This window comes from Eschscholzia californica, unplaced genomic scaffold (assembly GCF_041429995.1).
Source record: "Eschscholzia californica isolate CP2 unplaced genomic scaffold, dmEscCali1.0.p SCAF_2, whole genome shotgun sequence".
Lineage (NCBI taxonomy): Eukaryota > Viridiplantae > Streptophyta > Magnoliopsida > Ranunculales > Papaveraceae > Eschscholzia > Eschscholzia californica.
The window spans coordinates 48,075,060-48,200,019 of record NW_028238309.1 but is presented as its reverse complement, the minus strand read 5'-3'; the positions used below and the strand labels follow the sequence as shown (position 1 = coordinate 48,200,019).

The window sequence follows — 124,960 nt, the reverse complement described above, 5'->3', positions numbered from 1 at the left end:
TTTTTTGTATTTGGGCCCAAAATTTGGGCCTTTCATCAAAATTTTCTTATGTAATGCCAACAAATAAACCTGAAATATAAGAAAGTTGGAACACAATCAGAAACATTAAGGGTGAAACATTCAGGTAAACTGTGAGGAATTGGAATGAAGGAAATGGTTTAGGATAGCATTAATGTTTACTTAAGAAAGTCAGAAACATTCAGGTGAAATATTTAGAATAGCATTGAAGACAAAGGAAGATAATGGTCTAATGGTTTCGGGTAAGCATTGAAGACAAAGGAATAAAAAATCAGAAAGTTTCACCTGAAAGAACAAAACAAAGTCAGAGGAAGATAATGACCAATGTACTTAACTTCCTTGTAATGTATAAATAAGCTTCTCAGATGAAATGTTTCATATTTATGGGCGGGATGCCAAATTTTAGCTGAAAATTTGGCTCAAATTTTGAAATTTGAAAGAAATAGATAGAGATGAAACTGTTTTGAGCAGGATTTAGAGAGAGAAAGAAGCAGAAAAGAAGGAGATTTAGAGATATTTAGGTTTGATTATCCGGGATTTAGAGAGATTTTGGGAGCAATTAACGTCAAATCTTCATCCCTCATTAAATGGTCTTAAATGCTCCCTTTCCATCACGCTGACAAGGGGTCAGGAAGTAAGAGCGTTTCCAAAGGAGGGGTAAACGAGGGGTAAATAAAAATCAAAACAGAAAAGTGTGAGCTGTCATGAGTATTTGGAGTGGAAATGCATATTCCGCTGAGACGGGACAAAACACAAATTTCCCCCAAACTTTGGACCAAACGCTCATTTTTCTATTTATTTACCCAGTCTCAATTTTTACGCATTTTCAGTTATTATCTAACAGAATTAGAAGTTTTATCAGTCTCTCACTTTCTCTCTCTAAAATTCTTTAACCTTCAAGAACAAAATGAGTTCAACAATGGATGATCATAACAAACATGTTACTGGTTACCCAACAACCACCTACCCACCACCACCTCCCCAAACCAATCAACATCAACCCACAGCCTACCCACCACCACAAAACAGCTATCCAGCCACCGGAGTTGGATACCCTTACAGACCACCACCACCACCTCCCGCCGCTAATTACAACCCTAATCCTGATCCTCCTCAATCAAACGACCCTGAACCCCTCACCTGCCCAGTCCGTGTACTGATGGTCGCGCTCATATTATTAGTCATGGTTGGCGCTATCTATTTCATCATGCGCCTTATTGTTGGACCTCAAGATCCAGAAATCGGTGTTTATTCTGCTTCAGTTTCCAATTTGAGTCTTTCTTCTTCTTCACAATTGACATCTAATTGGGAAATTGGTCTTCTAATTAGAAACCCTAACAAGAAAGCATCAATATACTATGATCAAATCAAAGGTGCGGTTTTTTACAAAGACAATTCTCTTATTCAGAAATCACTTGAGCCATTTTTTCAGAATAAGAAGACTGAAAGAAATTTGACTAGTTCGTTTACTGCCTTATCGACTTACGTTGGTGATCAAACGATGATGGAGATAATTAGAGATCGGAATAATGGTGGGGTGAATTTCAATTTCGAAATGTTGGCTGTCATTAGGTTGAAGTCTGGAGTTTGGCGAGAAACTAGTCGGATGAGGGCTCTCTGTAAAAATATCAAGATTGAATTTTTATCAAGTACTAGTGCTACTGGAAAATTGGCTACCGGAATCAAGAATTGCACAATTGCTTATAAACACCCCCGAGAACCTTAGAGGGCGTTCGATTTTTTAACACTTACAAGTGCTACCACTTACTAAGTGATAATTACTTAGTAAGTGATATCAATTGTAAATGCTATGGCGTTTGTTTTCCGTCACTTCAAATTGCTTGATTTTTTATTTTTATATTGCTTGATTTCTTTCACTTGGGAGCCTACTTTCTTGCACTTACTTTGCGACCAGTTATAAGTGATTTTCACTTATTAAGTATAGATAATTGGGTGAACCTGATAAATATTTAGGGTTTGTCTTTAAAGATTGTCAGGTACTCTAACTCTCTTTTTGACATTCTCATAATGAGAGCTTTGTTGATATACATGATGGTAATAGGGTTATATGGATTGTAATTGATCATAATTTTGTCACCATTATTTTTCTCTTTATCCATAATTTTAGTGTGGCTTATGGTTGATGCTTAAACTACTCTTAACCTTTAACTTCTATTCTAATGGTTTGATAGGTTGAGGTATTTAGTTAGTTTATGCAATTTTGATATCGTGTTAGTTGTAATAGAGTTTGATTTGGTGATTTTCCGTTTTAAGTTCCGATTGATACGATAATTTGAGAATTGAGTTGATTATTGAAGAGTAATGAAGCAACGAACCCATCTACAACTTCCCTTTCGTCAGATGATAAACAACCTTGTCGACATGTTTTAGTTGCACTGAGAATCTTAATCACAATAAGAAGATTAGTTGTGTTAGAATTGAATCTTGAGGTAGTAAATTTTGTGCCTAACGAGTGTGCCTCGTGGTTTAGATTTGATAAAACGAAAAAAGGTAAAATAGGAGTGAGTCGAAGAACAATAACATTAATGGTAATGAGTTTTTCTTGTGGAAACTGAAGATTTTGAAACTGCATAGGGTGATTGGAACTCCAATTATAAAGTCCATTAGTATGACGAGAAGGTGTCATGAAGCTAAAAACTTTGAAGACCTATTTTGAGGTACAACTTAGAGATTACTAGATTTGTTCCACTGGTTGTACAGTACACACATTTGTGGTCATAAATCGAACTTTAACTTTTGCTTGTGACTCCTCTTCTTCATTACTTACTACTCTCCAAATATTTTAGTAATATGCCAGCATCTTTCTGTACTTATCGAGTTACATGTTTAATAAACTTCAGTAGTATGATCATGGCTTACTAGAAGATGTAAAAGATAGTGGCTTTAGATGCTTGCTAGTATGGGCTAGAAATTGCTTCCGAGCTAGGAATTCTTTGTTCTCAAGGATGAATCACGCATTTGCACAGCCATGGGTCTATACAAGTAAGGAATTGAACCACATGTATAGATCTTATCTTCATAAGAGAGGTTTTGTCACCTCTCTAGCGTTCTTCCTTCGACCTTGGTGCACTGTGCATATTAGGCTTCTCTTAGGTTGTTCATGGCTTCGATGAATTCTATTATGTGTGTCGCGATTAAATGGTTGAAACGCAGAAAAGTGAGCCAACACTAAAATCCCGAGACTTGTTGCTCTCGTCTCTACTTCTAACGAGGTATATACTATTAGCTGCTAGATACAGATCAATTTCATGTTGTGTATTATCTCGTAAAGGTTTTCGGTTGTGTTTTCCTTTTTTTTTCTTTTCTTTTCACTCTGTTTTTGTGTTTTTCTCCCTCTCCACTTTTGTTATGCTGCCACTTTTCTTGATGGTTATATTTTTAGTTTGGTCAATCTCGAAATTCGCGGACTATTCAAAGTCTTCAAAAGTCTGAGGCATTCGATAAGGACATTTCAAATTTTGCAAATGCCTGGAAAGTTCCCAAGTATGTGATTTTGGATGTCATGGAAATTTTAGTGGATTCTAGTGTAAAAATAAAGATAAATTTATCCACCAACATAATATTATCGGGAGTGTTAGTGCTTTATCCAATCCACCTATACGAAATAACCAGCATGAAGATACAAGTGGAATTCACTGAAAACACATAAACGGGGAGAGATTATTGGGAATAAATCCCACTGATAATTTACCATCTTAAAAAGTACCATCATTTTACGCGGAAATATAGTTTTTATGCCAAACCTTAGAGGGAGTTTTTGGGTTATCAAACCGGGGCATATTCGTCCACCCACATCTTGGTGTAGATTTTGGGCATCCATTCTGACTGCACTTACGGTGGAACTCAATTACTAATTAGCCGTGAACGCATAGCCAAAAGCCTTAATACTTGTAATAAGAAGACAACCACTGCTTTGGGGAGCAATAAAATTCCAAAAGTCACATAATTTTGAGTGGAATTTTTTTTTCTTTTGATTCTGCCAATTCCCTTCGTTAATATTTCTTGTCCACGCCGGTAAGGGTCGGTCGCTCACTGTCACCCATAACAAGTTTTAATATTTTCTTCCATATCTCTCTCTTTCTTCCTTCAACAACCACCACCACCATTTCTCTCTCTCTCTCTCTCTCTCTCTCCTTTCCTCCCACTACCTCTATTTATCTCTCCACACTCACTTTCTCTCCTCCCCCTCTCTCTATCTGTTCTGACGAAACAGAGGGGTTCCCTTAGCAGAACACTGATTTGGTTGGAGAATTACCCCAAAACCAAATCATTACTGGTTTGAAGAAAATGTACCAAAATAGTTCCCCACACCAAATTCACGTTTCGACGAAGCAGAACAGATAGAGAGAGGATATAGAGGAAATGATGAAAGAAAGAGAGAGAGAGTTAAGGAGGATAGAGAGGCATGGATAAGGGAGAAGAAAGGATGGAGGTGTGATAAGGTGGTAGCCGAGAAGAAAAATTGATGTATAGGCACCATGAGCATCTTCCATTTGTGGGCCAAAGGAGCCCTATTGGAGCGAGGTCACTTGGGCCCATATAGGCATTCCAGGAGGCAACTAGATGGAATCTATGCTTATTGAATTTGGATTATTAGAGGTATAAGTAATAAGCTTGTTGGGCATGGAATCTATGGTTATTTTTTTTGTTGAGAAAGAATTTATGGTTATTGAATTTGGATTATTGAAGGTATAATAATAAGTTTGTTGGGCTTTAGGCTCTTTCATACGTTATTACGCTTTAGGCCCTTTTGATTTTGTTGGAATCGGAGCCGATTTTGGCTCGACCCGACTCGTCAAACTCAGAAAAGGAGCCATTACGTTAGTCTCGTCAAGCTCTTCAATTTAGAGCCAAGAATCACTCGAATCCGATTCCGGATGAATGAGAAATTCAAGTTTAAAGTTCGAACGATGGTCTGTTGAAATAGAGACTAAAGCGTCAAGTTGGACAAGTCACTTTGGGGCCCGTTTGAGCGAAGCATGCAGATCTAGATCTGGACGGCTGGCGTTCAGTCCAGGGGAATTCGCAAGATTTGACGGCAACGCGTTCTGATGAGCGAGACAACGTTGGGACAAAGTCAAACACGTTGGATCCGCAAGATCCAACGACCTTCATCTCCTCCGGGTCGGGACAACTTCGCGTTTTCGTTAAATCTCAATCGAACGACGATTTGTCTCCTCTGCGTCGGGACAGCAAGATCCATCGAATGGCTGGCGTTCCACCCGAGCTTTTTAGAGAAATCTGACGGTCTATATTACAACTGACTCAAGTAATCAGTTATTGTTTCACTTTAGTCCACCCTTTCGATGGGATACATCCATTAACCCCAAAACACACTATATACCCATTCAATTCCTATATAAACAACCCAAAACCATTCTAATTCATATTCAATTCATTCTCTTCTTCTCTTATCTTCTAACAAATAGTATTCTGGTGTGTCTGGAATATCTGATTGGGAAGTATCTAGAAAAAGAAAGAAAGAAGTTTTGAGTGAAGTGATAATCTTAAAGCGTCTAGAAGATCCAAGTCATTCTTCTCTTCTCTTCTAACAATCAGTATCTGATTGAAAAGTATTCTAGTATATCTAGAAACTCTTCTAACAAACAGTAACTGATTGGGAAGTATTCTAGTATATCTAGAAAAAGGAAGAGAGAAGTATCCGAGTGTCTAAAAGATCTATTCACCTCAATCAAGAGCTCCTAATATTTACGAAGGTGCGCCGGCTTTTAGAATATAGAAGTACCATCTTTAATTCTGAAAGGATAGTCGTTGTATCCCGAAGGCATACACCCTAACGACTGGTACTGTTACGGGAGTGTAAAATATCTTGAGGAAAGAGAATTATTCTCGCCTTGATTCCATTATCCTTTGTCTATCTCGATTAGTCCGAAAGAAGGAATTACTGATAAAGTCGGTATTCGCTTATCGTCTATCTCACTATACCTTAGAGAAATGAAGTTTCCTACTTCAACCCAGACTCTGTCTTAATCAAGACAAGACAGAGATAAATTAAACTTAAACCATAACCAGAGGAACAACAAATTTGTGGTTTAATTTAGGCAGTTATCGCACTTACAACATCTTGATGATGTATTAATGCCACGTAATGACTCACGTAGATCGTGGTCCATCTAAAAGAAAAAGCAGACAATGAGATGAGCTCCAACATCGAAAGGGTGCCTATATTCCAATTTGGATACTCAGGGACTTTCTCATTACGACACTACACCCTAGATAAGGGGACCCTGCAGAGAAATTTTAGACACACCTCGAGTTTGTGTTATGCAGACAGGGGGAATGTGGGGAGCGTGTTAGCTATATATTACGGCATTTAAAACGAAAAATTTTGTGTGTATAGAATTCCACTGTAAGTAGTACGACACTGCTGGGTAAGGCTAGCTTCGGCAAAAACACACTTAACATCTACCATAGAACTGCATAGTTTCCATTTTCACTTTGTAAAATATAAAAGTCATCATGAATATACTGCTATGGTTGAGAAGAGTGTGCTTAGGGAAATGATAGAGTGACTTAGAGGGTGACCAAAAGGGTGCCCAAATTTCCTCATTTAGAAACAAAAGCGGTCCTCACCGTAGTCAAACTTTGAAAAAACCTTGTCTTTTAGTGAATACCACGTCATTATGTCAACCTTTTGGTCACCCTCTAAGTCACTCTAGCATCTCCCGTATGCTTAAGCGTCCGCCTGTGTTATTTTTATAATAAACTCAAACCCTTATTCATAATGGAACTTTATGTTTTAAGCTTATAATGCATGTTTCTACAAGACCCTCATCCTAAAGTTGAGAACTGAAACCAATCTTTACTATAGTAACTAAAATATTCGACACTTCTTTAGTAAAGATTCAAGTTATTTGTACTTTCTTAGAGGGACTTGATGAGACACCAAGGGTCAGAAAATATATGTTGGGGAAGGAATAATCTTTTGGTTGCATTTGCCTTGTTATCCCTTTTTTTATTCTTTTATTTAGAATCACTTATTTATTCTCCCTTTCCCAAATCAAGGATAATGCTAAATGATAGTGAAAATTAAAGCTCAAACACTTACACTCATTACTCACTCACTCTTCACTCAAATAAACACTTAAAGCCATCACTTAGTTCTCAAAAAAATAAACTTATTGGCTCATTGCTTGTTTCATGAGATATCTCAAATATGGACCCCCTTCTTTCTCTCTTTCTTTCCATCTCTCTTTTGTTGTTCCTCTTCTTCTTTTTATTAGAATCTCCATTTCATCAAGAGTTCTTATTATCTCCTCCATTGCTTTATTCTATCCATCACTTTTTTATTTTGTCCATTTCACCAACTATTGAAACATTAAAACACTACTTATTGAAGAGTTAATACTCATAGAGAAACCATCCCAAACTGATTTTTAGGGTTCTTAGAGGATCAAAAAAGATCTTGTTAGGGTTTAAGTGTTCAAATGTTGGTTATTAATTTGGTGGGATAGAGAGCTTTTTAGAAAAGTAATACTACCTTTTTGCCTGGTTTAGGTAACCATATGACAATATATGCCCAGGGGATAAGAAGGGATATCCTTAGCTTTGGTGTGTTGGGTATGGCATAACAAACCTTTATACCAAGTTACCAACCAGCCTTTGAAAACTTCTACCATGTGAAAAGGTCTTGATTCCTATATAATACAAACTTTTGATGTCTGAAGGAAAAAACCCAAGCAAATTTTATCATTCTTCTTTCTTCATTATAAAAGCATTAAGTCATGGAGATGACTTTGGTGGACTCTTTGGAACTAAAACTCATTTGGCTATTTGATGCAGGGGCACCCGGCGTGGAGACTATTTCCATGACCGGACCCGGTCATGGACCAACCGGCCACAGAGAGTAGAATTAGGAAGTCCTTATTTTAGTATGATTATTAATTAATTTAGGTTTAGGAATTATGCTATTTTAATATTTCCAATAATTGGAAAGGTTCATATTTGAGTCCAAGTTATTTAGGCAGTTGCAGTATTTAATTATTTAGGAAGTCTAATTCAAGTCTATCTAGGAAAGTCCAGAATCCTATAAAAGGATATCTAGTTTGTCTATTATTCTCAGATTGAGAGAAAAACCCCATTGAAGTTTTAATCAAGTTTATTATTTAGAGTTATTTGATCTTTATTTTCATCGCTCTTACTTAATTATTCATCTCTTTTAATTCCGCTGCGTTTCTACATCAAGTGGTATCTAGAGCCATCAAAATTCTGGATTTTTTTTTTATCGTGAAGGTTAATTTTTATATCAATGGATTCTTCGTCCTATAGTGATGAAAGTTTTTTTGAAGATCGATCGAATTACGAGGAAGATGATTTATCTTACCAAGATATTTATTTCAATGATCAACAAGAAAATAACTTCTCCTACTATGGGGCAGAAAATTTCGATGAGTCAAGTATGGATGATTTTGGATACGAATTAGACTATTCAAAACACAACTCCGTAGACAAAATAAATACAGAAGAAAATCATCATAATCCAAAAAAGCATTCGGCATGTTCATATGTTTGGAAACCCGGAGGCAAACCTAGTACGTCTTATTTTTCGTATCATCCTTCTTCATCTTCTTATATCTCTAAGGAACAACCACCACCCACCGCCATTACTTCTATGTTTTCACAAAACACGGATATTTTTTTCACTCCATCCATGGCTATATCTTCACCATACTCTAACTTTAGTGAAGCTCCACCATATACACCACCACCACCACCACCACCGTATTACCATTCTTATTTGCCACCAAGCCATTCACCACCGCTGATGGAACAGCAACAACAATGGGCTATGTTGCAACCTTACCAAAATCAAGCTACACCTCCTGTTTGGAACCAACAACAACCACCACAACAAGCTCAACCTTACATGATGCCTCGACAACAACAACAACATTCGTATCAAACCTCTCCACCAACTAGTGTCGATGAGGTTCGAACTCTTTGGATCGGTAATCTGCAACCTTGGATGGAAGAGAGTTATATTCATGGTTATTTTGCTCATACTAGAGAGGTTGTTAATGTGAAAGTAATTCGTAATAAGAAAACGGGTCAATCTGATTGTTATGGTTTTGTTGAGTTTATAAGTCATGATGCAGCTGCAAGGATTTTACATACTTATAATGGGGCATTGATGCCTAATGTTGAACAAAATTTTAGAATGAATTGGGCTTCTTTTGGTTCAGGAGAGAAGCGTCAAGATAGCAGTGCTGATTTCACAAAATTTTTAGGGGATTTGGCTTCTGATGTTACTGATTATACTTCACAAGAGACTTTTAAGAGTCGTTATATTTCTGTCAAAGGTGCAAAAGTTATTACTGATAGGACACTTAGACGATCGATAGGATATGATATTGTCGTACAAGAGGAGGATTCCGACGAAGAAGAAGAAGAGAAAGCCGAAGATACGTTCACTGAAGCAAATTCAGATGATATTAAAGAAGAACGCGATGAAAATCGCAGCCCTAATTCTGATCATTCTTCTACTTCGACATCCAACCATACTACTTCAATCGAACCTATTGTTGATCAGAGGGAAGCTCAATCACAATGGGAAAAATCTGTTTTTGATGAGCATAGAGTCGAACCTCATGTAATGGGAGAGAATATTGAAAGTGAACCTGAAGAAGAAAAAGAAGATTACGAAGAAGTTGAAGAAGTCGATCACGAAGAAGTTGAATACGAAGAGGTTACTCACACCCGAGCAGCTCCTTCTCAAGCCGATTTGCTGTTGCAAAACTACACAGTTATTAAGGAGAAGTTTCAATCCAAAAAAAAGGCCAACAACATGGATCCTCACAACCCTCATCTTTTTGCAAGCCGTGCTCAAGCTAACATCATCATTAATTTCGCTGAAGTTGTCGCTGATTCAAATAGAGCAATTGCGTTGGATCCTTCAAGCTACCATAAGCCAGAGGACGTGGCAGTGACAATATTTGCTAAGGGAATACCAACCATCAATGTTGGTGTTGGATTTGGTGAACATATATTAGATGTTAGCAGTGAGATCCTTGCTCCTCTTCAATCTCATCCACCTAATCAGTCTTCTCTTGTCTTGGTTAATGATAACATGGACCATTCCTTCCAATACCAAGCCTTAACATATTGGAATTTGATGAATAACGGTGGTGGCAGCAAGAGAGAGGAGATTAAAGCTATCGGTTCGAACTTTTGCGATGGAAATTCAAGTGGTTTTCAAGGGTTTTATCCAAACCAACCCACACTGCTTCATGGACTAATGCGTGTGGGAAATTCTTCTTCTACAATGGGAAGGAAGTGGAGCTCTGGCAATGGTTACGACGAATCATACTTTGGTAGTAGAATCTCTATGGCTATGAATTCGCCGAGTAGTGATAATGTCGGATTTCATAAGTTGACAAAATATGATAGAATTGTGTTCTATAAACTTCATGAAGATGAACGTGGGAAGGAGGATTTTGGGCGTCATATCAACACTACACGTTTCCACCTCGGTAACTTAATTGAAGTTGGTTACGTTTATACTTTGGTTGTTGACGACGAATTTTATGAAGATGTCGAGATGAAGGTTCTTCATTCACTCAAGATAATTTTGATTCAATCATTGGCATATGAGATTGAATATGAGGTTGGCGTTTTCTTACATATTAGTATCCATCACTTCCAAGACAACCTTCGTTCGAAGTGGGAGTTGCGAATCGCCTTGGTGAAATTCAATCTTATGCGGATACATCCAGCTTTTCTTAATCAATCGGTTCGGGACGAACCTCTTGAGGGAAGGGGATGCTGATGCAGGGGCACCCGGCGTGGAGACTATTTCCATGACCGGACCCGGTCATGGACCAACCGGCCAGAGAGAGTAGAATTAGGAAGTCCTTATTTTAGTATGATTATTAATTAATTTAGGTTTAGGAATTATGCTATTTTAATATTTCCAATAATCGGAAAGGTTCATATTTGAGTCCAAGTTATTTAGGCAGTTGCAGTATTTAATTATTTAGGAAGTCTAATTCAAGTCTATCTAGGAAAGTCCAGAATCCTATAAAAGGATATCTAGTTTGTCTATTATTCTCAGATTGAGAGAAAAACCCCATTGAAGTTTTAATCAAGTTTATTATTTAGAGTTATTTGATCTTTATTTTCATCGTTCTTACTTAATTATTCATCTCTTTTAATTCCGCTGCGTTTCTACATCACTATTTCTTTTGGTGACAAAATTAGTAGGCTAAAACTAGGTTATAACTTTTGGAGAAAAGATTGTGTGTATAGTGAACCTTTTTTTTTTTTGTTGAAACTTGTATAGTGAACCTGAAATAAAAACAATATAATACCCTTCATCATGTACTATAATTTGCATATGCCACACATAAAAAATATTTTTTTGTGTTATTGTACTTTTTCCTGCATTATCCAAGGATTTAACATATAACTACTCTTCGAACTAACCTCTTAAGTACACTCACTTTTATTTTGTTATTTCTAGAAAGAAATTAAGGGAGCAAGAGAGAGAGGTTGATACAAAGGTGTAGAAAGAGGCAAATGAAGGTAGGAGCCATCAAATAATAGAGAGATTTGTTCAAAAGGGAAAACACTTTATGAAACGCACCCAAAATTTCTATGTACTTGGCCCACCCAAATATTAAATTAATAGTATTTCTTTTCCTTTTTCTCTCAAATCCAAGACTAATCAAATTGTCATACTTTCATTTGATAGCCATTCACCCACCCTAAACCCCCAAATAGAACGTCCCTAAGACTATTGAATGGTGAGTCAAGGTCGCCCACTTATCCCATCCATCCTTTTGAAGTTCTGTTTTTGTCATCTCATTTGAATATAATGACTTTATAATAACCTATATTCATATTTACTTTTTTTTTTTTTTTTTTGATGAAGCTATTCATATTTACTTGTTTAATATAAATGAGATTTTGTTAAGGTTTGTAAACTAGGCCTCACGAAATTTGGTATTGGACTGACTTTAATTGGAGAAATCACGATCTCTTAAATATATTATCTTGCTTGGGGGTCTGAGTATTGGAGCTCAAACATTGTTATGTTTGCCCCTAAATAAAGTAAAAGTACACTATGAGGAGGTGTCCAGATATGAAGAGCTAGAAAGGAACTAAGGTTGTTTTGTTCATGTGAAGATAAAAGTAAAAAAGAAGAAAATTAGGATGAGATTCAAAGCATGATCCGGCCAGCTCAACAGAGAAATTAGAGGAATTCTTGTGTATAGGTTGGTATATCATTGAACCCAAGAGGTCGGTTTTCTTTTAACTTTTTGGATTCTCTTGAGTAAATAAAGTGATTGTGATAGGTCCCATTACAAAAGGATGGGCGTGTATATTACGCTTCTTCTCTGTTCAAAATTGCTATCTTAAGTTTGTTAACATGTATCCTATTTATTTCAACAACAAAAAAAACTAGATATATTTATTTCAACAAAAAAAAATAGATATATGTAGATAATTACTTTTTTTTTCACTTTTTTTTTTTTGATGAAATTACTTTATTTTCACTTGAAAACCAAAAAAATGTAACTATTAGTAAGGTGAATTGGATCTTCACTTGGAAACAATCCTCCATTCAATTTCATCCCCTTCTATGATTTGACTAGCAAATTTTGACTAAAATGTACTCACAATTGACCTAAGAACCGAAGAAGTTACACCTTCCGCAGAGCCCACCCAAATTCTAAAATTTGGCCAACAATCCTTCGTTGGAGCGGTAAGATGTTAAGTCTTCCACTCTATTCGAGGGACGTTGACGATTTCAAAAAAAAAATTTAACATTTAAAGTGTCACTTAAGATTGTTAGGGTTTTTGTTAAAAAATCTTCTTCAATGATACACTCTATTTGACACTGCATGATGATATGACGATATTTATTATAGAAACTCTTAATAAAAAGACATTTTAAAATTAGCCTGTCTTCTCGAGTTTTGAAATTCTCAATGTTTTTTTGGTTGTGGCTTTGCAGATTCTAAAATAGTATCTATGACATCTAAATTCTGGGTGAAGTTATCTTGTAAGCTCAATGTTTTTTTGGTTGTGTCCATTGCTGACGATCCTTAATTACAGCAAAAAAAACTTCTACATCTTCGCCTACCACCACCATCACCTCCTCCCCCACCACCATATTTTTTTCTCTCTCTGTCTCTCTCCACTTTTTTCTATTTGTTAAATTTATTTCTTTCGAAGGGGAGATTCCTTGGCCAAAGCTCGTGTTTTGGTTTGGAAAAATCATCCAAACTAGATCAGTTGATATTTCGAAGCGGATATTCTTCTTCGCCCGAATAGAGAGAGCATAGAGAAAGAAAGAGAAATAAAGAGAGAGGGGGAAATGGTGGTAGTGCTCAGAGGTGGTGGTCAATGTGATGAGAAGAGAGGAAAAACAATTTAATGGTCAGCGACAATGACAGTCTGCCGATGACTCTTTACCAGCCACCGTCATAAAGAAAGTATATGGAGTTAAGGGCATGTAACATTTTCCCGCGTAAAATGTTGGATGACACAGAGATTATTTTTTTTTTTGAAAACCCCAAAATTGCGACTTTTTTTATCTTTTGCAGAACACTTCTTTTTTTTTTCTTTACCTCCATCTTCTTCACTTCAGGATTACCACCTCTGACCAACTGCCACCTTCTTCTGCTCCCTCTTCAACCCTCTCTCCTTCATTCTTTTTTGCCTTCTCCCCTATCTCTCCCCAAGGTTTCGCCTGAAATCCCAAAGAGACTGAGAACAAGAGATGGTGATGATGATAATGGCGGTTGTTTAGTCCAATGCAAAAAAACGAAAATTGATTTTGTCAAACTAGATTGAATTTTTTTTTTAGCAGAAATATTTTGTGGCCCCTCAACGATTTTTTGTACAAAAAATGCGATATATACTAGAAATTGATTACCTCAAAGTTTGACTCGACGATATATACTAGAAATTGATTACCTCAAAGTTTGACTCGACGATGAGGTAATTTTTCTTGAATACAAATACGACAAGTTGTCCTTATGCACACACTTCACGACATCAATAGAGTTGTTGTCGCAGGTCCATCCCTATGCACCCGAAGGGATGCGGAATGGGGGTCCTTTTCACTGATTGGGTGCAATATTACGTATTTTCCAATTTACATCCCTATTTTTAACTGATTATTATGTTAGTCACGCCTTAAGTCAGATTCCTATAATTTCACATCTTTATTTCGTTAATGATTTGTTCAAATATTTATTCGTTTTTTCAAGCCAACTGTAGACATAATATTGTTTATATATATGCGTTTGCATATTTGTTTTGTATTCATATGCCATTAATTTTTCGGTTGGTTTTTTTGTTGTATATGTTCGCTTAAGCTAGATAAAACTTGGCAGTACAAATACAGGATTTTTAGTATAGATTGTGTGTGCTTGTAGCTTAAGTTCTTGTAAGAGAATTTCCTATGAGTGACACATAAAAAACATAACATATGGATTAAATGATAGAGAAATTCTGTCAAAACTCCCAATAATTTTTTTTATGTGAAAAATCATCACTCAATTTTTTTCTAGTCTTCAGCTGCAGAGGTGGTTCTGTAATTTCTAACTGCTTGCAAGAGATTTGCGACAACTTGCAAAATAGTTGCAACTGCTTGCGAAAGGACTGAAACTGCTTACGTAAGGGTGACAACTGCTTCCAAAGGGTTGGGAAAAATATTTAGTTTTTAGCTAAACAAAATACAAATTTTTGAATTTTTAATCAAACAAAATAAAAATGTTGGGTTTTAACTAAACACAAAATAACTTGTCTTTTTAACTTAAAAAATCTTAAAATTAAGTTTTTAGCCCAAATTCCCTTTGTATAATTTGGCTTCTCCTTTTAAGTAAGAATTAGGATGTTTTTTTCATGCTTCCAATAGGTTCCTTAATATAAGGCACTCAATTCCAGTCTTTGGCACGTATAAAACTAGTTGTAACCTTGTATTAATACGTGTTCTTATTTATCTCAAGAGTAAATTAATATAATTAATTGCAAGCAAATCCTAATTATATTACAAGTTTTTAACCTATATCAAGATAAAGAACGAGCATGCCTGTAATTTGAATAGTGCTAGTTTTTTTAAGATATGAAACGTGTCTCGCAATATAATTTAACTTTAATCAGATGTATGAACATTTCTAACACGTGATATATGACTCGTTAGATTGTAGTTGATCTGTTTGAGATGATTCAAATTGAGACAAGTCTATCAAATCAGATTCAAATCGATACGTTGTGATAAGCACGATAACTATAGAATTACTACTGGTCTAAAGTCCACCGAAACTATTACCGTAAATTCCGACGAACTTAATAGGCTAAAGCATATTATTTTATTTAGGGTTATTTCTCTAGAGGCCCCCTACTTTGTGACCAGCTTCTCGCATAGCCTCCTACTTTAGCAATAATACCGAGAAGGGCCCCTTTTTTCCGTTGCCGGTAGGTGTCTGATACTCTCTCTCCTCCATCTCATCACTTCTCTCTGCCACGTCAACTCTCTCGCCACGTCATCATCTTCTCCGATAGGGTCGCCGAACGGTCAAAAATTTCGGCGACCTTCATACTTAAAATATTTTTTTTTCTCTCTCTCTCTAAACAATCCGGCGAAGGGAAACCCTTCGCCGGTGGTATGTTCAAATAGACCTTCATGGTCTGTTCGAACAACCCACCAGTGCAGGGTTTCCCTTCGCCATATTGTTTAGAGAGAGAAAAAAATTTAAGTATGAAGGTCGCCGGCTGGTCGCCGGAATTTTTGACCGCCCGACGACCCTATCGGAGAAGATGAGGATGTGGCTAGAGAGTTGACGTGGCAGAGAGAGGTGATGAGATGGAGGAGAGATAATAACGGACACTTAACGATAACGAAAAAAATGAGACATTCTCGGTATTATTGATAAAGTAGGGAGCTACGCGGGAAGCTGGTCATAAAGTAAGGGGGCTCTAGGAAAATAACCCTTTTATTTATAACCGAGTTCAAACTCAGAGAAGAGAAAAACACCTCCTTGGTCTTCAGCATTTTCTACCACGTACATAGGCACAAACCCAATAGCCAATCAGGCAATCATCCCTCTCTAAAAAGTAAAACCTTATGTTATACAATAGTTTACTACTCCATTATATAAGTTTCTCCACATATATCACTACAATCTCCTCCCACCCTCTCTGTCTCTCTCTCTCTCTCTCTCTCTCTCTCTCTCTCTCTCTCTCTCTCTCTCTCTCTCTCTCTCTCTCTCTCTCTCTCTCTCTCCCACCTCTCTTTCAGTCTCTCTCAGCTGAAACCTATATTCCAACCCCAAATTTGGAAGATGTCTGTAAAATCTTGTGACCACCATTCGAGCAAGAAAAAGAAACTCTTAAGGCGATTATTCGCCTTATTTCTCATGTTCATAATAACAGTTCTCTTCATTATCCTTCTTGTCTGGTTAATTCTCCGTCCAACAAAACCTAGATTCACCATACAAGATGCAACTGTCTATTCATTCAACGTTACTCAACCCAATTTCTTGACCTCAAATCTTCAAGTCACAATTTCATCAAGAAATCCAAATGACAAAATTGGTATTTACTATGACAAATTAGATGTATATGCTTCTTATAGAAATCAGCAATTCACACTTCCATCAAGATTACCACCAACTTATCAAGGTCATAAAGATGTCAATGTTTGGTCTCCGTTTGTTAACGGTAATTCAATTCCTATTGCTCCTTTTCATGCTGCTTCTTTGAATCAAGAACAATCATCTGGTGTGGTTTTAATTAATGTCAAGATTGATGGACGGTTGAGATGGAAAGTTGGTACTTGGACATCTGGTCATTATCATATTTATGTTAATTGTCCTGCTTATTTAGCATTTGGTACCAAATTTAATGGAGTTTCCGTCGGTCCTGCCGTTAAGTTTCAGTTAAATCGAGATTGCTACACCGATGTTTAGATGTACGAGTTATTGTAAGTCAACTCTTCGTAATACACGACTTTCTCTTTCTCTGGATTTCTTCTTCTCCTTTTCCTCCGCCCTAGATCCATCTTTTTTCTTATATTTTATTTGAAAAGTTATATAGTAAACTCTTACTTTGAACTCAACGTATAATTTCGATGTAATGAATATTCACGTGGTACAGTTATATGTTGAAGCAACATATATAAAAAGATTGAAAGTGTACTGTCATAGTTCGGAATTGAATAATAACGCTTGAAGCCGTATTTTCAGCATGAGATTGTTAGATTAGAATATATTTTGTTTTCATTTTACTTGGGTTACAAGTTTAAGTTGTATACGCAAAAGTAACTATTTTACCATTGAAATCGATGATATGAAGTTCAATTATTGCTTCTGTTTCGTTGTGTGTCATTGATAGAGTATCAATCAATAGTTATTTACGAAAGAAGCCCTTTGAGGTTTTTCCCTTTTTGTTACTAGAACGTTTTCCTAATGACGTCTATTCGAGAACTACCACAATGTAACATTGACTTATACAAATTTTATAATTTAGTTTGAGCACTTTTGAAAATGTGGAAGAGTGATTATTAAAAAATGATGTTTCTTTTCAAATAATTGAACAAGTGCTTTTTTTTGTTGATAAATTGAACAAGTGTTATTCATCTACTTAAGATACTAATAAAGAACCAGAAGTATGTATTGAATTATGTGTTCATCAATAGATCTTATTTAGCAAACGGAGGAGACATATAGTTGCTCATTATGTATTGTTTTTATTTTGTCTTTACATTTGTTATTTTTAATTTAAAAACGAAAAAGTTGCAAGGATTGCTGAATATACGAAAATGATAAAGTAGTTTCATGAAGAAACAAAGTATCAAAAGTAAACTTAAAGTAAGAAAAGAAATTATCGACGTTGTTTTATTATTTTATTTCTGAAAACAAAATGATTATTTAATTAGAAAAATAATAAAATAAGAAAGTTTCAATATTATAACGATTACATAGAGGAACACATTTAAGCGAAAAACAAAAATCTCCTGCCTCGTAACCTTTCATATATGACGGTCTTTTCCTATTTGATAGAAAGGATCGATAGTTTTAGCCATCTAGGAATACACATATTAGTCTTCCTTAATAGGCTAGTGTATAAAGGTCACGGTTTAAAAAAGAGGAGAGGTTTAAATATGTTTTCTTGGACTTGAAAGAAGATTTTTGTAAGTGTGGAAACTAAATGGAATTACCTTTCAAGCAAAAGATAAGCAATAGTTAGGTAGTTGTTGAATCTTAGGTGAATTATTGAGTTTGAATGGAGATGGGAGATTATCATTTCTTAGGGGTCACCTAGTTTGCTTATAAAAAAAAAGCATAAGCACTTGTGATAATGTTTGTCTTTGGGCAAACACCAAAACAACATAAAATTTAAAAATAATTATAATGGATCAATCAAAGATTGAACGGTAGATATAGTTTAAATCTATTTAACTTTTTCTTTAGATGCTGGTGATTTCGTTAGAAAAAATGACTTTTTCTTTAGATGCCGGTGATTTCGTTAGAAAATATGATGAAGATCACAATAGAAACTCTCCCAAAAATATTGTGTTATTGATTCCATGAAATCTCAAATGTGAAAATTTTACCCATTAGGGTCATGAGGAGGGACTTGTCTATGGGGTTCCTTTCATGCCAGTCTCCATCAAGCGAACTCCTATGCCCACTAAAGAATATCAATTATGTAAATTGATAGCCTTGTGACCTTTGTCAAATAAGCAAAGGACAAATCTCAATTATACAATATTTTATATAGTTAATCAATTGACAAAGGTGATCCAACTCACTTACACAAACTGAAAGACAAAAAATTCTATTAAGCACTTGAAGACCCATCAAATTCATAATAGTTAGTATTTTTATGGAGATCATAGTTTTTGAGAGAAAGAAATTGATATTTGTACTTAATTTGTTTACTTAAACTCTCACTTTTTTTTCCCAAGGAGTTCCATAATTAATTTTACGACTAATTTTGTTTTGGTTTCTAATTTGCGACTGACTCGTCGTTTTAGTCCTATAAGTATTTGACAATTTTATTGGACCCCGAAAGACAAATAAATCCCAATTTTTTCTGAAACTATCTTTGGGGGCCAAAATTGAATTAATTCCAAAATAATTTAACAACATTAACACCACCTCATCTCTCCCTCTCTCTTCCATTTCATCACATCTCTCCACCACTTCATCTCTCTCTCCACCTCATCATCTCCTCCGACGAAGGTTATCGCCTGGTCATTTTTCTGGCGACCTTCAAACTTAATTTTTAAACTTTTTTTTTCTTCTTCCACTCTCTTCTCTTGTCCTTTCTCTTATTTTTTTTACTTCTCCCTCTACTCTCTTGTACAGAAAAGGGAGGGAGGATCTCCTTCATCGGAAGTCTGGTCACCTAGAAAGTATCCCCTTCTTGAATCAGAGAGAATAATTATTTGCTTTCCGATAAACCTATCGAAATGGTGATTGACCCATTCATCTCTTCTCAACTATAGTATATAAAAGTTTCAACCTAATGACCAGAGGGGCAAATATAAAAGACCTTGAAAACAAAAGACGACCGTTTAATAATCATTATTACAAATATGAATAGTTTTTGAATTAACATTCAAAAGTAAAGTACTATCACAATAAAGATACAAAGGCACTGACTTCAAGAAAATATATTACTAGAAACGCCAGAAGCTTATGATATCACATGGAACAACTCCACCAAGTTAAACTTGGAAAATCATATAAACTCATGTTTCTAGCCACAGGCACTAAAAAATATTTACAACCACTAGAAGCCATTACAAATCTAAACTGCAAATAATTAGAAAAGATAAACCTCTTCAATAAGAATATAGAGGAATAGAAGAAGATAAGGACATGTAAAGAGGGGAAGATGAATCTCTCTCTCCACTTTGGGTCTTGATGATGTCGGAAAGTCACTTCCCTAAAATAGTCATGAAAATTGTTATTGTACCTTCGGGTTACTATTCCTCCGTGTCATCAGTGAGGAGATGGGAGGAGTACTTGCAAAGACAAACTGATGCTCAAGACATTTCAGTGTTGCAAGTTGAGAGTCAATAAAAATAGAAGGGTAAAAATCATATCATTTTCCAACGAAAACTTGAGTCATTTATACAGGCTTGCATGGCAGTGGTGAATCGCACTAAACAAGACCGTTGATAAAATCTATTTGATCAAAATAGATATGGTCGTATCTCGAGATAAGCCAAACAAATAATGGATATTATCTGGCCTCCCGTGTAACCGGCATTTCTTCCCGGTAAAGCAGAGCTCAAAGTGTCGAGGATACTTCGGCAGATCTCTAGTTCTAGGGCCCATGTTGCAGATATGACTCGAATATACTCTTTTGGAAGCCTTCAAGTCATTACAGAGCTCAAGCTGTGTAAGAGACTCGTACTGATTACCCATTTTAGGGTTCGCGTAGGGAGCTTTTTTAAGAATTCGACATGTCCTTAAGCTAGTCAGTTAAGGTCTTAATTGGTCAAAACAGACCATTATTTGGTTCAATAGGTATGCTGATCCATCCTAACAAACCCAAAACCTTAATTTAAAGAATAATGTAGGGGGAGACATTGAGGGAGACAAAACAAACACAAAATATACAAGAATATAGTACCTAATGATTGTTTCAATATTAGGTTAAGGGGATGGATTAAATGGCAGAAAAGTTTGTAGAAAAAACGAAAGGGCAAATGTACTATTTAATGCATCTAAAAATTAAAATCAAGATTTTGCTCAAATTCAAGGGCTGTTACGATAGATAAATCGTAACCTTTTGTCCCCACTAGCAAATAATAATTTGTTTCAAGTAAGGTGATGGGAGTCATGGGACAAATACTTCAACAAGAAAAAGGTGATGGGACACATCACTACAGGGAACTATGTATGCTACAATAGATTGAGAATGAAGTAAACCCTTGTTGCGAGCCTTTAATTTTTACTTCTTCATTTTTGTAATCATTTTATGTGATTTGTTATGTGTTCTCTTTGTTATATAAATGAACTCCAAAGTTACAAAGAAAAAGGATTCAATTGGTTTTCCTTTGTTTTGATTCTATAAAAGTAGATATATTTGAGTACCATGGAAACTTCCTTGGAAGTGTCCTTGACATCTCAAAGTCAAAGTGTTCAGAAGATACTACAATGAAGTGTTTGTTAATTTTTTTCTTCTCATTGATGTTTGTTTTGGGTTTAAGATCATCAATTAATGCTATTTGAATATTCATTTTACTACTATTAGGGACATTTAGGCCATGTTGTGGATGCCATAATTAAATGTAATTACTAGAAATCGCATTTAAAATGTTTGTAATTTTCATTCTTTTTCAAATACATGTATTAATTGACCCATATGAATAACTTGGAAATTATACAATTGTGCCTATGTAAGTGTGTACCCCTATAAAACTCTTGTAGAGTTGTCCCCAAAACTATTTTGTGTTGTAAACCAAGCCAAACTTGTAAATTTTAGCAATAGTATTCATATAGAAGTGTTAGGGGCAAAACGAATTTTACTATGGACAAACACCATCTTTTGTTGTCTTGGCCAGGGATTCACCGATTCGACTTGTTAAGGCCACATACAATAAAACGAACAATCCCCTGAGGAGGAGGTTTTTCCGAAACTTGCTCAGCACAGTCAAGTAGAGAGAGAGAGAGAGAGAGAGAGAGAGAGAGAGAGAGAGATTTACATACATTTGGGAAGGAGTGGTGGTTGACTGCCAGAATTTGGAGGAGAAAGTGGAGGTTGGTAGCGGTAGGTCCACAAAATTGTGAGAAAAGATGAATTGTGTGTACAAATAAGGGTTCGTCTTTGTAGAAAACTTGTCTTCAATGTGGTGCCTTTAACCATGTGTGCTTATGGTAAAACTGGTTGTGCCCCTAACACATTTATTTTTAGTAGGGGTACCATATATCTCTACCATAAGACCAACTTAACATCTTCATTTAAGATATGAGACATTCTAGAGGCGCCCCCATTTTTGTGTTAGACGCCCTCTTCACTACCACTCTTTAGTAGGGGTGGGAAAAAGATCCGGAAGACCGCTGCCCGACCCGTTCAATCGAGATAAAAAGTGTCCATGGACACCCGATGGTCATAACGGTCAGTGTCCGACCGGCCCGAAAGAATTGGTGGACGGTCACGGTCAAAATTCTATGTCGAAGGATCGACTTCTAACCGACCGGTACGAGTGACCGAATAGGTTGACCGACGAAACTGTCCTCATTTTTAAAAGTTGACCGTTGAATTTTATTCACATATGAATATATGATGGTCGTTGGCTATAGTCATATAGTCCTCTGGAAGACCAAACATTAGTACATGGCTTAAGTATATCTTGTCAAATGATGATCAACTGTGTTTTTTCTTTTTTATATTTACTTTTGATTCTTGGATAAACATCTTCATTTGTAAGTAATTTTGTTTGTGGTAATAAAAATAAAGTTCTGAATTAAGTAAATTTATTGGTAAGCCCGGACCGAGACCGTCCGGTCCGACTGACCCGGTAAAATAAACGGTCTTGAACGGTTAATGGACAAAGAATTCTTGAGAGTGACCGTCCGAGTCCGCCCGAGTAAATAAGTGGTCACCAACAGTTTATGTCCGAATCGGCCGGTTCGATGAAGTTAGAGTCCGGTACCGACCGGTCCGAACCGGTTCCGACCCGGATTTCATTTAGAATGCACGCCTCTTCAACAAAAAAAAATGTAGAATGCACGCCTTTAAATTTTTAGCAGATGGTTGGGTTTCTTTGGCCCAATAAGTAGGGGGGCGTCGGGCCTAAGTTAGTGTAGGCCATCACTTTTCTTTATCCAATCTGTAGACAAGACCAAAGGGGAAATTTTGTAGACTACCCAAGGAAGCTAGAGACTTGCTAAAGCTTGTGTGAATGTGAGGGTTGGGCTTAGCTATTTGAATAAAGAAGTTGTCCTAAACTACTAAAGTAATCAACCATTGGGATCTAGTCAACTCCTTGGAGGACCAAGATATCTAATTTTATAGAAGTGTTGTAGATTGTATCAATAGCTTTTGATTTTTTTTTGTTTACAATAGTTACCACATACATTGGTATTCAACACATTTTTTGAGAATTGATGCAACATGTTTGTTACTTTAGGTATTTCAGTTTATCTTCTCAAATTACATAGTCTTTAGTCGATTTTCCTGCAAAGTGGTGGGCTCGATGCTTCTACGCAATACTGAAATAGCTTATTCTTGGGTCGAGTGATTTCTCTTTCACAGTGTTGGGGAGTATAGTTGGTCCTTCAACCCGAGCTTTGTAGTTTGTAGTAAGATATAATCTTTTCTCCAAGGTTGTTATATGAACAAAATCATTTCAATAAAAAATGTGAACAAAGTTTTGTAAGAATGATATAGTAATTTCTAGGAAACAAGTAATATGTCCACTCTAAAATATGAGCAATAATTATGTACCTTAGTAATCAAGTTTCATCAAATACTAAGAGCATCTCCAATGCAACACTCAATCTTAGAAACTCGGAGTGCCACCTAAGATTTTTAGAATTTTTTTCTTAAAACTCATCTCCAATGCAACACTCTGTTTGGATCTCTAAGATGACGTGTCGAGAGTGGAATAGAGATATCTCAAGAGGACACTCTATTTCTAGAGTGTCCTCTTGAGATATCTCTAATTGTCCAACTCATCAATATTTGATTTTCAACCAATAGAAATCAAGTCTTCTATATTTTCTAAAATAACTAATTATTTATTGACAAAAATAACTATGCCACATAAGTAAATAAGATAAGTTTAGAGTTTTGCATTGGAGACAAAAAAAAATTGAGGATCTCTATTAAGGACACCTAGGAGTGAGAATCTTAATTGGAACTTGACACATAGACTGAATAGAGATTGTTATGAGTTTTGCATTGGAGATGCTCTAAACTAAGTTTTTGGTCATCTAACTCAAAACCATCTAGTAATGGATAAAGAGAACTTATATATTAGTTCTTGGTTGCTACCTCACATGATTGGACTAGTCTCACATATGTTCATGAACTTTGTTTATGGTAAAATAGGTTAATCAAAATCATGACAAGGCCCCTAAATCACCAGTGCACTAACTAAATCTTTTTTTGAAAGATAATATAGTAGTATATGTGATTATGTGTATCAAATCCGAGACGTAGAAGGTGAAAATCAATTTGGAAAATACTAATTAAACTTCAACCAATTGGATGAGAAGGCCATAATCTCTTTCTTCTCTTTCTCTACAAGATCACTTTTGCATCAATCCATATATTCCTTAAAATGCTGAAAGACAATGACCCAACAATCACACAAAGCATCATTCACTCAATAGTGGAGTTCTACAAGCCTTATAGCTATTTCCTTTTTTGACCATACCTTGGACTAAGTATTTCTTCAATGATCCACACCCCACCCATTACCCATAGAACTAGAACTACTACCACCACCTACAAGTTTCTCTCTCTCTCTCTCTCTCTCTATTAAAGAGAAGAGGTAAAGAATGCTTTCCTTGGATCCTTGAGTAGTCATCAGTCATCACTTTCAAATGATAATAAGTTCCCATTTTTATATAAAGATGAGAAAGAAAAAGAGACTAGAGTAATGACATTATGAATGGAATATATGAAGTAACTTTGATCAGATCCCCAAATTTCCCTTACTTTCATGCAGAATTTATACATAGAGAGAGAGAGAGAGAGAGAGAGAGATAAAAGAAGGATCAAGATAGTGACCTAATAAAAAGTCTGCAAAAGTTGAAGGAGTGGAAACTTTGTCTCCATGCCAATCTCTTTTTCTCTTTGTTGAGTTTGGAAAAGCCTTTCGATCGGGGGGTGTTAATGCTTGTCTTGTTTTAGACTGCTTTTTTGCTTTGCCTTTCAAAATGGGTACCCATTTATCCCTCAAGTCTATTCAAAATTATTTCAGTTTAGAACTTTATTACTTAGTCCAAGTAAACAAATATTTTAGGGTCATTACGAGCCTTCCTTTGAATTTTAATTAGATACGGCTAAGTTTATATATGATATAATATACATAGTCTGTCAAGAAAGTGTCTGGTACGTCTTATTCCTTAATATTTTCCATAAATTTTTCAAAAGAAACAGTAAGATTTGAACCTAATCTTAAGTTAAAGAGACATTTATAGAACTACACAATTAAAGTGAGGTTTACGCTTAAGCACATTCCTTATTCTTTAAGAGCTTATTTTACAAGTTTTTTGACAAAGCATTAAAGGATGTTTTTTTATTATCCTTCTTTCTATATAGTAGGGAACAATGCTCGAGGCTTTATCTTATAATTTGATCAAGCTAGGGCTCACAACCATCATTTGATGGTCCAATCAATTTCTTTTACACATCATTTATCCATTAAAAAAAAAAAAATAGTAATGGCCCATAAAAAGTTCCCTCTCTAATAGATATCTCTTTTTCTCTCATGGCTTTATATCTAAAGAGAGATAAGAAATGTGGAGTGTTGTTTGACTGGGGGCAGTCTATCTCAGTTGGTAGTTTTAGGTACACTTATTTATTCCCCACACTAGTACTATCGGTCCCCTCATTAACAGTTACCCGATAAGAAGAATTTAAGGTAGCTCTTTTCATGGAGGAATCGCATTTGTCTCGAGTAGACTCTCTTTTGGGTTTGGTTTGATTAGGGTGAAAAATAGCTGAATCGTTACAACTTATCAAAAACGCGTAAGAGAATATTGACCCTGAGATTATGAATCTTGATGTTTTAGGACCCAATATTTGTTTCGGCCCATTTATCTTACCGGACAGGCTTTGCTTTTGTGGGTTTGGGCCGTATGGCCTATAGGCCTGGTTTGAAATTCCTGTGAGATAATATAGCTCAGTCCTTTTAAGTAGTAGTATTTTATTCTTAAGCAAAACCCTTTTAAGCTTATAAGATATGTATATGGGTTTGGGGACTAAAATAAAACCTGAAATGGGCCTTAGGTCAAAATATAATTGAAAATGGACATGTAGGTCCACAATCATGATATTGCTATTTTATCCCAATTTTTTCGCTTATTTATCATGTTGTCGTCGGTCTAAAATGAGTTGTCTCATTTGTTATAAAATATCTGTAGAAAATCAGAAGATATTTGGCATAGCTCTTATATAATTAGACTGCATTTAGCGCATTCCAATCCCATATTCTAATTTTCTAAAAGTTGCAGTGGACAAAGATTTAGTGAATACATCAGCATAGTTTCTCACATGATTGTATCTTCAAGATATCAATCACACGACTCTTCTGAAAATAATGAGAGTAGAATAATATTGATGAGATGTGCTTAGTTTCGTCGCCTTTAATATATTTTTTTTAATTAACAATGCATGCCGAGTTATTTCCATTAGCGCTCCCTTCGTGTGCATAAAAGTGATAATGTTAGGCAGTAGGCACCTTTAGCTGGTCCTCTAAAAATTTCTCATAGTTGCGTCAAACATAAAAGAAATTTGTAATGAGGAAAACTTGTTTTTTGTCCCATGAGAAAAAAAAAGGGAAATGATTTTCACATCCAATATTTTCGCACATATCAAACGGATCATAGAAAACAAATTAACAAATCCTAAGAAGTTGAATCAAAACAAAAGGTTAACCCTACGCCCGAACAAAATGTTCATTTTGGTGGTCGATTCATCTGAGTTGAAGATGAGTTGGTGAGATTTTGGACGAGTTTGAGGAATTATATTTGTTTTTTTCTAACATGTCTTATGTGAGGTTCCCTTGAGGCCTCCCAGATATTTGAGCAGGCCCTATTGGCTCATCTGCACACCTATCCCTGACACGTGGGTGTGGGTTGAAGGGTTTGAGTAGGCTAAGTTCAACAAAACCTACTGACCCCTATCTTTATGTGTGGTGTGTACACCTAGCACTTCTCGAATACTAACATTAGCCCATCCTTCCATATTATCACATGTATTTCGAGGGAATAAATTCAAAGATGTTATTATGGCCTTAAAAGACTTTTCAAGCTCAATTATCCCGAGGGAAAATGACTGCTTGGGGTGAAAATATTATCATAATAACCAAAAAAGCCATCATCTTTTTTTATTAACTATAAATTATCAAAATATAAAACTAATAACAGGTTAAGTTCAAAATAATATGAATAATTGTTAATCAGGTCATTTTCTATTTTTTTTGTTCCCGAAATACCCTTACAACCCTAAGTCTAGTCTCTCTACTAAGTGATTTTTAGGGCTTTTCCTTCTTCATCATCTTCTTCATTGATGTTGTTTCTATGTTTCTTTCTTTTCTTCGAATCTTCTTCTTCTTCGGTTTGTTTCATCTTGAACATTATTGAACTCTAATTTAACTATCCCAAAGAAAACCCTAAAACCATTATAGAAAAACAGTGCATATTCTGGAACTACATTTAGCTTTGACAGTAGATGATAACTCACACGCGCAGATCATATAGTGTGTCATCTTCTTCTTCTTTAATGCTGCTTCGATGTTTCTTCTTTTCTTCAAATCTTCTTCTTCTTCTTCAGGTTGCTTCATCACCAACATTATTGAACTATAATTTACTGCATCAAGATTTAATGATGCCATGTTCCTTGATTCTAAGATATTTTTTCAATTTATTGTAAAATAGTGAAAGATGGTGTAAACTGGAATTGTGTATGTGGATCAATGTCACTTTTAATGAAGTACAGATGTTTGATAAAATGACTGAGAGAAAAACAATGTCACTTTTAATGCAGTACAGATGTTTGATAAAATGCAGCTACAGGGAATTGAGGTTCGTTCTGTGCTATCCTAACTAGCTAATTAGAATTGGAGCTTAAATCTAACTTTATCTTTCTGCATATAGGTGCTCATGTTGGCAATGTAAATGATTTAGCATTCTGTCATCCAGACAAACAACTATGCTTGGTTACATGTGGAGATGACAAACTGATAAAGGTGAGAACAAAAAAATAAGACCATTCTTCGTTAAAATGTGCGTACTTTTCTCATCTCTACATGCATTTAACAAGTTAGAAGTATGTATAAACGGGTTTGGAATTTGGCTGGACATAGGCTCTATAACTTCGAAGGTCATCAAGCACTTGTTTATTCCGTATTGCCCTATTGTAAAGAGAGCATACATGTAACAACACACTAACTCTACACTTCCACTTTGCAGTGATAATTCTTTTCATTTGGCCATAATTCAGTTTTATCATAACCCCCATACCATGAAGTAGAGTTGTATTAAGAAAAGAAGATAGAAATGGACAAGTGTATCAATTCTATCGTCGAACGTCCTTATTATGTTGTTCCAACAAACATGTCTAAGTGGTCGTCTACTTTTGTAGGTTCATAGTTCATTTTTTCAACTGCAGTCGACGGAAAAGTAAAGCCTGGCTGTATGATGACCTTGGTTCTAGAGTTGACTATGATGCTACTGGAATGTGGTGCACAAAGATGCTCTACAGTTTTGATGGCAGTAGGTTAGTGATATAAAAAAATTGACCATTTTCTATTCCCTAGACATGTTAAGTTTCCTTGTGGAATATATGCTTTTGCAAATATATATGTAGAATATAATATGTTATATGTTTCTTCTCTTATATTAGAAATACATGTGTAATTGTGCTCATACTGTATTTCTTGTTACTAGTGGTAGATACCTATTTCAGGAAAACATAAAACAAAAGAACAAGGATGAGACAAAAATTATATGCATAATCATTGTTGCCTTTCATGAATTTCAGGTTGTTCTCTCGTGGGACAAGTAAATATGGATATTCTTTCCTAGTTGAACGGAACGAGAGTGACAGAGCAATAAAGAGGGCTTTAGAAAGACAACAATGGGCATTGTTCAATTTATATGATGAATGACAAAATCAATTCCAAACTTAAGATTTCGTAGACACGTAAACTAATGGGTTATGGGCTGGTATAGCATCAATAGGGATAGTAAATTTTCTGCACTATTAAGCTTCTGACATTTTTTTTTCATGTTTTCTATTCAAAGATGTCAACAGATTGGTGAAATATCTGTCTGAGAAACGATTTTTTCATGTTTTCCATTCAAAGATGCCAAGAGAAAACTTGTAAAACTTTTTATTCAAGGACAGTGGGCAAAGTGTTTAAATTTCATATCTTTTTTCCTTTCATGTGTTGATAATGTCTTCGTGCAACTCTGGTTTCAATTTCTATGTATAAAAAGATTATACGTGATGACCTATTGTATTCATGACATGGTTGCTCAGATTGTATGTGTTTAAGTGTCATCTTATGCACAAGCTTCATAGTGCAGAGATTGCTTTTGGTGATTTTACAAACGTGATATGAAGAGGTTGCAAACTAATTTGCAGGAACTTGCGAACCCCGGTTGTAGGTTTAAATCGAATTTGCAAATTCAGTTATCAATATCTCAAATGCAAACACAGTTAACAATATCGCAGATGCAAACTCAGTTTGCAATCTATATTATGCAAACACATGTTTGCAGATCAGATTGTTGCAAACACGTTTGCATAACAGATTGTTGCAAACACGTTTGCATAACAGATTTTTTTAAACACGTTTGCATAACAGATTTTTGCAAACACGTTTTCAGAAAAACGTTAAGGAAAAAAACGCCGTTTTTTTCTGGGTTTTTTTTTTTGAAAAAAAAGTATTGAAAGTGGATCTTGTTAGAAAGCTCATGAAAAATCATTTCTAAATATATAATTTTTATAGAAATCCGACATCTCAAATAAAAGTTATATCGATTTAAAGTTTAAAGAAAAGTAAAAGAATTTAGTTACACAAAATGACAAAAAGGATATTTTAGTATTTGTTCATTTTTTGACCTGAATAATAATTTTCAAATGTTTTGTGCTTTTCTACTCATTTTCAATATTATTTTGACCTTTTTAGAAATTACCTCTTATCCCGATTCTTCTAATCAATATATGAAATTTACGTTAGGTAAAAAATGTGCATTAGTGTCACAAAAATTTCTTTATATACATATTTCATATTATTTTGGTGACAATTTATATGTTTATTTTTGTTTTCCCAATGTATAATAATTTATCATATAATGTAGAATAAACCCACATATATCATAATGTTAGCTATAATTAACTTCAAAAAAATAGTTAAGGGCAATAGAGGAGGAGAGATAAGAAAGGAGTGGGATGGTAAAAGGTAGAGAAAGACAGAAAAGGAGGCCGGCAAGAATGTTTTGGAGATGATCAGAGTAAGATTGAAGGAATAAATAAAAAAGGTAGAAGGTTTAAAAGGCTCAAACACTTTATGCTATTTAATAATTCTGTAAATTTTATTAAAAATTTATTTCCAACCCCATTAAAATCTAAAAAACCCACTTCTCTCATCTCCATCCATCTTTATCTCTTTCCATCTTTTGAGAGGAATCAAAAGTAAAAGTAAAATCAGAATCCACAAAATTCTTTACTTACCTCCACTTTTTTAACCTTGTGTTCTTTTTAAAAAGATTTGTCACTTAATTAATATTATTATAATGAAATTAAGTTCTTCATTCTTTAGAATTTCTTGAAATTTGTTTATGGTGGGTTAATTAATTACGTGAAGAACGTTAAATACCTAATCTTTCGGTCGTAGATTCTCGAAGGAGATATTCGAAAAGCAAATTAGTCCTAGACTTTGCTTTAAAGAATTTTGAAAATACAAAAATGATTGTTACATCCACAAATGTGAAGAGAAGAATGAAATTTATTTTCTTCAAAGTGCATAACGTCAGATGATCTCAACTTCTCATGGAATTCATCTGATACTTTGTCCACAATTACTGTTTGGCTATGGTCTCATGTGAAATCTACATTGTCTTATTTGAGAATATCTTAGGCTATCCAAATAGTGGTGGGAATCGGCCCTAGCCGGTCGATACCGGGTTCTAACTTCATCGGATTGGTCGATACGGACAAAAAAATGTTGGTGACCACCTATTTATTCGAGCAGTCTCGGTAAGTCACTTTTAAGAATTGTTTGTCAATTGACCGTCCAAGACCGTTTATTTGTCGGGTCAGTCGGACACCGGACGGTCTCGGTTAGGGCTTTCTAATAAAAATTAACAGAAACTTATAACTTCATTTCATACTGCACAAACAAAATTACAATTTACAAATGAAAAAGATTAACCAAAAACACAAATAATTATAAAAAAGATAAATTAATTTGATCATCATTTGACAAGATATAATTAAGACATGATCGTTGAATCTACCTTCATATTTTTGATAAAATACCATTGTCTGGTCCAAGGGCCATGACAAAGCACATCTTCGAACAATATGTTGCTGATTCAAAGTTAGCTCCATGACAAAACCACACCAAACCTCAGAAATAACACCATATCAATATACTGACCTTGTTTGCGAAAAGAACAATCCAAATATCAAATTACACCAATAAACTATAAAAAAAATGAACAACAAAAGATGCAGCATGAATATTTTGATATGTAGAGAATTCAGGGTTACTTACTGGGATCTTGGAAGATAAGGGAGGAAAAGAGAATTAATGTTACTTAAGGGGTATTCTATAAAGTTTGGCTTTGGGGTCTGTTTGGTCTTCTATATGAAATCCAACGACCATCATAAGTCTATAAAATCTGGCGGTCTATAACCTTTGAAAATGAGGATGGATTATTCAGTCACTAGTACCGGTCGGTTAGCGGACGGTTCATCGACAATATATTTTGACCGTGACCGTCCGCCAATTTTTCGAGCTAGTTGGACACTGACCGTTATGACCATCAGGTGCTCATAGACACTTTTTGTCTCGGTCGAACGGATCAGGTAGCGGTCTTCCATATCTATTTTCCACCACTATATCCAATGAAAAGTAATATAGGCATACTCAAAATGATGTCATTTTTAGAATATTGAAATACTTCCAAAGTAAAGGATTACCATAAGTATCAAAGACAATACTACAAATATTGTGAAGTAAATTATAGAGTTAGGTGTCGTTTGGCAGACAAAAGTAGAAGGACTTTTGCTTTTAGCAGAAGAACTTTGACCTTAATGAAGTAAGAAATATCCAAAGTATATTTGGGAAAATAGTTATGGGAGATTTTATAAGCAATGCTTGAAGTTGTTAAAGGCAATCCCTCGTTTGATTAAAAGCAATGTGCGATTACGAGGCAATGCATAAATCAGAGTTTGACCCAACTAATGATCCGAAAAATGGTAATCAATTGATTAAGGTCAATGAGTCAAGAAAAAATCGAAAACCCGCGGGTCAACCCGCGCCAAGTCAACAGGGATGCTGAATCCAAGGAGGTCTACCACTCAAGCCCAGAACTGGGGGGTCGGTACAATTGTCTTAGGCGCCTTTAGTCCTGCCCTGACTCAAATACAACGAGGTATGCCCTAAGATTTACGAGAAGGCTAGGGAAGTTCACGTCAACCAAGTTAATACCTCAATCCTGAAATATGGGGAGAGGGAGGGGGCTTAACTTCAAAGAGAAACCCTAGTATCTTCTAGCTACGAAATAGTAGTTTCAATCCAACATGGTAAATCTCAACCGCCTAAATCATGCCGCTTCCTTGCAGTCGGTAAAAACAACCTATAAAAGTTAACCAACTCGCCTCGAAGAAGGTACGAACTTAATGATTTATTCAATACTCAATTCTTTTAACTGCAAGAAAAATCCGACTGTCTTGAGTGTCGGAGAGATTACAAGTTCCTTGCAGATTTCCCCTCCCCCAAATTTACAAAAGTAGGAGCGGGATCAGGATTGATCGCAGCAGAATCTAGCGTCACTGTCTCATCATTCTGATTGACGCCAGATTGACAATCTTAACATCAACACTAATGGCGTCAAGCGTCGACGACCTACCGTGTAAAAAAATAAAATAAAAACTTTTTCTTTCTTTTTTTCTCTCTCTTCTTCTCTTTCTCTTTACTCTCTCTTTCTTTCTCTTCTTCGAAGAAGGGCAGATATTCCTTACTTTATCTTATACCACGACCAAGACTAGTTGTGGTGGTGACAGGGATACACGAATAGTGTTGGGGTTGGTGGAGAGGTGTATATGACGGTGGCAGTGGTGATGGAGGTATGGTGGGGGAAACATGGTGATGGTGGTGGTGGTACAACGATAGTGTTTGAGGTGCTTATGTTGTGCTGGTGGTGGAAGTGTAGTGGTCGAGGTGTGGTGGTGGAGCCATTGTAATGGTGGTGAAGACTTTGTAATAATAGTGGTGGTGGTAGAGCTGCGGAGTTGGGGGTGTGGCGGAGGTGCGGCAGCAGCGATGGTGAAAATTTTATTGTGATGACGCGGAAGTAGACAAAAAAAAATAGTTAAGTAATATTCGTGTATACGTTGAACTTAAGTAACTTTCCTTTGAAGTCAAAAGCAAAAAATATGAAATTTAAAAGAAAGTCAAATTTTAATTTAAATAAAATCAGAAGTTTTCTAATTACCAAACTAATTTACAATTTTTTTTGACTTAAATAAGTCAAGAAGATTTCTTATTTTTGTGTTCCCAGACGATACTTTAATGTCAAATAAAGTAGATGAAAGCACATGACTTCTGAAGAATGGCTCCCCATAATGGAATACGAATTTGGGGTGAATAAAGAGGGAACATAAGAATTAGGGCAACCAGATTGGATTCTCAATGTCTCACGGGCATACAAAATTTGGTCATCTTCATCACCACCTCTACCTACATCTTCGGCAGTCACTATCACTTCACCTCCGCCGCCACCCCTCTCTCTGTTATGGCGAGAGGAAGATCCCTCTTTGCCGGAACAATCGATCGAGTTCTGGCGAGAGGAAGGTTCCTCTTTAGGGAGGAATCTTCAAACCAAAAGATCTCAATCACTAGTTTTTGCCTGACCAATCGACCGAGTTCTAAGCCAAACCCCAAAACCGATGAACTGGTTTTGGGGATGCCCCAAACAAGTCATCGAGTTCCACTGATCAGGCAATGGGGACCCTCTCCATGGACGAAACAAGGAATTGAGCTCAAAGATGGCCCATAAGCACGAATAACTGCCTAGTTTAAACCAAGAATGAAAGCAGTCTAAAGGCCAACAACAAAGAGGCGTAAAACCCGACAAATTATTATGTTATTTATAACCTAAATTACCTAAGATACGTCTTGATGGCAAACTGCTTCCACCGAGACTCGATCCCACGACCTCATGAACTTAAGAGGGGTGTCCAACCACTGCACCAAAGACTGGTGGACTGACCATCTCCTTTGTCAGGGTAGAGAGAGGAAGAGAAAAAAGAACATTGATAGAGAGGCGGTGGTTGTCGCAGATGGTGGTAACTAGAGGTGGTTGTTGTCACAGGTGGTGGTAACCAGAGGCGGTGGAGGTTGTCGAAGAAGATGAAGAGGTCTTCGTATTCCTCTTTAGTAGTGGGAGTCAAAATGATTGATCAAAATCTTGGAATACTTTTTTTTATCTTATCGACAACTGGTTTTCCCTCCCACTAATATATCCCCGGCAACTAAAATAGTATGCCTCAGAATGAGTGGTCATCAAGAATGTTTCTCCAACTTTATTTTTTCTCATGGTTTGAATTGTATCTATCAACAACAGTTTCCAATGATTCAACATATATTTTTCACTCGATCCAAAAACTTCCTTCATTATCATCACAAAATATTTTTTCCTTCTTTTAAGATGGAATTCAGCTTTAGAATTTATGGGTCCATGGGCCGACCCACCTTTTCATACCCGCTCCCATATTCATATTTTCTTCACCTAAAAAAGTATGATCTTAAATTCTAAAACTTTCCCATAGGCTTGAGAATTGAAACTGATTGTAACATAGTTATAAAGATCCTTTTCTCTTATAATTTTATTTGAAATAAACTATTATTACAAAAAAAGAAGTTGTGTCATTATATATATATGTGAACTTAGCTTTTCCATTCCAATAACAATGACTATATAGGTTAAGTATATAGAAGAAAAGGGGTAAAAGAAGGAAAGAAAAAAAAAAAAGAGAAAAAAAGGGAAGAAAGCAGTCTAAGCTGTAAGAGCCTTCTTCATTTAAGAAATTGAAAAGACATATTACAATTAAGAGAAATATGGAAAAGAGGTACCTACCCAAAAGTTTTTTAAAAAAAATTATATATTAAAAGAGAGAGTTTTGGAAGAAGAAAATGCAGTTAGTCATTACAAGACATTGATACACCATCAAGATGTGATAAGCACGATAACCGTCTAAGTTAAACCAACAAATAAAAGAGCCTAAAGCCCAACAACATATAGCCTAGAGACCGATAACATAGAGCTTAAAGCCCGACAAACTTATTATAATTATTTATACCTTTAATAATTCAAATTCAAATCTCATGGGTTCTACCTCCTCTGTGAATCGAACCTAAGATCTCTAGGATTTTGGAGTTTATGTCAACACTATCAACAACTTGGAGAATCAAGTGTTGACAGCCCATATTTGTGATTAGTGATTAATAATTGAATTCAATATTAATTTGTAAAAAGAAACCCTAATCTTTTAAAAAGATACAGAAATCGACAAATTTCCAACTTACACTAAGGATTTAATGTCAAATTTAAGATTTGATGTGTGAGATTATCTTTGTTGGAGATTCTAAAGCAAGAAAACATCTTTAAGGTTTAAAAGAGATATATAATATATAGAAGAGATGCCTCTATAACTCAATATCGTTTTTTTGGGCACTAATCTTCTTTTTAACCTTCCCCACCACTACTTTACAAAGATAAGAATGTTTTTTTTTTTATGAAATCAAAAGAAGGAAAAAGTGATTCCTTTTTTTCACCTTTTATTTTCTAATTTAAAAACAACAATTCATGAAAAGTAGTGCCCTTTTGATATTTCTATAGGAAGATTTTGCTTTTCTTTTAAAGTAGCCTCTCCTTTGCACAACTCTTACGTTTTGAATAATACCTATTCTCATTTTCTTTTGTTTTTTCCAAAAACTAATTTACTTCAACAAAAAAGGTGATGTATATGCAGCTCATATCAAACTTTTCTTCAATATTTCGTACATGTATTTTCTTGTTGTTTTCTTTGCATTGTTTATGTAAATTGATATTTATTTGGGGAATACCGCTACAGTGTTTGTAGAGTTTACTCTGTATTACTTGATAACACAATTCTTTCAGATTACATTATACCATTGAAATTGTGGAAAAGAGATAGTCGATGAACTCATGTGGTCATGATAATACTGCACCAGCCACAAATCTCTGAGTAGATACAAACTTTCGGTATCTTTTGATGTTAATATATTGCAAATCTCACGTACACTTACATCATACTATCTTCTAAAAAAATATTGATCATTTACTAAGAATTTGGTTGGTTTCAATTGGCATAATTTGATCTCCAATTAATAGTAGTATTTCTTATTTCTTATGTGTTTTTTTGTACTATTGTTGGTTTCCTTACTATAGTTTTATCTTGAATGAAATTATCATTATCAAAAGAAAAAAAAAACCATAAAATTGAAAAATTAAGAAATATACCTTAACCATGAAATTATTATCTATAAAGTTATATGTATTTACATAAATAGAGAGAGACATCATTACATTATCATAGAGCAACTCCATCCAAATAATTAGTACTTGTTAGTGTTTTGGGGCACTTATTTTTGATGGATGAAACTTTTTTTAAATGATAAACTCATCATTCATGCATGTTTTTGGGGGAACTAGGTTCCATCTCTTAAGTTTTCCAAAAGAAGAACATGATTCATGTCCATGACAAACTTCTTATATACTATATATTTAAACAATAGAACATAGGCACAAACATATATGGACTGTATGATTTGCTTGATTATTTGTTGGAAGTCTCAGTAGGTATTATATATATTATATACCCTAATTCATGCTAGGATCAATGCATGAAACCTTTTTCTCTCTTTCTCAATAATAGAAGATGATAATAAAACCATCATAATTTACTCAAAACAAACAATAAGTCTCATGTTGAGTTGACCACAAGTTATAAGATTACACTTTGTCCAATTGTGATTATTTCCATATCGTTCTCACCCATGACGTTCTTTTGAGTCTAATATATGTCTTTTTGTAGGGTAACATAGATTATATTTGACGTTCTTTTGAGCTTAATACATGTTTTATTGTTAAGTGACGTGAAAGTACGTATGCATTTCCCTTGAACCTGTCATGTTACAGGTCTAGATCTGATATCATGTTAAGCTTGTGAACATCCAACTTAAACTACTTGACAATAATAGAGACGGGAAAGAACTTAGGCCGATATTGTTATTTGCGCATGTGAACTCCTACAATAGTTCGTTCGTCTATGGTTTGATATCAGCATACTAATTTGGATTAACATATGCAAACTGGACAGCTCAATAAGATTAGCTAGATGAAAAGTATTACACAAATTTAAAGATTTTGATGAACATAACATTATACATGTACTTGTGCATGACTAACAATTTTTTCCTTTTCCTTTTTCCATATACCCCATCCACACAAAAACCCTAAATTTAGAACTTCTTTACCAAATCTACAAACAACAGAAAATAAAATTACAAAAGTGTTCATTACCTACTAATTAGGGTATTAAGATATGTTGTTCCTAATAAGCTTTTCAACTTATAACTCCTGCAATTTGAAAATAATCTTTCTATCAACAGATTCAAGAATACCGATATCGTCCATAGATAGATCACCGCATGATTGTTCATCGACAGTATCTTCTTCGGTGGATAGATTCAAATCGAATGACACACATGGACTAATTTCTTCGTTATCGCCTTCATCATCGTCCTTTTCTTCTTCAGAATTCTCACTTGACTTGAGCTTTATTGGAGGAGAGCAAGCTCTTGATCTTGAAGTAAAAGTTTCACAACTTAAAATGATAATGGCATCACTAAGACAAATTTCTTCACCATTTGAGTGCATAATTGTTCCCCTCTCGATCGCTCTCTTAATACCCAATTGTGAGCAATAATCAACTTGCTCAATATCTTCCGCTAAGAAAACTCGATGTGGATTAATACGTATTGCTTCGGCCAATCTCTCAAGAAAACTGCAACTAGATTCATCTCTTGACCTTTTGTTTCTCATTTCTTCGGTGGAATCAGCTCTTGTCGATGACGAGAAACTACTTAGACCAATTGAGATAAAATTGTTATGAGAACCAAAGATAAGACTAGCTAACTCCCTAGCAATCTTTTCTTTCCCTTCAAAATCAACTCCTTGAAAGAAAAACCATGTGTCTTCTTTGGTACTAGTGTTAGTTTGTTTGATCTTTTCCTTTCTCCTTACCATCCCAGACCTACACTGAAGGAGAGTGCTTGCAATATCAGGAATTATGTCTTTCTGCCATGGAACCTTTTCCTCCAATGTATTACATAATATCTTCAAGTTCTCACCACTCACTTCCTTGAACTTTTTAACGTACTCCGTTTCCATCGCTTCGCTTGAAGAAGCTGAATTTGATTTAGAGTTAGGGTTTGAGTTGGATAATAGGGTTAGTTTTGGACCCATATGTTCTGAGAGGTACATTCTCAAATTTGGTTCTTCTTGTTCCATGGTATCCGAGACCCAAAGCTGGTGCCCACGTTGCGACTGTTTCGGTTGTACCATGACCGGCCAAGCTTGGTGGGTCGTTCGGTGTGGGTTGGGATAATGTTTATGATCATAGGAAGAGACAGAAGTGGAAGATGAAGGAGAAATGGAAGAGAAATTTATCGTTTTCTCAGTTAGGTTTTGTTGTTTGTGCACTACACTGCAAATCGAATTCCATTTCTTGCACAAATCCCTTACTTGGAGAGAATCCTGGATAAGTGAAGATTATATTAACAAAATTAGTCTTAAAATCTAATAACATAATTAAGGTAGAATTAAGAGAGAACTCGAAAGATGATTAGATAATTGTGATTACCTGATCTTTCCTACTAGAAAGCCTTATTTTGTTTTCTTCCTTGTATTGTTGAAGCCAGGAAGGCAAGCTTGAGGTGGTAGAACTTGTAGGAGAGACATTAGTACTATTTATTAAGCTTCGAGCTTCGTTTTGGAATTTGATCGAGCAATCGGCACAACAAGTGAGTTGCTCCTCAACTCCACTTTCAACTAGAGACCAACCAAACCCATCTCCACTTTTCTTGTTTCCAACTTGACCTTGTTGAAGATCACTGTGGGTAAAGAATAGAAAACAAAATTAATTAAGATAAACAATATGACAACTTAAATGTTTTAAATTCTTATTCATAATGAGTATTAATTTATGTAGATCCAAATACTATTCCTATTGAAAAAGAACAAACAAAGTCGAAAATATTTGAAAATGTATAAAAGTTTACACTATCTCAAGAAAAAGGAAACATGAAGGCAAACTTTTTAGTAGTTTGATCATAGAAGCATTTATTCCTACTTTCTCTTGGGAAATAAAATAACCCATCAAAACCTAGAATCATTACCTTATTTGAGTGGAATCACATGGAAATGGAAAACAAATTGATTAAGTACCCCATGAACAAAGATTATATATATATATATATACATAGATAATCATATAGTGATGAATTTAAACTTTAAAAAGGTGCATGATGAGGTGAATTTACATGGTCATGTACCTGTCAGAATTGAGACTTAAACCTAAGCTGCCAGTAGGAATTGTAAGAGGATGGAGACCCCAAATGGTTTCTAAAGAAGGACGACCTATTCTGCATCTCATATAGGTTTGAAAAGTAGCAATACCCATAAGCCATATCCTTCCATTACTATCACCAATTCCACATACCAACCTCCCAAGCTCCATGATTATGTGTTCCACAGGACAATAGTATTTTCTTGCTTGCTCACCAGAAGCCCTAAATTCAGCAGCCCATTTTAGATCTCCTAAATATAAAACAGTTCCTCTACCCCCACAACTACTCTTAAGTTGACAACTAATCTCTCTAATCTTTTGTTCTACTTCTTCCTTTGAGAGATGGACAAAAGAGAAGAGAGGAAACATAATGAATTGAATACCTCTTAGAGTCGCGTGAACGTCTCCTTTATCGACTCTATCCATCACTCCTCTAACTACACACTCATTACTAGCTAGAGACTCTCCTACAATCACAGTATTTCTCCTTCTCCTACTCATCAAACACTCCAAAACACTCATCACATCTTCACTCCTAACTTGATTATCAAATAATGATCTTGGGTTGCCATTAACCTTCATACCCAATTGACACCCAAGAGAAGGAGACTGCTGGGAAACAGTAATACTATTACCAAGTACTAGTATGTTGTTAACTTCGGCGGGCTTGCTGTTAATCGGCTGAGGACTACTTTGAGCACAAATTTCCAAAGCTACAACTTGTTCTACATTACTTTTCACTTGGGTACTAGAAAAACCAGCTTCTCTCATGACTCTGCTAACACTTGGGTCATCTAAGATGGAGATAATAAGTTGTTCTATCTCTACTTTCACAGCTAGGAGGGGCTGTTGTTGGTTTTCGATGGAGCCACGACGTTGTTGGGCTTGAGCGCGTTTGAAAGCTGCCACCAAGGCATTGGAGAGGGATGGGTGGTGAGAGTGAGGACCTAACATGGGACTTGAACTAGAGGCTGGGAGACGGTTGAGTGCGACATTAAAGCAAAGCTCAAGAGCTTTGCACTGAAGAGGGTGGGAGTGGGATTGAAGACAAGCTGTTCGGAGAAGACCAGTTGAGGAGGAAAGCATGGTGTTGGCTACATGGAGGGGAGTCACTTGTGCATGACCTCGTCTTCGAGCTAGGGTTACAGCTTGTTTTACTACTGTTGCAGCCTCCACAGTTAGAGCTTGTTGCACTGTGCACCCTCCTGCTCTCATCTTTAATGTAATTCTTGCAGTACTAATAGTAGTAATAGTAATGGGTTGGTAGGTTTATGTCAATTGAGTAAGAGAAAGAGTTTATATCATGGGTTGTTGTTGTTTAATGGATTTCATTTGATAAGAAGGAAGAAGAGAGAGTGAAGGTTAGATGAAACAAATTAATGGCTAGTTTTGGTGTTGAAATTTTGAGAAGGGAAAGGAGATGGAAATGAAGGATTTAAGGAAGAGGGTGGTGTGTGAATTTTATTGGAAGTAGGGGTGTGTGCTTTTCTTGCAAGTGAGGGAAAATTGGGGTCCAAAGTCGATTTTGTAGTGGAAAGTGGAATGCATGTGCTGACAAAGCAGGGTTAATGCAGCAGTATCAAAGGCAACTCAGCTTTGCTCCTCTCTCTCTCTCATTCTCTCTCACTAAACATATTATTTTTTTTTGTTGAAGATCTCACTAAACATATTAAGAATAGATAAAGAAAGGTGGGTATTGGAAGTGGGCTACTCTCTCTACTTTATATAGCAAACATTATCATGTATAGTTAAGGTACTAAGCTTTTCTTTGTTAAGGTACTAACCTAGTAGAAGTTATATAATAAGCTTCTTTTATTACGGTACCAACTCTATTTGGTTGCCTTCATAAAAAAACACTCTATTTGGTTGAATAATCTTAACTTTGTTACAGCAAAATTTTTATTTATCTCTCCATTTTGGTCTCCCCCGAGCCCTCCGCCGATGTGGCAACATATCACTGGAGTATATTTTCTCACAATTCTCTCTCCAATTGCTCCACACTCAAGTGATATGTTGCCACATCGATGGAGGACTGGGGGAGGGTCCAAAATGGAGGTATGAATATCCATTAAGCATGTCTTTCCTTGAAAACGGACTTGCAAAGAAAAGATTGTCCAAAACAGATATATTTAAAAAAAATTAATGTCCAAATGTTGGATAATATTATTACCTCTCCTCAATGACAGAGTCGAAATAACTCGGCATTCTCCTTTTACACAGGAACTAAGATTGTTGGTTATCTTTTGATCCCTTTTAAAACTTAAAAAAGGAAAGTAAATTACACTATCAAACTAACTTTTTTATTTTTTTTTACTTATAAGCAACATTTTTGTCTTTTTTATAATTTTTTACTTTTTCGAATAACAAAAACTTCTATTACAAGAAAAAATAGTTGTACTTTTGGTCGCCAAACGACACCTTAAGGGTCTATTGAGCCTAACTCTCCTAAAAAACTCATCAGTACGAAAGAATGTACAAAACTTAAATACTTTACAAATTCTATGGTCTAGTGGACGTGGGATATGATTAATAAAACTGTCAAGGTCCGGTCTAAGTAGGCGACTATCATATCTATGTAAGATAGGCTCTCAAGTAGTTTTTGGCTATTTGGTGTTTTGTTTAGAATTGGTTGCTACCTATTGGGCATTCTTTGAATGGAATGGATCTTTTTAAAAGAAGATAAAACTAAAGGAATAAACCTCTCACCTTTTCATGTATCTCCCCAACCTCAATATACAAGTAAATATTGTCAAGAATATTTAGAAGATGAACTAAACTAAACTAAAATTGAAAAGATAGCTAAGATAGAGAGAGTAGGAAAGAGCTCACCCACTAGCTAAGATCTCTTTCTCTCTCTATATAATATGAAATATCTATGGCCTTGAGCCAATTCCAAGGACCTGAAAAGAGACCTAGGAGGAGGACCATCTGTCTGATGAAAGAAAGAATCGGGGACTGTGTACGTTCTTCTTCTCGACTAACCAAAGACAAGGAATAAAGGGAAAGGGTTCCATTTTGATTATGGGTCTCTAACGACCATACTTTACTACTAAAATTGCATGACAAGATCAATTTAACATAATAACCCTCTCTCTCTCTCCCTCTCCCTCTCTTTCTTCTCTCTCTTCTATAGTTCTATAAATTAAAAGGTTCAGCTTTTGAACTCTTTCATTCTCCTTTTTATTTCAAACAATTAATAAACCAATAAGTGAGAGAAAAATAGGTAGCAAGTTTTAACTTCCAAAGAGGCAGGAATAGAGAGAGAGCAAACCATTAATAGAAGGGATTCTCAATAAAAAGAAAACAACCCAATCATGGAGACATGGAGGTATACATATTAATACTTCTGTCAAGGTAGATAAATATATAAATGTTTTTATAACTTCAAAAATCTCCAAGTAACTGCAACTTCATTTACAAATCTTTAACCATGCATGCCAAATTTGTCTACTATTCATAACATATATAATTCTAGGGATTTAATTAGTTGTCATTACATGGACCTACATAGACAAAGGGCACACTCATAACTAAAAATTTAAATTCTCTCCATTGCTAATTGATTTTAAGTTGAAATTCTAAAAAAATAACATTCTACAAGAGCTAAGCCCTCTTGTGATGGACTCGAGACCACTCAATACTGGTACTAAAGTCAAGTCAGGATAAAATATGTCTTATCTCAACCGTCTATTGAAGTTAAAGTTAATGTCTAAGAGACAGATTCTTGAGATAATCCCACTTTAGTTGTAAAAAGAGCAGATTATCAGTTTTTAAGCGTGAGGGAAAGCTCCGCTGCTTGACCTAGTTGTGTATAAAAGTGCGACAACATCATTTTATCAACAATTTTTTTGCTTTCGATCACTAATTTGCCTGAGTATATTGTTTTCGGCATGCAGTTATTATGCTTCTGCTTTGTTTTCAATTGAGGATGAACAATCGTGTCGTGGAAGTATGTTCATGGCAGACTTCTTCATGTCACCTAGCTTAGGTGTCTCACTCACTATGGGTGTTTCATGTTGTTTGACACCTCACATAGATTGTTGACACTAAAGGCTTGTTGTAGCCACCTCAAGCTTCAAACAAGTGACTTTACATTCCCAACATTCTCCCACTTAAAGTTACTTTTGTTTGTAACTTCTCCATCCATCTACTTTGCTCTTATGCTGCTTACGTTTTCTGCTAGGCCGGTGGAGGATCGACACCATATAAACTTGTTGTTGTTTACTGGCTTTGCCAATATGTCTGCTAGGTTCTCTTTTGTATAAATTTTCTCCATACTAATGCTTCCTTCTTCCACCTTCTCACGCACAAAGTGATATTGAACTCGTATGTGTTTCGTCCTCGAGTGAAATGTTGGATTCTTTGCCAAGTGAAAAGCGTTTTGACTATCACAAAACAAAATTATCTTCTCTTGTTTGTGTCCAAGCTCCTCCAATAGCATTTGCAACCAGATTGCCTCTTTGCTAGATTGTGTAGCTGCCACGTACTATGCTTCCGTCGTAGAAGTAGCCACGATAGACTGCAGTTTCGAAACCCAGCTTACTGCTCCTCTAGCAAGAGTAAACACATACCCTGTGGTGGATTTGCTTTTATCAGGATCACTTGCATAATCCGAATCAACATAACCTCTAACAAGAAAGTCTGGTCCTCCATAACATAATGCAGCATTTGAAGTACGCTTGAGATCTCTCAGGATCCTCTTTACCGTATTCCAATGCTCTCTACCAGGATTTGCCATGTACCGACTAACCGCTCCCATTGCTTGTGTAATGTCTGGTCTTGTGCATACCATAACAAACATTAGGCTACCCACTGCTGATGCATATGGTACTCGAGACATCTCAATCTTCTCTGCTTCACTGCTAGGGCTCATACTGGAAGATAACTTGAAATTAATAGGAAGAGGGGTAGAGATTGACTTACTATCTTGCATATTGAAGCATCGCAAGATTTTCTTCAAGTAGTTTTGGTGTGAAAGCCAAATCTTCCTATTACTTCTGTCCCAATGAATTTGCATCCCTAGAATCTTGTTTGCTGGTCCCAAGTCCTTCATTTCAAACTCCCTAGCCTTTGAGCCTTCAAATTTTCAATACGATCTTTGTTGGCGCCTGCAACCAACATGTCATCTACATACAACAGCAAAATTATGAAACACTATGACCAAATCTCTTGTTGTAAGTACAAGGATCTGCATTAAGTCTGTTGTATCCTAGGCTCTTAATGAAGGAATCAAATCTCTTATACCAACATCTTGGTGCCTGTTTGAGACCGTATAGAGATTTGTTCAACCTACAAATCAAGTTCTCTTTTTTTTCAAAACCTTCTGGTTGGAGCATATAGATTTATTCTTCAAGTTCTCCATGAAGAAATGTAGTTTTCACATCTAACTGCTCCAAGTATAAGTCATATGTAGCACACATCGCCAAGACTACTCGAACTGTTGTAAGTCGTACAACAGGTGAGAATATCTCGTTGAAGTCGATACCTTCTTTCTGAGCGAACCCTTTCACTACTAATCTAGCACGATACCGCCCCACTTGGTCATTGCTATCTCGTTTGATCTTGAAGACCCATTTGTTTCCGATAGCTTTTCTTCCATGTGGTAGATGAACAAGATCCCAGGTATTTTTATGGAGAGCTTCTATTTCTTCTTGCATTGCCGCCATCCATAGAGAAGCTTCTTGACCTTTTATAGCCTCATGATAAGTTGAAGGTTTTCCATCTTCCGTTAGCAGACAGTATGCAATATTTCCTTTCATAAAATAATCTGAGTGTCAAGTTGGTTCTCTCCGCTCCCGAGTTGACTGTCGAATTAGTGGAGTTTTAGTCTCAGCTTCTTCTTGTTCTTCGTGCTCTAGTTTCAAAAGAACTTTGATCTTCTTGTTCATTTCTAACATGAACTGTACTAGTCTCTGGTTTCTTCTTTGAAGTGCTATCATTTGCAAGTACTTTGTCTTTCGTAAATATCACATCCCTGCTGATTATTACCTTGTGGGCAGTGGGATCCCACAGGTGGTACCCCTTCACTCCATCAGCATACCCTAAGAAAATACATCTTCTGGATTTTGAATCTAGCTTTGTTGTTTCTTGGGTGTTGTACATCACGTACGCTGGACTTCCAAACATATGTAAGCGAGAATAATCAGTTGGTTTACCTATCCACATTTGCATTGGCGTCTTTAGATCGATTGCGATTGATGGAGACCGATTGATCACATAGCACACGGTCTTGACTGCTTCCGCCCAAAAAGATTTGGCCATTCCTGCAGCTCTCAACATTGCTCTTGTTCTTTCCAACAAGGTTCTGTTCATCCGCTCTGCAACTCCATTTTGTTGTGGAGAGTACGCCACTGTGAACTGCCTTTTGATGTCTTCTCCTTGACAAAAGGTATCAAACTCAATACTAGTATATTCTCCTCCATTGTCTGACCTTAGACATTTGATCTTCTTCTCAGATTCGAGCTCTATTTGCGCTTTGAAAATTTTTGAAAACTGGAAATACATCGGCCTTCCTCTTTAATGGAAACACCCAACATCTCCTGGAGTAATCATCAGTAAAAGATACAAAGTATCTTGCACCTCCTAGAAATATAACCGATGATTGCCATACATCAGAGTGAACAAGTTCTAAGGTAGTCTTGCTTCTAGCATTTGAACTACTGAACTTCAATCTGTGCTGCTTACTAGTAACACAATACTCACAAAATGGTAAGGAAACCTTTTTGAGCCCTGGAATAAGGTTTTGTTCGACGAGAATCTTCATACCTTGTTCCGATATGTGATCGAGTTTTTGGTGCCAAAGATTTTTTGACTCTTCTATCGAACTTGTTGATGCAACTGAAACTTCTCCTTCTTGTTGTGTTTCTCCTTGAAGCATGTACATATTAGCAGCTATCTTTTCCGCTTTCATGATCACAAGCGCACCTTTGACCACCTTCATTTTTCAATCTTCAATATGGGTTTTACACCCGAGACTATCTAATTATCCTAAAGACAATAGATTTTTCTTCAGACCTTTAACGTGCCGTACCTCATACATCTTCAGTTTGATGCTCCCAATACCAGCAATCTCCACAACATCATCATCTCCCATGTACACAGATCCTCCAGAGGTGGGTTCGTATTGATGGAACCATTGTCTCTGAGGGGTCATGTGTCATGTGGCTCCTGAATCCATTAGTCAAACTTCAGCAAAATTTCTTCTGCCTTCATGAACTGTTGTTGCCTCGCTATATAAAATTTCGCCTTCATCCGAAGTACCTGCTACACAACCCTGAGCGTTTGACAACTCAGGACTTTTTCCTTCTTTCTACTTGAGAATCCAACACTCCCTTTTGTAATTCCCTTTCTTTCCATAATAGTGACACTTCACATTCTTCTTACTCCTTGATTTTGATGTACTTTGCTTCTGACTCCCACTTGAGCCACGTTCCATTGATCGTCCTCTCACCATCGTCAAAGCTTCAACATGTTGTGAGCTTTCTTGTCTATCTTCTTTGTTCTTGCGTCTAATTTCTTCTTCAAGAACCGCAACAACAATATCATCAAAAGAAAGAACTTCTATATTGGTGGTAATGTTGATGATGAGTTAATCATATGAATCCGGTAGACTTTGAAGTAGAATTTCCCCACGTTCAACCGTGTCCATGTTATGCCCCATTGATGTAAGTTGAGAGAATTGAGTATTGAGGGTGTTGATGTGGTTTGTTACCATTGTCGACTCCATCATTCTAAGAGTGTAGAGTCTCCTCTTCAAGAAGATTTTGTTGTGTAGTGATTTAGTCTCGTACAACTTTGTTAAAGTATCCCATATTTCTTTTGCTAACGTCTTCTCAGCTACACTTGATAATACTCCATCGGTAGTGCTAGGTGTAGATTTGAAATAGCATTGCCATCTATCTCATTCCAGTTATCGTCATCAAGCATATCAGCCCGCCTATCTTCAATTGCCGCCAGACAATTATCTTTTCTCCAAATTGCCTTCATCTTCATTTTCCACAAAGAGAAATTATTCCCATTGAACTTTTCTATATCGTACTTTACCGCCATTATTTTGGTGTCTTCTTCCACTAATCAACCCGACAAGAACCTGTACTCTGATACCACTATTAGAAAGGTTGTGAATCTTAGACACTCAATTGCAACTAACGCCGAATATCAAACAACACGAATATGAGCAACTTTGTAGCTAGATTTACATTGAGAGATGAATTAATTACTCTTCTTCTCTCTAAATAAGGAAATAATAATTATGAACAACCTCTCTTTTATTCTAGGAGATATTTTATCAACTCTCTCTTATTCTAGGAGATATTTTATCAACTCTCTTTTTACAAAAGGAAAGACAAGTATTTAGAAGAAATTATACTCTATTTCTAATACTAACACACTTTCTCTTCTCTTGGTTTGTATATGAAGATGGAATTGGACGGGATGAGAATGGGATGATCTTGAGTTGAAGTTCTTCATCTAGTTTTATAGTGTTGGAGGATAAACATGGCGTGGACACCTCACCACAAGAGATGTTTCCTGAGCTTGTGTTGTCCTCTTGAGAGATGGACACTTCAAAAGAAAAGAGACTTGACACCTAAGCTATTGCCCATACTTTTGTTATTTTGTCAATGCTATTTTTGCCTTCTTATGGCAGAGCGGATCCTAGACTTTTCCCCTCCATTATCTTCATTTTGAATGTCATCGAACTACGAATTTCAATGTGATCAGTTTCAAAGAAGCTGCCTAGGGATCTATGTTTCTTTAACGTCGTTGTGTGTTTTAAAGTATTCTTTTTGTTCCTTAACTAAAGCATGTACGGCTTCCGAACCTCTATAAACAAGGACATTTGCTTCTGTTGAAAATAAAATTAGACAAGAGAAGAAGGAGATGGCTAAAACTCTTTAATATTTGAAATTTTCTTTCTCATTTCTTACTTGAAACACATTACAACTTGGGTATTTATAGATGCCCAAGATAATTCTTAATTACTTCTAACGAAATGCAAAAGAATCTTGAGTTTCTAAATACCATAACATAAGTAACTACTACTACCATAATACTATTACTTAAATATTATAATTTAGTGCATAATAATATATGAAACCTCTTTTGATTTCTCACACACTTATTTTGTTTCATAAATCGAAGGTAACCCATCAACGATATGCTTCACTTTTAGCAATTTCAAGCTTCCATAGTTCAGGTGTCCGAACCTATCATGCCACAACTTATAAATTCCATTGTTATGAACAGCTGAAAAATAAGACTTGTTACCAATTTGGAGTTCAAGAGGAAACATATTATTTGGTGTTGCTCCAATTTTTGCAACAAGTTTATCTTTTCTTCATAAGAAACAATTATTGTCATGAAAATGGATATCATATATTTTCCTTAACAAATGACCAATACTAATCAAATTGTTTTCCAAGCCAGGAATATAATAAAAGTCCGACCTTTTTCAATATTGCTAAATTTTGTATGGAAAGAAATTTCACCAATACCTCTTATTTTATAGGTTCTAGTATCTCCAATTGTCACCTGTCACTGTCTGACTCAATTAATTTTGAGAATAAATTTCGATTACCTGTCATATGCTTGCTAGCTCCACTGTCTAAATACCAAACATGATCAGTTACGTCAGTATCATGATAACATGCAAGTAACAAATTTTCTGGAGGATCTTTTTCATTTGCATCATCATTATTTTCATGCATAACATCAGATTCATCATAGTTATCTTGTTGTTTTTACCGACATTCTTTAGCAGTATGACCAGGTTTATGACAGTTATAACATTCAAAATACCCTCTACCTCTTCCTCTTTGATAAACACAACCTCTACCTCTATTATAATATTGATATTCATAAACTTCTTTAGCATCAATGTTGTTTGAGTAAAAATTACCTCTTCCTTTACCACGAAAACCTCTTCCTCGAAAAATTTTACCACGACCACAGTAAGAACTACCGTCTCCCATATTTGTAATTTGAGATTTAAGAGCTTGATTGGGAAGAGTAGGATTCCTTTGGTTAATTCTAAACTCATGTGCTTTTAGAGTTCCTTGCAAATCACCTAAAGAAAGTGAAGAGATGTCTCTTGATTCTTTAATAGCCACCACAACAAAATCAAATTTTTGTGGTAAACTACAAAGAATTGTTTCAACATTTCTTTCATTTTCCAAAATTTCTCCATTATATGCCATTTGATTAACGACATAATTTACTCTTGTAAAATAATCAGAAACATTTTCATTTTCCTTCATTTCCAATTTTTCAAATTCCGATCTCAATGTTTGGAGATGCACCTTTTTTACCTTTTCCTCACCTTTGTATGCAATTTGAATAATCTCCCATGCTTGCTTTGAAGTTTCAGCTTTAGCAATTCTTTCATACATCGACTTCTCAATTGCTTGATGAATATAGAACAATGTTTTGTTATCTTTTTTCTGTTCTCATTTAATACATTTTTTTGGACTATCGTCAGAGCCGCTTCATTATCTAGAATGGTGAAACCTTCCTCAACAAAACTCCATAAATCCATCGATTTAAGCAACACTTTTAAATTGTTGTTCCAATAATCATAATCCTCTTCATTGCAACGAGGAATTAGTGTAACCATGTTGTTACTACTACTTGCCATCTCTCACGCAATTTTTGCTCACAATTTTTTTTTCTCAATTTCTTTTTTTTAACCTCGCTCAGGTACCACTTTGTTGGAAATAAAATTACACAAGTGAAGAAGAAAATGGCTAAAACTCTTTACTAATTGAAACTTTCTTTCTCATTTCTTACTTGAAACACATTACAACTTAAGTATTTATAGATGCCCAAGATCATTCTTAATTACTTCTAACTAAATGCAAAAGACTTTTGACTTTCTAAATACCATAACATAAGTAACTACTACTACCATAATACAATTACTTAAATATTATAATTTAGTGCCTAAATAATAATATATGAAACTTCTTTTGATTCATCTTCCAACCATTATCTTCAACCAATAGTAATTGATACCCATTCAATTTGGTTTGATTTCAAACAGCTTCTTTCTTGACAACAACAATTTTCTTCATGTTGGTACTTTTGAAGACAGGACTTGTGCTTTCTTCTTTTCGAGTTTTTGGATCTTAGACTTCTTCCTTGGTTTCCAAAGATCATTCCTTCATCGGTTTATGTCTGGAAACTGTAGGATTCTTCTTTTTCTTGGATAAGAATGCCATTGTTGGCAACTCTTCGTCAATCTCATTATACTTCCAAATGTAGGAGAAGATTCCAGCAGCGACCTATTTGCCGACTCTCCCTTCCTCAGTAAGACGTGACCAACAACGACCATTAGATTGTTCCCCTCAAATTATCTCGCCTCAAGAGGGTTCCTTTTTCTAAATCGTCGTTGTCCTCTCATTACTCATCGTCTACAACCAGTTCATTTATCTTTGAGGGCTCTTCTAGCCCTGCTATCACTATCGTGGACGTCACCACCGTGGTCTATTTCCTAGTTCTTTTACGCAGGCGAATCTCTTTGTTTTGCGAGCTAGGCTCGACATCTTGGTGCAATTTGAATTAATCATCCCCGATCTCGGCGAGTGGGTTTTTAAGGCAGAGGGTCAGTCTTTACGATTTTATGAGGTTTTTTCGAAGTAGGGCGATGTTTACCCTTGCATGATTTATTTTTCTCACTTTTGTCTTACTATCAGGTTTTTGATGCAGGGGCACCCGGCGTGGAGGCTTTTTCCATGACCAAACCGGGCCATGGGCCATCCGGCCATGGAGAGTAGTTTTAGGAAGTCCCAATTTTAGTATGATTATTAGAGAATTTAGGTTTAGGAAAGTATGTTATTTTAGTATTTCCAATAATTGGAAAGGTCCAGATTTGAGTCTAGTTATTTAGGAAGTTGCAGTATTTTAATTATTTAGGAAAGTCTAATTCAAGTCTATCTAGGAAAGTCCAGAATCCTACAAAAGGATATCTAGTTTGTCCATTATTCTCATGTTGAAGAGAAAATCCCCTTGAGTTTAATAAAGTTTATCAGTTTTAGAGTTATTTTAATCTTTCTTTTAATCGTTCTTCGTTTATTTTATCGTCTTCTTTATTTCCGCTGCGTTCTACATCATGTGGTATTCAGAGCCACCAAAGTTTTTGGCTAATGATTCTGGAAATTTTTTTCCAAACCAGTTACATCAGTATCAATCGTATTATATTCGTCAAGATGATTATATTCAATCAAATTATACTCATCAAGAGATAAGGAATCAATGCTCATGTTCATCATGTTTATATGCGAATAACGACTCGTACAATTATCATTAGAATCCGGGAGAAATCGAACGAGAAACCCCTCCACAACCGTATTCATCATCACCGTCACCACCCCCACCATTGTCTTATACAGCTTCACATCCATATTCTTCTTATACACCACCTCCGTACTCTTATTATTCACAACCGTTTTCACCACCTCTACCTTCATACACTTATTATTCACCACAATCACCACCACCACCGCAACCTTCGTACTCTTATTTTACACCGGCACCGTATTCACCACCTCTTATACAACCGTATTCACCGCCAATACCAACACAATCATCTTCTCTTTCCTATTCACCACCACAACAACCACAACCGTCTTTTTTTCGAAACAGTTCCATCGCTAATACCCGATTTAATTAAGGTTCAACATGTGGTGAACGACATCAAAATAATAATATGTCAACCATATTCATCGTCTATTTTATCTTTCAATAAGGAAGAAGAAAGAGAAGAACACAAAGAAGTTGAAGAATACGATGATGATTATCTACCTGACGAAGTTCCACGCGTTGAACTCGAGGATACTAGTAAGAAGTCCAATAACCACTCTTATCTTAAGCCCCTTGAGGTTTCTATATATGAGGAGTTGAAAAAAAGAGAACAAAAGGATATGCCTGCTGCTCAACCAGTTGAGTTCGCTAGAAAAGAGGCCATGAAAGATGATCACGATGTCATCACTGTTGGTACTAGGACTGTTGTTCTTCAAGGAGAAGATACTGCTACTGTTGAATATATCGATAAAAAAATTAATGAAGATCAATATACCAATCCCTTATTACACAATGCCCTTGTTTCTCAGCTACCATTACACCCTAATAACAAAAAATTGTTATTTTGCAAGGAGATCAAGAACATCACTAATCCTAGTATGCTTTCTTCTTCTAAACTTACTGGAAGTCTTTCTTTGAAAATAAAAAGACCACTCATGATTCAGATTCCTTCTGGTTTACAAGAAATTCTATTGGGCAAGATCAACCATAGTATGGATGAAGATACTAGCACCCTAGAGTATTCTGAAACAGGAGTTAGGGTTTTCTGTATAAAAGGAAAGATAAAGGTTATGGAAGATACCCACAAGATTCTTCCTCTGTTAAATGGAGATCCAACGAAAGGTTTCTTTGGTGTTTATGATGGACATGGTTGTCTACAAGGAGCGGATTTTGCTGCTGAGAATTTGCGTAAGAATATACTACCAATGTTGGAAAGTTCTCAAGAAAATTTGAATAAAGAGGATGCCATTAAAGCAGGATATCTAAACACTGACCAAGAATTTTTGAAACAAGGTTTCAGCAGTGGGTCTTGTTGTGTCACTTGCTTCATTGACGAGAAATACATTATCATCTCGAACTTGTGTGATTGCAGGGCGGTTCTTTGTACACTTGGTGTAGCCGAAGCCATCACAACAGACCACACAGCTCGACGTGAGGATGAGAGAAAACGAAGCGAAAGTAAGGGTGGATATGTTGTGATCGACCATGGTGCTTGGAGAGTTCGCGGGGTACTCTCTGTTTTTAGAAGCATTGGCGATAGCCATCTGAAGGATTGGGTACTTGCTGAACCTGATGCGAAAGTCTTGAGTTTGCCTCGAGAGATAGAAATTTTTGTCTTAGTCTCTGATGGCTTATGGGAAAAGGTGGACCATCAAGAAGCAACTGATATAGCAAGGCGCGTCTATCTTACACCAAATAAGCTAGAATCGGCATGTTATGTTTCTAAAGAAGATGAAAATTACTTCAAGTCTCAAAACACTAGTTCTCCATTAAAGAAAGCGAAAAAAGTTCTGTTTGCCTCTAATAGAGTTTATACCACCATTACCCATGCTGGGTTCGAGCAATTAAATATGAAGTTCTTTCGGGAGTATAGGGAGTCCGTTGAGAAGTCTATGAGAGATGCTAAGATGAATATGATTAGCGTCCCTGATGTGGTTCTTCTGGCTGGATCTAGTGGAATCCCTACAGTTCAACAGTTATTGCAAGACTTCTTCAAAGGAAAATATTTCCGTCCGAGTATTACTCCTGACGAAGTTGTTGTTATTCTAGTTCCAATATTGCATGAGAAGATATTTAGAGCAATGTTTGATACAGTGATGCCTTGGTTACAGAAACTCCAGGTTGAATTTCCCATCGACATGAATGTAGTGTTTATGATTTTTTTTCATCAAACTTCAAGACGACGGGCGATGTAGCAATCTACTAGACTTTGTTTATTCAGTACAATTAACTTTGCGAAAGTCATGGAACCATGAGTTCCGTACTGAAGTTTATGATAACTCACATGTTGTTGTGCTTCACATTCAATGTAAAATTCGTTCGAAGTGGGAATTACGAATCGCCATGGCGGAATTCAGCGTCTACGGGCGACTCACATTGTTTTCTTCGTCGAAACGGTTCGGGACGAACCTCGTGGGAGAAGGGGAAGCTGATGCAGGGGCACTCGGCGTGGAGGCTTTTTCCATGACCAAACCGGGCCATGGGCCATCCGGCCATAGAGAGTAGTTTTAGGAAGTCCCAATTTTAGTATGATTATTAGAGAATTTAGGTTTAGGAAAGTATGTTATTTTAGTATTTCCAATAATTGGAAAGGTCCAGATTTGAGTCTAGTTATTTAGGAAGTTGCAGTATTTTAATTATTTAGGAAAGTCTAATTCAAGTCTATCTAGGAAAGTCCAGAATCCTACAAAAGGATATCTAGTTTGTCCATTATTCTCATGTTGAAGAGAAAATCCCCTTGAGTTTAATAAAGTTTATCAGTTTTAGAGTTATTTTAATCTTTCTTTTAATCGTTCTTCGTTTATTTTATCGTCTTCTTTATTTCCGCTGCGTTCTACATCAGTTTTTCTTGTTCACTAAACTCCAATGTCATGGTGATCATTTACACTTACACAATGATATTCTAGTTGGAGTTAAAGGCAGAGTCTGATCTGCTTTTTACACACCTCTTCCAAATAAAGGAAGAAAAAGACGATTCCTAATATCACCTATCGTTTAAGGCTTTCAATCATTGGTAGTTATAATAATGGCATTTTCCTGCTTGCGAAGCAAGGTTTTCCAATGTGTGGCAGAGCAGGTCTTGATTTGTGCCTAGCGAAGTAACATTTTTAATATGGGGTCGTCGGAGTAAGGCTTTTAATGTGGGGCATGTCGTAGCAGGTCTATTAATCTGGACCTGGTGGAGCAAGTCTTAGTCTATATTGGGCGAAGCAGAGGTTTTAACTTGGGGCCTGCCACAACAGGGCTTAATTCGTGCCTAACAAAACAGGGCTTTTAATCCCGGGGATGTGGAGCAAAACTTTTTATCTGGGTCTGTTAGAGCAAGGCTTACTCTATGTGTGGCGAAGCATGTCTTTTGCACAATACTTTTCAGAAAATGCATCATTTATTCCTTCAAGGCTAAAGAAAAATATAATTCACCCTTTTAGGGGTTGTATCGTTTAATGAAATTCAAATTTCTTCTATGATCGACCGTCATTGTCCTCTTCGGGGAGGTGGATGGATTATGGAGTATTTTCGTTCCTTTTGACGAGGTTTGCCTCAGTTTCTTTCTGTGTTTCTCTCGTGACCAAGTTCCGCTTAACTTTCGTCAAGCTTATTTCGGAAGGCATCGCTCTTAAGCAGAACTCTATTATTGTCATCAAAGGGAATTCTTTGGGTGAGATCATGTATCACTTTTTTATTGTTTACTGGTCTCCTTTGAACGTTCCCACCAAGTTCGTACCGGAAAAGGGTACTTCAACTTCCAGTGAGGTATCAAAATAGTGTCTCGTGAGGCTTGGAGGAAGTTTTGCGCCAGTATAACTTTGTAGGCTAGGGGTAAGTTTACCATGTTTTCATCTATCACCACCGAGAGCAATAATTTTTCAAGGTATCCCCTTACCCTCAATTAAGATAAACAAATCCTCTGAGCTCCTCTCTGGCATCTTGCTGTTGTAACAAGTTGTACAGGAAGTCGTGGACAACTCTTTTAAAGATTTTATTGATCCTAATTTTAATCAAGGGTACCGAGATTTTGCTGCCCCCTTTAGAACCATGGGAAAAACTCGACACACGGTAGGCTTGTCGATGGTTGCCAAGCTCATGATTGTAACATAGTCGTTCAGGAACATTTTCAAATCAGTAAACCCATCGTATGTCTCCATGACAGGGCATTTGAAATCTTGGGCCTGTCTGCACTCAATATTTTTGTGATAAAGGGTGGTAGTGTCAACTTACCCAATTGAGGAGTTTTTTCTCTGTCATCTTCCTCTTCATCTCTGTTAGTAGTTGAACCATCAACCAGTTAAAGGTTGGCCTTTCTTCCTTTTTTAACTCTGCTTCCATAGCGGCGGCGACGGAGCTCTGTGGCACTTCTTCTCTGTAACAGATGTTGCTCATTGGTCTTCCTTCTGGAGTCTCTCTATCTCTTTTCGGTTATCTTCTTGTCTTTTCTTCTTTCTCGTTTTCTCCTCCTTCTGTCAAAGTTTTTCTATAACCTCTCGATCATTAGTGATGAAGGGAGTAACTGGGGTAGTGAGTGTGGTAATCAGGTTTCTTACAAGTGATTGAGATAGTTCTTTCTTACCACGTTTTCTCCTTCCTCCTCATCTGATCGAATCCTCTCTTCATCTTCAAGAGGGTTAGTTGCATCATAGCCATGGCACCAGAATCTCTCGTCTCTCAGACGAGCTACATCTTGTACTAGATCTCCATCTGCGAACATAGCGACGGTGGATTAAAGTGCTTGAATATTCTGAAGATTTATAGATTCGTGATAACAAATGTTTGGGGTTGTTGAAGTGACAATTTCTTCCTCTAGTGTCAAGGTGATGATGTTGGAAAGTGGTTTCTCGGATATCTTCCAGTAAATCGTCTTAGTTACCTTTCTCCTTCTAGTTGATGACTTGATGAGGGGAGGGGGGTACTTGCACTAACGCTCCGACGCTCAAGCAGTTTCGTGTTGCAGGTTAGGATTCAATGAGAATCAAAGGTTAAGGATTAAATCTCTTTTCAAGGCAAACCTGTGTTGTTTATATAGGTTTGCATGGAAGGTGAAAGTGACCTACTTAATGAAGACTATATGACAGAGCCGTTAATGGAATCCTTCTAATCATGGTCGTATTTTCGTATATTTTTTGTATGTCAAGCGGATATTCGACACTATCTGATCTTGCGCATAATCAACATTTTTCTTAGACAGAGCAGAGCTCAAGATACCGAGCTCACTTTTTCGGACCTTATGTTTCAAGGCTCAGTGTGCAGAGCTGACTCAAATCCACCCTTCCGCTGACCTTCAAGTCATAACAGAACTCAGGTACCTTAGAGACTCGTGTCGACTTCCCGTTCCAGGACTCAGGTGGCAGAGCTCTTTTAGGTCTCTCATTATGTTGGTTCTATTGAACTCTCGCTCATGTATATTTGGGGTTCCAGCACGTCTTGCCTAAGTCAATCGGTTGACTTCTCCACTGAAACCTTACCAATATTTGACTTAGCAAAATTTTCCAAGTGTCAGGACTTCCTAGGTGAGCTCATGGGGCCTTCTTTCATAATATATAGACCCCGTAATTGTGCGGCATAGACGTGGATGTCAAAAGCGAAAACAATATTGATAAATGTTAAGGTTCGAGAGTTTCCATAAATAAAATAAGAAATGAGTGGAAACATAGAAAATAGAGTACGAATATTTGTGGGTTTGAAGTGAGAATCCAACTTATAAACTCTACCAAATAATCAAAAAGAAAGATATGAACTGTCCATTTAACATATTATCTCTATGTTAAAAATAATTTTATAAATAAAAGACTCCTCTCCAAACCTTTTTTTTTTTTGATGAGAGAACTCCTCTCCAAACTTGCATTTTGAATATGCCCATGTGCCTTAAAATGTACTTGATTAAAAGTGAACTTTAAACCTGTAATACAGGTTTAGTGGAATAAAAGTTATACATAAAAAAGGCAAAAATTAAAAATAAAATTAAAATTAAGGAAAAAAATAAATTTGAGGAGAATAATCCTATCTCCCTTTGCTTTTCATTAGTTAATACAACAATTCTGTGCATCCCTCCATTTTGGTCCCTCTCCCAACCCTCCGCTGTTGTGGCGACATATCAATAGAGTATATTTCTCTTAGTTAATATATTTGATTTGGTGAATGTATTTGGTATGGTCTAAGTTGTTCAACGATACGTCTTCTTTCGTGTGCCTTTGCATGAAAAGGAGAGTTCTATCACCACCCACCGCCACGAGATGGTGATATAAAAATTAAATAAGTAATAGCATATGTTCTTATATATTAATACACAACAAACGAGAGATTTTCCTTCGTTCCTCAATCAACCTTTTACTTAGAACTAAAGACCCACCATAATTTAACATTATCCCAACTCCCCATGACAAATTTGCACTTGAAATGCCTTTCCTTCTTAATGTCCCAGTAAAAGAAAAGTTAACTTAGGAAACTAATTAAAAAACTATTAGGAAAAAAAAAATTAACAGCAATCAAATAAAATATGCAAAATACCAAGGGAAACAAGAAAAAGAAAAGTTATTGTGACCACCCAAAGAACGAGAGGAATGTTTTCTTCATGGGGAGCCCAAGACAGGAAGCATTTAGCATACCATGACTCGTGACATGTCATGGCTTTACCTAGGGCATTATCATGTTGGGAATATCTCCAACCCTATTTAACTCATTTCCATGCATTTGCCTTCTAAATTATAGTGATTGATTATGATTATCACAATAATCATTTGATGATTACTTTCAATCTTATTAGGATCATAATCACGCTTGTCATGTTATTTTATGTGTTCATTAACTTGTGAAAACAGAAAAAAGAACCTCAAAAGAAGATAAGACCGGAGTGAAAAATTTAACATAAAATCCTAGACCCACTTAGCTATAACTACAACGAAATGGTAGCATATTACGGTGTATGGTGGTCGGGGATGTAAATTGCACCCTAAGGTCATGTTTGACGCGCCGGAATGGAATGTGATCGTGGGATTCAAACTATTTTAGTTTGAAAATCTTAATGGTTAAAATTTAGTGATGAACGAATAGAGAGGGCCATGTGGTTTATACTTTCCAAGTTGAGTGTCTCCTAGATAGTCTCAGTCAAAAAGCTAAATGTGTATATCTCCACTGATCTTAAAAGAGATACAAAGGAGGAACAAGAGGGAAACCTAATAATTTGAAAGCAAAGAAAGCACTGTGAAATTCTTGCTAGAAAAGGAGAGTTTGAATGAAAAAAAAGGAGAAAAAAAGCAATACAGTTAGACTGATTTATCAAGAAAAACTTCAAATGGTACTTACCACATTTGTATGAAACGTATTGTTTAGAAGAAGAGAATAAAGGAGAAAATAAAAAAAAAAAATTAAGAGGGTTTTCTTTCTTTAATCCATTTCTTTTCTTTTTTATGCTTTCAACATCAAAACTTTCAAAAAATAAAAAATATTTCATGTTGAGGGCTAGCTTTGTGTAGATACACAAAACTTAACAATAACAAAAGATCTTCATTTCTCTCTCCTCATCTTGTTCATTCTTCATCACCTTTCTCTTAAAGTAAAGTAACTCTCCAACAATATAAGTAAAGAAAGTTAAAAAGCATCATTAAAAAGTAAAATGTGGCATTATCTGCTAAAAAGTGTTGCTCATTTTAATGGTTTAAAGCTTATTAATGAAGGCATCTTTCAATTCATACGTGGCCATGTGGTTAAAAGCACTCTCTCTCTCTCCTTCTTCATCTTGTTGTTGATGATAAACCTCAGGCTGAGAAGAAGAGAGAGAGAAAATGAAGAGTAATGGTAGTACACTAGTAGTTTGGTTGTCCATACTTTAAGGTCTAAAAGAAGGAAAAAGTCTCTAACTTTGATCTATATGACAGCCCTGTTAATGCAAAGAGTGGTGAGTGGAATTACGTACTAGATACTTGTTTGTCCTAAAAGCTTACTGTTAGGAAAAATAACCTAATTAACTTGTTCAGTAATATGAAGATAAACGATGTGAAAGTAAAAGTAGAGACACCAAGATTATTTAACGTGGCAAAAAACCCCTCCAAACTAGAAGGTAAAAAACCACGGGACCTAGTCCAGAAATCTTCCACTATAATTAAATAATGGGTTACACAATTCTTCAAGATGTGTAGAAACACTCTTGGACAACTCTTCACCAAACCTATGGTGGATAAACTGAACAAAGAAACAAAGAAATAAAATCTCTTACTCCTTAGGATTTGAACAAATCCTAGATTACTAAAGGTTGAAGAAGATAACCACAAACTAAATTGCTTCACAAGATTAATAATCTTCTTTTCTTCAAACCAATATTCTGCTCTTTCAATCTCTCTTGAAAGAACCACTTCAGAAATCTCTCTTTCTCTGACTTCTCTTTGTTCTGGAAGTTGTTGTGTATCATCTCTTCCCTTTCATTCCCTATTTATAATAATAAATAAGGAGGTTTACCAATAGAAATAGGAATTCCTTTTTAGGCTTGAAAAAATAGAAGTTTCTATTTTTTCCCCAAACAAGGAATAAGGGAAATCCTATTCCAACTAGGAGTCCTTTAATTATAAGGAGGGACCCCAACAAACTCCCCCTCCCGACTTATGAAGAGGGACCTACCATCCCCAAACCTGCAACACTGCTACATAGCTCATGTTTGCCTTTGGGTAATGGTTTTGTCATCATATCTGAACCATTGTCTTCAGTATGGATTTTCTCGATCTTCAACACCTTTTCTTCAAGAACATCTTGGATCCACTGGTATCTCACATTTATATGCTTGGACTTGGAATGGAAACTAGAATTCTTACTGAGGTGGATGGCACTCTGACTGTCGCAATGAATAACATAATTATCTTGTTTCATACCAAGTTCTTCTAACAGTCTCTTCATCCATAACATCTCCTTGCAACATTCTGTAATGGCAATATATTCTGCCTCTGTAGTAGATAAAGCTACACACTTTTGTAATTTAGATTGCCATGACACTGCTCCCCCTGAAAGTGTAAATAAGTAGCCTGATGTGGACCTTTTAGAGTCTACATCTCCTGCCATGTCTGCATCTGTGTAACCGACTAATACTGGCTTATCATTACCAAAACATATACGAGCTTTAGACGTACCTCTAAGATACTTCAGAATCCACTTCACTGCTAACCAATGCTCTTTGCCTGGATTAGCAAGAAATCTGCTTACTACTCCAACTGCAAATGCAATGTCCGGTCTTGTACACACCATTGCATACATCAAGCTTCCTACAGCTGAAGCATAAGGAATTTTCTCCATTTCTTCTTTCTCACTTCTAGTTGATGGACACTGATCACGAGTCAACTTGAAGTGACTGGCTAATGGACAACTCACTGGTTTTGTCTTGTCCATATTGAACCTTTCTAGAACCTTCTCAATGTATTTTTCTTGTGATAGCCAAAGTTTTCCAGCTTTCCTATCACGAGAGATATGCATGCCAAGAATTTGTTTTGCTGGACCCAAGTCTTTCATATCGAAATACTTGTTTAGTTCCTTCTTTAACCTGCTAATTTTATTAGCATCCTGACCAACAATCAACATATCATCAACATAAAGTAGAAGTATAATCAAATCTCCATCAGGAAATTTATGAACGAAAACACAATGATCTGAAGCCGTCCTGTGATACCCTTGATCCTTCATGAATGATTCAAACTTTTTGTACCACTGTCTTGGTGCTTGTTTCAGCCCATATAAACTCTTCTCTAACTTACAAACCAAGTGTTCCTTACCTTTAACTTCAAACCCTGTTGGTTGTTCCATATACACATCTTCCTCCAAGTCACCATGAAGGAAAGCGGTCTTGACATCTAGTTGTTCAATTTCTAGGTTCATACTTGCAGCCAATCCCAATACTAACCGTATAGAGGACATCTTCACCACCGGAGAAAAAATCTCATCAAAATCAATACCCTTCTTCTGCCCAAATCCTTTCACCACTAGGCGTGCCTTATACCGTGGTTGTGAATTTCTTTCTTCGGTCTTGATTTTGAAAACCCACTTATTTTTAAGAATTTTCTTATTCTTAGGTTTTTCAACCAACTTAAAAGTGTTGTTCTTATGCAATGATTCAATCTCATCTTGCATAGCTTTCAACCACTCCTTCTTGTGTTCATCATCTATGGCTTCTTCATAACACTGTGGTTCTCCACTATCTGTAACCATCACATACTCGTGTGGAGGATACTTGGTAGATGGTGCTCTATCTCTAGTCGATCTTCTCAATTCAGCTGGTGGTTCATGTTGAACTTCCATTCCTTGCTCAACATCATCACCCATAGGAACATCTTCATGAGCTTCATCTTCATGATTTTGTTCTTCACCTGCATTATCATGCATAACCTTAGAAGAGATATGTGGATCTAGATCAATAAGATCATTACTATGATTCTCATGCTTCTCAACTTTCCCGAAGTCCTCAATAGTTTGATTTTCAAGAAAGACCACATCTCTACTTCTAATAATCTTCTTATCGACTGGATCCCATAACCTGTATCCAAATTTCTCATCTGCATACCCTAAAAAGATGCATTGCTTGGCTTTATCATCAAGCTTTGCTCTTTGATCTTTAGGTATATGCACAAAAGCCCTGCAACCAAACACCCTTAAGTGTTCATAACTGACTTCTTTCCCAGCCCACACTCTCTCAGCTACATCTCCATCTAATGGTGCTGAAGGTGATAAATTGATCAGATAACATGCAGTACGCATTGCTTCCCCCCAGAAACTTTTAGGCAACTTAGCTTCTGAGAGCATACATCTGATCCTCTCCACAATAGTGCGATTCATGCGTTCTGCTACACCATTTTGTTGTGGAGTTTTGGGAACTGTCTGTTCATGTCGAATACCATGGGTTTTGCAATACTCTTCAAACGACCCGATGTATTCTCCTCCATTGTCAGTGCGAATGCACTTCAATGATTTTCCTGTCTCCCGTTCTACCATGTTGTGGAAATTCTTGAAAACTGCAAGTACCTGATCTTTGGTCTTTATGGCATATGCCCAAACTTTCCTGGAAGCATCATCTATAAAAGTAACGAAATACAAAGCACCACCAAGTGTTTTGACCTTTAAAGGCCCACAAACGTCAGAATAAACGAGCTCCAAAACATTGGATTTTCTTTCAGATGCATTCCTTTGAAAGGATACTCTATGTTGCTTTCCTACTAAACAATGAGAGCAAGTGTTTAAATTTATACCTTTTACGTTCGGTAAGTCTTGTCGTTTAGCAAGGATTTGAAGTCCTTTCTCGCTCATGTGCCCGAGTCTTCTATGCCAAAGATCAGTGGAAGAATCTTTTTCAACTGCATTCAATTCTCCTTTACACAGTTTTACTTGAGTCCTGTATAAAGTACAACACTTCTTCCCTCTTGCTATCACCATTGACCCTTTTGTGAGCTTCCACTTTCCATCACCAAAGTGACTGTGGTACCCTTCATCATCTAATACTCCGGTAGAGATTAGGTTATATCGAAGATCTGGTATATGCCTCACATTCTTAAGAATCAATGTACTCCCTGTGCTCGTCTCAATTTTCACTTCTCCAATTCCTACGATTTTTGAGAAACCTAAGTTTCCCATCCTGACTTTGCCATGGTCACCAGTTCTGTAAGAGTTAAAGAAATCCTTACATGGAATAGCATGATACGAAGCACCTGAGTCAACCAACCATGTTGTTTCTGGTTCTGACTCAGTCATACTTAAGCAAGTGTCTCCACAACCTGAGAGTAAGATAATGTCATCACCTGAGGCAACTGCCGCAACATTATCTTGTTTTTCATCATCCTTTTTATTTTCCTTCTTTGGTTTCCTGCAATCACTCTTGTAATGACCCATTTTTCCACAGCCAAAACATCTAACTTCTTTCTTTGGTTTTGATCTCCCCCTTGACTTATCACGGTTATGAGGTTTTCTACTTTTACTTCTCCCCCGTCTTTCTGTAACAAGTGCCTCTGAATGAGACTCGTCTGACGATGATTTCCTTCTTGTTTCTTCATTCAACAAACTACCTGTTACGTGATTCATACGCATTATGCCATCAGGAGCAGAATTGCTAAGAGACACCACCAATGTCTCCCAACTATCTGGTAAAGAATTTAGAAGAAGTAAGGCCTGCAACTCATCATCCAAAACTAACTTCATTGCAGAAAGCTGGTTTACTAGACTTTTCATCTCATTCAAGTGTTGAGCAATTGAGGTTCCTTCTTTATATTGTAATTTTCCTAGCTTTCTGAACAAGTAAGCCTTTTTGGCAGCTGTCTTCTGATCATACAATTCTTCTAATTTCCTCCATAGACTATAAGCGGAAGTCTCCGTCGATACATGATGAAAAACACTGGGTTCTACCCATTGTCGAATAAAACCAACAACCTTACGATCTAATACCTTCCAGTCTTCTTCATCTATCTTCATCGGTTTTGTACCGTGATTTTCAATGGGTGCAGCTAGGTCTTTGCAGTATAACAAATCTTCCATTTTTGCTTTCCACATCAAATAGTTTTCTCCATCTAAACTAATCATGCGATTAGTATTCACTTCCATATTTCTGAACAATAAATCCAACCTTAGCTCTGGTACCACTTGTTAGGAAAAATAACCTAATTAACTTGTTCAGTAATATGAAGATAAACGATGTGAAAGTAAAAGTAGAGACACCAAGATTATTTAACGTGACAAAAAACCCCTCCAAACTAGAAGGTAAAAAACCACGGGACCTAGTCCAGAAATCTTCCACTATAATTAAATAATGGGTTACACAATTCTTCAAGATGTGTAGAAACACTCTTGGACAACTCTTCACCAAACCTATGGTGGATAAACTGAACAAAGAAACAAAGAAATAAAATCTCTTACTCCTTAGGATTTGAACAAATCCTAGATTACTAAAGGTTGAAGAAGATAACCACAAACTAAATTGCTTCACAAGATTAATAATCTTCTTTTCTTCAAACCAATATTCTGCTCTTTCAATCTCTCTTGAAAGAACCACTTCAGAAATCTCTCTTTCTCTGACTTCTCTTTGTTCTGGAAGTTGTTGTGTATCATCTCTTCCCTTTCATTCCCTATTTATAATAATAAATAAGGAGGTTTACCAATAGAAATAGGAATTCCTTTTTAGGCTTGAAAAAATAGAAGTTTCTATTTTTTCCCCAAACAAGGAATAAGGGAAATCATATTCCAACTAGGAGTCCTTTAATTATAAGGAGGGACCCCAACACTTACATTATTTTATTTCTATCCGTCTTTTTTTCCTTATAAAATTTTTGGATTTTTAACTTTTAATTCCGTCTGCCATTACCTTCATAAATGCAAGGCCCCCGTCTACGTGACAACGTATTTGAAGTAGGATAACTATACGCTCCTTTTCTTTATTTATTTTTGTTAACCGACGTTCAAGCTCCTACAAGTCGTTCATTAATAGCTGCTAACGTCCGAATGAGCAGCTGTTCCAATGAGCTGGATTGACGAAAATGAAGGAAGAAACGGAAGAGAGAAGAGAGATTTCCTTCCCCGTAACTCTTCACACAAAATTCTTGTTTATACATAGGTTAACCGTAGAAATGTAGCAGCCCGATTTAAAATGTGTAAAAGCTTAAATGTGCAGCAATTACCAGCTACTAGTATTCTGACATGAAAATATATACGTACGTGTTCATCAGAGTTCAGGTGTGTATTAGTTTATAATAAGATATACTGAGACTGGCTGGCCAGGTCGTTGAACCTTAAAACGGGCTCGGGTCTGCTGTAATGGCCCAACAGGCCTGGCCGTCTTTAACCACCACCACCACCACCCACCCCCCCCCCCCCCCCCCCAGGGTTCAGACAGGCTTGCTTACACCTAGTCTTGTTGCTTAATTTCCTCTCTTTTCCTATCTCTGATTAGCTATACCTGTGACAACCTGGGTGTATCTTTTCGGTTCTGTTTCACGGTATCAAAGGTAACAACTTCGGCCAAGAAACTAATAACTTTTTGCTTTATTATATACTACCATGTAACAAGATTGTTATTTCACCTTACAAAAACTATACATGTATATTAGAGCTACATTTTTGACGATTAAATTGTCAAGAAGATTCACTGACCTTGACAGTGAAGAAACGGAGCAACTACGCGCTCTACTGACGATCTTTGTTTATCAGTCTCCTTCAATATTAGAGATAGAGTAGCATCGCAAATTTCAGCAGTTGGAAAAGCTAGTGTCCATCTTCCATCCCGGACCTGATCAGAAACAGTGGAGTTATATCCGCCAGCTTTTCTTGGATCGGACCTTACACGCAGATGCAACCATGTTGAGTGATTGTCATCTTTCTTCGGCTGTTAACAAAATAGATTTCATATTTAGTAGTATAAATTTGAGAACTCGCAATACCGAAATATCAATACTGATAACATTGGAAGAATATTGATATATCTATGCATCCAAGTATCAATGTTCTTTGCACTTTCGCTTATACTCGAACTTTAGGCACCAGTTCATCAACTATTGTACACCAACTTCGTCATTTCCAACAATTTGGGCTTTGCTCTCATTGAGCTTGACATTAGGAGTAAGAATCTTCATCTTTTCCAAATATTGGATCACTTCATATTGGAAACAAGGATGGTAGGAAAACTTGCTCTGAAATGAAACTAAAATTCAAATTTTATTTATATATGGAAAAAATAAGCATCGAGGAAATAGACTTACACTTAACCCGGCCAACGGAGCAATACCAATCACAACCCCTTGATGAGTACGGAGAGGAAGTTTCTCAGCTAGAAGTAACTTGCCAGATATTCCTTTTGCCATGGGTATCAGGTAAACATCCCTATACTCCCCTCTGGAAAAAGCAATTTTGCAAGCAATTTCTGGACCTGGGTAATTTCTAAAAGAGTCATAAAAGAGTGATTGTAAAATTATATTATGCACTTAGCTTGCCGCTAAAAGAAAGAAAACCTAACCTAAATCCATCTCCGTTCCATAAGTTGCAGAAATGTCTGTGCCATCGTCCCTCTGGGGAGCTCTCACTAAAGAACTTCTCAGTTTTTGCAAGGAATCTTCATGACAAACTCCTTTCAGAATGAAACCCTCCAGTAGATGATGAAGTACAAATACCTGAAATTTGGTTCACTTTAAGAATTTTTACACTGCCCCAACATTCAGCTTCTATGTTTACATTGTGTCGTTTGCCTTTCTCTACATTCATCGGTTCGTACAACAAACACTAACAATCAAAAAGGAAGAAATACCAATACTCAAGATATAACTAACAATGATGTATAGAGATCAGATTGTCGAACGAATGGAGAAAAGTAACATTATTGTACTATTCAGAAGATGTAAGTTTGAGCTCTTCAAGCGAAATGTATGTTAACGAACAGGAAGAAGTTTATTCAAGTGTTAACAAAGTTTAACAAGAAGGAGATAACCTTCTTTTTTTGTACAGAAACAATTTCTCGAGACAATATAAGTTTCTTCTTTTTCTTCCCAACCTGGGCTATATTTTCACTACTAAAGTTTGGAAGTCGATATGGGCATCATATTAGGTATTACAATGTCAGATTTTTCATTCAAGTGATATCCAGATACTGTACAGATGTAGATACAAAATGGATATGATTCTCATTTTTTATTGGATAACTCGAATGAGGTATCCATTTTGCATTTACATCCTTACATGTCATGCGTAAATTCGAACGCGGAAAAAGGGCATAGAAATCAGATTATGAAGTTCTCAGTCAAAAAGAGTTAAGATGTAGACCTTGACAACATCAACCATCCTTTGCCAAGCATGAGGGGCAGGCATATCTCCTGCCACAGGTAAAGGACAAATTCTCAGTGTTTTTTAATATTCTCTGTTAATTTTTTCATCGAAATAGAGTCGCCAGACAATCTAAAGGCAATGAAGCATGATATTCTTACCATCGGATGTTTGTTTTTGCATAGAAATATCGAGGACAATGAGAGGATCTTTTGACCGAGATGATTCCTCCAGAGCTACAAAATTATTGTAAAGAAACTTATGAAATGCACTAAAAAGTGAAACGCGTCTCACTTATCAAATCAGTAATACCTCTTTTACAATTTTCCCATTCGTTCTCCAAAGTAACTGGGATATAGTCAAACCAGCATTTTTTAAGCTCGTCTACAAGTTCTTCACTGGAACGCTTGTAAGAAATCTGCAATTCAACCATTTAACTGAAATTCAGAAATGTTGATGTACATCTAAGTGCATGACTAATTGTAAGTTCATCTTAGTATGCTCTTTAGGAGAAGTACGCAAATACCAATACATCATAATATCATTTTCAGAAGTAAGGATTTTCTCAGCTCCACTTTTACCTGTCTATGAGGTCAGTTTATCCGGGGATGATGAACTGTTCTCTGGGATAAAAAGAGCTACTGTTTTTTCACCCTATATTGCATTATCATCTTGTTCATTCTTTTCCTCTTATTTTGGTGTTTCAATTACTGAATTTAACTTGTTTATCAATGATTGATAGCAAATATGAAATAAATAATACAAGAGAGCATATAAAAGCAGTCCGCGTCTCGTGCTTACACTGAAAAGATCATAATTATGACCTGTGAGCTCCATTCCATGGTTTCTTAGTAGCTTTGCCAGAACCCACCCTGTATGCCACTGTGTTAGTACAGGTAATGGCGGTTGGCTTAGTAGGACCTTCAATAATGCCGTTAAAATCTGTAAAAAGCGAAAACCGTAAAGAAGACATCATGGGCCTTTAGGGCTAGATAAATATATCGCAGACTAGACACGCCACATATGAAGGACTAGATAATCGTGGACAAGGAATATTGAGTTTTAACTTTTAACAGATTTAAATGCTTAACAGAAGATTTGTACATGAATACCTGAGGCACGTATCTTGCAAACAGATTCCCCTCAAATGCATGCGAGAGGAAGTCATCAGAAGACTGCAGAAAAAGATGTCGGGCATATCACCCATAGATTGTTTAAACTCTTAAAATTTAGTGACCACGTTATTATTTGGACATAATATAAGTCAGTAATTCCTCCCAAAGAAGGTTCACAGTAATCAAGAAATCTTGAATATCTGAGAAGAAGAAATTAAGGACGGCTGAGACAACATACAATGTTTTCTTGCAGCTGAAAGCGAGACCAGTGTGATTCATGTACAGAATGCAGTTCTATGACTAAACAGAAGGTTGTTCTTTTAAAAGTCGAATCCCCTAAGCAAGGTACTCGCTTCACTTCCAACTAATTTCCCAGGCATATGAATTAACAATGGAGTCCTCAGTAGGACATAACCTTCAAAATATTTTCTTTTCAGATGGGTAATTCAGGCTTCTACTCTCAACCTTTATAACATGGATACTCCACTTTAGAACTTGCCTATGAGTTCAACTCTCATTGAAAGCACCATATGGAGGGTTAGGAGGGAGACTGCCCAGGCAGTGATTCCAACCCTTCAGGGGGCATTACTATCCCACATCGCATGAAATCCGAATTTGGGAAGTAGATAAGCCTCGGGCAATCCTTTCATCCTAAGCCGGTTTTCTAAAAAAAGTTAGGCTCAACCGCTCAATAGGTTCTAACATGGTATCAGAACTAATGCTGGGCCAAGTTGGGACTTAGTATCTTTACTACCTTAGCCTTGTGTGGAGGGGGAGTGCCAAGTGACTCCAACTTTGTCCTTTAGGGGAGGTATTAGCACTATCCCACATAGCCTAGGTACGGTATTTGCGAAGTAGATAAGCGTTGGGTCTTTCCTTGCAAGCCTGTTTCCAAGGAGAGTTAGGCCCAATGGGCATATCCTATATCGGCTTAGTTTTATTCTATCGAGAAAAAATCTAGAAAAACGAGTTACAAGAAACATAAATGCAAAGCAGAACATACCACTCCATGCTTCACATCAATTTTCTTGTCAGCAAAACCCAAAACAGATGATAGAGAACTATTAAGATCTGAAATATTCAAACAAGATTTAAGATTACAGTTCATAAGTGGAAGTTTTTTCCAATTAAATAATAAGGGTAATCATTTATCAGAAGATACCTTTACTCTCTGATAAGATTAGCAAGAACATCACCGACCCTAGCAGTATAGTATGATCTTCAGAAAGAATCAAAGACAGCATCCTAGTCCTGATCACGAAGGAATTCCTCCAAATAAGAAAATCAGCAAATAGCAGTTACCATATTTCAAGAAAAATTAGTGTGTGAAGTTACTTTCACAAGCTTCATATAAAAATTACTCGAGATACTTCAAGAAGAATACCGACATGGTGATGAAATGAAAGCAAGAACGTCTTAGATGAACTTTGAGGATATGTTCAACATAAATACAATACTATTAGAAACATTACATATCTTGGGTTACAAAGGCATACTAACTAATAATTTAAGCCTGTAAGGACGAACAAAGAATCATATCTACAAATGCTATAAATCAATTGATTTCATTCCATATACAATTAGAAATGTGTGACGTTCAGCATAACAGAGATACAATAGATGCTTTTCCTTGCTCCAGAGTCCAGATTGTACACTTATCCGTGAACGTGGCCCTAACCAAAAGCCCCTCTGCTTCAGCTTTACATTTTATTTAGGAAGCAAAGCTTACTAACTAGTCATTATAATGTGACAAGTGTCAAGTGATAACATAAGTTCCACTTCAAGCACAACTAAGTGATCATCAAAGTGTGGTTTCAGCACCTCTAAATATTCTGTAACCATCATTTATTTGTTAAAGAAAAGGAAAGAAACTAAAATGGGCACTAATAAGAAAATCTACATTTTAATGCTCTAACACGTAACAAGTGTTGGAATTAGGAATATATGATTTTTATTCTTTCATATTTAGTTTATATTGTTAGATTAAGATTAGGATAATATATTAGGATAATATATTATGTGATCTGTATTTATATTCTTTGATATGTATCTAGGCTATATAAAGAGATGTATAGCATGAATCAATATATACAAAAATCAGAATTCAATTTGGTATCAGAGCTAGGGTGATCTTTTGTCCTTAACCCTAGAATCTCCGGCGACATTTCTGGCGACATTGCTTTCAACAATTCCAATCCAGCGTGTCTCCATCAATCGCCGATCTTTATTATCTAGGAGACGTCTTTCTCTCCTTCGCGAAGATCAATTCAGATAAGCATACAACCAGAATCAATTTATCCTGGTTTGAATCTCTGTCTTGATTTCTTCATTTGAAGCTCTCAAGTTGAAACTCTAGCTTCTAATTCATATTCTTAATCTCTTTGTCTGACTATCTAAACCATCAATCTCTTTGTTTGATTCCATTGTAATTCAATCTTTGGAATTTTGGTCTTTCTTACTATATTACTGTTTGGATATTAAGTTTGAGGTTTGTGGCATTTTTTTGTCAAATCTGTGATCTTTTTTTTATTAAGACAGCAATGGCTTTAGCTTCTCGTACAGATTTATCCCTCATACATTCAACACCAACTCACCGTGTTACAAGTGTACTACTGAACGGGAAAAATTTTCATGCTTGGTCTCGTTCTTTCCGTCTATATCTTGGTGGAAAACGTAAGACTGGATGGATTCTCGGGAATGAGCCCCAACCTGCTGAAACGGACACGGGATTTGATCAATGGGACGCAGATAACTGTATTATCCTAGGATGGATGTTTAATTCGATGGAGGATCACATCTATAACATGTTTATGTATCATAATACGGTTTATGGGTTGTGGACAGCATTAACAAAAATGTATGCTCATGCACGATGTGATTCTCGGGTATTCGAACTTTATCGAGATATCTCTCATGCTTCCCAAGAAGCTTTAGGCGTCTCTGTTGCTGGTTTTTTTGGGTACCTTCAGACTCGATGGGAAGAATTGGCTCAATATGAACCTTTAAGTGATTTCCCAAGTGATGCTGAAGTGGAGTCCAAACGTCTTGATCGTCGCCACACATATCAGTTTTTAATGGGTTTAAAACCTGAGTTTGAGTCTCTACGAACGCAGATTTTGAACACATCTCCTATGCCATCCTTGTATGAAGCATTTGCTACTGTGGACGGTGATGATCGACGACGTTTGCTCCTCTCTCCACCGCAAATATCTACAAATGTCTCTCAAAATCAAGATCAGATGGCATTTGCTGCCCACTCAGGTTCACATTCAGCAGGTAATCGCCCATATTGTCAACATTGTCACAAACTTGGTCATCTCATTGATCGTTGTTTTGTTCTGCACCCGGAATTAAAGCAACAATTTTCTCGGGGTCGTGGTGGCGGAAAAGGTAAAGGTGTTACTCGTACTGGTGTTGTTGCTGTAACGCCCACTCCCACTCAACCAGATTACACCCAACTGCAGTCCCAGATTGCTGAGTTGCAGTTACACTTGGGCTTAACACGCTCTTCTGAACCGGTGGCTGCTATTGCTGCTAGTACTTCTGTTGCTCTTCATGGTAAGTCAGAACAGCCAACTTGGATTTTGGATTCGGGAGCCAATAATCATATGACTGGTGAGCTATCTACTTTTACCTCCCATGTTAGTCCCGTTGATCAGACAGTGAGTATTGCTGATGGGACATCTATGCCCATTTGTAGTCAAGGAAGTGCTCGGTTATCCCCTGATATAACTCTTCATTCGGTGTATTATGTTCCTAAGTTTGCTTATAATCTCTTATCCGTGAGCCGTCTTGCAAAAACACTAAATTGTGCCGTCATTTTCTTACCCAACTCTTGTGTTTTACAGGACCTGATTTCGAAGAAGATTTTTGGCAAGGGATATGAGCGTGATGGACTTTACTACTTTGGTGATCCGTTGCCTTCTCAGATATCTTCATCTAGTTTGCAAGCTTCTGTTTTACCTTCCTTGAATTCTTCTATCTGTTCCTTAAAAACTTTAGACTTGTGGCATGCACGTTTAGGACATGCAAACTTTCAATACTTATGTTGGTTATTTCCCTCTTTAAATAAAGCTTGCGCAGATTTTAAGTTTAATTGTGAGGTTTGTGAATTATCAAAACATATTCGTACTTCATATATTCCTCGTATGCATCGTGCACCTAGGGCTTTTTATCTCATTCATTCGGATGTTTGGGGACCTTCTCCAGTGTCATCATTGTCCAAACATCGTTATTATGTCACTTTCATTGACGACTACACTCGCTGCACATGGGTTTATCTAATGAAAACAAAATCTGAAGTTTACACTCATTTTACCAATTTTCTTCAAATGATCAAAACCCAATTCAATACTACTGTCTGTAACATTAGATCTGATAATGGTGGGGAGTATATAACTAATGAATTTCGTTCTGAACTTAACAAAAAGGGAATTCTTCAACAACTCACATGTCCTTACACACCAGAGCAGAATGGTGTGGCAGAAAGAAAAAACCGTCACATTATGTCAGTAGTTCGATGTCTTTTATGTGGTATGCGTGTTCCCAAGTACTTCTGGCACTTAGCAGTCCTCACTGCAGTGTTTCTTATCAACAGAACCCCTAGTCGGGTGTTGAAAGGAAAGACACCTTTCCATGTTCTTCAACCAGATAGCACCTTATTTCCTATTTTACCTCGTGTGTTTGGATGTACGTGCTTCGTCCAAAACCGTAGTCCTACACGTACCAAACTTGATGATAAGGCTATTAAGTGTGTATTCCTAGGATATTCCTCAATGTCTAAAGGATATAGGTGTTACGATCCTATCAAATGTCGTTTCTATCATTCTATGGATGTCACTTTTCTCGAAAAAGTTCCGTTTTTCTTAGATACTGCTGAGGAGACTCCTAAGGAGGACAATTCTTTTCTTCCACGACCAGTTCCTATCCTTGAGTCTGCTCCATTGTCCTCCCCTGCTTCCTCTAGCCGAATTCTGCCTCCAGGTGCCGAAGGTGTTGCTCCTCTACGGGTCTACTCTCGTCAATCACGCTCTCAAAATCCATTGCCAGACTCTTCTCCGCAATCAGGTAACCCTTCACCCCCTTTAGTTTCTAACATTGTCCCTTCTAGATATCCTACTAGGGAGCGGCGCATGCCTTCTCGATACCTTCTTACATGTAGCACTAACCATCCAATTTCTGAGTATCTTTCTTATCAGGGTATTTCTAGTCAATACCAATCTTTTATTGCTCAGGTTGATTCAATTTCTATTCCTCGCTCTGTCCACGAAGCTCTTCAGAATCCTAATTGGGTGGCTGCTATGCAAGTTGAAATGGATGCCCTTCAACATAATCAGACGTGGGAACTTGTTGCTTTACCTCCCGGTGAACGCACAGTAGGGTGTAAGTGGGTTTTTAGTGTGAAGTACATGGCAGATGGTACTATTGACAGATACAAAGCCCGCCTTGTTGCAAAAGGATTTACTCAAGTACCGGGAAAGGACTTTGGCGCTACCTTTGCTCCTGTTGCTAAACTAACTACAGTTCGCTTATTAATATCTCTTGCAGCGTCTTATTCATGGCCTTTGTATCAACTTGATGTAAAAAATGCATTTCTGAATGGCGACTTATCAGAAATTATATACATGGACCCTCCACCAGGATTTCAGGCTCAGGGGGAGTATTCAGGAAAAGTATGTCGCCTTCGAAAATCCCTTTACGGTCTTAAGCAATCTCCTAGAGCATGGTTTAATCGCTTCAGTGATGTGGTCCAAACTTTAGGATTTGTGCGTTGTCACTCAGATCATACATGTTTCATTCGTCGCCATCACGAGGGAAAATGTATTATCCTTTCAGTTTATGTGGATGATATCATAATTACTGGAGACGACTCGTCTGGTATTGTTCAAATTAAAAAGGCTCTTGGGAAATTTTTTGAGATTAAGGATTTGGGTCTTCTTCGATATTTCCTCGGCATTGAGGTTGCTCGATCCTCACGTGGAATATCTGTATCTCAACGGAAATATGCTCTTGATCTCCTTCAAGATACAGGTATGCTCGGATCCAGACCTGCCTCTACTCCTATGGACCCAAATCTTAAACTGACAACAGAGTCTGGAGAGTTATTACCAGATCCATCACAGTATCAACGACTTGTGGGTCGCCTCATTTACTTGACAAACACAAGACCAGATCTCACATATGCAGTGAGTGTTGTAAGTCAGTTCATGCACTCACCGCGTACTGCGCATCTCGATGCCGTTTACCACATTCTTCGATACCTAAAGACATGCCCCGGTCTTGGTCTCTTTTATGTCACAGGTCCGCAATCAGGTCTTTCTTGCTTTACTGATGCAGATTATGCGGGATCAAAAGATGATAGGAGATCCACTTCTGGTATATGTGTGTTTCATGGTGGTCATCTTATAGCTTGGAAAAGTAAGAAGCAAGCAGTTGTCTCACGATCTTCTGCAGAATCCGAGTATCGTGCCATGGCCCAAGGCACATGTGAGATCATTTGGCTTCGTTCCCTTCTAACTGAATTAGGCTTTGCAGAAACAATGTCATCTACATTATTTTGTGATAACAAGTCTGCCATAATGCTATCGTCTGACTCGGTCCTTCATGAAAGAACGAAACACATAGAAGTGGATATCCACTTCATTCGGGAAAAAGTGCGCTCAGGTGTTATCAAACCAAATTTTGTGTCATCGGCTAATCAAACTGCAGATATGTTCACCAAACCTGTTGGTCCGTCATTACTGCAGTCATCTCTTGTCAAGCTGGGTCTCGTCAACATCTTCGCCTCAGCTTGAGGGGGAGTGTTGGAATTAGGAATATATGATTTTTATTCTTTCATATTTAGTTTATATTGTTAGATTAAGATTAGGATAATATATTAGGATAATATATTATGTGATCTGTATTTATATTCTTTGATATGTATCTAGGCTATATAAAGAGATGTATAGCATGAATCAATATATACAAAAATCAGAATTCAATTACAAGCAAGCAGTATTGAATGGTGATTCTATGATCCACCTGACTTCTGACAGCCACATCATGTAGCAGTACATTGATGTTCCCAGAATTCTCTATCAATCCGCCCCTCCTCAAAAACCGCAGTATCATTTTTTTACATCAGTACTACATGTCTACCAAATTAGTTTACTCCTGCAACTATTTTGCTCGTTCACAATCTATCATTCTCTCTAATGAGGGTAAAAAATTAATGTTATATATGCCTTAATATGTACTAAAATTTAAATATAAGACAATACGAAGTATAAGCTAAGCATACTGACCTTTCAGCTGGATTATCCATTACACAGCTGGAAAATTGAGCAGTTGAAGAGATGTACTCTGATAGTAATCCAAATAGATTGGTCTTACTAGTGGGTTCTTCTTCAGGCTCAAGAATTGGAATTGTAATTTCTTCAAATTCAGTTAAATGTTCAGCAAAATAATTAACAGCTTCGAGACTAAATGCATCCTTATCCTTAATAGTTCTCAATAATGAGAAAGCATAAGAACATAAAAGAACAAATGCGACTGAATTAACAACTTCTCTTCCATCCAAGACTTGAAGAAGGCGACACATTATGTATAGAGACGTGATGGAAGATACATAAGGGTCCTGAAATAATGGAAACGAAGCTAAACTTGAAAATTGACTTCAAGAAAACTATGTATAAAATCACTTTATCTACATAAAATGATAAAAGCACTTCACACTTATGTCTTTAAGAGGATAGAAAAAAGAATTCGGCATACAAAATACCTACAGTGTTATTATTTAACTCCAGCAGCGGAAGGATAACTGGTAAAACTAATGACCTGAGAACATTCTGAGTCATCAATCTACTTAAGATGGGTTGACCAATTCCAATAATGTCATTGAAGTAGTAAAGGTCATTTACAATTTGATCAGTTTCCATACGCAGCTGATGCCTCATCTTAGGTGTGCAAGTCTCCCTACATCAAAGTCGATGATGCTTAACATAGAACCAATTCACTCTGGCCCAAGTTTATCCACCAAAATACATATAATCCTCTATAAAATGATTGAAGGCATACATTGTACTGCTGACCATGGAATCCAAATTGAAGCATTGCTGTCTCAAGTTCAGAACCAATTCCGAGAAATATTCCGAGGTTGGAGGAGTTGTTATAAATTTGAAGACCATATCATCACATGCTGCACAATCAAATGAAATAGTTCCATGATTTACATTTCTTATCAAATTAAGAGCAGAGGAGAGATACAACCGCAAGACTATACCATTGTAAACATTTAGAGTTAATGCACGTACTGCTATCTGAATCATCTTCTCTTCATTACGAGCAAATTTAAGCGCCTCACTGTACAGAGGAAATGAGACTACAACATCCTGTAAATTGAAACCAAAAAGAATTGGTGAAGGCCTCCTTGGCATAATCAAACATGTAGCACAATTAACAATAAAATGTTAGCTCGACATCTCTTCTAAAAACCCAGTTAACCAGATTGATCGGCTGAATAGCTGATCTTTAGAAGATCCTTGCATAGAAAAAGAGGATTGTTCTTCTCGAGATAATGTGAATGTAAGGTGCATCGTGCATGACTAATTTTCCAGCATTCATATTATGCAGGGTGAAATTGGTTTTTTAAGATAATATAAAACATCCAGAATTTTTCATGGGCGGGTGTGCATTCCCTTGTACTTACTCTAATTAAGGGCCCAAACTAGATTGTTTTAGGTTTTGGATGACGTATCAAGCAAACTTTACAGTCCAAGACCATAGTTGAGGAAGATATGATGCAGGACATTTAATACTTTTGATGGACTGTCTTCACGTTTTGTGTTACTCGGCATCCTATATTCCTCTTCCATATCCTTTCCTCCCACCTCACATTTCTCGAGATAAACCTAGGAAATCCAACAGAACTCTAAGTTTAGCTCACATGGAGCCGAGATTCAATGGCACACACGTACTAATAAGTTCAGTTTGGCTTGAGTTGGATGAGGCTGGTCCTAAATCACCAGCATTACATCCTTAACTTTGACCTTTAATAATTTTTTAAGTACTAATCGACAACTCTCAACTTATATTTAAGATGGAATGAATGAATCCTGGAAATTCACTTCCGTGTTAGATATAAGAACCACGTCACAAAGACACAAACAACATGAAAATCGAAAGAAAGTATAATTAGCATCTAGTACAAGATTATTGTGGTAATAGAATAGAAAGAATACATGTAATGTACGTAATAAAGTGTCAGAGTTTTGACTACCTCTTGGACCTTCACAAGAAGACATATAGTTTCTCTATTTAGTTTTCCACTAACCGTTCTGATAAAAAAAACAGAGAAAGAATAGAAATAGTCAGAATCACTCCGAAATTAAAAAAAAAATGAATAAATGGAACCGTGCGTGTAATAAGAATAGTTTCTCCAAATTTTACGAGATATACTTATTTGGGAAGGATCGGAACAAACTAATAAATGCATAGATAATTTTTAAGAAACAAGACTAATGTGCAGTCACTACTGAGAATCAAAAAAAAATTGACTAAATAGACACATCAAAACCTTAAAAATGAGACGTAGTAGGAAGCAAGGTCTCCATTATCAAACTTATACGGATGGAGAATGATGTTATTAATATACTCGTTGCTGAAACAATAGTCTGCAAAATTCAGAAGTAGCAAACTACCAATTAAGAACGACATAGAGAAGTAATTAAAGTAATAATAAAAATAAAAACAGCAATCAAACCATGTGAATAATCTGGTATCAAAAGGACATATAATATAGCATCTTACAAATTGCATGCTCACTCGCCAAATTCTGGATCAATATGCTTAAACAATTAAGCAATGGCACCTCAATGCCTGAATTTCTGCTGATCTTTAGTAAGCGAAGAAACTCAGCTAAAACCTGATATTCCATAAAACATCTGCCACGAAATGATCCCATAATCAAATAGAAGAACGTCATTATAATACCAAAGAGCGACAAAAGGAACTGCTGAGACTATAAACATTACAACAAGAATTCCTTACTCGAAAATTGATGAATCATGTCTATCACCATAAGTAACTATTTCAACAATTGATCTCACTATATCCACAGCCGAATCCTGGAAACAAGAACAATTATGACATAATCTCATACTTCAAACATTAGATAAACTACGAAAATTACTTTTAAAGGTTCTTTTACCCTGCTTTGTTTATTCAGAGATTTGATCTCTTGCAATTCGTTAATCAGGTACCTAACATTGACAAAAAAAATATTAGCACAAACCTCAAAATCTGAAATCTAAGGCGCGAAAATCTAAATATGAACAGTTTTGTTGTGCAAAACCTTCTAGAGACTAGAGAAGAAGAAGAAACCAATATCGCGAAAAAAATCAAAAGAAAAACAAAATAGTACTAAAACATAATCAGATTATAACGAAAAAAAATAGAGTAAATAAATGCACAAAAAGGAATGAACATGAACATACTAAATTTGTATGCAAACTGAAGTTGAATTGTCTTCTAGAGACAAAGTAAGTAACAATTTGACTCTTGTAAGCCCTAACTTAATGATTTACAAGAACTATGGTACGTTATCTGAATCTCATACATGAAAAGAAATTCACATATCTATACCTAACCTCAATTTTAGTAATATAAAGTTTTCAGATTGAAAGTAAAGCAAGAAATTGATTGATACTTACGTGAAATGTTCCAGGGAGAAGCGATCAATTGATCGCCAAAAAGATTGCCACATGAAGAACGAAAGTTAGAGAGAGAGAGAGTTAAAGGGAGAATTATAGAGAGGGATAAGCCTGAGAGAATCTCTTTAGATAGAACCCTAGAGAAGAAGGATGAAGAAAGAAGCAACAGTTAGGTGTTTCATCAGTTTAAGAGTGACCTTTTTAGCAACTAAACAAGGCTGTCACTACTTATTGACGTTTGGTTGGTTGAAGTTCGTCGCTTTTCCGTCAACGTTAAATAGTTTTTTTGACTTTTTTCAAATTTACATATTTAACTGTAATTCAACCTAATTAAATCATAGTATTTAATTCTGACAGCACATGGAAAACAAAAATTTCACAACCATATCCGTCTGATTCTTATGCAAATTTTTTACATATTTTACTCTTTCTCCCTACCTTTTATCTACCTTCACCAGCATTTCCAAATTGATTTTTGGGCATGGGATGGGTCGGTAAAGAGTTTATAGACATTGTCTATCTAGTTATTTGAGTTGAATGAAAATGGTTCATGTAACTATGCTTTTCGGACTCGAACCAGTCCGACGACCCTCAAGAAGTTTTTGTTCGACTCTACCAAAATAATACATTAGGAATAAGCCTAAAGTTCTAGAGACTTGTCAGATCATCCTCAATAATAAGTACCGTCATTCAGACTGCCCAAACTGAAAAGTCTCAATATGTCTGAGTCTGAAATGTCTCAGACAATACAGTCTGGTAAGTCTATATGAGCTTTTAGACTAAGAAATTGATCGAACTAGGTAGTCCTAGTGCGTGCTTACTCAATCAGACTCCTTACAGATGGTTACTACTTGAAATCAACACAAAAGTGATGATAAACATTTTTCAAGGGTTTAACCACTTCCAAAGCTTTTCAAACACAGTATATCAAGAGGTAAAATTATTAAAAAAAATAAATAAAAGAAAACTAGAGCTTTTAGAACCAATTTTAAATAAGAAATTGAGTTTTTAGAAGTCGTTCTTCAGTTCTTTTGTAAAGAACGAACGAATGAATACTTTCAAAAATACAAAGAAATTTTTTGGTGAATATCTTGAAATAGAAACTGAAGTGAAAATGGAAGAAAATGAAAGGAGAGGTAAGTCTTGCAGTCAAACATGGTGACTCGAGGTCGTTTAACGGAGTGTTTGGTGTAGGGACGTTCAGTTGAGTAACCTTGGCCCCAACCCATAGCCAAACTAAAAGTAAATACAACATAACGAAACAACAACTAAGAAAGAATAACAACATATCATAATAACTTCCAAAAACTCTATTTAGAGACATCAAAATGCCTCATTATGTATCATATTAGGTTGTACTATATTAAGAATTGGAATGCAACTAATGAGTTAACATTATAACTTCTTTTTTCCATCAGTAGCCAGATGGCCCAAAGCGCTAGATCAATATCTAGGCTTCCTCGACATATTAATTTTGTTGTTGAAATTTTTGCAAAAAAAATTGTCCGCCTAAAGCAAGGTGTACTTTCCCTTTCTCAAATCTTTTGAGTGAAAATTTTTGCAATCATGTAAACGAAATCCAAATCGTTCATTTTTCAAATCATATTCAACATAGTAATTTTGTTGTTGAAAATTTCCCAATATCATTGCAGGCCCATTATCATCTAAACCAGAAACCAAAGCCAAACAAGCCACTCTCGACTTATTATTTTCAATAAACCAAAACGAATTCTCCGTTGGGAAGTCCATTTCTGCTCCCTCTTTAAAATGAAACGCAATTTTTGGAAACGAAGGCTTTTCTTTTGGTAATTCGTAACACCGATCCAACTGCACGTTATCTTCCACATTTTTCGCTCTCGGGTAATGCTCCACAAACTTATCGATCTCTTTTACAACTAAATCAAATATTTTCTTCTCCATATAAGTAAAAGTTGTACCCGAATCAATAATTGTTCCTCCTTTGCCATCAGATCTCAGTGAGAGGAAATCTTCAGGAATATCGACTTTTTTACCTCCAACGCTAATCTTATTAAGTCCCAAGTAATAATAAGTCGAAAATCCCAAGGGACTTTTTATAAACGGAGTACAACTAAGTCCATCAAACTTTTCATCCTCAGGATCCGATCCACTATACAAAACTAATGGACTACTTTTACTTGTGTCATTATATTTTCTTGAAAGAAGGCAATAAGAGAATTTTCTTAACCCTAATTGTGACGGTAACGAAGGCATCCCACGTCCAAACCCGGCGATGCCACTGTAAATATGAAGGGAAAAATCCGAACACCCAACTGTAAAATTTGGTAATTTATTATTCTGAAAATGTAGAGTTTCGGATAACAACGACCCGTTTGTAAACCCGGATCCATATTCAACATAATATCTTGGACACGTGTCTTGACAAGATTGGTCATGATCGTATCTATGCATCCAACGACAGATTGGATTATTACACCCCGCAGGTTTAGAAGAAGATGAAAGTTTTGGATCAAAAGAGGGAACATAGGTATTTGCAACATCCGCAACTGGGGTGGAATTACAAAAAAAACATGAATATTTATCGGTACATGGAACCCAAACAACTTCGGAACCAGTATCAAGAATTAGATTTACAGTTTGTGGTGGTGTGCCCAAAGTAAGAGCGATTAAATATTCACCATAACTCTTTGCATAAACGGCTGTTTTTTTGCTGTGGGTTCGGTTCGGATTTTTCAAATATGCAGCTCTATGTAATGAAATATCAGCTATATGGTTGAGTTTTTGTGATACATTTTTGAAGTCTGATTTTCGATACTTCAAGAGGGGAAGAACGATATTAGTTAGATCGGGTTTGAGGATGGATTTGAGGTTATGGTCATGTGAAGAAGAAGAAGAAACTAGGGAAGATAGAGAAAGGAGAAGAGAGAAAATACAAAGAAGATAATATGAATGATAAGCCATTTCTTTTTTTCTTTGTTTTCTCTTAATTCCTTCAATCCCTTTTGTTGTTTAATTCTTTGTTTAAATTTAAGATTAAGAACAAGTATTTAGGACCATTAATTTCTAAAATTTGAGTTTTGTTATTGACCACATATTGACTTTCTCTAACTTTAGTAAAGTTGGAAAAAACATTTGCCAAAATGTTCTCATCTTCTAATGTGATAATGATAATTAGTTTTGTTTTAGTTATTTGCCTCACCTGCAATTTAGACCTTTTTTTTTTCTCAACAAGAAATCCTACTCAGGGGGTATTTCATATTTGTTGTGTTTTGTCTTTGAATCAAGTCTTTGATCATGTGTGAATTTAGTTTGTGTTTGACTTTTTTTGATAAAAAAAGATGGAGAAAATAAAGTGTTGAAAGTTGTCACACTCTCACTTCAAACTAGAATTCAGCTTGATCGATAAATTCTTTTACAAAGAGACACTTCACACTAGTTTCGCCCTAGACATTTGTTGTCGCTATAATATAATTTTGTGCAGGACTTGTTCGGCAAAGCCTCAAAGGTGACTAAGATTTTAGTTCTCATTTGTAGCATGCTCTTCTAAAGCATTGGGCTTATCTCATGGCATGTAAAACCAAATATGTAGACTTCAAACTTCATTTTCTTCACAACATCCATCATCTAATTGTCTCATTGACTTTCATTTCCAATTCGATTGTTAAAAAGGAATATGATGGTAAAAATTTAGGATTGAAAGACGGAATTGAAGCATCCAAAATATTTTTTTGGCAATAAATATTTGGGTCAATCGTATTGGACTCTAATTTTTTTTTTTTTTGAAGTATATTGGACTCTAATTGACTTTGGGGTAACTATGTTTCACTTCTAAAAATTAAGTTGTTTGTTTTTCTCCCTCAAATCTTCATCTCCACCCTTCTCAACATCTGTTCTGCCCATTACCGTGGTACCACTTCCGACCACCATCATTATCTTCATCTTATCTCTCCTCTCGCTACCAACTCTTCTTTCTCATTTTAAAATCTGGCGAAGGGAATTCTCCTCCTCTACCTCCAATCACCCGACCACTTATCTCAATTAGATATGTCTCTATCTCTCTCTCTCTCTCAATCGACTAAAACCTAACATTCCAATGGGTTGAGAGAGATGAGACCGAGGAATAAAATAATGGTGGTGGTAGCGGTCGGAAATGGTGGTCAGAATTGATAGTCGGAGATGGAAGGAGATGAGAAAGAAGAAAAAAAATATATTGTTTTCTCAGACAATTTGACAAATTTCACAACTTCTTTTTAGAATTTTGAACCCCACAAAATTTTTATTGCCAATAATAACACATGCATTTTAAAATCGAATTTGTACCATAAACAAAAGAAGGGCAATTTTAGGATTACCATCTCCCCACTAATGTTCCATTAGGGATAGTCTCTCTTTTAATTGGAAATTAGTGAAAGCCTCTTTTCTGTACGAAAATAGCACAACCTTTATTGTTTTTTCCTTAATTTTTTCTTCGATCTCTCATACCTTTCATTTTTATGCTACCATCATAGATGTTTAGTCGGCGAAACTTCATTTCTTATACCTATCTTTTTCTTCTCTCACATACATTTTTTCCACTTCACCAAAAACATTATTCTAACATTCCAGAATTAATGAACTATGACAATTCGACATATAAAAAATCGTAAAATTCAATTCTCAGTTGTTCTTTATTTTAGATTAAAATGATGTTTCTCAGTGTAACCAATTTCGAAGAAGACCTGTTTATCTCTGTTGTTCTTTATATTAATTATAACTTGCATACATTCAAAGAACACAAATACAGATTGAAATGATAAACTGATCGAAAAATCAAAAATTAGAAAAGAAATTATTAATTAAACTTACCAATAGCGTAATTGAATTTACCCCCTCAATAATTGGTAATTGAGCTTACCCCTCAGACTTAATATTTTTAACAAAAACACAAAGGTCGTATTGACGTGCACAAATAAATGTGACTACAAAAAATAATCATCTTTTAATACGATTCTTATAAGTTATCCCACCTTACTTTATTGCTTGACTTGATCAGAAAAATGATTAGTAAGTCTGTTTATTATTTAACCTATGATTTTATTATCATATATCAAACATGTCCTTAATAATTTTGACACACACTAAACCGGACAAGGTAAACTAAATTACCAATTACCCGTAAATTGAGGTAATGAGTTTTGAGAGGGTAAAGTCAAAGGTATCCCATAAGTGGGAGGGGTAATGTTAAGACAAATAAAAGACAAGCACTGTCTAAATTGACACGTGGAAGAGGGTGTATGTAAAATCAGAATTAACATTGTTATACTAAGCTTCTTTCCCTAACAATGAATGCAAACCACTAGCTACATATTAACACAAGAAAAGAAGAAAAAAAAAATCAGATTAACATTATCTCTTCCTTTCAATTTTATCCTCCACCAGAAGGAAACTCTCACACAATGAATTGAAAACCAATTGAAATTGGTAGATCAATCAAAAGAAGGGTGCATGGTTGTGGTGGTGGTGGTGGCAGCAATGCTGGATCAATAAAAGGAGGGTAATTTACTAATTAGTTAGGTAGATCGGGGAGGAGGTTATATGAATTCAACGGCTGGGGCGGGGATGAATTCGACGGATGATAGTGAAGCATTGGGGACACCAGCAGGAGCAGTTGGAACATGCAAATATGCAAATGGAAGTACATTTGCAGCTGCAACATTTTTCATTATTTTCTTCTTATTCATGTCTTCCAAAATAGTTAATATGGTTTTCGATCGTATCGGTCAACCTCGTCTCCTCACCGAACTTACTGTAATCTCTTTTCTCTTTATTCTACTTTTAAAAATATTAATCATGACAACAATGTATATCTTCAAAGTAATTACACCTAGCAAAATTATGACAATATATTCAAGTCTAGGTAGCAGTCATCGATATTGTCTTCGTTTTTGTCGTCCAGATCCTTACACCCTAAACATTATGAGGTTTGTTCATGACAAAGACTCCATGAAGACGAAAAACATTACTCGTCGAAAAAAAAAGTTTTGCACCAAAATTTGCATATCTTGAGATAATTTTTACTAGTTTTTTTTTGTGATGAATTGATGCAGGTAGGATTGGTAGTAGGAAACTTGGGTTTCATGCATCAACTATTGGAGCTAGTTATACCTCAACTATTTACTTCTTATGCAGAAATGGGAATGAGTTGTTACTTATTAGTTTTAGGTATAGAGATGGATCTATCTGTATTAACTCAGAAACCGAGTCGGGAAGCCATTATAGCTTATACTGGAATTCTCTCCACCTTCGTTGTCACAAGTATGATAACTCCACTTATCAAATTAGGACTTCATGATTCAGTAGGATTCATAGTCTCACTCTCTATCATTTTAACCGGTACATCTTCGCCCGTTTTAACAAGGTTGGTAACCGATTTAAAGATAAGTAAATCAGATATCGGACGTCTTTTAATCGGTGCAGGAATTCACACCGATATGATAACAATGCTCGTAGTTTCAATTACTCTTGTGTTTCATCCTTTCAGAGCTACAACAAGTCATGATAGTATTAAGCTAAAACATAGTATATTTCAAGTGATCGGGTTAATCCTTATCATTATTCTCTTTGCTAAGATACTACCCATGTTTATAAGATGGATTAACGAAAGAAACCCCGAAGGTAGACCAATGATCGGATCGGATTTAGTACTATTTGTAGCTATTATGATGGTTTTATGTAGTTCGGGTCCGATTCTTATTGGGTATAGCCCGACAATGGCTTCGTTTTTGATAGGTTTAACGTTTCCGAGGAAGGGTAGGATATCAAGAATGTTAGTGGGGAAGATAAATCAGATAATGAACTACATTATATTTCCATTATACTTTTGTTATGTAGGAGCATTGGCAGATTTTGGTGCATTAGAACATGAAGCAGATGCTAAGTTCTTGGGGATAAAGTTGTTCTTCTTGTATGTAATTGTGACAATAGGGAAAGTTGCCGGAGCGTTAATGTCTGGTTTGTTATTTGGGTTTCATTGGCATGTAGCTGTTACAATTGGATTGTTTCTAAATGTTAAGGGACATTTTCACATCTTTGTTGCTGCTTTTGCTCTCCGAGTAAGTTTCCCATCTCCCTTAATTCTTATTTACCTTGTTTTCAAGCTAAGTTATCGTTGTCTGTTAGACTATTAGAACACGCACTTTCATTAATCATTATATAGGGCTTTAGAGCACATAGTGTTGTCGGATGATCACTTTTCGCCTCTGATACTATGCTAAATTTGTTAAAAATTTCAAAACCATAAAGTAGAGATTCAGTTACATTTACTGCTTCATATAATCTTGCTACTTTCTTAATTCCAAATATCCATACAATTTCTTGTTTATAGATGAAATGACTTGAGATATTGGGTTGAGAAAGTCAGTGGCAAAACCCATATGAAATTTTAGTTTATACTCTAGCAAGTTCGAATAAGCTATACAAGCGATTCGACTTAGCAATCTTAATGGTGCCATTTAAAACTTTCGGTAGCTGAATCACCCGTTTATCTTATTTACTTGGTTCTTAGGCCCCTTTTGTGTAGGAGGATGCTAGTTTCTCTCACACTTTACCCTAAGTTTTGGTAAGCCAAGGTAACTCTTCTTGAGTTATGATGTTAGTCGTTCACATTCTCTCTGCCTTGGCTAGACAAAACTTAGGGTAAAACCTAAGTGGAAATATAACTTTTATACGTTTCGGACGATCAAAGAACTCATGTTGTTGTTTATTGTAAGCAGGAACATTTGGTGAGTACTGGGACATACATAGTGATGGTATTCTTAGCTATCCTCACAATTGCCTTAACACCATTGATAGTAAAACTCATGATTGAACCAGAAAGAATAGCATTGCATAGAAGAATGGCACTTCAATGGGTAAATCCATCAACTGAGCTAAGAATTTTAGTAGGTATCCATGGGCTTGAAAATGTACCCACTATGATTAACCTAATGGAAATGACTCGAGGAGATTATGATCGTCCCGGTATAGCAGTTTACTTAACAGATATGATTGAAATCAACGACTGTAATTCAATGGTACTCGGTAGTCAAGATCATCAATTACCCGACCATAACCATCAGTTGGACAGTGTTGCTGATCCAGCCGTGGCTGACGAATCTGTGGTGAATTTGCGAGAAGCAGTGAGTAATGCTATATTATCTTATGTGGAAGAAAGTGGGAATGGGATTAATGTTCACAGATTACTTGCTATCTCAAGTTTTGCTAATATGCATCATGATATTTATAAATTGGCTGAGGCTGTTACAGCTTCTTTGATTGTCTTGCCATTTCATAGGAATCAAAAGAAGGATGGAAAAATGGACGGGGTTCATCACGGTTTTCGACATGTAAATCGTAAGGTATGACATGTAATATGTTTTAGAATTTTATCGGATATAGTATAGTAGTTAGTACTCCCACATTCAACTGTATCACATGAATATCTGTCGTCTTATAGCTTAGGGTCAAACATTCGAGCTCATTAAATGTTTTCACAAACAAAAAAGAAAAACAAAATATCAGGATTGAAGACGACTATGTTTTTAGTTCGATACATTTCTGCAAATTTTCACATCTCATTTACTGTATTAACAGGTGCTCAGACTAGCCCCATGCTCGGTGGGAATATTAGTCGACCGTGGTCTAGGGCTAATAAAAAACCTATCAAACTCTTCCAATGTCTCCATCCAAGCTGCTGTTGTTTTCATAGGTGGTAAAGATGACCGAGAAGCGTTAGCCTATGCTTCTCGCATAGCACAACATCCTGCACTCAAACTCACAGCCGTTCGATTCTTAGAGGATACCAATTCTGATAACAAACAATCAACAAAAACCAAGAAAACACGTATGGTACGTAATCTCGAGGAACAAGAAACAAAACTAGATGATGAATGTTTTACTGATTTCTATGAGAAAAAAGTGGCTCGTGGAGGGGTTGGATACGTCGAAAAACATGTTGTCGATGCTAAAGATACCGTTACTGCTCTTAAGGCATTGGAAAGTCAATATACTCTTTTCATCGTAGGGCGAGCAGGTAGAGTCAACTCTATTTTAACTGCTGGGATGAGTGATTGGGAAGAATGTCCTGATCTTGGTCCTATTGGAGAAATCATGGCTGATTCTGATTTTTCTACTACAGCTTCAGTTTTAGTTATTCAACAACATTCTTTAGATGAGCTCGAGAACGAGTTCAATATTATGTAGATCTGGACCGTTCGTTCTCTGTTTTTCTCCTTTTTACTTCTTTTGGTAGGCATGTTTAAACAATATCTCGATTGTTGGATATTGAAACGACATTCTAGATATCGTAAGTTGATATTTAGATCGTTACGATTTAGATGATTATTGAAAGTTAATACTTAATATGAGGGCCAATTAGGCGAGTTGTCAATTAGTAAACATCAACATTTATTAACGAAAACTCAACAAAAGATCTTAGAACAATCAAAGTACAACAAATATTGAATTATCTAATACTCTTCCCAAATGAGAATAACTTAAACCACCATATAGGTTTCAATTACTTGTTCATTTAAATCGCTGCGAAAAACTCTTTACTGAGCTTAGGGTCTGGCTTCATTGACTTCTCCCCTGGCTTCCACCCAGCTGGGCAAACCTCATCTGGGTTTTCTTGCACAAATTGCAGAGCCTGGTAAACCCAAGTCGATCAAAAAATTTTCAGTGAGAAGACAATCTAGGGAATTTCAAAGTTACTCAATGCTATTAATTTTGTAAAAGGGTTCTTCTTTAATGTGCTAAAATTACCTGAAGTGTTCTCATTGTCTCATCAACGCTTCGGCCAATGGCTAGATTGTTAATGGTGGAGTGCTGAATTATCCCTTCCTTGTCGATAATGAAAAGACCCCTCAATGCAATGCCCTGTTTAGACCGAAAATCTTAGTTATAGATGAAAACCAGAGGATAGACTAATAACCTCAACAGTTTCTGAAATTCTGGTACATATATAAGAAAGAATAAGTACTAATACGGTCTTAGCGTATTTCTCAGTGGCTCTCACTGAACAAAAAAGACTAAAGGAGATTATTTCTACACCGATTCTTGATAATTGGTTTATCGGCAGATTAGAGAAACTTAATATTCATTTGCATTTTCTTATGAACCGAGCTAATAAGAAGATAACATAAACTGTTTTATGATTGAAATGCAAATAAGAATTGGAGATGAATAAGTATTTACCTGATCAGGGATAAGCACGTCATAAGCTTTTGAAATTGATTTGGTCACATCCGAAATCAATGGATAGTTTAGATCCCCCAGTCCACCTGACTTCCGATCAGTTTGGACCCAAGCAAGGTGGGAGAACTAGACAAGAATAATGTGTAATATAAATAAGATGATCCACGAAGAAATGCATACATATTATAAAATAATAACCAGGAAAAGTTGTTGGTTAGAAAAGAAAGAAGATTTACTTACCACACTATCAACGGAAACACCTAAAATTTCTGTGTTTAATTTCTCAAAATCGGCGTGGCGGTCACTGAAAGCAGTAATCTCTACAGAAACAATAAAAGAATTATGAAATTAGTATCCACGAAGCTCTAACCATTAAACTGTATGCCTTCAGTTTTCAAGTTACCTGTGGGGCAAACAAATGTGAAGTCCAGGGGGTAGAAAAAGAGAACGACATATTTCTTTCCGATGTAGTCAGACAGCTTTACCTGTAAGAACAAGTCATAATATTCATAAAGATTAAAGAAGGAAGGTTGTTCGATCATAAGGGGAACACATAAACTAATACAAATGAATATGATGCAAAACAAGATCAGTCATGTGTAAGAATGGCCAGAACTGATGTTCCCACTCCGTATTCTGCATTTTGAAAGAAAAGAAATCGACAAAGCAAATTCTTGATTCCATACTGTTTTATGCGTGGACAAGGAAATGAAGAGATAAGATTCATATGGCATTCTGCATTACATGTACTTGACAAAAAATGTCAATGGGGTTCTGATTCTTATTCATGTCAAATCTGAGGAGTACTTAATAAAAATAATACCTTGATGAATTCCTGGTCAAAAACGGCTTCAGCTTCAAAATCAGGTGCCTTGTTCCCAACTAGCGGAAGTTCAGAACTCTACGAAGATAAAACACAGGTAGACCATATTTAAGCACAAATAAATGTGAAACAAAAACTGAACTTACAACATATAATTCCTAGAATAAGGTAAGCGAGGCGTTTAATAATATGAACGACCTAAGACTAAATAAGTCCTCCATTCATTTTGACACACCATTACAGTTGCAGAGATAATAATTTTCCTTACTGTATTAGTGGTTTAGTGTATTATCATGGTGAACTTAACAAAATGCCTTCACTATCACAAGCCTTTAATTGTAGCCCTTACTTCTAGAGGAATACAACATCAACAAAATTAACAATCGTCTTGTCCCAATTCATATTGAAAGCATCAAAACGCTATGTCCCCACTTGTGTGGTGTAATATTTATTTTAAATTGGTTAGATACTGTCATAATGATACTACTTCCAAGTATCTCCATAACCATAAGTCCAGTAGAAAATCCATCTTAAGTTCCTAACCGGGATAAAGAAATGTCAGGAACCCTAAAGGATGACGGGATTTCATCGAATCTACATTCCCTTGGAAGCCAATGTTTTTCTGGGCTCCAATCCTACAAATTAACAACCCAATGTTTTGTACACACCCAACCATTATAATCAAATGCCGATTTCATTAAGCCTTGAACATTGAATACATTTTCCAAAATGATTGTTCTTACTCTACTCTAATAAACCCAACTCACAAACTCAAATTGGAAGATTTTAGTAACTACAGTCTAAACCATTAAGTTCACTTACCAATGAATGCAAGAACTGCAACCATATAACATAAAAAGAACACCAAATTACAGGTTAGGATGAAAATGTCAGCATTCTAATCAACTCTTAACCTGCTATAAGAACTAATTCCTCATATTGGATGAAGAGATGATAAAAAAATCGAGTAAAATATGTAAAATGAACAAGTTCAACCAAAAACCTAATCTGAGCTACAAGTTACAAGTGAAGCACAAAATAAAAGCAAAATTCAACATAAAACGACAAAGATAAGATCATCATTGTTGAAGTTTCAGTGAATTTATGAACATGTAATGAACAATTAAAGAGAAAAATATGAACTTTACTTACAGCATTGACGACTAAACTTCTACGAGAAGAAGATCTATGAGTGGAGATTGGGCGAGAAGAGCGAGTCTGGAAAGATTTCCTGAGGCCATTGAAGCTCTTAGGAACAGTTAGGGTCTGGGAGAATGGTACTGAAGAAGCCAATGAAGCTATGGGTTTGGGGAATTTGGGGGAAAGTGAGCTAGGGTTTGAAGAGATGATGTAAGAAGGAGCTGAGCATGCCATGGCGATATAGATAGAGCTCACTCTCTTTCCTTCTCTATAGCCGAATGGATATGGGCATATGGCTGTGAGGCTAAATAGAGATATCCGTGGATAAGCCTTGTTTCTCAGGCTGTCTTTAAATGAAAATTTGGGGAACCACCAACTCCACCTACAGGTGGTAATGGGCCGGGCCCGGGCTCGGGCGCCCATTGGTACCTCTCGTCGACCCTCGGGTGTTCGGGTAGTTTATATCAAAAGGCTAGTGATTTAGTGGGCGGGCTCGCACGGGGTAAAATCAAATATCTATGAAATAAAGGAGGAGGGTATCTATTTAGAATATACCTTGCTCTTTTAAGGCTAAGAGCATCTCCAATGCATAACTCAAAAAAACTCTAAAAATTTTATGTGTCGAGATTCAAATGTCAATCCCTAATTTTTCTCTTTCCTACTTGTCGAGATTGAGATCCTCTATTCGAAGGATTTCTCCAATGCAACACTCTAAAACTCCAAAAATTGTTTATGTGGCATTTTTTTTTTCATTAAAATATATGAAAATGTTGAGTTGGCATTTAGAGATATCTCAAGAGGACACTCTAGAAATGGAGTGTCCTCTTGAGATATCTCAATTCCACCCTCGACAAGTCATCTTGGAAATTTGAATTGAGTTTTGCATTAGAGATGAATTTTGAGATAAAAACTCTAAAAGTCTTACGTGGCGCTCCGAGTTTCTAAGATTGAGATTTGCATTGGAGATGCTCTAAGAGCATCTTCAATGCAAAATTCAAGAAAATCTCAATTCTTGTATATCTTCAATGCAAAACTCTAAATTGTTTTACTTATGTGACATGGTTATTTTTGTAAAGAAATAATTAGTTATTTTGGAAAGATATAAAGACTTGAATTATATTGGTTGGAATCAAATATTGATGAGTTGACAACTAGAGAAGTCTCAAGAGGACACTCTAGTATCCTCTCGAGATATCTCTATTCCACCCTCGACACGTCATCTTTGAAATCGTAATTGAGTTTTGCATTAGAGATGATTTTTTTAAAAACTTCAAAAATCATATGTGGCACTCTGAGTTCTAAGATTGAGTTTTGCATTGGAGGTACTATAAGATTATACCTCTCAAACTTATCTCCAAAGGTTGAGATTATATCTCCCAAATTTATCTAAAAGGTTGAGATTTTACCTCCCAAATTTATTTTTAATGACTAAGATTTTACCTCCCAAACTTATTTCCAACGGTAGAGATTATGGAAATGTTTGCAAGAGCTTGCGAACTATTTGCAAGCAATTTGCAAGCTTTCACAAAAACTAGGCAACCCTTTGCAAGCAATTTGCAAGAAGATTGGATCACTTTGCAAACAGTTTGCAAGCTTTCACAAATAGTATGCAAGCCTTTGTAAACAATCATTAAGCAAATTGCAAGAAGATTGAATCACTTTGCAAACCGTTTGCAAATTTGTGCGCAAGATCTTGCAAAAGGTTGCACAAGAGCTTGCAAATCATTTTCAAGAGCTTGCAAACTATTTGCTAGCCTTTTGCTAACGGTTTGCAAATCCTTTGCAAATGGTTTGCAATCCTTTGCGAAAACTTGCAAGATCTAGCAAGAAGTTTGCAAGAGATTCACAAGAGCTTGCAAACGCTTGCGAGAGCCTTGCATGAGCTTACAAACTGTTTGTAAGCAATTTGAATCAAAGCATTGGTATTAATAATAGAAGAATCTTATATTTTCGCTCCCTATATTTGCAAGATCAACTTCTTAACAAAATTAACATTAAGGAATTTTATATTTTAGGTTTTGCAATCCAATGCAACCTTGTTTGTAAAAGTCGCGGTTTTGGGGAATAAAGAAAAATCTCTGCTGAATAAATTCTCGAGGAATTCATGTTCCTTTGTAAAATCTCTAGGGCATATTTTTCTGTGGGGAATACAGAAAAAAAATTACAATTTACAAAATTAACTTGAAGTTACAAATTTTGTTTTTCTATTTTAAGTTCTTTCCCCCTCTTCCTTCTTCCCTCTCCTCATTCTTCTTCTCTAGAGAAAAACTCATCCATCTTATCTCCCTCATGACTTCAATTCAAATTTTTTGCTCTTCCTTCTCCATCACTATTCAAATTTTTTGCTCTTCTTTCTCCATCATTTCTCTTACTTATCTTTCCCAAATCTTCAACCCCTACTACCCTTACTTCTCTAAAATCAGAAACAAAGTTACACAGATAAAGAGAGAAAAAACATTCGAAACCTTAGAAATCATCAAACAAAATCTTTTGAAGCTCTTAATACATCTTCTATGGGACGTCCAAAGCAAGTTTCTTCATCCATTAATCCTCCTCAAGATTAGGTAAACGCATTCTAAACCCTAGAAATCAGTTAATTTTGAGCCTTAAAGCACGTTTTTCATCACTTCTAAACATATTAGGTTTGTTCTTTATGTTTTTAGAGTTTATTAATTAGAAGAAAACAAAGCTTTGGAGGATAATAAGATGAAAAAAAAACTTGGAAGGAGTTAAGAGTTTAGATCCTTAAAAAAAATTGTTTAAGTTTATAAAGGTTCCTTCTAAATTCTTTTATAGGATCTTCTAAAAGTTAATTTTTTTAACTCCCAAATTGGAAGCCCTATAGCAACAAATAGAAATAAAAAGACAACCTCAGTTGACCAATTTTGCAGAAAAATTTTATTCCCCAGAAATTTTTCTTTATTCCACAAAGTCGCGACCTTTACAAGGTATTACAGACCGTAGTAACTCTGTTGCAAAGGATTACAAATAATTACAAAGCATTGCAAATAATTGCAACTATTGTTGTGAAGTATTGTAAAGGTTCACAAACAATCACAAAACCTATTGCAAGGCGGATTTGTGAACTATTGAAACTAAATTTAGAGTTAGATAGGTTATCTTCCTTTATCGCGTACCTTTATTGTTAATGGATGAATAAGTTTATTCTAGGGTTCTGAAATATTTTCAAACTTTTAAGTGATGAACAACAACATAAAGAATATCAAAATCTCACATATAGTAGAAAAAATCGAAAGTTAACAATCTCACTTATATTAGAAAATCAAAATCAAAGTGATGATCAATAATCGGACATTTTGAAGATTTCAATTCATTCAATTTTGAAGAGAAATAGAGAGGGAAATTGTGTTTCGTGGAGCGAGAGGGAGATTTACTCTCAAAGTTATTTTTGTCTTTTCACATATTAGATAATTTATAAAAATACCATGTGGAGCTGAAGACTAAAGAACGTTAATGGATTTTGTTTAACAATGAGAAATTGTATTACTAGCTTTTACAGATGACCCTTAACAATTGTCTCATACAGCGGGAGACACCAAGGGACATGAGATTTTGCAACTGACAAATAAAATTTGAAGTCTTTACCACTAACTATTTCCATCTGTGTGCCAAAGTTGGGGAACCACCTAGAGGTGGGAACGGGCCCGGGCACGGGCGCCCATTGCCTGATAATTTTGGTGAGAGAGGAAGAACCCATGTAGAATATCCTGAACATACTGGAGGGTCTTCAAGGGATTTTGACAATTTGAACATTTCAGTTGAATGCTCAAGTTGGGAATAAAGAAGAGAGGAAACGAAATTTATAGGACAAAATATTGGGGGAAAGTCTAACTTTGGAAATAGTGAAACTTAATGGAAGTGACAATTCCAATAATTGACTGACATTTCCAAGAAAAAAATTCCAAGGCACAGTAATACTTGATAGAATCGTGCCCATCGTGTGAGTTCAGAAAAAATCGACACGACCCAATCGAATCTAAATCCAGTACCTACTGGAGTTAAAATCGATTAGTGAATGTCGACCTCATACTGACAAAATCGACACGACAAGATCGATTATAACTATAATGCATATTGCACCCTAATGGAGTTCGGATAAATTCATGGATATCGAAAATACACGATACCTATCGAACTGGTACGACCGATTCTCTTCAGAATCCTAATTCAAACCAAAATCAAACCTAATTACATCAAATATGAATCATTACAGTCATTCACGATAAAACACGCAATCAAACACATAATTAATGTAAAAAAAATAACAAAAAAACCCTAAATTTAGGTAAAAAAATAAGTAACCCTAGTGTTTGATCAATTTGAACAGCACAAAGTTAACCATACAAATAGTATAGAGTTATAGTTCAAATACCTGTTGGAGATTGGTAGAGAAGATGATTGTGTGTTTGATTTGAAAAATTTCGACCTAAAAAGAGAGAGTTAAAGCTTCTCAATCTTCGGATCAAAGCTTGGGTGTCTTGAAGAGATAAAAAAGAGATCAGTCGAGTTACTTCGAGTTGATAGAGTGATTCGAGCAAGAAATTTGGACGTTATATAGAGAGATTTCACGGTTGGATTGAGAAAGAGAGATGAATAACAGCCAGGAGTCTCTGATTTGGGAGTAAACTTAAGATATCTAGAATTTCTAGATATCCTATTTATACAGAGGTAAGCTCGGACAAAAAAATGAAAACCTTTAAAAAGAACATTTTTTGTAAACTTTTTTCCAATTGGGACAAAATTGTTCAAGTAGTCAAATACCCCCGAATGGGGGCACTTGAGAAATTTTCCCATCAATTTATCACAAATTGACTGCCAAAATAGAATTAACCAATAAATATATAAAAATGGTGACTTGGTGCTCCAATAATTGAGAAGACCGAATCAAACAAAAAGTATCCAGACCGAAGTAGCAAAGAAAAAAGGTTGCTGGTATTTATAGAGTTTTAAGTGTTACTTACAGAGCTTGTAGTTAGAGAGCATTTTCTATATTATTTACTTGGTGTACTTTGACATTATTTATCTGTTCAAAACCATCCTTTCCTCCCAAAATCTTAAAATAACTTAAAACACAAATTCTAAGAAATCTTATATTATTCAACACCAAACAAGATTTTTATTTTTGCTTGTGGTTATAGAACTAGGTTTCTAGTTGTCATTTTCATTTTGGAAGATCATGGTCGTTTCACTAGGTTTTTTGTTTCTCTTTCTAGAAATCTTGTATCATTCAACAATGATGAAATTAGATCATGGATATAGGTAGAATTTGTGATTTTTGAGAGGTGTTGTAAGTGCTGGAGTTTACACACATACGAGTCATACGTGTTTTATATTCACTTCAAAATTTTAAGATCTTGTACAAAAAAAAATTGCAAAGTTAAATGGTGTTTTCGAAAAGTTATGTAAAATTGATATCGTTGACCAAAAGTTGTAAAACTTCATGTTCAAAAGTATTTGTTGGCCAAAATACCGCATCTGATAAAAAAATTGACTTAGAAATCTGAGTTTTTATTATGAATAACGATAAAAAAAAAATATCTGGATTTTTATTATGACTAACGATAAAAAAAAATTATCTTATATTTAAGAACATGTCTTCATTCAAAATGTTGTTATTTGAGTCAAACAATTTATTTTACAATACAAAAAATTGGGGGTAATTTGGGGAAACAAGAGAAGTTTTCAGAGAAAAAGTGGAAAATCTAAAAAACATTCACCAAACACATCCTTCAAGTCGTCGACAGAAAGTCGCTGACCGGAGATGGCTAGCAACGGTCGACGATCTCCCTCTCTTCTTTCTCTCCTCTCCCTTTCACCATCCTCTCTAAATTCCAGAGAAGGTAATAGTCCCTTCGCCGGGACCTTCGTCTGGAAAACCAGTGAAGGTTCCAACGAAGGGGACTTCTCTTTCGCAGAAACATAAGAAGATAGTAGAAAGAGAGAGAAATGAGATAAGAGAAAAGAAAGAGGAATGTAGAGAGAGATAGTCGCGCCCCGCAGGACTTAGTATTGGTCCCTTTGTTGAAGTTAATGGTTGTCGGAGTTTATGGTGGTGACCATTGGAAAGGGAAGATGGAGGAAGAATTAGAAGTGGGTAGTGTTTGGACCTTCCAAAAAAACTGGGGGGCAAACAGAGAACTATTAGAGAGAGAGAGAGAGACAGATTAATAGTAGAGAGAGAGAGATAAGCGCAACAACCCTGACACATGAAGAGATGTACGGCTTAGATTTCCGCCTGATAATTTGTACTCTTTTTCTCATAGACCTAAGAAACACGTGATTTTCGTTCCTCTCTCTCTCTCTACTTTCTCTCTACTCTCTCTCTCTCTCTCTATCAATCCAGAATCTTGCTTCTGGGTATTTCTCTGTGCCTTCTCTTAATAGTAGAAGAAGAGATGGGTTCAGATGCTAAATCATCATCTCTTCAACGAACGAATTCTAATCCTTACTCTAAGATCCCTAATAAACTCCATATACCCATTAGATCATCATCACTATCAGCTGTTGATTTTGAACTAATCTCACTTAAATCATCAAAAGAATACACTTCCTTAAAGGATCTAATATCATCTTCTTCTCCTACATCAGCACCACCAGCAGTTCAATCTCCCACTGGTTCAGGCATCCAATCTTGTTACTATGAGATATCAATCAGAAATCGTCTGGTCAAACAAGCTGCTTGGGCTTATTTACAACCTATGTCATCATCGCCGTTATATTCCTCTGGAAATCATCCTTTCCGACAGATGTGGGTTAAATTCTTTAATCGTTATATAAAAAACCCATTAACTATCTGCTTCAGATTCATTACCCGGCGGATTTTTCCGGCGATTTCACGAGCTTTTCATTGGTTAATTGGAGCTATTTGTGAATAGAGAAAAAGGGGTAGGTAATAAATGGGTAATTGAAGATGATTCAGGGAATCAAATGAATGAAGATCATCAATTGTTATCACAAATTGGGTGTTAATGGAAATGAATGATGATCGATAAAAAGTCAGAATTGAGGCTATAAAGTACTTAAATTCTACTACTTCTGTTTAATTTTTATCAAGTTGATTTTCTTTCTCATATCAAAAGTTGTTTTTAGTGTTTTCTGCTTTTTTTCTTTTACCTGTTTATACCAAAAGGCCTGACCTTTGTAAGAAGTACACAGACCAACAAAAAATGGAAGAGAGTTGAGTTGGGAAGGTAGAGAGAAAGAGAGAGAATAAAGTAGCTAGCTCCACTGAAAATGAAATTTAATTTGGGGAGTTTTGATTTTGAGCTTTCAAGTTGTTCGGCTGAATTAGAAACCCCCAAGTTGTTCCAATTCTTCTGAGTGATCCAACTTGTGTTTGAGTTGGATGGTGATTGTTTCTTGCTCTATTGAGGAATGGTCGAAGTTGGTAATGGTGGGGTGGTGGTGGTGGTGGTGGTGAGGAGGTGGACTTCTCTACCGGAAAACAGTGAATTTAACCAGCTCCATCCATAGAGATAGATAATATAGGATTAGATTATAAGTTGAGATTTATTAGAACCCAAAAATCTTTTGTTTAACAAGAAAAATAATATGCATTTGACCAGCAGTTCGATCAACTACAATTCCATGGTTTGTTCTTCTCCAAAGTCCCACTATTTCCATCAAATTTGTTAAAGGAAAAAAAAGACACATTTTTTTTTTGGATGATTTCCTGAGAAAATATGATTAGCATTATTAATGTGTATACATATAATAGGTTAGATACAAAATTAAATTGAGACTAATCGACAGATAAATATTATTACGGGTCAATTAGTCTATACAAAGAATCTACAACCTTCTCATGGAGAAGTATATGATGGGAGTTTTTTTTTTTTCCTAGTAGACTTTGAAGTGTGCATAATTTGGTATTAATAGGTTACAAAAGCAGCTTTTGTGGACTGAAATGATTGTGCTGTATGGTGTGGCAAATCCAAAAGTGATACGGTTGGTTTTGTCCTCATCATGAGAGTCCAATTCTTCTACCTATAACTATATACTAGTATATATTTTAAATATCATATTGTATTTTTTTCACTATAAATCTGACGAATTACAAGGCAAGGAGAGATGTCTTTTTGGCAACTTAAAGCCAGTCCAAGTGGGAACCAACTTTATGAAGTGGAAGCCATGCCCCCTGGGACTATTGGACAATATGGAGAAAGGATTTATGAGATTAAGGACCATGTTTGAGTTTTACCACATTTATCATGTTTATTCCTAGAAAAGTAAGGCAGCATATGTACTAGCCAGCACTAGTTCTAAGTCCCAACAGTTGCATCAGTCGAATTACTTAAAAGAGCATCAATTTCTACGAGAGAATAATGATGGTACAACTCTAATACTATCAAAAGATTAGAGAAAGACTGTGTCTAACTTTCTCTCTCTAAATCTTGCCAAACCACATACCCGACAGACCTAGATTCAGTCGAGATTGTAATTGGATATAAGGTCCATAACGGAATGATGTATGTTAGGTTTATTTTGCCTTCTTTTACTTGTGTTTCTTTTTTGCTTTTGGCTACAGCTCCTTTCCCTGTTCCCCATATACCGTTTCAAAAGTACCAAACCAACCATGTATAGAAAGTGATTTTCTTCCCTTCTAGCAATCATCTTATAGACAGTATGGAAAATCAGATGCAATTTGGTTTTTAAAAACGAAAATCCTTGTCTTAGAAAACTTTACAAAGCCAAGTTGGTTGCTGGTCTAAACTGTCTTCCTCACTGATTAGTATTCACTGACGTTCAAAAGCAACAGTCAAGATCTTAGACTACTACATCTTTGAAGTTTCTTTTCTAACTTCAACACAATCAATAGGTATAGGAATTGTGGTACTTAGTAATAAGAATGGAATTTGAATTGCTGTTTCAGCTCAAACCACCACATTTATAGCAGTAGATGAAGGTGAAGCCATAACGCCTTTCAGTCATTTAACATTGGCCATGGCAAAGAAAATATCACAAGGTTCTTTTTGTGGGTGACTCTAAACTTGTGATGGACAGAAATCCTAAGAACATGACCAACAGCTCACTGAACTTCCTTTTTGCTTATAGCAAATCAATTTGTTGTCCATCCAAAATCAGTGTTTCAAGTTTGTGCATCTATATAGAACCTATAACTCTTTTGCGAACGTAAGAGTCAACTGTTTGAACCTTTCATGGCACGGGGACTGTCCCTTTCCTATATTACCAACAATAAGGATATAACTTTGTTAAAGGTTCTTTTCTAGCATCATCCTTGCTTGATATAAGTTGCTTTGGAATTCCTCAATATTATACACATTTGGGTGCCTCTATAGGCGCCTCCCAAAACTGCTATAGGGGCCTCTAGTCTGTAGGCGGACCCCGTACGGCCCGGGAGGCGCCTCCCGAGCACCCCCACTTTCCTTTTCATCTTCTTCGTTCATTCTTCTTTTTCTTCTTTCTTTCTCTATTTTCTCTAAAACCTGAGATTTGTATAGCCATTGACTGACTACAGTAAGCCTAACCAATTCTGATATTTTATCTTTTGAATCCATAAGAAAAGAAAAGAACCATAGCTTGAAACCATGAAAATCATAGCTTGAAATGAAGAACCCTATCTATTTCTAGTTTTTCAATTTTTGAATCCATGGAAACCATAGCTTGAAACGAAGAATCCTAAACATTTCGGATCATTTTCATAAGAAAAGAAGAAAACCGAAGCTTGAATCCATGAAAACAATAGTTTGAAATGAAGAACCCTAACTATTTTTTGTTTTTCAAATTTTGAACTATGGAAGAATATGAAAATCATAGCTTGAAAGGAAGAACCCTAACCATTTCAGATGTTTTTCAGCTTTTGAATCCATGAAAAAAAGATGAAAATGATAGTTGAAATCCATGAAACCATAGCTTGAAGAGAATAGCCATTTTATGATGATTTTCAACTTTTTGAACTGGGCTAGTCCTAAACGTTTCGGGTTGGACGACTCGTCTCCTCTCGGACTGGCCCAGTCCGAAGACATGATTTGGGCTTCGGACTTATCAGTCGAAAGGGGGGCGCCTACAGTTGTCGGAATTTGATCTTAGTCAAACTCTCTTGAAAGGCCCCTACAGCATTTTTGGGAGGCGCCTATAGCCGCTCCCACATTTTTCCTATTCATCTATGATTCCTATATATTAAACGATCCCATTTTCTCCTAGTAAGTATCTACCAAGCTCAATATATGCACATTTTCTTCTCCTATTCATCTATGATTCCTATATATTATTCAATCCCATTTTCTCCTAGTAAAGTATCTACCAAGCTCTTTCTAACACCTCCAAAGAGACCCAGATATCCCTAAACTTCACATAGACATGGATACAAACATCCAATCCAATACCTCACAAAAACCACTCTAATAGAATCACCTCAAACAAATTCATCTTCAAATTTCATACTTAAAACCCAATTTTATCAGAGTAATTGAACTTCTTCTTTATCACCAATTTACTCACCCAATCAAATATTGCTCAAGAATAAGAGTACTTTGAGAATCATAATAGACCTTCAAAATCTTGTTTCTCAGTTTAAATAACCCTCTAATGTCAATTCATCAGAGGCTCAATCTCAATTCTCACTCTGTCACTCAAACCCATTTTCAATCAAAACCCATTTCTCCTTCTGTAGTTATGTTCCCAACTTCATCTTCTCAAATGGTTTTTTCAGAGTTAGGGTGTCATCCTTTCTCCCCTCAATCAATTAAATATAACCTTAATCAGACTAAATTAGAGTCAAGAAGTCTAAAATCACCTTAAAGTTAAGCTAAATAAACACTACACAAACAACTAAAGTAAACCCTAATTAGAAAAAAAAAAAACTTAAAGAACACAAAATCATTCAAAAAAGAAGTAAATTTTATCTAAATTTAAAGAGTAATCTTAAAATACTTCCAACCCATACAGAACTCCGGCATGCTTTTCCGGCCCATCTTTGGCAAAATACATTTCTTTAATTTTCTGAAAAGCATGCCAAGTTAACAAACTATCTGAACCAGCTTGATGACATTTTCCGACCGCCCGATCCACCTCTAGCGCCACCGCAACTCGGTCTAACCCACCATACAAACTCTCACAAAACCTCATCAAATGTTTCACATCATAAACTTTTGTTCCAAAGAAAACCCTAAGAAGATTTAAAAACTCACCGATTTCGTCCGGCAAGTTCCGATTCGTTAAGATTTTGACCAGGTACCCGAAATCGTATGCACTGTGAAACGTTACCCAACTCACTGAGTCGTTACAAACGAGTCCTGAAGACATAACTAACTCGGCAAATTTTGATGAGTCAATTCCTTCTTCTTTGTTCTTCTCGAAATTGATTCCTTGTTGTCTTAACAATCCGATTGAATCTGGTGCGTGCAAATCTTTTTTCACATCAAAATCTCTGAAATTGAATTCCCAAATGAAGTAATTTTCTGTACCTAGATCTGGAAGATTACCTTCTGAATCGGAGATTGTTAGACCGACTTGAATCAGTTTCAACGAATCAACATTCATTTTGAGGATATGATAATGATCGGAAGGTTGACGGTGACGAAAGTTAGGGTTTTCTGTGTCTCTTATTTCAGGACGATAAACAATGCCAGGAAACTCAGTATCCATTGATATGAAAGGAAATCGATCGATCACGCATTGAATCATTCGTAACTCGTGTTCAAGATTATGAGACCAAACTTCTCTGATCACGATTCTTTTTCGATTCGAGTCTTTGCTTAACATGATCGTTCCTGTTCGATGTACTTTCTCTCTCTATCTCTCTCTAAGATCAATCGATTCTTCGAAGGCTCTCGACTGTGAATTTTTCAATCTAGGGCAAAAGAAGAGCTTCGAAGATCGAGATGATCTTCGATTTTTTGTTTTTGGTTTTTTTCTTCTTCTTCTAGGCTAGGGTTTGTGGTGAAGGGGGGAATGGTAGGTGGTTTTATAAAAGTAAAGTTGATTCGGAGGTGGGGAAAAGATTGAAGACGTGGGGTCCCGAGATCAACGGCTGGAATCCAATTAAAGATTGATTTATGAACGTGATTTTAACGGTTGATTTGACCCTAAATGACTACTGTTTCAGATTCCATTTTGTCTGTTTCCATTATTGGTCTATACGCGTCACATCGTAAATGGGTACATTGTATCAATATTTTTGTCAAACTTTTCGGTGGGCCCATACGCGTGTTTAACTCAATTATTATTACACTTGGGTAACACCTTGTTTGTAGTGGTCACCCAAAACAAAGAGGATGTCGAGAAAGCTTTAAAATAATATTTTATTGTAAAGGCAAAATCGGTGGATAGCTCAATCAGATTGTATCAATAAAATGTAAAAATCCAGAGAGGAAAGTGGTTTAATTTAGGGGTGTACACGAAAAGAGCTTTTAACGTATTGCTCGTGCTTGACTCGACTATAGCTAGATTAACAAGTACGAGCTTAAGACGAGCCCAAAATCATGTTCGTTTATGTAAACGAACCGAGTTTGATCATTCTTTAGTGTATTACGAGCTACTCGTGAACAACTCGTTTAACATATTATTATAATAGTGTAGTACATAATACGTATTAGTATTGAAACTTGTACATGAAATATCAACCATTAAAAGATTATTGGAATATGAATCATTAATCATTATTGTTGTATGTGACAAAAGATCATTAAATTATTTTGATAATTAAGGAAGTTGCTTTAATTTGAAATATTTTGATAAACGAGTTTAAAAGAATGCGAGTTCGAGCTCGAGGTCTTTCAAACTTATACGAGCCGAGCTTGAGCAAACGGACAATTACTCGAACGAGCTCGAGCAAACAGTCAAATACAATAACCGAGCTTGAACATCTTACTACTCGGCTCGGCTCGACTCGAGTACACCCCTACTTCCAACTCTAATTAAAGTAGACTTCATTATCTTGTTAAAAATATACATTATCAAAAACGAAATAAAAATTTCCATTCGCGCGGCATTGGGAGATTACCTCTAATAACTCTTCTTGATATATAAGAAACGAGGATGTAACATGTGCTCCTAGGACACAGACAGTATTAGCACACGGTACGCAAAGATGTGCATTTTTCTCTTCAAGATTGACCGTTTAAATTGACAATGAAAATAGGCAAAAAGGAGTTGTGTTCTATTAAATCTGCAAATAAAATAGAATGCTTTAATGGTACAATCAACACAATAATTAATAGCAATTCAGTTTTAGCCTTGCACATTAAATCAACACGTCAGAAAAACTCGATTTTAGTTTCCACAATTCGATTTTAGAAACCTATATGCACACAAAAACTACGTAGCACAAAATAAACTCTAATTGAAATTAAAAATGAAAGCTACAATTTGAAAATAGTTTTAAACTAATAAATTTAAACATACAAACATTCCATATTAGAACATAGAACTCTTTTTAAAGAAAAATAAATGGATTTGTTAAGGATGAGATCATCTCTTCTTGCATCTTAAAAAAGATATTGTGTGATCTACTTTAGGATGAGATCAACATATTACTGGAGTACATTTTCTCACCATTCTCTCTCCAATTGCTCTAAACTCAAGCGATATGTCGCTATATCAGCAGAGGGTTGGGAGAGAGACCAAAATGAAGAGATGAATAGAATTTCTCATACGCATATATCACCCCTTAGTTGAAGAATTGATTGCGGAATTCAAGTTTGGCCTATCCTCAAATCAATATAACAATTGTTTAATCCTGGCAAAACATTTAAGATACACAACACGGATGGTGGGAGCGCATGTAATTACCTGTCGACTGTTGTTGAAGGTGGTGGTGATCACAGGTTCCATCCACCCCTAGACTAATTTTCTTTTTAAGTGACCCCCAGACTAATTTTATAGTATTATGTTTCTTTTCCCATTTACAAACATGATTGAATACCTTTTTTTTTGTTGAACTAACATGATTGAATACCTCAACTCTCAAGAGGTCAATTTCACTAACCGAATTGACCTACTCGTTTTTCCCCTAAAAGTTAGGGTTTAAAGCTCAACTATTCCATCTTTTGTTTTACACACATGATAATTTTTTTGTCATATGCATTTTGTTCCCAATTAGCTATTTCTAAGGGTATAGTTTGTATTTTCTTTTTAAATTGAAGCCGTAAAAATGTTAGTATTTTTAAAAATTTAGGTTTTAGCCTCACTTTGTTATAAATAGAGAATCCGCCCCTAATTGGTGGTGGGTGGGGAGACGCTAATAATCGAACCATCATGCACCATGCCTTTAGAATTTTTAATAGTATGAAAAAGTTATCAATACTATACAACTAAAAATCGAAGAAGATAAGAGCAAATAAAAAAAGCAATAGTTAGGTTAGTCAGCTTTTCTTTTAAAAAAGAATTCTTTGCCTTTTCTATTGCATACCAAACGACAATTATGAAACTATAAAAAGATTATTCTATTACGACATGTTTTATGCAAAGTTAATTTGGAAGCGCTTCTCGAAAACAACGTGCAATCGATAAGAGAAAAAAGTTCATTGGATACTCTTATCCTAGGTTCTATCTTAACTTTAGGAATTTGAGTTACAACTCATGATCAATATTGCAATCCGAAGGCAAGATGAGTCACAAAAAGTATGCGTAAAAAGATATAGACAAGATTAGCTATAAAAGCTTCGACAACAATGTTTGCTAAAGTGTGGCAAGAAATAACTCTAAACACACTAAAATGGAAGCACGAATAGACCGTATATTAGGGCCTGTTCTTATTTTCCAGCTACTTTCACTTGCCAAAGGGATTGCTAAAATTTCTCGTCCCTCTTCCAACCAAAAACTCAAAATCAAACTCACTAACCGAACGAAAAAAAAACTTAATGAGAAATGTTGTAGTTTAATCTTCGCTAATTCACAGGCAAAATCCATTAATCAATCACTAACAACAGTAAAACCATCAAAACACTCCAAAGATGAAAAAGAGAAAGCAAGTCAGAGGGTTCTTTTAAGGGAGTTAGCCCCAAGTTATCTTCGATAAGGGTACCTTTTGAAGTTGAAGTAAACGCTCAAGATTCCTCGTTCAAAAGTACATTTGAAACCTTTCTTGCGCGAGTACTCCCACTCTTTGTTCACGATCTTGAATGCTATGTCTTCGTAAGGAGGTCCGGCATGGAAACGTATAAGACACGTCTCACCATTACTGCCATCTTTATCCATGGTGTAAACAGGAGCCTTGGTTGTGTCTACTAGGTCTGGATAAAAGATGTTAAATTTGTAACCTTGAACTACTTTCGGAGGCGGATTGTCGTGGTCATAGTGGGTTCGGTTGTATTTGTTCCACTCGTACCCAGTATGAACACGATTAAAGTATTTAGGCTTTCTTGGGCGATATTTGTCGTTCCAATAAACCTGTGAATCTAGGTTCACTTCAGCACCAAACCCGAATACTGAATCTCCATCTTCCATTGCCCCCATTAATTTGGTAGCCTTGAACTCCATGTTATCTTCCAGAGGTGTCAATTTTGATGCCATTGCTTCCTGCATTCGCCCTCTGACAGCAAGACGTTTTCGTTCCAGTTCAATCTTGTCATCTTCAGGGTCAATCACTTCTTCATTGTCATCACCATGGACCATCAACTCTGGAGAAAACGAACCAGCCTCATCTTCTAGCTCCTGAACTTCCTCTTCTTGTTCTTTAACAGGTTCAAGCGCGTCTGCTTGAACCTCTTTTTCTTTATTCTCCTTGTCATTGAATTCAGCTTTTGCTCTTTCTCTATCCAACATTGCCATTTCCTCTTCATGTTGAGCTTTTTTAATAATCCTTTCTTCCCTTCTCTTTTTAACCTTTTCAATTTCAGCCATTCTTTCTTTTTGTCTTTTTATCTCAGATTTGATGGATAGTACTGAATCAAGTGGTACACCATTAGAAAAGTCACGTTCGATCTTCTTTCGCCACACAAACTTTTCGATTAAGTCGTTATTGTTGTTGTTGTTGGAGTAACTAGAAACTGTATGTGATTTTAGTTTCTTTGCAACTTTCGATGTTATTTTTTTAGTTCTCTTGGTTAAGTATTCAGTGATTTCTTCATCTGTGATTGTCCTGCTGGTTGACTTCATGCGTCTAGTTCTGTTACCTCTTCCTCTCTGTAACCTCATATCCTGAGTAGTCTCTCTTTCTCTCAATCAAGATGAAAAACGTGAAAACGAAGAAGATGATGAGAAAAGAAGATGAAACTGACCTAAATACGAGTTGCTACGAAACCTTAAATAGAAATTTCTAAATCAAAACGAATAGGACCTACAGTAAACTATTTCTAAACCCTAAACTGATCGCGAAATCCTAAATTGTTCTAACAAGGCGCCCAGATTACACACAAGCCCCTCAAAGTTTGGTTGTAACAAGGCGTCTATAGTAATTATGCTGGGCGTCTTTAGTCCTTTCCCGAATCCCACTCTGCTCTTTCTTTTTTTTGTCAGTTACTATTTTTTATTGTTGAAAGGATTTTGTCAGTTGCTAATTATTGGATTTTCAAAAAAAAAAAAAAAAAAAAAAAACTATTGGATTTTTTCTTTTTTTGAATTGTCATATTGTAGGGGATCTTTGATCATGGAAGACTAATTTTCTTACCGCTCTAATCAAAGGTTGTTGGCTGATTGTAGATTATACGAACATCGTAGAACCTTTTCATAACAATTATTTACGATACATAGTCATTAGAACCGAGAAAGATTAAGACTTCTTATTTTGATCAAAACATTTGAATCATTGAAAGAGAAGAATAAATTACAAGTAACTGTTTATGTGAGAGTAAATGGGTATATTTTTATCAATCTTTACCCAACCTATTTCTATGACAAATTGTTAATGATTTAGCTACACTCTTTCTATACACCTAACATGTGGAGATTATGATTTTGGTCCCCTTGTGACATCCCAATTACGGTCCACTCGCGAATTCTTATTTTGTTTGTAAGTTCATTCGGTAATTGCTCTTTAATTTGTTGGCTAATTCATCCTCTTAATTACCAAAGAAAGAATTACAAAGACGAAGAGATTTACACCATTGGCTATAATGAAAAAAATCAGTCTTAACATAAAATCATAGAAAACGATGAATTAGAAATGTTGGATCATGGTTTTATGAGTTTCTTTGTTAAGTTGTCATAGTTTATTAATCTACTAAGGTTAGAATGTTAGATATATGAGTTTGGTAAGGTAGACATGAGATAAATATGGGAGAGGACGAAGATGGGTAAGAGAGATAAAGATCTACGGGCAAAACATCAACGTTCTTCATTTTAAGTACAACAAAAAAGACCTCGTCGATTTAGTGGAAGTACTTGGAAACAATGTGTAATCTAAAGGAAGGAAAAAATTATGGCGCAAAACATCGTTATAAATATACGGTGTTGCATGTACTGTCAGATAAAATTATGTGTACCCTAGGGAGGCTTGACCAGCCTACAAGAAAATGAAAAAGCAAAGGCAAACCATGGACATCCAACATATAGTTCAAAGAAATAGAGAAACCACAAACAGTTTTTATCGTTACAACACAACATGAACTTCGGAAACTGAGAGTTTTAACAACGATTACTCGTTAGTTAGTCGATTTTCCTGAAACAATCGTCATTGATGACAACAGGCTAAGAAAAATCCTGCGTTTACCTTAATAGTCTTTTCCTGCTACAAGCCTACAACTACACAAAAAAATTCTAGAAGCAAAGACTAACCTTGAATTACTTTTCAACACTGAATTTTTTTCCAATTCGTGACCTTAATTATTGCACAAAAGGGGGGTGGGGAACCAAACTCTAAGATACTTTTTGGGAGAAAACGGCGCCAAAGATATTAACTCAAATGCATAGTAAATGAAGAATTCTTTCTTTGGAAGTTCATATAACATGAAGAGCACAAAGCCAAATAACAGGCATATAGACTTTGTTCATTCGTTGGCCCTATTTTGATGTTGAAAGGCGTCAAATGATTTCCAACCAGACATGGGAACTTGGGTTGAAGACACTAATACATGTCCACAGGCAAAACCAACATATCGACGAATATATCTCAATGAAGACTAGCTAGAGCTAAGAAGTAATTGCTTTCAAGAGAGAGAGCAACTATATAGGGTTTTGCCAACAACCCTTGGTTGGAGTGGTAAGAGGTATGTATAATCTTCCACCTAGAGGTCAAGGGTTAGAGGCACACGCTGAACAATTAAAAAAAAACTATATAGGGTTCACCAAGCTAAAATCTTCATCACAAAAGAAATTCTTATAATTTGCTATATAAAGTCAATCATGAGTGGCTACTCTCATGAACCTATTCATTACCATTTTTAAGATATATAGATTGCTCCAAATTCCAGACATTGAAGATCACAAAACCGGTTTCTACTAACATAGTATTAGTGACACAAAGATTAAAAGCAATGAATAGAAAGCACTTATCCCCTCTAATTACATCTCAGGTAAGAAATGACCTAATGCTTTTCATGGAGGAATAGTTCATTACTGAAAAGATAAATCTAAACCCACATTTGAAAACCCTAGCTACTTCAAAATTTTCAAGCTGATTAACAAGATTAGAAGGCAAAAGACAGTGGGTTTCCTACCATACACCACAAAATCACATATATAGATAATCTAATTCAAACCCTGGCCATGAATTCAAATGCTAGAACAATCAAAATGAAATCAAATAATACCTCAACAGAAACAGTAATTGCAAATCACAATGCTAAAGATTGTGAAGAAACTAAACCTAATAAACAATATAATAACCAAGAAAGGTGTAACATTTCTCATTACAACACTAAACGTAATCTTCAGACATGTTTCAAAATTGGAACCAAACTGAAAAATCTCCATTTTTGAAATCACAATTGAATAACAAAATACCCCATTAAGTTTGACATTAACTATCTAATAAACATAACTACTAACCCACAAAATCTTATCTTCTTCTTCAGAATCTTCGTCCACCACCACCACGAGCGAAAGCTGGAAGAGGAGCAAGAGTGGGTTCAGATTGCTTAACAACACCGGGAAGTTCAGCCATACCCAGAGCAGCAAGCATATCCATGGTTTCTTTGTCAACTTCAATGATATCAGTTTTAATGGCGGATTCATTAGGAACAAAGTCCATACGACGTTCACGTTCTTCTTCTTGAAGTTTCAGTGAGATCCCACGAACAGAACCTTTTTGGGTTCTCTTCATTAGATGGGTAGAGAATCCAGCAATTTTGTTTCTGAGACGTTTTGATGGGATGATTGCAACTTCTTCTAATATCTTCTTGTTGGTGTGGAAATCTAAAGTCATTCGAGAGTAGTAACGCTCGATCACTTGTCGTGATGATTTCTTCACTGTCTTGGTTCGAACACGACCCATGGTTGCTGCCGCTGTCTAGAGAGAGAAATGAGTAGAGTATTTCTGTAACTAGAGAGAGAAAATGGAGGGAGGCGACAGCGGAGAAGGAAGGAATAGTGCTAGGGTTTCTGTTTTATACTTGAGGGAGAAGGTAAACCATGAAAATGTAATTTGGGCTTACCTGCTACTAGTTCTCTCTATTTGGTTCCCGATTCCGGTTGTGAGTAATAGGGATGTCAACGGGCGGGTTTGGGACGACCTTCCCCAAGTCCGCCCCCGTTAGTAAACGGATTTTACCGTACCCATTCCAATATTTAGTTGGGGTAGGTATTTAATTACCATATCCACCACGACTAAAAGTTAATCAACCCTTATCGACCCGTCCTGCTCCGTCTAACATGAAACGGGGCAAGTCGGGTCGAGTTTAAACACATTGTATCAGTATTTTTGTTTCAAATTTTAATTTTAGAGAGAGAAAGGAACGATAGAAAGGACAGGAGAAGAAGAAAGAGAAAGAAAAAAGAAGAGAGAGAAAGGAAGAAGACTTCTTTTTTAGGTTAATAGTGGCTGGCAGGAATTTTTATTCCGGTTGGCGATCTTTCACCGAAGAAGAAAGGTGAGGTGGAAAGGAGAAGAGATAGGGTGAAATGTCATTTATGCTTTTAAGTTTTTTGAGAAATAAACATTTTGGCCCCCATGGTACTTCTAGAAAAAATTGGGCAGGGTGGGGTGAATGCCATTTATGATAGGGAGATTTGCAGTTTGGACCCCCTTTCATATAATTGACTTGTTGTTTGGACTCCCTTTTTCTAAAGTTGCTCTTTGGACTCCTTTTCAAAAAAAAAGTTAGATATAACAGTTTGAAAACACATGGGAGGTGAAAATACGATTTTACCCTAACAATAGGTGAAAGTACGATTTTACCCTTTATGTAACCTAACCCAACCCAACCCAAGTAGTTAACTCATCAACCCACGTGATTACCCACCTCCTCCCCTTAACTCATCAACCCAAGTAGTCTTCCTTTGTGTAGTTCTTGTGTTAGTAGTTTTCTCCTCAACAAAAAAAAAACAAGAAGTCATTCTTGAAAAACAAACTCTCTCTCTCTCTCTCTCTTTCATTATTCCCTCACACTTCACCTTCCTTCCTGTACTCTTAATTCGATTTCTTCAAAAGTGATTCTTTTCCTTTAGGTTATAAAGATATATCTATATAAATCCATTTAAATTCCCTCATATTTTTAGTTGATTTTGGCATCTACTGTAAATCTATCTTAGACTTTAATACCTAATTTTCCCTTCATTTTCTTGGGCTTTCCTTGGACTTCAGAACTCATTAGTGGTGGTTAAGCTTTGTCAAAGCATTATTAATACTAACACGCACAAAGTATATGGACTCATCACAAGAAATATTTTAGGAGAATCAGGGATTGAATTAAGAAGCTGAATGGTAATACCTCTATTTTTATGGCATAATTGAAGAACTACGTGTAGGGTTTCAAAAAATTGGTTAGAGGTTTTGGCAAAAAAAATTATTCTAGACTCGCATCATTTGTTCTTCATCACATTCTAGTTAGGGATGTCATGAAAGATCTAAAAACAAGGATAAAAAAGAATGGCACAAGTTCTACTACAATACTAAATTTATTGTTATGATGTACTTAATTCATCAGAGATTTATCATTCATGAATGAGAGATTTTATAGGGCCCCCTCATTTTTGTTAAAAGGCCCCCCCTCAATGATAATTTACCAAGTAAAATGGTTCATGGGGAGGCCTTTTAACAAAATTGGGGAGGCCTTATAAAACTTCCCTTCATGAATTTACTAAAGAGGCTTCTCTTAGCTTGTCCTGTAGTTTTACTCATAATTTGATTTCTATGGAGCTCACTCATGGAAACAAATCAGAGATAGAGACTTGCTGTGTGGGGTAATGTTGATTCTAGAGAGAGAGAACGGTTAGGTCTGTGAGTATAACTAAGGGGTCGAAAGTGCAATATCGATTATACAAGGGTAAGCTGAGAATTTTGTAAAGTATAACTTTAGAGACGGAACATTGTTGAGTGATTCCGCTAAAAGGGAGTCCACAACGCAATTTTGTAAAAAGGGAGTCCAAACAGCAAGTCAATTACATGAAAGGGGGTCCAAATTGCAAATCTCCCTTTATGCTAGTATTAGAGAATCGAACATGGACTCTAATAACACAATAAATCCACTATTAACACAAAATTGGCCAAAAGTTCTAAAAATTACAAATTTTAAAATGTACCAAACAAATCATTTTGTATAAACCATTCTTAAGTATATCTAGAAATTTACAAAACAATCGACCACATTAGTGATACATTTGTATATTTGTACAAGATAAAAACAAATATTTAAAAAAAATTAGACTTTTTACCTATTTTTTTTATATTAAGTACAGATCTTAACCTCATTTAATTTTTATTTTAGACTATTTGTCTACGGACCTAAAAAATCACTCAATTTGTTCTGGTATTTAGCTCCTTGAGCATTTTCGTAATTTATAACTGAATGCGAAAGAGTCCTAACTTATTGCAAATCAGTTGCATCAGGTTGGGAAAGAGTTCGTAAAAAATATTTGCATCTTTCCATTTAGATTTTTAATCGAATAAAAAAAATTGTTAGAAATGTGTGAGTTTTAAGTAGTAAGTTGTAACCTAACAAACCTTCCAACTTAGAGCAAGTCCAGCCTCAGCCACCCGCTCCAAGCCCAGCCGCTTGGAGCGGAGGCTGGGGCTCTTCCTTCAGTCGCCCCTAATGTTAGGGGCGACTGAAGGGGTCCCCATGTGACCGTTGGGGATCCCAACGGTCACATTGGGGACAGATCCAGATTTGTTTGTTTTTTTATTTAAAAAAAAAAAAAATTAAACAATTAAAAATAATTAAAAAATTATAAATAACTTAAAAATCAAAATACATTTTTTGTAATTCTAATTAGTTTTAATTTTTTTTTTTAAATTCTAGAAAAACATAAATATTAGTAATTAAAATACATCTCACTAAATGTCGGTCCCCGAATATATTTTTTTCGAAAAATAGTTCAAACACGTATTTTATATATACATAAAATCACACACGTTTTTCGCACACCAACGAAAAGTGCACACACGCGTTTCTCACATGAACAAATTTTCGGCCTCAAGAGAGGCTGGAGCTGAATTTTAGAGGCTGAGCTGAGGCCAATAATTTTAGGTGAAAAAATGGTTTTTTCGGCCTAAGACAGGCTGGGATTGGACTTGCTCTTAGAACCTCTTCTTGTGGAAATGATTACTGAAGGAAGTTCTAACTTATGAGTGGCAGGAGAGTGGAGACTTATTTTCAGCCCTAATCCGAAAATTCACCCAATTTTATAGCAGAAGAGATCTTCTTGTTATTGTTGTTGTCTAAATGGGGGGATTTCTTCTGCGTTATCTATTTTTATCAACCTTGATATTCAATCAGGCACTGGCTACGACTGATAACAGCAATTTGAAGTCCGATGTCGATATACTGACTCCGAAGTTACTAGAAACGGCACGAGATTCCGAGTTCTTCGATTGGATGAAGATGATCAGAAGAAAAATCCATCAATACCCAGAGCTAGCTTTTCAAGAACACCAAACGAGTCAACTCATCCGATCAGAGCTTGATTCACTGGGCATCGTCTATACTTGGCCAGTTGCTAAAACTGGTATTGTTGGTTCCATTGGTTCAGGTGCTAAACCATTCTTCTCCCTTAGAGCCGATATGGATGCCCTTCCTCTTCAGGTTTTCTCTCTCTCCCTAATTTAGTTGTCTGGGTGTTTGATGATCTAGCCATTGAACAATTGAAAAATGAAAATTTGGGTAAAAAAGTTCTTTTGATTTAACTAATCTTCTATGCATAAATTGGATCATTTGGTAGGAACTGGTTGATTGGGAGTACAAGAGCAAGTATGATGGTAAGATGCATGCCTGTGGTCATGATGCTCATGTAACAATGCTTCTTGGAGCTGCTAAATTGCTTCAACTTCGAAAACACGAACTAAAGGTGAGTATACCTCCCTACCCATCTTTATTTAGTGAGAAATTCCGCCATTAACACCGAGTTTAAGCTGTTTTTTTCTCTCAATGTTTGTTGTGAAGGGGACTGTGAAGCTTGTTTTTCAACCAGCAGAAGAAGGTGGTGCAGGAGCACACTACATGCTGAAAGAGGGTGTTCTTGATGATGTTCCTGCAATATTTGGGTTACATGTTATGCCTAATATTCCTACTGGTACAATTACTTCAAAACCTGGTCCATTGATGGCTGGCGGCGGACGATTTTTAGCCACAATTCGAGGGCAAGGCGGACATGCAGCGAACCCACACCAAACTAAAGATCCAGTTTTGGCAGCTTCATTTGCAATCCTTGCACTCCAACAGCTTATATCTAGAGAGTCAAATCCACTGGAAGGCAGAGTAAATTTCTTCTTGTTCCCGTTATGATGTATTTATAGCTGTTATATTGTACCATGATAAAAATTCGTACGGCTATGTTTCGCATGCGGGAATTGAATCCGATTACCAGGATTTGCTTTCGTAGTGGAGTTTGGAGCACAAGAATGCATCAGAAGTCATTCTCAAGGAGGAACTCAACCCCAGGGGTGTGGGTGGGCTGTGGTTCCCTTTCTCATGAATTAGATAATTTACTTACAATATTAAACTATGTCAATCCTATTCCTGACCAGATCAAACAATACAGTAAGGTATGCCGATTGGCAAAAATCACATTATGGTATCGCGATTGCCAAAAATCACATTACGGGATCGCGGTCCTTTCACACGTGCCAAACATGGTCTAGGCATATACACTATACTGTGCAAGAATTTTCTAATACTTTTTACACCACCAATCATCTAAATTTGGTTCTATAAATCTATACTAACATTTTGTATTTTTGTTAGAAGTTAGAAATATCAAGTGACATCTCTTTTACATTTTGACAAATATATCAGGTGGTTACAGTTGCGTTCATTAAGGCTGGCGAAGCGGGAAATGTAATCCCAGAATCGGTGACATTTGGAGGCACCTTTAGAAGCATGACTTCTGAAGGTCTCTCTTACCTTAAGCAAAGAATCAAAGAGGTAGCAAATAAAACACTCAAATATATCTGGGATCTCCTTAGCTTTTTCATTTGGGTACTTAAAGAAACCTTAGCGAAACCTAAAATATATTCCCTTTGGCAGGTTATTGAATCACAGGCAATTGTACATCGATGCAGTGCTTCTGTGGAGATCGTAGGGGATTTACCGTACCCTGCTACTGTGAATGATGAGAAAATGTATGAGCACGCAAGGAAGGTTGGGGAAAGACTTCTCGGTGAATCGAATGTGTATCTAAGTCCTATGACAATGGCGTCAGAGGACTTCAGCTTTTACGCACAGAAGATGGCGGGGACGTTTTTCTTTATTGGGATTAAGAACGATACTATGAAATCAGATAAGCCTTTACACTCGCCTCATTTTGTTCTCGATGAAGAGGTTCTTCCCATCGGTGCAGCTTTTCATGCCGCTGTTGCCATGACTTACTTGGAGAATCATATTGTTTAGTCTCTATACTAATTCAAAATTTTTCTCTTGGGAAGTGCAAGAGTATATGGTTCGAGGATCAAGTAGAAAATCGGTAAAACAGGATGGACAATGTATCAACACAACCAATAGGCCTTATGGATATTCAAGTTGGGAAAATTTCTCGTCTCAGAACTTCTATAGGTGATAATCATCAAGTTTGTTCCCTTGTGATACCACGAAAGCTCCATCAAATTCTCAACAAAAGGATAACCCGCACCGGTAGTGAAACCAAATAAGTTTGGCAAGTAAGTAGGTCATTCCTTATTATAACTCTTGTTTAAGTGTCTGGGTAGTGTACTTTGTATCCATTGATATATTGGCAATTAGGTATTGAAATTTCTATGTATAGAAACGTGCATGAATTGGTTCTTTAGCCTTTTTCGGTTAGATAGTGCTCATCACATGAATCACAACATAATCACCATTCGACCTGCATTTTTATTAGCAACTATCATTTCATACACTATAACATAACAATAACTCTGCGTAGAACTAGAAGCCGCCATAGATATGTTCGTCCCAATAGTTACCAAGACTTGATGAAACGACAGGCTTGTCCTTTCCAACTGACTGTTACTGTCTTCGACTCGTTCCACTGGTTTATGACTGCTGCGATACGTTACCATTTTTTGGGTTCCAGAGAAAAGATCGGTATTAGTATGCAATGAGGTTGTACTACTCAATTGTCTCACAGTTTTGACTGTCAATCTTCGAAGTAAACTCAAGCTTCTTCCATATATAACACAAGAATCCTCTTGGGCCAGTGTGGATTATTTATTTAAATTCATTTTATTATTGGCATTCAAGAGAAAGCCCATGTTTTCTCTGATGAATGACTGTCAAAACTGTGAAACGGAGAATACAACCTCATCACATACTAGTACCAAACTTCACGCTCGAATCCAATTTGGTCTATCTACCTCATTGTGCATGCAATCAAGGCGATATGTCTCGCCTTATACTTGTTACCTCAGGAGCGAGATCATCGTCTGATTGCTTCCCCGTCAGTAAACTTCCGCCCTATATATATATATATATATATATGTAAGTGTGTGTCCTTTGCTCAACAAGGGAAGGGAAGGAAAAGTTGAGGGGATAAAGAAATCCATTGTTGGTGGGGAATGGAGTTCATCTTTTTAGCTTTCTCCAGACCCTCCCTCTATAGAAATATCTATAGGGAATAGAAGGGGATTATAAAGGTAGAGTTTTGAAAACTTGTGATTGAGACTAGATTCAAGTATTATTTCTGGCTTGGAAGTTAAAAAGAAATTGATGATTAAAAATTGAAAGAAAGAAAAATTGGGGACTGGATTCAGAGGGTTTATGATTTGTCTTGTCAGGAGTCTAGCTGACTCACTGTTATTTGTTTACACAGACAGAGGTGGATTCTCACGACTTTCAATGAAAATATCCGACATTAGGTCAACTTGGACATATTAAAGTTGTCTCTTTAGCTGTAAGCCATCAAAATATGATGGGTTCACACAAAACCATGGTTTCTATTGACGTGAAATTGAACCCATAGTATCTCGCCATTGTTTGTCTTTTTCTTATTTCACAGGCACAGAGTTTTAAAGAAAGCAGTGGTGGGACAACAAAATATTATGGGTTATTTACCAATGAACCTCTGTTATTTAGGGACATTAAAATTACCCTCAGAAATAAAATTGTATATGGCGTTGACATCCATTATCGAATTATCTGTTAAGTGGCTCTCGTGTCAATAACATGCGTAACGTATGACAAAAATATCTTTCATGAAATATTTAGGTTAGCTTGCAGAGTAACCTCTTGTTATTTAGCAAACTTTGGACTATACCACCAAAGTGAAAATATTTTTGGATTGACTTTCATTCTCAATTATTCAGTCAAACATCAACAAAGTGGGTCGAGTGTCAACCACCTGCATATTTCTTTTATATCATAACAAATCTAAAACTAACTAAGGACTAGACTTTGTATCTAATGATTATATATCTAAGATCTTCTCTAATGTCTTTACTCAACTAGACTTATTTGACGATCAGATATTGGGATAAGTCTTTTCTTTATATGTTTCACATCTGTAGCCTATCTAATATACCTAGCCAGATGAGTTCAACCCGTCTTTGACTTTGGGTAGCCTATTTTCCTTAATATTACTGGCTTATTGAATTCAGGTTCTCAGACTAATTTCAAGTTCATGGACCAATCACTTTCTAATAGATAATGCAATTTGAAATCTTAGATTCTTATGCTGTCAGATTAGGATGATTTTTCCATCGTAAAACTATATCTGAAGACCTATAAAAAATTAAGAAATACGATACCGCACGCGAACTATTTGATTGGTATTGTACAAAAAAATCGAGAATGAGAGTCGACCCTAAACATATTTTTGTCTTGGGGGTGTAGTCCTACTATCTGCTTTCTCATGTCCAACTCTGGCCATTAATTTCAGCCACTAGCTTTGACTACCACTTCCCGTCATCGCCGTCATTTTTCTCTTTTCTTTCTTTCTCTATCTATTCCAACGAAGGGGACGGTCCCCTTTCGGCGGAACAGAGAGAGAGAGAGGAGAGAAATGATGATGGTAGTCGGTGATAGTGCTGAGAGGAGCCCTGGACGCAATAAGAGTGGGAAGGGATCTCAAAGTGTGAGTGTAGTCTGTGGCATGGAAACAAAATCAAACATACCAACTCCCTGCAAGCTGGTGCGCTGTTCATCTCTTGGGCTACGGCATTCAGCTGCAGCTGCTGACCCCGTCCCTGCAACCTCCCTTGTTGATTATGATCATGTTGTCGCCCTTGATTACCAATTCGAGTCTCATTCTTCTTAGGACAATCAATTGCTCTATGACCCTGCCCATGACAAGTGTAACACAAATTCCCTGGAAAGCTCTCTGTCTTCCCCAGTTTCCATTCAGTGGTTCTGGTTGTCCACCAGTTGCTACCACTGCTCTATCATCACGATCTGTACGAGGCCTCTTGCCATCACGTTGTCCATGATAGCGGTCACTTCGATTCTTACCACCGTTCTTGTTGTTATTACCACTCCATTTCTGGTTATGTCCCATCTCTCCCTTGCCACTCCTCTGCTTCCTCATCTCTTGAATGTAGTCATCTTGTGCCTTAGCACATGTCACCACTTTCTGATAAGTGTCGAAACTAGGTTGCCTAATGATTTGTCTCGCAATGTTAGGTAACAACCCATTCACAAACCTTTCAATCTTATACTGTTCAGTAGGGATCAAGTGAGTTGCAAATAATGACAGTCGATGAAACTCCTGCTCATACTCTAAGACTGTCTGATTCTCTCCCTGCTTCAAATTTTGAAACTCTCTTGATACTTTCTGTTGTGTTGAATATGGAAAGTAATTTGCCTTGAATACATCCTTAAACTGTGTCCATGTCATAGCCATAGGATCTACTAACCGAGCCTCTGTATCCCACCAAGAAGCGGCATTTCCTTCCAACTGAAACACTGCCATTCTCTGCTTATACACATCTGAGCACTCGAGATTCTGCAAAATTTTATCCATCTTCTGGCACCATGCATGTGCTCCTAAAGGTCCCGCGGTTCCATCAAATACAGGTGGCCCCATCTTCGTGAAATGGTGATAATGTTGCACCCAAGTCATCTCAGTCGGTGGTCTCTGATTCACCACCGGTACCACAATACCTCCTGTTTCCCGTGTTGGAACCTGAACCCGATCCTGCATTTTAGCCTCCGCTGCAATGTTGATCAAATCTTGCAATGCAGTTGCGTCAATGGTCACCGTTGCCCCTCCATTCAGATTTTGAACTGGAGTTGCACTGCTCTCAGCCTGCGCCGTTGTACCCACAGTTCCTGTTGATCCTCTTTCCTCGGCAAGGACTCCTCGACCCATCGCCTTGCCTGCACCTCGGCATGTCCCCCTGCCTACACCTCGGCCTGTACCTCGACCTGTACCTCGGCCTCGGATGCGAGCACTACGACGTCCCCTACCAATAACTCCATCTCCGTCCATGAATCTAATCAAGAGAAGAATAAGGAGATAAACTAAATTAATGTCACGCACAAAAACCAAGGAAAGATTAAAGTGCCACTACTGCTTCTAACTGTCTAATAGCCCTAGACGCAATCCCTAGGATTTATGAACCTAGAGCTCTGATACCACTTTGTAACACCCCAAATCCAGATTTCCACGTCGGCCGCAATGAAAACCTAAACTTAAAGCATTTCTTCGCAGAACAGTAAACATATACGATACACTCATCCAGGAGACAAATAGTATCGAACATGAAGCTCAAAAAGTAACAATAAATCAACTACTGAAACTTTACCAATTTCCCAAAACTCACAGGATGTCTCTAAATCATAGACACAATTGTCGGACAAGATAAAACATAAATAACACCAAGTGTTTAGGAGATACAACTCCAAATAACTACCTAAAGAAAGAAAACCACTAAAGAAATTCCTCCAAGGCTAACTATCACTCAAGCAGGTGGCACTTCCCAATTTCCTTGTCCTGAAAAATAAAAGGTTGGGTCAGACCCCAACAAGTAGATTTCGAAACCTCTAAAGCCTCAATAGACAGTTTCAAGAGCTACCAAAACAAATAGACAACCACTTATCATGAGAAGATGTCCAAGTATAGTATCCGATTTGTGACCATTAGAAATAAGATGTACCACATATGTAACAAACAACAAAAAGCGACATGACGAGTTGGTGTCCACCTTATGTAAGAGTGTGGCCCACAAGGTCATCCATTGTGTTAGCGCCGACCCCATACGCTCCATACCTATATCACATCCGGTAGAGAGGGTCGAACCAACCACACTACTCTTACAACCCTTCACTAACTCCATCACGTCACACATACATAATATCACACCATTTGTAATAAACAACCAAAAGCAATATGACAAGTTGGTATCCACGTTGTATGAGAGTGTGGTCCACAAGGTCATCCATTGTGTTAGCGCCGACCTCATACGCTCCATACCAATATCACATCCGGTAGAGAGGGTCGAACCAACCACAAAACTCTCACAACTCTCCACCAACTCCATCACATCACACACATATAATAGCATCACACCACAACATACATAAATCAAAATCATATTCGATAACATATTACGACATACGAGTTCCATATTTGTAATTTTGCAAGTAATGAATCAATGATGATAATAGCCTAAAATTCTCATATCATGTTGAGTTCTAGGGCATGTTCATGTATCTATATAAAGAGTATTGTCCAATAGTGAGAGCCATATAATTATAAGAGCTATATACTAAAATCATGGAAAATAGAGAGGTTTAGCCCTAAATATCATTGTAATACATGAATCTAGCATGGCAATGTAAATGAAGGTGGTATGGTTCATCAAATATGTCATTTGATGGGCCTAAAAGGTTACCCTAAAAGGTCACCACCCGCAAGTATACGGGCGTCAAGTGATAGTTCAGGTAAGACCGGTTCGTTCCTCAGAGACTAAGTTAAACTAAATTCTAACCTTAAAACTATTGAGATTTAAAATTGGTTTGATGGTGGTAAAGTAAAAATAAAATATAAAACTGAAAATTAAATAAAGAAATAAGTCGGTATTCAGAAAAAAGGGAACCTAAGGTTTTCGAATCCGTCTTCCTAATAATTCTAACGACAATTTAATTTTGATCTAATTAGAGAGTTCTTTATATAACTCAGGTTTTAGTCCATGACCGGTCTAAAAACCCGGAAGATTTTATCGTTAAAATGGTAAAAACTTCAATAAATTAATCGTTAAAATAATTATTATGACTTCATCTAAAACCCTAGATATAAAAGACTTAGCTACTCATGCTAGAAACGATAAACATTTGAAGTAATATAAGAAAAAGAAGAAAGAAACTTACTTTTCTGCGATTTTCCCACCAAACAGAGCCTAAGGAATTGATTTCCTTCTGTTTTTCCCGGAAATTTGCCAAACGATTTTCTCGTCTTCCCGGAAATATTTTCCCTCTGGGAAATTTATTTTCTCACCTTCCTTAACTCTCTTTCTCTCTCTAAACTTCCTGTTTTCTCTCTCTAAACTTCCTGTTTTCTCTCTCTTTTCTTAATCTCTCTGTTAATTCTCTCTCTCTATCTCTCTCACAAAGACATAACTACTAAGAAGAAGACAAAGATATAAAATTAAAATCAATGAATAAAAACTCCATGGAAGCTCTCGGTTTCTGTCTCTCTCTCTGTTATTCTTTCTAAAATCCGTCTCTCTCTCTAACGTTCTCTCTTCCTCAGTAATCCCTCTCTATTTCTCACTAAGATAATAAGATTACAAAAGAGAAATCAAAAAAATTAAGAAAAACTAAATTGATGAAGCTCTCGGTTTCAGTCTCTCTCTCTCTCCTGTTCTTCTTCCAAAACCCGATTATTCCCCTTCTCTGTTATTCTCCTTCTCCTTTATAGAACCAGCCGAAAACCTCCTCCAATCTCGGCTTCTCTGATTATGCTCTCTCTCTCTCTCTCTAACTCCCGGGTCTATCTCTCTTTCTGTTTTGATTGCCCACCAAATATCTTCCTCAATCTCTCGGTTTCCCTCTCTGATTCATCTTCTGTTTGAATATCAGTTTGAGAAGATAAGGGAGGAAGAGAGAATCACGTACGGGTTTGGTTGCTTCAAACGGATGATTCTGTGCTTCGCGGCCTAACGAAATAAGTTGCAGCTCATGCTTTAATCCGCGGCCACGTTACTTGATTTTATTTCGTCCGTTAGATTACTTCGGGTCGCGCAAATAGCTCCATGTACCTCTGGCCGTGACAGAAGGTAGCCCGCGACTTCTCCGGTTTGTACGATTTCTCGCCAGATGCATGCCACTTGTCCTTCTTGACTCTTGGTCCACCAAATTTGACCCGAACTTTGACTCGCTCTAATTTATTCATCCGGACTCCGATTTGACTTCTGTTTTCGCCTACCGGTTTGTCTTGGACTGTACTTTCCATCCGAGCACTAATACTGACCAAGAAGTCAGAATCAACAAATGACCAAAATGCCCCTAGTCTGTATTCTTTCCGACTTTATCCGTTTTGCACGCGTAACTCTGTAAAAAGGTACCTGAACATAAAAGAGAGTAATTCGTGAGAGTAACTGCTCTAGAGAGACTAACTTGCCTAAATTAAGAGACTCAGATGGGACATTTCCATGTCTCATCAAACATCCCCAAACTTAGATTTTGCTAGTCCTCGAGCAAAACAGAAAAATAAAACTAAACCCATTTCACCACTTTCGGAGGGACCCACGATTGCACTTAGCACGTGCAACAAGCCGTTAAACCTCTAGGTTACCCAAGAGGACGAGTTTTGTCTCGTGAGGGTTTGCAGTGAATATACCCACAAAATTCAAAAATCAAAAATGCAAAAGGGTCTAAATATGATGTGGACTAAAAATGTTCATCCGGTAGATTTTCGAAAGTTAATAGAAATGAAATCCAAATCAATCGAACCATACAAACACTAAAAATCTTTTCACTAGTAATCAAGACTCGAAGTGCACATGACCAGCCAATATAAGTATCATTTCGGTTCTGAAAAGACAAGACCTCGATTACCGTCTCGATACATTTCGCCTCGACCACTGCCTCACGGTCATACACTCAAAAATCAAAGTCACTCAAGAATGGTTCACTCTATGTGTTGGTATGAATATGAAGGAAAACTCAACACATGAAAAAGACGGACTAAAATTTTGTGGACGACTGATCTCAAAGAAGGAAACAACCACTAATATGGAATGGGGAAGCTAACCAACTCTTCTCACCTGATCTACTATCTAACAATGCTTCCTAGAGGTCAATAGACACTAATGATGATGTGACTAGAACACCTGAGAACTCAACGTCTTCAAAACTTCAAGAACTACTTCAAGGGACTCAAACAAAACCACATAAACATTTTTTTCTTTCTCCCTTTTTTTTTTTTTTTTTTTTTGCTACTGACTCTGGTAATAAAACTCAAAATACATAACATACTTTCTTCACATTATTCTTTCCTTGGATAAAATTCTATTCACTTTGATTCATGCCTCACTCTCAGGGTTCTAAATAATGATGCCGTTCTATCTTTCTCTAGTTGACACTGTTTTCAAGTTTCTCAGACTACAAGAGAAGGTTTGCACTCCTGATGACATCCCTAGTGGTTGTAAAATTTGAACTCAAGAGATCAACTGAGTTCTAATGAATACTGCGAAGTTGAGTAGCTCTTCATTCTACTCAGAATTAGCTCAGAAGAGATCACTCAAAGCAAAAGAAAGGCTCAGAATCTCACATGGGTTAAGTCTCCACTAATGATCGATTAAGTTCTCTTAGAAAAGTCTACTCTTCACCTATCTAATACTCACATGGCTAGTGCACAGATAACTTCAAGACTCGAAATTCATGGAAAAACCCTTAGCAAAAGCATAGTACAACCAACTAGACTCTATA

General features: G+C 36.3%; 12 protein-coding genes and 2 pseudogenes across 17 annotated transcripts; 5 read left to right on the top strand and 9 right to left on the bottom strand.

Moving 5' to 3' along the window:
- Window positions 1-16,227: 16,227 nt before the first annotated feature.
- Window positions 16,228-17,257, top strand: LOC147558580 (NDR1/HIN1-like protein 1). Its single transcript, XM_086660280.1, has one exon. It carries the CDS (start codon window positions 16,353-16,355, stop codon window positions 16,977-16,979), a length of 627 nt encoding a protein of 208 aa, XP_086516406.1. The 5' UTR covers window positions 16,228-16,352; the 3' UTR covers window positions 16,980-17,257.
- A 20,115-nt stretch (window positions 17,258-37,372) lies between these two features.
- LOC147558579 (protein SMAX1-LIKE 3-like) lies at window positions 37,373-41,452 on the bottom strand. Its single transcript, XM_086660279.1, has 3 exons — window positions 39,581-41,452; window positions 38,890-39,139; window positions 37,373-38,783 (listed from the first exon to the last, which is right to left on the bottom strand). Exons 1-3 carry the CDS (start codon window positions 40,807-40,809, stop codon window positions 37,596-37,598), a joined length of 2,667 nt encoding a protein of 888 aa, XP_086516405.1. The 5' UTR covers window positions 40,810-41,452; the 3' UTR covers window positions 37,373-37,595.
- A 7,882-nt stretch (window positions 41,453-49,334) lies between these two features.
- On the bottom strand, window positions 49,335-50,227 carry LOC147558578 (uncharacterized). Its single transcript, XM_086659033.1, has 2 exons — window positions 50,101-50,227; window positions 49,335-49,996 (listed from the first exon to the last, which is right to left on the bottom strand). Exons 1-2 carry the CDS (start codon window positions 50,225-50,227, stop codon window positions 49,335-49,337), a joined length of 789 nt encoding a protein of 262 aa, XP_086515159.1.
- A 2,284-nt stretch (window positions 50,228-52,511) lies between these two features.
- On the top strand, window positions 52,512-54,872 carry LOC147558577 (putative protein phosphatase 2C 25). Its single transcript, XM_086659032.1, has 2 exons — window positions 52,512-54,035; window positions 54,798-54,872. The coding sequence occupies exons 1-2, from the start codon at window positions 52,512-52,514 to the stop codon at window positions 54,870-54,872; spliced, it is 1,599 nt and encodes a 532-aa protein (XP_086515158.1).
- Window positions 54,873-65,857: 10,985 nt separating this feature from the next.
- Window positions 65,858-79,943, bottom strand: LOC147558576 (protein TRANSPARENT TESTA 9-like). Of its 4 annotated transcripts, none has more exons than XM_086660278.1 (20): window positions 79,451-79,943; window positions 78,949-79,000; window positions 78,789-78,865; window positions 78,549-78,682; window positions 78,316-78,412; window positions 78,019-78,076; window positions 77,023-77,131; window positions 76,818-76,938; window positions 76,526-76,715; window positions 76,046-76,377; window positions 69,922-70,010; window positions 69,763-69,830; window positions 68,757-68,819; window positions 68,446-68,586; window positions 67,957-68,062; window positions 67,806-67,880; window positions 67,645-67,694; window positions 66,845-66,998; window positions 66,591-66,757; window positions 65,858-66,521 (listed from the first exon to the last, which is right to left on the bottom strand). In XM_086660278.1, exons 1-20 carry the CDS (start codon window positions 79,501-79,503, stop codon window positions 66,384-66,386), a joined length of 2,274 nt encoding a protein of 757 aa, XP_086516404.1. In that variant the 5' UTR covers window positions 79,504-79,943; the 3' UTR covers window positions 65,858-66,383. The 4 variants fall into 4 exon arrangements, with proteins under 4 accessions (XP_086516404.1, XP_086516402.1, XP_086516401.1 ...); XM_086660276.1 differs by having other exon boundaries at window positions 65,858-66,217; XM_086660275.1 differs by having other exon boundaries at window positions 65,858-66,217; window positions 78,931-79,000; window positions 79,451-79,698.
- A 776-nt stretch (window positions 79,944-80,719) lies between these two features.
- Window positions 80,720-82,442, bottom strand: LOC147558575 (aspartic proteinase nepenthesin-1-like). Its single transcript, XM_086660274.1, has one exon. It carries the CDS (start codon window positions 82,388-82,390, stop codon window positions 80,960-80,962), a length of 1,431 nt encoding a protein of 476 aa, XP_086516400.1. The 5' UTR covers window positions 82,391-82,442; the 3' UTR covers window positions 80,720-80,959.
- A 2,183-nt stretch (window positions 82,443-84,625) lies between these two features.
- Window positions 84,626-88,747, top strand: CHX28 (cation/hydrogen exchanger 28). Of its 2 annotated transcripts, none has more exons than XM_086660271.1 (4): window positions 84,626-85,216; window positions 85,516-86,520; window positions 87,181-87,804; window positions 88,040-88,747. In XM_086660271.1, exons 1-4 carry the CDS (start codon window positions 85,004-85,006, stop codon window positions 88,646-88,648), a joined length of 2,451 nt encoding a protein of 816 aa, XP_086516397.1. In that variant the 5' UTR covers window positions 84,626-85,003; the 3' UTR covers window positions 88,649-88,747. The 2 variants fall into 2 exon arrangements, with proteins under 2 accessions (XP_086516397.1, XP_086516398.1); XM_086660272.1 differs by having other exon boundaries at window positions 84,753-85,216; window positions 85,520-86,520.
- Window positions 88,748-88,835: 88 nt separating this feature from the next.
- On the bottom strand, window positions 88,836-91,953 carry LOC147558573 (2-Cys peroxiredoxin BAS1, chloroplastic-like). The gene is made up of 7 exons (XM_086660273.1): window positions 91,617-91,953; window positions 90,465-90,542; window positions 90,045-90,126; window positions 89,882-89,961; window positions 89,642-89,767; window positions 89,210-89,323; window positions 88,836-89,093 (listed from the first exon to the last, which is right to left on the bottom strand). Exons 1-7 carry the CDS (start codon window positions 91,836-91,838, stop codon window positions 88,977-88,979), a joined length of 819 nt encoding a protein of 272 aa, XP_086516399.1. The 5' UTR covers window positions 91,839-91,953; the 3' UTR covers window positions 88,836-88,976.
- Window positions 91,954-97,811: 5,858 nt separating this feature from the next.
- LOC147558572 (uncharacterized) lies at window positions 97,812-98,697 on the top strand. The gene has a single exon (XM_086657551.1). It carries the CDS (start codon window positions 98,021-98,023, stop codon window positions 98,498-98,500), a length of 480 nt encoding a protein of 159 aa, XP_086513677.1. The 5' UTR covers window positions 97,812-98,020; the 3' UTR covers window positions 98,501-98,697.
- Window positions 98,698-102,467: 3,770 nt separating this feature from the next.
- Window positions 102,468-103,489, bottom strand: LOC147558571 (putative CCR4-associated factor 1 homolog 11 pseudogene; annotated as a pseudogene).
- A 2,968-nt stretch (window positions 103,490-106,457) lies between these two features.
- LOC147558570 (splicing factor Cactin pseudogene) lies at window positions 106,458-107,845 on the bottom strand (annotated as a pseudogene). Its single transcript, XR_015233499.1, has one exon. The product of XR_015233499.1 is annotated as a splicing factor Cactin pseudogene (transcript).
- A 2,502-nt stretch (window positions 107,846-110,347) lies between these two features.
- On the bottom strand, window positions 110,348-111,143 carry LOC147558569 (small ribosomal subunit protein eS17-like). The gene has a single exon (XM_086660270.1). It carries the CDS (start codon window positions 110,956-110,958, stop codon window positions 110,536-110,538), a length of 423 nt encoding a protein of 140 aa, XP_086516396.1. The 5' UTR covers window positions 110,959-111,143; the 3' UTR covers window positions 110,348-110,535.
- Window positions 111,144-113,461: 2,318 nt separating this feature from the next.
- On the top strand, window positions 113,462-116,903 carry ILR1 (Peptidase M20/M25/M40 family protein). Its single transcript, XM_086660268.1, has 6 exons — window positions 113,462-113,638; window positions 114,206-114,706; window positions 114,843-114,968; window positions 115,064-115,378; window positions 115,916-116,044; window positions 116,147-116,903. Exons 2-6 carry the CDS (start codon window positions 114,347-114,349, stop codon window positions 116,507-116,509), a joined length of 1,293 nt encoding a protein of 430 aa, XP_086516394.1. The 5' UTR covers window positions 113,462-113,638; window positions 114,206-114,346; the 3' UTR covers window positions 116,510-116,903.
- A 2,346-nt stretch (window positions 116,904-119,249) lies between these two features.
- On the bottom strand, window positions 119,250-121,727 carry LOC147558567 (uncharacterized). Its single transcript, XM_086660269.1, has one exon. The coding sequence runs from the start codon at window positions 120,516-120,518 to the stop codon at window positions 119,253-119,255; it is 1,266 nt and encodes a 421-aa protein (XP_086516395.1). The 5' UTR covers window positions 120,519-121,727; the 3' UTR covers window positions 119,250-119,252.
- Between the last annotated feature and the right edge of the window lie 3,233 nt (window positions 121,728-124,960).

Coding starts and splice junctions, on each gene's coding strand:
- LOC147558580 (XM_086660280.1), top strand. CDS start 16,353: ATGTCTGTAAAATCTTGTGACCACCATTCGAGCAAGAAAAAGAAACTC.
- LOC147558579 (XM_086660279.1), bottom strand. CDS start 40,809: ATGAGAGCAGGAGGGTGCACAGTGCAACAAGCTCTAACTGTGGAGGCT. Junction 39,140..39,580: donor TTAAGTCTCAATTCTGACAG/GTACATGACCAT, acceptor CTTTACCCACAG/TGATCTTCAACAAGGTCAAG. Junction 38,784..38,889: donor TTTCTAGTAGGAAAGATCAG/GTAATCACAATT, acceptor TCACTTATCCAG/GATTCTCTCCAAGTAAGGGA.
- LOC147558578 (XM_086659033.1), bottom strand. CDS start 50,227: ATGGCAAGTAGTAGTAACAACATGGTTACACTAATTCCTCGTTGCAAT. Junction 49,997..50,100: donor ATGGAGTTTTGTTGAGGAAG/GTTTCACCATTC, acceptor ATATTCATCAAG/CAATTGAGAAGTCGATGTAT.
- LOC147558577 (XM_086659032.1), top strand. CDS start 52,512: ATGCCTGCTGCTCAACCAGTTGAGTTCGCTAGAAAAGAGGCCATGAAA. Junction 54,036..54,797: donor AATTTCCCATCGACATGAAT/GTAGTGTTTATG, acceptor ATGATATTCTAG/TTGGAGTTAAAGGCAGAGTC.
- LOC147558576 (XM_086660275.1), bottom strand. CDS start 79,503: ATGTGGCAATCTTTTTGGCGATCAATTGATCGCTTCTCCCTGGAACAT. Junction 78,077..78,315: donor TACTACGTCTCATTTTTAAG/GTTTTGATGTGT, acceptor TTTTTTTATCAG/AACGGTTAGTGGAAAACTAA. Junction 66,999..67,644: donor GGATGGTTGATGTTGTCAAG/GTCTACATCTTA, acceptor ACCAAATTTCAG/GTATTTGTACTTCATCATCT.
- LOC147558575 (XM_086660274.1), bottom strand. CDS start 82,390: ATGGCTTATCATTCATATTATCTTCTTTGTATTTTCTCTCTTCTCCTT.
- CHX28 (XM_086660271.1), top strand. CDS start 85,004: ATGAATTCAACGGCTGGGGCGGGGATGAATTCGACGGATGATAGTGAA. Junction 86,521..87,180: donor TTGCTGCTTTTGCTCTCCGA/GTAAGTTTCCCA, acceptor TATTGTAAGCAG/GAACATTTGGTGAGTACTGG. Junction 87,805..88,039: donor TTCGACATGTAAATCGTAAG/GTATGACATGTA, acceptor CTGTATTAACAG/GTGCTCAGACTAGCCCCATG.
- LOC147558573 (XM_086660273.1), bottom strand. CDS start 91,838: ATGGCATGCTCAGCTCCTTCTTACATCATCTCTTCAAACCCTAGCTCA. Junction 90,543..91,616: donor GAAGTTTAGTCGTCAATGCT/GTAAGTAAAGTT, acceptor TTATCTTCGTAG/AGTTCTGAACTTCCGCTAGT. Junction 89,962..90,044: donor CACATTTGTTTGCCCCACAG/GTAACTTGAAAA, acceptor TTGTTTCTGTAG/AGATTACTGCTTTCAGTGAC.
- LOC147558572 (XM_086657551.1), top strand. CDS start 98,021: ATGGGTTCAGATGCTAAATCATCATCTCTTCAACGAACGAATTCTAAT.
- LOC147558569 (XM_086660270.1), bottom strand. CDS start 110,958: ATGGGTCGTGTTCGAACCAAGACAGTGAAGAAATCATCACGACAAGTG.
- ILR1 (XM_086660268.1), top strand. CDS start 114,347: ATGGGGGGATTTCTTCTGCGTTATCTATTTTTATCAACCTTGATATTC. Junction 114,707..114,842: donor TGGATGCCCTTCCTCTTCAG/GTTTTCTCTCTC, acceptor ATCATTTGGTAG/GAACTGGTTGATTGGGAGTA. Junction 115,379..115,915: donor CAAATCCACTGGAAGGCAGA/GTAAATTTCTTC, acceptor CAAATATATCAG/GTGGTTACAGTTGCGTTCAT.
- LOC147558567 (XM_086660269.1), bottom strand. CDS start 120,518: ATGGACGGAGATGGAGTTATTGGTAGGGGACGTCGTAGTGCTCGCATC.